The sequence below is a fragment of the Tachypleus tridentatus genome, chromosome 8 (genome assembly GCF_004210375.1).
Source record: "Tachypleus tridentatus isolate NWPU-2018 chromosome 8, ASM421037v1, whole genome shotgun sequence".
NCBI classification, from domain to species: Eukaryota; Metazoa; Arthropoda; class Merostomata; order Xiphosura; family Limulidae; genus Tachypleus; species Tachypleus tridentatus.
In genome coordinates, this window is record NC_134832.1 from 128,035,083 (window position 1) to 128,179,261 (window position 144,179).

A 144,179-nucleotide genomic window follows, 5' to 3' on the forward strand; every position below is an offset into this window, starting at 1 on the left:
ATGTGGTTTATGTTTCGTTGTTATGCAACGTAACTGATATTTATAATAGAAAATTGTGAAGTAAGTAACTTTAAACGTTGACGTAAACATCCCTAAATACACTATGTATTTTTACATAGACTTCTGTTTACGCTCAGATCTCAAAATTTATATATCTTGATTATGAAATAAGATTACTGGAAGTATTCAAAGGTGTAAGTTGGTATATTATCGAAGAAAGAAAACCTGATTTTAGAATAATCTAATATTGATCCTTTATCAGTAAAAGAGAAGTTTCAGTAATTAGGAGACACTGGGACTCCTTACATAAGTATACTGGCAGAGTGTATTTACCTAAGCATTAATTTAAGAGTATCAACGGCAGATTTTCACGTAGAATTGATTTCCCTATGGAGGTTGAAGAAGGAGAGAAACTAACGACACTGAATTTTTTTGGGGGTGGGTGGGTGTACTCAGTCCACAATGCGTCGTAATTCACGTAGATCCATTTCTTGATTAAATTAACTATAAGAAGCTGAGTATTTAAAAAAAAATGTCATAATTTCATTTGAAATGTAATAAGAAAGAGAATAGTACAAATAATATCATTAGAGTTTCATCTTTCTCAAACTTTAATAAAAATAACCTACAAGAGAAGCTTTGTACAGATAATGAAAATATGTGTTGCTCTTACGAAGTATGTATATATATATATATACTGTAAAAATTCCAGTGAAGATATATGTAATTAACAATTCTTTTTTTATATTAAAAATCGCACTTTAATGTATAGTTAAAAATAAAATAACGTGAAAAAATAGTGTATTCAATAATAATTTTATTGAAATTATCCCTAAATTGTTTTTAACGTGCAGAACCATTTCTCAAAACATTCATATCCACTGAAGCAATATGAAACCGGTTTAACAGAAGACAACGCGAATTAAAGTTCTGAATTTATTTCACGGTAAAATGTCTGTCAGTTTTTCTATCGTAAGCTGACAGTGAAAGTTTTTACAGTGTATTAAGGTACTGTCTATTTAATAGCTTCTGTAACTAATAACCAATTGGATATAAATGAAAATTTAAAAATAATGTTGCATAAAACAGATATCAAGAACAGACCAAAACTAACTTTACCAATGGTTCATGGAGATGACGTGTGATAGAAAGAGAACCATTACGACTATACAGCTCATTGGTTGATGGAGATAATAGGCGACCCAAGGATAATCAGAACGACTGTACAGCTCAATAGTTGGTAGATGTGACATGTGACACAAAGGAAACAAGTACGACTGTACAGCTCAATAGTTCGTGGATGTAATATGTGACACAGGGCAAAACGCAAAGGAACTTGGCAGGGGTTTAATTTAGAGAGAGAGAAGTCTGAAGAATTCTCTCCCCAACAGGGGTGATCAGGAACGTTGTGGTTCCTCTTCGTCCACTCTCGGGAAAGATTATTAAACTTTAGATGAGAGTTTGTCTTTATTTTGTTTTAACTTATTTAAGGTAAAGAAGTGAGGTGGGGGATATGAAAGTGACGTGTGGAGGGAGATCTGGACAAGGGCGTCATAAGGGAAGTAAGCCAGGCCAGAGCCCATGGTCAGAATAACGTGACGGCTGGCAATTACTAAACATTAACTTAAGATTGCCTTAAGATTGACTTTCAGGACCAGGCAAGAATGTTGCCTTGGCTGTGATCTAGCTATCCAATGCCAGGGATTTAGGTGTGGGAAGAAACGGGAGTACCCCGAGAAAACCCACTTTCACAGCCTGGGTGCCGAAAAATCTACCCAGGCCGTGCCCGGAAATAGCTGGGAAGAAAGTCATGGCTATTAATGGATATTGGAATGAAAAAGAAAACTACTGGATTGTAGCAATAGTCATGTGGCTGGTTGGCTGGTAACTAGGAAAACTGCTAGCTGGGGCCTTGTAGAACAGGTAGGAACTTCAGGTTGAACTTGCGTTCACACCTGATGCCCAGTGGTGATGGAGAAAAACGTGAGCGTGGTGGTGAGTCGACTGGCTATTCTTCTTCGGTGAATTGTTCTTTATCGGCCTGGGATGCTTTGTTTCTTCTTGTAATTTTCGCTTGTGTCTTCTGAGTGATTGTGGACTGGTTCTCTGTTTGAACTGATGCGTCGATAGTTGTCATGTGAATAGTCTGAGTCTGGCTGGTGATTGTATTCCGTGAAACTGGAACTGATATCTGGCAGGAACTATCACTTGTCTTCCTTGGATTATTGAGTCTTAACATGTTGCTAACAGAGGGAGTTGTTGTCGTCGAAGTTGAGTTGCCTGAATCTGTATTCGTGTTGTTTTTTTTCTGGCTGGTTCTGGACTCGACGGTATTTCTGTAGTTTTCCGTTGAAAGTTGTCCGTTGGATGTCATTGTTGTCTGGATACTTTGTTTGACCATGAGTTGAAGGATGGGCGATGCAGATGTTCGACTCTAAAGTGAAATGGGTGATAGTAACGCCCGTCACGTAAAATACGGTCAGCACTGTACTTCGACGCTATCACTATCTTCATGAAGTACGGAGGTAGGTTGGTGTATCTGGAGAAAATACAATGTACGATATGTAGCTTGGCCTGGATTTGAGATTCTATGGCTTGTTTGATTTCTTCCAGTTGGATGGTTGGGTCGACGCCTCTGAGAAATACTGAGAAAAGGCTGACAGGACTGTTAGCTGGGGAACAATTTGCTTTAATTTCAGTATTCCATGGTTGGCATAGATAAACTTGATCAGCAGGAGTAGCGGTCTGGATGAGAATTCCGCCTCGGCGAAGGATTCTGGTCCTGGAAGGTTCGATGGTTGCCCTTGGCTTGGCCTGGGCGATGAACGTGGCGACTTGTAGCGGCGTAAGGTGTGACGGTAAACCATCGAAAATTATCGGCGACACCGGCGGAATAATTGGCGTAGTTGATCCTTGCGTCTTTGAACAGCATAATAGCAGTGATACACTGCTGGCTAAAATCTTAAGGTCAATGAACATAAAGAAAAAATATGCATTTTGTGTTGTTAGACTCAACCACTTATTTGAGCAGAGGTTCGAAAGATGAAAATAAGAAAAGGGAAAATAAAAAAACAACTTTTTTAGCATTTAATAGGGAAAATATGAACGATATAAAATTAGCCTAACTACTAGTTAGTCAAAAGTTTAAGACCATATCAAAAATAAGTCCTAAACAGACTAAACAGAAATGCCCAACAAGAGATCTCAGTAATGAGTTGTACGGCCGTCATTGCAAATAACTTCAAACATTCGCATTGGCATGATCGATGTAAGCGTTTGTAGAAGGCTGGCTGGAATGTTATTCCAAGTAGTAAAGATGGCTTCACGAAAATCATGTATTGTTAGAATTGACGTCTATTTCTATAGATTTCCCTTGCCATCCACTCTCAGACATTTTCAATGGGGTTCGGTTCGGGCAAACACGCTGGATGGTCCAAAAAAATCACGTTATACGCCATGAAAAAGTCCTTTGTCCTGCGGGCATTGTGGATTACAGCGTTGTCTTGCTGAAAGATCTAGTCATTTCCACACAAGCAATGGTCTTCAGTCAATAAGGATGCTCTCTTCAACATGCTAATGTAGCCAGCTGGTGCTTGACGCCCCATTGTTCCATGGAAAGTGAAAGCACCCCAGATCATTATGGAACTTCCTCCAGTGTGTCGTGTAGAAAATGTCTCCGGTGGGATATCCTTATCGTGCCAGTAACGTTGGAAGCCATATGGACCATCCAGGTTAAATTTTTTCTCATCAGAGAATAAAATCTTCTTCCACTTTTCTATGTCCCATGTTTGGTGCTTCTCAGCAAAGTCTAACCGAGCTGTTTCGTGGTGTGGAAGGAGGCTTAGCCTTTGAAGACGTTTATGGTTTTTAAAGCCTCTCTCTTGTAGATGCTGTCTTATTTTTCTTGAGCTGCATTCTGCATCCGTAAAAATGACTAAATTTCGTTACGTGTTTACCGAATAACCCTTCGTTTCAGTGTGGTCTTAAACTTTTGACCAGCTAGTATTTAGGCTAATTTCATAGTGTTCACATTTTCCCTATTAAATGCTAAAAAGGTTTTTTATTTTTATTTTCCCTTTTCTTATTTTCATCTTTCGAAGCTCTATTCAAATAAGTGGATGAGTCTAAGAACGTAAAATACATATTTTTTCTTTATGTTCATTAGCCTTAAGATTTTGGTCAGCAGTATATCAGCATGTCTTGCTTTCTCTGTGACTAGCGTGAAATTCGCTAAAAAAATAATTTTACGCATTTGAAAGTAAACGTTGCGACGGCCGGGAAACGAACCCTTGTCTACTGCTTGGAAGGCAGAACCACTATACCCCGTAGCAGGTGCAAAGCCCATAGATGCCGCTGCCATCGACGGACATCGCTTCTCTTGAGTCGGGTTGCTTTAGAGTGCAGCCCCAAGTGGGTGGTAAACTCCACCTAAGGCTAAATATGTTCACGAGACCGATAGTAAACAAGTACCGTGAGGGAAAATTGAAAAGAACTTTGTGACACAGGGAAAACCGGTATGACCGAATAGCTTAATAATTGGTGGATATAACAAGTGACACAGTTTGAATGTCAGTCTCGAAGCATTTCCCTCTATGCTTATTATTTTGTTAACAGAAAGAAAGGCATTGATATATATAAATATATATTAATAATGAGGTAAACTTTCCTACCCCATTCTCCACCAGTTCTATAATTAGTAAGAATATGCTAATAAAAGAACAGAAACCAAGTGGGATTAGAAACAAATGTCTTTGTTTGCCAGGACAAAAGCCTTAATTAACAATTGTACATCTCAACTCTTCATGCATAGTATGATAAATACAAAATATCTTTACTGATCTTGTTTGAACTGTATTGTTAGACTTCGAGTTAACAGCATCCGTTTATTGATGAGGAGCAACTCTATTTAAACTACAGCTTCTACAATGTTCTAATCTTCTTTACTAATCCCATTTAAATCCACAAGATTAACGTTCCCCTTATATATATATATGTATTTAGAGTGGTGCAGGTATAAAGTCGAAAGGTTAGACTTTATAACATAATATCATATCAACTTTACACCACTGATATTTCAACAAACCAAGATAAACTGTCATCTTAAATTTTGCTTCTGAAAGAGATAAAATTATTTTAAATTATCATTGTTTAATATTTCAGTCGTTCTTTGAAGTTCAGATAATTATTAGCGAAATATTACCTTGGTGATTAATGTTAATTAACTATTTACAATTACTCTTTTATGTTTAAATTTGCATAAATTTATTTGTTTTTTTACTTAAAATGCGAAACACAAAATAACATTTTTATTTTTCGTACTCTCTCGTTAATTACAGTGTCATCTGGTGGATATTCTGTAATAATACAACAGCAAGATTCTGGCTCAGTAAAATTTCTATCACAAAAGATAAATTCATGACAATATATTTAGAAAAAAATAGATGTATTTGTTATTTATTATATTTACATTTAAATCCAAACAAAAATAATGAAACACTTCAGGTGAACATTCTGTGTGATCATCTAATCTAAAATATCGGTTCCTAGTGTTTCGAAACTAAACATTCTTGATGATCGTCAAGTCTAAATAAAGTTTTTGGTTTTAGTTTCTTGCAAGCTGAACATTCTAAATGATCGTCATATACAAAGTTTTTCTTCAAGCTCAATATTCTGTGTGATCGTCAAGTCTAAAGTTTCTGTTTTTAGTTTCTTGCAAACTGAACATTCTGGATGGTCGTCAAGTCTAAAATTTGTGTTTTTAATCCGTGATGACGAGAAAACCCACTTGTAGAGAAAATTATATATTTAAAAACGGCTACTATGAATAGAGAAAGCACTAATAGAGAAGCGAACAATGTTTCGACCTTCTTCTGTCATCGTCAAGTTCACAAAGAAAGAAAGGGTTACTGACCGATAGCTGACCACATGTTTGAAAGCGGTTGTGTAATTGAGTGTAGGAATGTAGAGGGCGTGCTTATATGTTGGAATATATGGATTATATTTGTTAATATAGGTATAAAGGTGTTCCATTGTATTGGTTTATTTTGGGCTTGAGTTGTTGTATAAATAAGGCTTCTTTAATTTTGTTTTTGTTGATGTTTGTTTCTTTATTTAGTATTTGGGTGTTTTCTATGGTTATGTTGTGTTTATTTGATTTGCAGTGTTCGAAAAAAACTACTTAAAGCCATGTTGAACACGAAACACAAAGAACTACATGACTTACAGAAAAATAAATGAACCTTGACCATCAACTGGCATGTTGTATTAAGCCAGAGATTAACGGACTTATACAACGAAACATAAACCAAATCAACACTAGGAATGACAGAGACAAAAAGATCTGCCACAATAAAACACAAGAAAAACTAAGATACAAACAACAGAAAAGACATCAACACGACAAACCATTGACTAACCTCATAATTAACAGATTCGACCGACAATTAAACACAGACGAGATACATCTACTTAACAAAGGACTCAATACAACAATAATTCATCAACAAGTTTCCTCCACAAACCGTAGTAAACATTATACGCACACACCAAGACAAAAAGCAAAATTAACTGACAAAAGTAAATATACCCCACGATTTAAAAAATCACAAAACCATATACGGCTGCATACCATATATTCCCGACATCAGCAGAAAAATAACCAACAGTTGGCAAAAACTAGCAACAAAATATGACATTCCAGTTAATACTAAATTTATTCAAAATCCAGGCACAAAACTAAAGTCTATACTATGTAAAAACTACACTAACAAACACCACACCAACATTATTTATAAAATACAATGTGATAACTGCCACGACTTCTATATTGAAGAAACAAGTAGAAAAATGGAAACCACATTCAAAGAACACAAAAAGTCACCTTCACACGTTTTCGAACACTGCATATCGAATAAACACAACATAACCACAGAAAACACCAAAATATTAAATAAAGAAACAAACATAAACAAACGCAAAATTAAAGAAGCCTTACTTATACAACAACTCAAGCCCCAAATAAACCAATACAAAGGAACACCTTTATACCTATATTAATAAATATAATCCATATAATCCAACATCTAATCAAGCCCTCTATATTCCCACACTCAATTACACAACCGCTTTCAAACATGTGGTCAGCTACTGGTCAGTAACCCTTTCTTTCGTTGTGAACTGACGATGACAGAAAAAGGTCGAAACATTGTTCGCTCCTCTATTAGTGCTTTCTTTATTCATAGCAGTCATTTTTAAATATATAAGTTTCTGTTTTTAGTTTCTTGCAAATTGAACATTCTGGAGGTCGTCAAATATAAAGTTTCTGTTTTTAGTTCCTTGCAAGTTGAACATTCTGGAGGTCATCAAATATAAAGTTTCTGTTTTTAGTTCCTTGCAAGTTGAACATTCTGGAGGTCGTCAAATATAAAGTTTCCATTTTTAGTTCTTTGCAAGCTGAACATTCTGGATGTTCGTCAAATATAAAGTTTCTGTTTTTAGTTTCCTGCAAGCTGAATTCTCTGGATGATCATCAACTATGAGAGATATAATTAGTTTTTAGAAGCTAAACATTCTGGATGTCGTCAAATGTAAAATTTCTGTTTTGATTTTTTACAAGTTGAACTTGCTGAATGGTCTTTAAATCCAAAGTTTATATTCTTAGTTTTTAATAAATATTAACTCTCAATGAAATATTTATGAGTCCCAGGTATGCGACACGCTAACATAATTTTTTATTTTTTTATATTTTTGTCTTTCGAAAAACCTAAGACTAAAATAGAACCCTCTCAGTCACGTGTCACGCTTGGCTAGAGACGGGAAAGGAAAACGCTAATTTAAAAGTTATGTAAACAGTAAATTGTTTCTTACAACAGTGATGAAATGGAACCCATGTGTGACGCTAGCCAGGGTCCCTCGTTTACAAACACTTCAGGTCTTAAATAACTTCATTATTTAAGAATAAAGACAAAGTAGCTATGAAGACTCGTGAGAGTTAGGTGGAGGCGGGTTGTTTCACACAAACAGAAGTACACAGTACCTTGTATTCTAGGGTAGCGTTTGTGTATTGGCGCTCTTATTTCATCATTGCTTTCACGTATGTACAATAAAGCGGGAATTATATTATTGGATATAATCCTTATGGCGGAGCTTCAGTTTAGTGGCAGTAATGAACAAATAAGAATAGCCATAAACTATATAACTGAGAAATGCAGTTTGTTCGATTATCGAGAACTGCTTCGGTTTATTGTTATTACTTGTTTATTTTTTCCTTAGTGGAGAGTTATACAATGAGATGTTTTTGCTGATTGGGATCAAGACCAGAAATATATCGTTTAAAGTCCCAAAGTTTACGGCTGACCTACTGGTGAACTGTTGTTTAGATAGCACTGTTTTTCTTTAGTGAAGTTTCTAGAAACGTAAAATAATCTGTAAATTCTGTTTACAAAATTTACTAATGTAGTAACGTTTCTATTTAATGATAGATTTTGAAAATGTAGAATAAATTGCAACTTCCAGCCCTAAACGTTATTAATGTAGTAACAGTTTTGTTTGCTGATAGTTTCCAGAAAAGTAGAATAAAATGCAAATTACAGCTTTCAAATTCTATTAATGTAGTAACCTTTTTGTTTAGTGATAGTTTGCGATACAACAGTTTATAAACTGAATAAAAATTATTTACCTGAAATGTAGAAACGCTTTTGTTGCGAATTCGAATAAGGTAAGAAACATGGAATTATTTTCTCGAAAACTGCTTGCGTAGTAACGCGTTTTTCAGTGTCAGTTTCTATGCAGGTAAAATATAGTGCTTTTTTTGTTTAGATCGATAAAACCTATACTTTGCTAGATTGGAAAGCAAAGTGGAGCACTGAATAGGTAGAAACTTTGCTCGAATACGCTGGGTACTTCCAGCCCAATCACGCTACCGGAAGTAAATATTCTACCACGCAAAGTTTTGCATGTTTTCAACAAAGACGCACGAGGCCCTATCTGCATTAACCTTTCACGAACAAGTCGAGAATTTTTTTTCGAAGACAATGTTTTACGTCCATAGTTCGGTCCATAAAATGAACTTTCCAGGTGAGATTTAGACAATTTAATGTGCTATTACCACCATACCATCATGTTGATACATTCGAATTCTTATCCGAGCAGCTTTACCGTACCACATCTAAAAAACTTCGAAACGTTTGTGACATCAATGTGTATCGTCTAATATCGTTGTCCCTTTGCTTCAACAAATAACACCATCGCTTATGGAGATTTCTAGGTTTCTAAATAAAACACGATAAGTAATTCATCGTTTAGAAAGCTTTTACAGGGAAACATTTAATGACATGAATAGTGTTTAGAAATCATTAGAAACAGCCTTATTGATTTTAGGACTTAAGCACAAAATTCAAAACTATACAGAAGGAAAAAATGATGTAAGGTTAACGTTTTAAAAATATACTGTACAAAGCAACTGGTTAGAACTGAAATATATTTTTCATCATCTGAAATTGAACGAAACAGTATTCGATATTATATATATAATATATTCGATAATACTAGCGTATCGTTTTCTCTTTTCTCGCTGTTGTTTTATGAAAAGAAAACTTTTCCGACTGGACTACCTGTAACACAAAATTATTACCACCTCTTGACACGTCAGAATAACAGCAGTTTGGGAGGTGAGGTATAAATTACTCAAACATTCAAACTAATTAAATTTATTAAATACCATAAATCGTAATGTCCAGTTGACTTGTCATTGATCCAAGATTGAATTGATTAATAATACTTGTAAATAAAGTTTGTGTCCAAGATTGAGCGGATTAATAACAGTTTATAGGACATTATAGGAGTCCAAGATTTAACGGATTAATAACAGTTTATAGGACATTATTTTATATGAGTCTAAGATTGAACGGATTAATAACAGTTTATAGAACATTATTTTATATGAGTCTAAGATTTAACGGATTAATAACAGTTTATAGGACATTATTTTATATAAGTCTAAGATTGAACGGATTAATAACAGTTAATAGGACATTATTTTATATGAGTCTAAGATTTAAAGGATTGATAACAGTTTATAGGACATTATTTTATATGAGTCTAAGATTCAATTGTCTTTATAATAATTCCATAGGCATGAGATAAATATAGTTTTATAATAGTCTAATAGCATTAGATAAGTCTAACGTTAACCTGATTTTATGACAGGTTCATTACATCTAGTAAGTCTAAAGTCAATCTGGCCTTATGATGAAGTTATTGCATTAAAGTCTAAGGTTAGCTTTTCCTTGTGATAATCTCATGACATTAGATAAGTCTGTTGATAAACCTGTTTTTTTTTTATGATTGTCTCGTGGCTCTAGAGAAGTCTAAAGTTTAACTTGACCCTATGACTGTCTCGTGGCACCAGATAATAAGTCTGGCATTAGCCTGAACTTACGGTAGTCTCACGGTATTAAATAAGTAACCCATAATATTGATATGTTGTTGTATCATTGAGTAAAATACTTTCTCCTAATTGATTCCTTCTGCTTAGTGGGTATTAGTGGGTAGTTGAGTACTTGCCCGTGATGGGCTAGTAGTTCGTTCAGTGGGAATATGTCACCGTTCCAATCGTCTTTTACCACAGAATCCGTAGTTAACTACTCTTATTATGTGATTGTCGAAGACGCAATGGGGATTAAGTTACTAAGAGTTCATAATAAAAATCCTAGCTTGAGGAAATAAAAATAGCTCTTTTTAGTGGTTCTTTGTTAAGTCTGCTGTCTTATAACCTGTGGTGGATACAGCACAGATAATCCATTGTGTAGCTTAGAGCTTAACAGCAAACAGTAAGAATAAAACGACATTAAAATAAAATGAAGACATCTTTAGGCTTAATAACTAGTTATAGTTCAAGATATTCTTCCTCTCATGTATTATTCTTGCTTTCATATTCCATAACCTTTGACATCTAAGTGGGAGAAATCATTATACCAAGAACAATTAAACATTTCATGATACAGTTACAAATTCAATAGTTTGGAAAGTTATCAATTTTTTTAAAAAAAGACGCATTATAAACATAATGTTATAAAAAAATAAATTTTAAATGCATTATCAGTCCATCTCTTATAACGTTAAAATCTATTCTGTAGTTTCGACTGACACATTGCAGATAGGTCACTGTACAGTTTTGTTCACGACAGCTAAAAAAGAAATAAATTATTTTAAGAAAGAAAAATAGATAACATTAAGTATCGGTGAATATAATACGATAAAAAAATTTCGGAGTTGAAACTTGTGTTGAAATACCAGTTAATTAGGGAAAGGAAATTTATCACGGCGTTTCAAGCAAGACGTCTCTGTCTTTGCAATGTGGCTAAGTGCACTTAGGTATGATCGACCCCTGTATTTTTGTTTTCTCCGCAGCAATTTTTTGTGATGCAAAACAGTATGCTTAACAAACGCTTTTCTCTTTCTTTGTTTCCATCGCGAGATTACGAAGTTCCAAGTTGTTCATTATTTAAAAAAAAAACACACGTTATTCTCAGTCTCTAAGGCGATGCGATATGAAAACTGTGAGGTCTGTTTTTAAGTTGCTGTATTTTGCTGTTACGTGGATTGTATCAGCGGTCTGATAATGTAATAAAAACGATTTCAAATATCGCTATTCAAAGAAAAGTTTTAAGCTTTAAGAAGTGTTCGGCCTGCCTACATTATTATAACATAGCACTTCTCAGCCGCTCATACCATTTACCACTAAACCAACACTACCACAAGGTAAAAGTATACTTACAACGTTTTCTAGTAAACCAATACACACCACAAGATAGTAAGTATAACTCTGAACATCATACTAATAATACCACAAGGCAGAAGTACATGTAGACCTATAACTCTGAACATCATACTAATAATACCACAAGGCAGAAGTACATGTAGACCTATAACTCTGAACATCATACTAATAACACCACCGCATAGTAGTACATTGTCACTCGTACATTTGCCACTGAATCAGCACTATCATGAAGTTGTAAAACCATTAAACCAACATTATCACAAGGGAGAGTTCTTAGCACTTATAATTTTTATCACGAACTCAACAAGAGTAGAAGGTTACAGCACCTACTCACTAGTAAACATATCACTAAACCAACATTATTACAGATAATAGCACAGAATCACTCATACCTTTTACTATTAAATAAAATACCGCTATATCACAGTGTTTATTTGGAATTAAGCACAAAGTTACACAATGGGCTGTCCGTGCTCTGCCCGCTGTGCCACTGGGAAGGAATCACAGTGCATAACAACAACTGCCCTTACCGTTCAATCAACATTACAATAGTGCTAGTCACTGGTGTGTCTTGTTAGTACAATAAGAAGGCCACAAGGTGACGTCTTGTATTTATTTGTACAAAATAATGGGTGAGAACGGAAGGTAGAAAAGCACCGAAGGCTGTAAATAATGTATATATATATATTCAGATTGAGTTTCGATTTCAATTCGCAATATTTTTACTTAAAATAATTATTTCAATGACCGGCATCAATTTTTTACTACGTGAAGAGTAGGTACATCTATAAGTTACGTATGCAAGTGAAAACAGTTTTGTTCCGCTAACTGCAGAGGAACGACAAAGGAAGAAAGCGAGTGTTTCAATTTATTAAGCATTAACTGAACAGAAACGAGGAAATGAACCTCAGTGGATTGTTAGTGTGTGTGTGGAAGCTTCCTGACGGACGGGATACGCACTTCCGCATATTACAGCCTATATCAATTCCTATATATCGGAATGTTGTTCCGTTCTTTTTAAAGGAGGGTTAACGAAATTTCACTACGTTTTCAGCCGGGGTGTTATATTTTTATCATAGGTTTCGGAGAACTTGCTTTGTGTTATTGATGTAGTTTTCATGTGCTAGTTCGAATCACGAATGAATAGCTTTTATTCTACTCATCAGGTTATCTCTCCAGAATATTATCCAAGATTTATCAATAAAATGTCGTTGATGATGAAAGCTCCACTTATACACTTAACGAATTGTTTTCCAAGCTATAACTGTAGCGACATGAGTAACCGATTAGGAATTTTGTGAGGTGGCATAATGGATATTTAGAAATGGAAATGTTTTTGCAAACTAAGATACATACAAGAAAAATGACGCAGAAATAAATAAGTTACATATAGTTTGCTTTATAACAATATTTTACGAAAGATCTCTTAACACTCCCACGAAAAGACGTTTCTAGTCCTGATTTCTCCAAGCCCGTTCCCCTGGCTGTGGATTCGCTAGATAGTAGATAGGGACAGTGGGAATCTCGTTAATCCATTCAGTAATGGATTTAAATGGCAATTTCATTTAAATACAAAATTATTAGCCTAATATTAATAACCTTTCAAGTTGCTCTGGGGCCTATTAGGCCCCACTTTTCGTAGGAGTGTTAAAGAATTGTGTACAATATATGGAAACAAATTTGGAGACTCACCATGCCGTTACATTCCATGTCGCTCGGTTCGATAATGCTCTATCTGACGATAATGTATCTCGACAGCTTAATTGCTATTGTAAAAAAGCCTCATCGGAATATTTTTATGTCCACAGCACACCACTCCTCCCTGCATGACTCTCACAATCCATCTAAAGTATGAGGACAACGATCATCAGAAGAAGTTTCACGAACAAAAATTTAAAGGCACTGCATCTAGCTATTTGGCCAGTATGCATTCTGTGGAATAATAGGATCACCCATTTAATGTTTCGTCTGATGAGGAAATGAACGATTGAACAGGTATGTTTTGTTTGTTTGTACATGGCGTCATGGTATTATCGATAAAAAGCACCTAAGTAAATATGGTGTCTGTATCATCAGTTGGCATCGGAATTTACATAGTTGCAGACCTGGGAAAGTTAGGTTCGTCTGGACCTCTTCCCCCCACATTTAATAACGTGGTTTGGTATGAAATTTGCACAAAGCTACACGAGAGCTATCTGCGCTAGTCTTCCCTACTTTAGTAATGAAAGACTGGTTTGTTTGTTTGTTTTGAATTTCGCACAAAGCTACTCGAGGGCTATCTATGCTAGCCGTTCCTAATTTAGTAGTGTAAGACTAGAGGGAAGGCAGCTAGTCACCACCACCCACTGTCAACTCTTGGACTACTATTTTACCAACGAACAGTGGGATTGACCGTCACATTATAACGCCACCGCGGCTGAAAGGGCGAGCATGTTTGATGTGATATAAGAGTCGAATCTTTGACCCTCATACTACGAGTCGAGTACACTAACCACCTGACCATGTCAGGCTCAACAGGTACGTCATGGAATGAAATTGTTTCACACCTAGCTTGAGACGCTTTTTTTTTCTGGCTCTGTGTTCGTTGAGTTACACCTGTTAAAAAGCTGTACTTTGCTTACCACGACTAGCGTACAATTTATTGCATGTTTATTATCTATTTGTGGGTGGTCCTGGAGCTCCAAGTTGATACACTGTTACAAAATCATTGAGTTCAAGTGATATCTATGTCTTGAAAGTTATAAATCCCCAACCGAACACATTTATATTATACAAATGTACAGATATTTTGCGTCGGAAAGAAATTAGAAATTTCCTTCCCCAAAAATGTCAATTTTTGTCACTTATACTTTCTATAAAATGTCAAGCAATGCCAAAATCTAGTTTATATAGACTGTCGTGTCACGTAATTTGCTAATTTGCATATTCAAGATCGTTTTGATATAAAACACTCAATTCTCGATTGCTTTATATGGCCCCCCCCCGTTAGTACAGCGGTATGTCTCCGGATTTACAACGCTAAAATCAGGGATTCGTGTCCCCTCGGTGGGCTCAGGAGATAGCCCGATGTGGCTTTGCTCTAAGAAAACACACACTCTTTATATGAAATCTATTGTAATATTATCTTCACTTATTTCACAAGCTACGAAATATTACTGTCCTAATACAAATCTCAACTGACCGAAAATTTGTCTCAGTATGAGCAATTATGCTTCATATTTTGTGAAAAGGATTCATCACGTATTAACTACGTGGTAGAAAATCAACTCGGTCTTTGGATGAAATCCATGTTTGGGTAATCATATTGAAAATCGAATCTAATTCTAGTGCAAACAACTCTTGAAGCGTTTTAAACAAACAAACGAAAACGAAAAATTGAAAAAAACACACTATATCACGTGTATGTAAAGTTCTGTCATATCTCTGAATCCCTTGTGATGCAAATTTATGAAAACAAATAAATGAATGGCAAATCTTTAAGATTTATTTATTTCTACTCATGTAAGAGAATATTATTCTAAAATATAAAAGGCATGAAGCTTCTTAAAGGCAGTATTTCTCCATTGACTTTCGGCATTTTTGAAGTACATCAATAATGTGGTGCTCTAGCGGTGAAAAAGTAATGAATCGACACGACTAAAATTCTGTAAATCAAAGAAATTATTAAAAAGTATTATAGTACTCTTCATCTCTCTACACGTTTTAAACTCAACACAACTGTCATCGTTGTTGTTTTTAATTAAGACATTGAGTTTCTAGCTTCTTCTGCCAGGTGGGGTTAGTGATTAGATAGACCAAGGTACGTCACTTAACCAGGAGGTTGTTTCTAACACATACTCTATTGAAGGTGATCGAACAATCTGTGTAGACATTCATGATAGGCTAGACTGGCAGGCTTTAGAACACAACGAGCCGAATCAAGAGCCTAGTAGCTCCGGCGGAACTCTATTAACAAGATGAAGAACGGAAAGGTGGCTTACAGTATCTGCAACGTATCAAACAGCACGAGTGGCGGTATGAGGCGCAGCGGTTGCTTGCTCGATGTTTCAAGGCAAAACGTATCGGTAAACAAGACTAGCGCAACGGGAAGAAAGATTGTGTGGAAGGATAGGAGTGAAAGCGAGGACCGTTTTGTCGAGAGTCTTCGAGGCCTTTTTACAAGAATCGGTTATACGTGCTCATCTTTTCAACCAAGAATGTTCTTGAGAGATATTCTTAACTTCTATTACCTGCTACTGTATGTCGCAGTGGGACTGGTGGCGATGCTGTGTTATATGAATTCCCTCAAAGGAGATTTGATACATGATGACATTGTAGCTATTACTACAAATCCAGACGTACTGGGACATACTTCATTACGTGAGCTGTTTTTTAATGACTTCTGGGGGAAGCCCATGGCAGACCCACTAAGCCATAAGTCCTATAGACCCCTTACAGTACTCACGTTTAGGTAAGGAATATTAATGACGTAGTTCACATTGTAAAAACTCACACTTACTAAAACTGATAATTAACAGAATAAGTCAACGTATAAGAAATATGTAAATTAGTAAATTTCTGAAATAGTTGTATATCCTTATCTTTCATTCGATCAATTATTCAATATTTAACTGTTGAGTTGTTTTACAGATTTTATCAAATTCTAAGATGCTCTGTTGTTGTTTTTCTAATAATATAGTATTGTACGAATTAACTTATTGTAATTTTGTGTATCTCAGAACGGCTGGTATGGGTATTAACGCTTTTATTGATAAGGAGAGAACAACGTTTTGACTTTATCAGTAAAAGTGTTAATACCTATACTAGTCATTCTGAGATACATTGTTATTTCAAGCGGGTTTCTCGTCATCAAGAATTATTATAATTTTATATCTATTAACTTACTCCGATTAATATAACTTATTAAAAGCTAAATGTTCATCAATATAATGTAATTATATTATATTTTCAATATAATATACATATTATATGAATGTGATATAATCTTATTACCTTATATTAATTAATATATTTTAATAGAAACTAAATGATTATTATAGTAATGTTGTTTTTCGAATACATCGACTTACTGTAATATCTATCAGCTTACTCTAACTAATATAATTGATTAGAAACTAGATTCTTATTTTAATAATGCACTTTTTAGAATAAACTGACTTACTGTAATACTGTAATTATTATTTTAATCAATATAGTTTGCTAGAAATTGGATGCTTATTATAATAATGCAATTATATTGTAAATCAAATTTTTTGTGGGAATTTATACCAAATGTGAATCGAAACATTTGTACTGAAAGTTCCTTGTTTGTTGTTTTTTCCGTTTTTAAGTCGTAACTTTATTATCCTAAATGTTTTTGATTCTGTAGATTTAATTACCTGATACAAGACTTTTAAACAATTCATTCTAATGAATAAAAGAAATGATGTTTTGAATAGATAAGTGAGCAAAAAAAAAAAAGGTTTTGGCGAGAATCAAAGGAATGTTCACTTGAGTCAGTTGTTAAGTTATGGAACATGTAAAACAGGGTTAAATGTATTTATAGTAATTAAAACAGTTTCGTAATACGTTAAAAACCTTACAAAATACTTTAAACTGAAATTATGAAAAGTAGAAAACGTTGTCAGAAGTGTATTTGTAATAAGTCAAAGGTATAAAATAGTTGAAGGGTGTTTTCTTATAGCAAAACCACATCGGACTATCTGCTAATTCGACCGATGGGAATCAAACCCCTAATTTTAACGTTGTAAATCCGTAGACTTACCGCTGTACCAGCGGTGGGTTGAACTACTGTAAACTATCTATAATAAGTCAACAAGCTTGTAAAGCAAGGTATCCAGTTTTGTATTATTATCCACCAAAATAATGAATACAGGCAACTAGAAGCGGTTAACACCTTACACTATAATAATGAACACATGCAACTAGAAGTGGTTAACACCTTACACTATAATAATGAACACAGGCAACTAGAAGCGGTTAACACCTTACATTATAATAATGAACACAGGCAACTAGAAGTGGTTAACACCTTACACTATAATAATGAACACAGGCAACTAGAAGTGGTTAACACCTTACACTATAATAATGAACACAGGCAACTAGAAGTAGTTAACACCTTACACTATAATAATGAACACAGGCAACTAGAAGCGGTTAACACCTTACACTATAATAATGAACACAGGCAACTAGAAGTGGTTAACACCTCACTCCATAACAATAAGCACCGACAACTAAAAGTGGTTAATACCTTACCCTATAATAATAATACCTTACCCTGAATTATTCTTGCATTACTATCTGGCATCCAGGATAGGTTTTTTTAAGAAAGTAATTTTATAAGAACCTTATGCTTTTAGGAAGTACAAACGCTCAGTACCCTATAATAAAACGATTCCCAACCCTCACTTATTCATTACATTTCGTGTTGCTAGTCCGGTCATGCTCTATTTGAAGTATGTGCATCTTGCCAATAACCGCGCAGTGTAGTTTCCATTGGAAAACGCTACGACTTAAGATTATTGTATCAATAGCATACCACTACTGTCTGGTGGTTATCTTAGCGTAAAAAGTATATGGTTTCTCATTGCCTATTTAAACAACCCGAACGCACAGAAATCAATAGGCGACTTGACCGGTATGACTTAGTATGGAATAACATGAATACCGGTTTTGTTTTCCAATTCTTATAGATATGTGACGGTTAAATAGATAATCCTGAAAGCAAACTGCATACTAGTAACTTGTGTTGTTTTTCCAGACAAAGTTCCTACTTGATTGTCTTACGCACTATTGCCTAGAGCGCGTGGACAGTTTTTGACATTCACTTTTGTTCTCATAGGTTATCATCTGTTACAAGATGCTGCAATTTGTTTACCACGGTTGGAGTACGACTTGTTTTAGATCTTTTCCTGGATGGTCCTGGTTTCTCGATTTGATCCATATTATTTTGTTTTCCAAGGCCATTAAACACAAGGTGTGTCCTATTCTAAGTCTCCGATTTGAACACATCTTCATGATACGAAGTTATGAAAATTGTGCGTCCAATAGGGCTGTTAAAAGTGATCAATTTTCTGTCGCACTACATTAATTATAGATCGTCAAACAATGTGAAAATGTAGTTCTAATGCATTCCGTTATATCGTTCTATTTGTCACACAACTTGATTATTTGCATATTCGAAATTGTTTTAATATAACTTATTCAACCTTCTAAGTACCTTATATTAGCCTTAGTCAAGGTTCTACACTTGAATTCAAAGTTATTGTAAAGTAAAAACCAAGTACTAATATACTCTCTCGATGCACATGTGCAATATACTTTGAAGAATTTGCACTGGTAGATTGGTTTTTCTAAAATAAAGAAATATTCACATGTGGAACAGTTTAGAAAACGAAAAGGACGACAACTATTGTATCGTATTGTTTGTTTTCGAAGCATTGTTTGCATGGTTCTGACTGATATAAAAGACGAACAATAGAAAACGTGCCTTTACACGACTCGCTGGTTTATAAAGAAAACTGATTTATATTGCATATTCCTTCCGATACTCTGAAGCTTAAAAGAAAAACACAATTACATACACAAGAGTTACATGTGACTTTATATGTTATTATTGTCAGTTAAGTATTCAAGAAAGAGTTGTTTACACTAATACTGCAGGTGTTTCAACAATAACTGAATAGGATAACAATAGTTCCACTAATTCTCTAGAATATGTCAAGAAACTTATAAAATAAGGTAAACACAATTTGAAATAAATCAAATAACCTGTAAGATAGGGTAAACACAATTTGTAATAAGTTAAAGAACTTGTAAAATAGTGTAACCACAGTGTGTAAATAACTTGTAAAAGTGTTTAACCACAATTTGTAATAAGTTAAAGAACTTGTAAAATAGTGTAACCACAGTGTGTAAATAACTTGTAAAAGTGTTTAACCACAGTTTGCACTAAGTTCAAGAACTTCTAAAATAGTGTAACCACAGTGTGTAATAAGTTAATAACATTATACCAAAGTAATAAAGACAACTTGCCATATTTTCGTATAGGATTACAATTTTTAGTTTATCTTTAAACAGTGTATGTCATATCACAGAGATAAACACTAATTGTAATCAAATCAAGTAGAAACTCCTACATCTTCAGGTGGACAGCATAGAAACAGAACAAACTGCGTTATCTGTTATGTGAAATACATGAGATATTAGGCTCCGGCATGGCCAGGTGGGTAAGGCACTCGACTCGTAATCCGAGGGTCGCGGGTTCAAATCTCCGTCAAACTGAACATGCTCGCCCTTTCAGTCGTGAGGGTGTTATAAGTGTAAATCCCATTATTCGTTGGTGAAAGAGTAGCCCAAGAGTTGGTGGTGGGTGGTGATGACTAGCTGCCTTCCCTCTAGTCTCACACTGCTAAATTAGGGACGGCTAGCACAGATAGCCCTCGAGTAGCTTTGTGCGAAATTAAAACAAAACAAATAAACAAACCACGAGATATTACAATAAACTCCAATACAAATTCCAGGAGATAAATCAGCATTAAACGTATTTGTGGATGACTGTTTTCGAGGTATTTACTTCAGTTCTGAGGTTAATTATTAAGACTAAGGTCCAATACATATCCTTTACCGAAGCATTCCTATACTGATATTGTATCCTCTGAAAAACCACACAATTACTTCATGTTTACAGAGGTCGTTAGCCATTGTATTATTGGTTACATTCAGTTTTGCATTATGCCTAGTTCGTTTGTTTAAGCGTAGAACTAAACATTGGACAATCTGAGTTGAGCCCATCACGGGTATCGAATCACAAATTGTAGTGTCATTATTGCTCAAACGTACCTTGGAGGCACCGAGAGAGTCAATTATTTCAGGTTTTTTGCAAAAGAAGTTTGATGTTTATACTGAATGTGGATTCTGAAGTTCTTCCAGTTTAATGTAATACGTGGTGTTAAATAAGTTCATACTTAAGGTAAGAAATAAATCTGTTTTCATAAATATAAAATCCTCGAACCAAATTTTGAAGACGAAATTAGAGAACCAGAACCAATTTACATGCACGTAACAATATACAAAATTTTAAACCAGGATTATAAGCTAAGTACCATAAAACTGTTCAGAAAATACAATAATATCAATTTTTCAAATCACGATCGAAAGCCAACTGCCAAAACCTGGATCTGCTCTGTAAGCCTAATAGCGTCATTATTCCAAACGGAGAATTAGAGATCCAGTTGTCAGACATGGACGATTTGGTCTTATAAGCAAATTCCTCATTTGGAAAATGATATTAGAGAGCAAACTATCAGATCCCTGTTCTGTGCACGTAAAAGTACATTGCAACCAAAAACATAAATCAGTAGATCGTAGAAAGCTATCAATCATTCACATGGTTTTGATTAAACGAAACCCTTGCCCATCTTGTTTCCCTTGTATTCTATACTCAGCAAATTAGTAATTGGACTAAAGGCTTTCTTATAGTCTCGCTGACAAGCGGATCAACATAAAAAGTTGCTCGATGGAATCATCCGACAAACCAGTAACATTACCAGCAGTGGTGTGCAGAATTTTAATTTTTTTAACACCAACTATCATCCCTGGTTTGAAATCTCTGATGGCGTTTATCAGAACAGAAAGATGTCTCTGCATGAAAGGTTTTATTGTATATGTTGGAAAACATATCGTGTAGCCAAAAACAGGCAAATAACAATAATGTAATGGTTACATAAGACATCCAATTAATGTTAACTAGTAACCGACAATGAATACACCCATTTAACGTTATTTTATTATATGTTGAAGATCAATAGCTACTAGGCTTAAAAACACTCGATTAACGTTAACTACGTGTGTAAAGCTTGCCAGTAACTGACAATGAATACACCCATGTAAGGTTATTTTACCATGCAAGAATCGATAGCTATTTATTTAAAAAAAAATTCACTTAAATGTGTGACAATTAACAGTATCTGGAAATGGTGAAACTTATTAAATGTTATTTTCGTATGTTACAACCAGCAGCTGCTAGAGTTAAAAAAGTTAGTTATCTGTAAAGTTAACTAGGTATTAAGAGTTTACAGTCATTAAAGATTTTAACACCAGTTAAAGGTTATTTGAGTATGTTGCAGTCAACATTAACAAGAGTTAAGAAACACTGTACAGTCAGATATATAACAGTTTATAGAAGGTTTGGTTTGTTTTGAATTTCGCGCAAAGCTACTCGAGAGCCATCTGCGCTAGCCATCTATAATTTAGCAGTGTAAGACTAGAGGGAAGGCAGCTAGTCATCACTACCCATCGCGAACTCTTGGGCTACTCTTTTATCAACGAACAGTGGGATTGACCGTCATATTATAACGCCCCCACGGCTGAAAGGACGAGCATTTTCGGCGTGACGGGGATACGACTCCACGACAATAAAAGGGTGTGTATGAGTGTTTTTCTTATAGCAAAGCCACATTGGACTATCTGCTGTGTCCACCGAGAGAAAACAAACCCCTGATTGTAGCGTAGTAAATCCATAGACTTACCGTTGTATCAGGGGGGAACAGTATAGAAGAAAACAGACTGTCAACCTTTAAGGTATCATTTGATAAATACAAACAGCTATGTGAAAGTTGAAAGTTTCTCTATTTTAAACTATCTATTATTATTCAGCAGTTGTCTGTTTAATATGTAACAACAAAGGCTCAACGTGTACGTGTGTATGTGTGCACATATAAAACAAACTCCTTACGTGCGCACAATACAACATTTTTACCTTGTTTAACACACCTTTATATCGAGTTTTTGATCATTAGTTTTCTTTCTCCATACTTTGTTTACGCTAACAAAGTGATCCGACAATACATGAATGCATTACATACGTTTGTATTCCATGAAAAGTTGTAAACAATCTATACCAAATCTCAAGTTTTCTCTTGAAATAAAAGTTGAAAAATATTCTGAAACGAGTCATAAGTTTCTAGCATGACGATAAAACTAAATTAGTAACTGCTGTATGTTACTTTATTGTATATATTTAGCTGTAATTTAATGTGATTAACAAAACAAATCAATTGAGCGAAAGTGGTAAAATAGCGTACTTCGTACTGTGTTACGACCTCTTACACAGGATGATGGTTTACACATTTATTTAAGTGGTTTTAAAGGATTGATTTCGAGACGCACGACTTAGAGCAGCGAACAATATTATGTTTCATTAGCTAGAAAGTGGTAGAACTGAACTGCTTTATTATATATAACTATCTCACGAGGTGCTTATTAGTAATAAGATTCTCAACATTAAATGATACGTAAAAAGAAAAATACAACTCTTAAAATGTTGTTTCTTCATAATCCTGAACGAAACGGTGTTGCTCAATGAAAGTACACGAACCCTGACCTATTCGGACAGTGGTTAGTTTGTTTGAAGAAGGAGTTTTTATAAAATAACCCGTTTCTAGGTATGTCTTCCACGTTCCTGTTGTTGATAGATCCCTGCATACTCCTTGTAGAACAATCGATTTTCCAACGCAGACGATGTGCTAGGAAACCTTGACTCAGAATTTTTTCCCCTTGGCTTTGCACCAGATATAATAATAATTATATATAGCAAAAGCAAATCACAACAACAGAATGCAGGGCTGTGCTGGAAAACGTTATTTTTATTGTTCTAACTGTGAATTATTGTCAAGTGTACACCCGGAGAGTTTATTAGAGAAGCATTATACAGGTTAAGTTTACCTCAGAGATTAGTTTGCCTGAGTCTTGCATTTTATTCACTAAATTATATAACTTTGAGTTTAATACCCCAATCTCATATGAGTAAGCTCAAGTTAAAAATTTAATAGTTGAAAGTGATTTCAATCAGGGCATTTGAAAAGTCGGAAATCACTTTTCTAACAGGCATTTAACGCTCTTATTATTGCAAACGTCACACTCACGTCATTATGTTTGGATGGATTGTACGTAGAATTCGACTATTGTACGACTAGATTACAAATGGCAGTACTGGTCGAGAGAAATACGTAGTCCATTTTTAACTACAGACACGTCACGCTATCTTTATGATCACGTGAGCTGCAATCCTTAACCATTTTTCCTGGATAATTTTATGTATTAGAAGTATATGAAACAACAGTAGAGAAAAGCTATGACAAGGAGACGATACAAAAGACCCATATGTGTTGGTATGTGACTGGTGACTTATTGTATGACCTGGAGATCGGCATAAGAAACGTGGTTATATATCGATGTAGCGAATATGATCACTCAACTAAGCTCTACCTTATAACAATCAGAAAAAGGAATACTGAAATAACCGGAAATTGATAGTTTTTCTTCGTGTTGTTTCTGTGATAGTTATATTGTCTCCCGCACACGTGTATAATAAACTGAACTATAAATTTAGTTTTGTTTCCATGTTGGACATGTATGTATATGTACGTCTCTGAAATGTCACTATTCATCAGGTATTGGTTATCCTGTTTGTAGTTGCGTGCGTGTCAGAACTTATTGTCGATTATATTATTACAATGAAACAGTTACAAATGCAAATAAAGGACTGCCAAAAAAAATCTTAGCCACGTGCTGTTAGACACACCGAGAAATCCCTTTTTAACTTAGTGAAAGAAATGTCAACAACTACCTTACACATTGTTATCAAAAATATATACAACTGTTTACAGATTTGTGCTGATTTTAACAAATACGCTTTTTGTAATTTGTGTTTATGGTAAAGCCACTGAGAATTTGTTTTACCGTCGTAAATAATTTTCAAACTACTGACAACAGAAAATATAGTCATTGAGTAGCGCCCTACTGCCATCCACAATCCACATTAAGGGATTGACTGTCACACTTATAACGGAAACCAGAGCGAGGAACATTTTATAGTATCACATAGATTAGAACAGGACTCGTCAGCTCCAAAATTCAGTACTCAACAAATAAGTGAAAGCACACTAAAACAAAGTCATCCTGCTTTTAACTATTTAGAAATATATTATTTCACACATTAAAATTCAAACTAAAGTAAAAACTGTAAAGTTTCTTAGCTGAAAAAAATACTTGATATTGTAGAATAGTCTACAATAGTGAGGTGGAATTTTAATGCTTAAAAATAAAGATAGTTGTGGCCTATAGTGTCTAATACATAAAAGTGCTCTTCACTATTTGTAACCAGTTTTAGTAAGTTCTAGCAGAATACAAAGTCAGAGAGTACAAACAGATTACGTATTCAGAACAGACCACATTTTGTCATGAAACTGACAGTTTTGCTTTTATAAGTGTCACATACTTACAATTATACGTTTGTAAATCACTAAGTCAAGTTACAGTCATAGACAATATAAAGTCACGGTGGAAAGGCATGTATAAGAGCTATATTTTGGAATTGTTTGGCGTTACAAATTAGTATGATGGCATCAGAAATGGAATGCTTTTAGGAAAGTTATATAAGAGCCCTTGCCGGCACAAAATATTCATACATTCACAACATAAAACTGTGTACTGATAAGGGATTTAGAATTTCCCAGAGAGGGTTATTACCTACACTTAATGACGTTGGACTATCGAAAAGAGGCCGAAGATAAGTGTACCCCACTCGCGGTAAGCAAACTGTGTTGTCTTGAAACATAGGAAAATTACGTGATAAAAGATTTGTGCCAAAAGCAGTCCACAAATCCCAGGCAAAAGTATGCAACAAAATCAAGAGAGTTGGTTGCTGAATTTATTAGAAAGTTTCTTGATGGATATCTATGTCAGCCATCCATAATTTCGAAATAATGAACTAGAGGGACGTTAACTAGTCAACACCACCTACCAGCAACTCTTGGGCTAGATACTCTAATCGAATAGTGGAATTGATGGCTGAAAGAGTGAACATGTTCTTTGATGTGGATTGAACTCACAACTTGTAGGTTGCAAATGAAGTACCCTAACCTAGGATTATATTTCTGGAGAAGAAACACAAATTACGTGAACACAAAGTTCTCCTACTACTTATTTATAGCGTCGCAGACACCGATTAACTGAAGAATGAATCCTATTTCAAGATATAACGATAAAGTTGCCGGACGCACTGTCTATGAAGCAATGTACGATGAAACTGTTGAAATTGACGCAGGAAAACCGCAGTGCTTAAAAACTATATAGATTATGGAAACAGTGCAAGCAGAAATGGCGTGCTTTGGACATGCCACCCATATGACAAAACCTTTTGTACTGGAAACTAAACTGAATGGTTAATGTCAAAACTGCACATTTATCAAATATAACTTGTCAAAACACAGCAATATGAATTGTATTTATGTGGCGAGACTCCAAATCTTTTTTAATAAAGTGTATTCTACCTCTCTGTAGAAACAGTGGCACGGTTATTATTCTATATGTGTGATACAACTGTTTCTTCGCCTACTTGTTTAAAACTAAGAGAATATATCACTCTATTTACAACATGCATACACACACACATATATTAATAATATCTTTTCATGGTATTTATTTAAGTGTATATTTAGTTTAGGAACCAGACGATAATAAAAAGTGTTTTAAATATTAAAGATTTAACTTTAAGACGGTGATCGGGTGAGGCCTCGTGGTTATCGTGGTCGAACTGTGAATACAAAGATTACTTGACCGCATGCTCCTAGTGGCATAGCAGCATGTCTGGAGACTTAAAACACTAGAAACCGGGTGGAGCACAGATAGCTCATTATGTGGCTTTGTGTTTAATTTCAAACAAACAAACAAGCAAATACTAGATCGCAACAAGCTTTCCCCAAAACGAGCTTCATATCGGATAATAGGTTTGTTATAAGAGTGATTGTCAAGCCCCACTATTCGATCGGATAAAACTTAACGTTGGGCACTGTTGACCAGCTGCTTCACGAGTTAATAAAACAAATAAGTTATTATATATTTCCAATCACTGCTTCGATTTTTCTTTCGTAGATATCTCTCTTTCTCGCCAAAAGAATATTTTCTATATCTATTCTGGTCTTATACATCTCTCCTTAACTTTTGCCTAGCTATTGAAATTAAATGTATATGTCTTCTAAGATATAAAATGAAGTAAGGTACTTGGTTTTTGTAAAATATATACAAGGTGTAATGCAACAAACAACAAAAACAGCCCAACCTAAAAATTAGGGGTTGGATTTCACGTGGCAGACATAACGCAGACAGTCCATTGGGAAGAGTTGATTTTAAAACATTGAACAGTTAGAATTGAAGTAAAATTAAGCTTTCATTTCTGCGGTACTACAAGGTTTGAAAGATTATAACATTGTTAACTGATAATAGTTATTTGGATCATGTAGATGGATAAACCAAATTTCAATACACCTTTGACTACGTTCATAATTAGATATAAAAAGTGTTCATAATGAGGTAGAACGTCTTTCTAACTGTATTCAAGTTTAATCTGTGTTGAAAGCGCTAACAATTATTTACTTTAAACGATAATAAGGTTTTGTTGTTTGTTGTGTTTTTGAATTTCACGCAAAGCTACACGAGGGCTATCTGCGCTGGCCGTCCCTAATTTAGCAGCGTAAGACAAGAGGAAATTCATCGCCACCCACCGCCAACTCTTGGGCTACTATTTTACCAAAGAATAGTGGAATTGACGGTCGCATTATAACGCCCCCACGACTGAAAGGGCGAGCATGTTTGGTGTGATGGTGACAAGAATAAGGATTAATTTGTTTCGTCACAAAGTTTAATGTTTATAATTTTACTTGTTTTATGTTTTTGGTACCTTCTCTTTCATTCTTTATTTTACTGTCACTCTTTATATGTGTAATCAATCATTTGATGCTTCCAGTCTTTCTTTTCATTTCTTTAATTATTTAAGTTGTTTAGGTTAAACTTTTTTCTTTCGTGACGTCATCACTTTTGTTTCGAGTTGTAAGGTACTGTACTTTTATTTTAAATAATTAAAGGTGTCTATAGCTTTATGAAAAAATTTATACTTTAGTGTAATGACCAATTAGATGCTCTAATTTTTATTTCTTAATGGTTTAGGTTTTAATTTTTGCTACATTATATATTGGATCTGTTTTTTTAATTATTGAATGTTGTAATAGTATTTAGCAATTAATGAGATATTTAATGTTATAATGCATAAGTGTGTGTCTGTTTTCTTATAGTAACGCCACATCGGGTTATCTATTGAGTTTACCGAGGAGAATCGAATCTCTATTTTTAGCGTAGTAAATCCGTATAGTTACCGCTGTACTAGCGAAGAACTACTGCCTAAGGCATGAGATGTTGTTACGACGACTTAATCCCATGTTTTGTTAGTTTATGACATTATAAGTCTCTTGTTTCTTTCTTTGTGGCTATTCGTCCCCCAGTGATAATTTTACGGACTTACGATAATAAATTTCGAGCTCGATTTTCCGTGAAGGATAAAGCGCAGATAGCCATTTACATAGACGTCTGTCTGCCTTGTATGAAGTCATTGACCTGTATAATATCACACTAAGTGTGGTTTCTAATATGTTCTTTGATTTCTTTCATATAATAATCAAATTATAACACATATATTTTCATTGTAACAGATGGAATGTGAACCTGGGAGGACAGGCAGTGGAGGGTTTTCACCTTGTGAACGTGGTCCTCCACGTGCTAGTGGTTTGTCTTCTCACCTTCACGTGTAGAACCGTCCTACAATGGAACATTGAGAATTCAGCCATTACAGGACTTTTGTTTGCTGCCCATCCCGTCCACACTGAGGCGGTAAGAAGTTTTCATATTTTAATATTTGGTAAATGTTTTGGTTTCTTTACAAACAACCTAAACCCTCTTTAAATGTCGGAGTTTTTTATCTTCATTACTAAGTAATCACACTAAATCGTCTTTTTTTCGAAAGATTGATAAAATATAAATTCAAAATATCCTACAAGTGCAGAGCTTTGTACTCATCAACTAATGAGTGAAGATATGAGTAGTAAACCTACTTGTACTTAGAGTGTCACTTTTCAGTGATCGCTTGGGTCAACATCCAGCTGCATCTACAATATCGCTTTGAAATTGGATCATACTAAACAATACCAGCATCATCATCTATCCAACTACACTGAAAAGTATCATTCAATCCTCCGGTTGGACAATACTAAGCAATACCAACATCATCATCAATCCAACTACACTGAAAAGTATCATTCAATCCTCCGGTTGCATCATACTAAACAATACCAACACCATCATTTATCCAACTACACTGAAAAGTATCATTCAATCCTCCGGTTGGATCATACTAAACAATACCAGCACCATCATCTATCCAACTACACTGAAAAGTATCATTAAATCGTCCGATTGGACCATACTAACAATACCAACACAATAGCTGCACTTAAAACTACATCTTCTAATTCTCTGACTGAATCATATTAAACAACGATAAAAAAGTACTTGTAATTAGAACACACTGTTTTTGACGACAACTTCTTTCAGGATCACCAATAGTGACTTTAATTAAAATGTAACGTCATCCCTTGGATTTTCTATCAACAAATTCTCTCCCTCGTCTTTGATTATAAAATAGACGCAATAATGATACGCATGCGCACCATAAGTGTGCGAGTTGTATCGTAGTTTCCAACATGGAAGTGTCCAGATCAACTTAAAATAACAGATTAAATATTGTTGAAAGAAAATTATATATCACAAGTTCTTTACTGTTACGAAGCTGTACAACTGAAGATGATTATTTGTTCTTCTACCACATTGATTAATATGGTTTTATAGATAGATTTCTTTAATCATTTTGAACTACACTTTTTACATACAAACAATGTAATGCATCTTGTAAAGTAATAGAAAATTTAATATAAAAATTTCACAGTCAAGATATTTTGTGCTGTAATGGAAATATAGAATGTAGATTTGAAGTGTATCCCCATTTTAAAAGGTAAAGTGTATATAGAAAGGATGTACATATTTTAGAACGTAGTGTATAAGTAGTGTACACATTTTAAAACTAGAGTATATTTATAAAGGGTGTACATATTTTAAAACATAGAGGCTATGCATAAATGGTGTACGTATTTTAAAACATAGGGTGTACGCACAAAAGGTTTAAACATTTTAAAACGTGAGGCTTATGTACAAAGGGTGTACACAGTAAAGCATAGAGTGTGCACACAAAGGGTATAAACATTTTAAAACATTAGTTTATGTATGAAGAGTACACACATTTAAAACGTAGAGTATATGTATGAAGGGTGCACACATTTAGAACGTAAAGTGTATGTATGAAGGGTGCACACGTTTTAAAACTTAATAACTTAAAATTCCTCATATGACAGATAAATTGATAACTACATATTCTGGAATTGCTTCAATTATCCCAACCCTTGAGATCAATCTCCGAGGGGTTTAAAACTGCAAACTAGGGGAGTTCTTATCAGCTGCTTAAATCTTTGAAGTCAGCTCGCGTGGAATTTAAAAGGCAGACTTGATGGATCCCACAGCTAAAGGTCCAGTGACTTTAATCTGATACTGCACAACCAATCCTGCAGTTTGCTAAGACATTGTCAAGTTCCTTAGAAATTCAAAATGTAAAACGTCACGTGGAAGAAACACGTGCCGATAATATCACCAGCTTCCAACGAAGGGAAAAATATTCTCCTGCATGTCTAAGCATACGTATCCAGTGACTCAGTATCTTTCTTGACCTGTTCATCGCTTTGGTCTTTCCTCAGGAGACAAATTTATAACGAAGATAAAGAATCTTGCACTGAATAAATTATTATCACTTTACACCAACCAACAGCAAATGTTCTGAAACTGAAAAGAAAATATATGTTCCTAGCCTCTTTCTAACGGTCTAACCCTTTCCTCAATATTAATTTTTGCTATGTAATACGTGAATTTAAACATGTGTTTCGTCAAAATAAAGTAATTCAAAATATCTGTGAAAATGTGGCAAGATGTATTGTTGTATGAAAATTTCATTTGATACAAATAGGTTATTTTCTTTCTCGCTTGTAAGTGTTACTTCAGTAACATCCGTTCTATCAGGTTAATATCTTTATCTCCACAAAGGTTTACTGTAACATGAGTCCTCGTTCGACCACGTGTTTTGTTATCAGAACCTGTTCGTAGTAATGCCGCAGTACCAAAAGATAGCAGACATGACATATCAATAAAAAGGCCTTCCTGGGAGGATAACTTTATAGAATCAAGAAAGTTTTCTTACAATTTAGCGAAAGCATTATATCTAAAATTAGACACAAAATTATAGCCATGTTGAGCACAATGCTAGACAATAAATTATTTGTGATTTTCCCAAGGATTGAAATCCGATTGTTAGATATGAGTTCACAAAATTACATTTAAACTACCATAAGGGAAATACTTTAATGTGTCGTTTTGTTAATATGGTATAAAATAACTAATTACTTGTTTGTAATTAACGACCATTTCAGAGTATTTTTATTGTATATGCTAGTCAAACATTGTTCACTTCAAACACATTGTATTTTCTTATATTCTGATATTTGACTTTTTAAATCAATTTTGTTTTGTAATCTGTAAGTTGTACATGGTTTCCTTAAGTATGATTAATGGCAAAAGGCATTCTTGCATGGTTTCATTAAGTATGTGTTACACAAAAAGGCATTTTTGCACGGTTTCCTTAAGTATGATAGATGGGAAGGACATTCTTGCATAGTTTCCTTAAGTATGATTTATGGAAAAAGGCATTCTTGCATGGTTTTCTTAAGTACGATTAATGGGAAGGGCATTCTTCCATGGTTTCCTTAAGTATGATTAATTGTGAGAGGTATGTTTCCTGATTTCTCGATTAACATTCTTTTGTGACTGTACATCCCATAAGATCTTTGGAAATAGGCCTCAAGTGATACATGCATTGTGGTCATCAAAGATAAATAAAATATACAGGTAGAGTTTTCTACACTGCTACATACATTTCACAAAACGTTTCATTTAGTGTATCTCAAAGAAATATTTATTCTAATTTATATTTAGAAACTCTCTTTCTCTCCTTAGTAGAAATAATATTCAAAGTTGCTGATTGGATTCGAAGAACAAAATTTTGCTGTTTCAACTTTTACGTTATAAAGTAAAACGATATTGAAAGAAAACCAGAATGAAACGCGTAGGTAGGTGTAAAGTTTCACCATGCTTAGCATGTTAAATTGGAAACTGTTAAGTCAACACAATATAAGCCTACATGGAAGTGTGAAAAGCATAGCAGGTTGTAGAAAAATAAAGTAAAAATTGAATTAAAATCAGTCCTTGTTACTGCATTCAGTTCTTTAGTTCCATTGGACTTCTTTCGTGACCCGTCAAAATCTAAATGTATTTAAACGAAAGCCAATCAATACTAGGATTTGGTTGTATAAAATAGTTTAGACATTTTTTATACATTTGGAAACTCGAGCTTATTATGCATGTATGGATCTTTATTAAAAATTCATAGTTTTACATACATACCTGTGATAATTTAGTTATAAATACCAATATTTTCTGTTTGTGAGGGGATGGGTGGACGACTACTTATTGAAAATTTTAAAGGTTCTCTTGAGTTAGTATGTTGATCAAATATTCTTCAGAAAGGGACATGAAGATAAGAAATATAAAAACAAATTGTGCAAATTATGATGTCACACATATCTGTGACAGTTACAGGTAATGTTACGAAATTCCCTGCTACTACCAAGTCTAAAACAACCCTGAATCAGATGTGTGCGCATATTGTGGTTAGAGCGCTCAACTCGCAATCCGCACGATGCAGGTTCGAATCTGTCGACGAACATACTCGTCTTTTTAGCCGTGAGAGCGTTTTCAAAGCACAGAATTCGAAGAAGGCCAATCACATACCTATACTCACATATCGCAAAGTGAATTACAGGATTCAAAGGCCAATTATGTGTTTATACTTATATCTCATAACATGAAGCGTTGGATTCAAAAAGCATGTTCGAATTTATATAAAATATGTGTGTAATTCTAGATATGAACTTTGTTGTTGAAACATTTGCGGTATAATTGTACTAAGTACTGAACAATTAACACATGCTCACTAAAGTACTGAACAATTAACACATGCTTACTAAAGTACTGAACAGTGGAAACATTCACACTAAATACTGAACAGCTGACACATGCTTACTAAGTACCGGACACTGAAAACATTCTCACTAAATGCCAAACAATGTGAACAAGCTCAGTAAATAACGAATAAGTGAATCATGCTCACAAAATACTAAACAGGAGAACCGTGTTCACTGAATGCTCTTGAACAGCAAGTTCGTGTTTTTTGTTATTTTTTTTTTAATAATGAACTACAACTGATAAACTTTCTCCGAAAGATTTAAAAAATAACTTTTACTTAGTTGCACCTGTTTCAGAACTAACTGAATAGTTATGTCGAGTCTGACTCCTCAGAACTAACTGAACAATTAAGTTGAGTCTGACTCTGGCTAAGCGCCTTTATTTCACAGCACGCAACTGTAAAAACAGACTGTGCGAAAACAAAACAAAGAGCCAGACTAATGTATACGTCATGAAATATGAAAGTGCGAGTGTGTGTGTTTTTTTTATCAGGCCATCTGCTGAGCCCACCGAGGGGAATCGAACCCCTGATTTGAGCGTTGTCAATCCGTAGGCTTACCGCTGTACTAGATGGGGGCGAAATTTGAAAGAAAGAGGATTTTTAAAGATAACATAAAAAAAAAAAATTTGCACAACAACAGACTTGAAACAGAAGCTTTACTCAGGAAACGTAACAAAGACGAACCTGTAACATCTGCCTTGACAGATAGAAAATTAGATAGATAGCTAAGTATCTTTGTGTGCGCTTCAACTTTGAATAACGGTTAATAAAAACATATTTGTAACATCTGCCTTGGCAGATAGAAAATTAGATAGCTAGCTGTCTAGGTATCTTTGTGTGCGCTTTAACTTTGAATAGCGAGTCTTTCTAACATTATGGTTTTACATGTATGAACAACAAAACTGAGTCGTAATGTACGTAAACAACAAAGGAACATAACCTGAAACGTACGAGCATTGGATTATGACTCTGTTTCTCAGTAATGATGTTTCTACTTTTCTCCCTGGATGAGTAGAGATAACCATTAAACTAGAGATTTGAAACAACCCAACCTGTTTTATGTACAAACAAGGAGGTCAGAGTCAGACCCAGGAATATATAATACTTGAACTATGGAGTTCTGGATCACTGTATTATAAAATCTGAAAAGAGGAAAGTTCAATACGATGACAAAGCACGTGGAGAATTAAGCCTGAACTAGTACACACATCTGTTATGGGTTAAAGTATAATTCCTTTGTTTGTATTAAATATAAACTTTTCCATTATTCCGTTGTATAACCCATGGCTATGTTAGTGTTAAGTCTATCAAAATATAATAGTACTGTTTGTTGTATGTCCATAAAACTGCTTCGTGGGGTGTAAATAGATCTTCACCAAATTTGGTAAAGAGGTTAACTGGGTACAGGTGGCGGTACATACAAATATTCAATATTTGTTTGTTTGTTTTTGAATTTCGCGCAAAGATACATGAGGGCTATTTGCGCTAGATGTCCCGAATTTTGCAATGTAAGACTAGAGGGAAGGCAGCTAGTCATCACCACCCATCGCCAACTCTTGGGCTACTCTTTTATCAACGAATAGTGGGATTGACCGTCATATTATAGCGCCCCCACGGTTAAAAGGGCGAGCATGTTTGGTGCGACGGGGATTCGAACCAGCGACTCTCAGATTACAAATCGAGCGCCTTAACCACATGCTGGGTCTTCAGGTTTTGTGTTTGAGATTAATATGGACATTTGTTACCAGCACATCTCAATATAGGCGGATTTTCACAAGTTTTGTATGAAGATTCAATGAGTCCATGGAGTTATACATATTTTTCATTTTTTATGAGGCGTTTTCAATTTTTACTGCTACCTCACTTTCTCTAGATGAATCTTCACCAATAGGGAGATACATACAGATTTGCAGTTTCATATTTTGTGTTTTGCAGTTTTTAAGGGAAATGTTTACGCCTTTATAATTACATATAAAGGAAGTAACTTTTCATGTGCTAAGATAACCTGTCATTACTCATGAATTTAACTTTCGTCCAAGGGACGAAATTCCAGCTAGTTTTACAATAAAGTACTCGTACTCAGAAAGCTTAGTTTTTTTTGTAATTCAAAGTTAATGTTCTGAATGGTGGGTTTATTCAGTCATGATAAATACCTTATTTAGTACTTTTACATTTTCTACATAACTTAGTAACTTGAGACAGAAAGTTGAATGCGTTACATTAAAGCAATATGAGAGTCCCACTATGTCATTACAATTGAAGTCGCTACGTCCGGTCATACTGTGTTTGATGATTATGCATCTCAACAACTGCTCTGCAGTGTAGTTTCCTTTGATAAAGGCTTTATCGTAAAGCGATCGTGTCTAAAACAAACCACTCTTCTCTGACTTCTTTCCATATTCCATCTACTATACGATAACGACGGTTTTCTAGTGCGTTTTACAGCTGAGACATAGAAATTAATAGGCAGCGCCTCTGGCGACTTTTCTGATACTTCTTCATGTGAAAGAGAATGAATATCCTTTTCATTCTCCAGCTACTAGAGGTATCAGATAGTTGAACAGATACGGAAGCAACTTGTGTACATGTAACTTGTATCACTTTTCCAAACGGAGATCCTACCTAATTATTTTGCTTGGATTGTATTTTTGCTATTGACTTTTCCGTTCATGGATTATCATCTGTTCCTTGGTGCTGCAGTTTGCTTACCAGGGTTGAAATACAATTTGCTGCGGGTTTCTTTCTGTGCCTTAAGTTGATATGTGTTCCTATGTTCCCTAATACCATTAGTTATAAGGAATATCCCCTCCTAACAAATGTGAAACACATTTTCAGGAGCTTAGTGTACTATTATTGTTCGTCGTAGGGACTGTTTCACATGCTCTCGAATATCGATGATATTTTAATGACATCTCACTACTTATGAAATGCCTAACAATCACAAAATATATTTATGATAAACATATTCCACCATGATTTTATACCTGTTACGGCTGTCACATGACTTACTGAATATCGCATTTTCAAAATTGTTCTAATATAACGTAGTTAACTCACTGTTATATATAGTGTGATGTAATATGATATTTTGCACCTGCCCTGTATAAAGGAAATTATTTCAACGCAGAAAACACTTGTTTGGTAGACATTGTTCGGAGACAATAAAAACACCACCTTCCTTTACATTATTAAAAAACGTTTTATTTATTTAAAGGCATAACAGAAAATTTGTATATTTAGAAAAGCTCGAATTAACTCCATATAAAAGTCAATATTCAACGAGGGTTCAACGACGGTCTTTCAAAAAATATTGCCTTTGGTCTTAACGATTCCTCGTCACAGTTTAGTCGTTAGACTACAATGTATAATTCAGTATGACGTCATATATAATTTGTTTGTTTTTGTATTTCGCGAAAAGCTACACGAGAGCGATATGTGCTAGTCATCCCTAATTTAGCAGTGTAAGACCAGAGGGAAGGCAGCTAGTCATCACCACGCACCGCCATTTCTTGGGCTACTCTTTCACCAACGAATAGTGAGATTGACCGTATTTTTATAACGCCCCCACGACTGAAAGGGCGAACATGTGTGGTGTGACGGGGAGTCGAACCCGCGACTCTCAAATTACGAGTCGAGTGCCTTAATCCACCTGGCCATTCCGGGCTGTCATATATGGATGAAGTCTACAGCAATCTCGATATTTGTGTGAATGTTGTTTTCTACAACAACCTCGATATTTGTATGAATGGTGCTTACTACAACAATCTCGATATTTGTGTGAATGGTGTTTTCTACGACAATCTAGATATCTGTGTGAATGGTGTTTTCTACAACAATCTCGATATTTGTGTGAATGGTGTTTTCCATATTTTGTATCATTATTTTTGTTATCATCCATTTCAAGAATATCACATTCACAAGAAGATGGTGTAATATGTAATAATTAATTAATACTGAACGATGCGAACTCACACACAGATATTTCTAACAACACCACACTTAAACTATAAACATCTACTTTTAGAATTACTTGACAGAAGTTATGACGTATAATATTAGAAGTGTTTAAGTATACATATAGCCAGTTATCATTGACTACATTTCTTTGTCTTCCCATACAAGTTTAGATATCATTTATTTGCCACTTTCGTTCCATCATCATGTCAGGATAGAAAATAAGATAAAGGTATGCAGAGAAGAAAAACGTACTTATCGTGTGCATATTGACCATCAATCATATGTCACTGTTTGATTCGTCGTTATTGAGAACTGGCCAATAGAGGGAGTATTCTTGGAATCAACTGTCATTTTAAGCTCTAATGAACAACAAAAAATGATGGTATTTGTTTTTGGAAACAGAAAGGTTTATATTTTACAAACCCAAATGTTCAGTAATCAAAATGTATATGACTTAAGGAACTTTACTTCGTATCGAACAATACTCAAACAAAACTTTGTTATGTAAAAATGATGCATATTTATTATAAATATATGTGTTAGGTAGCAGTAGGGTGTACCTTCACACCCTCTAAACTACACCACTATATTCATAAAACATATTTGAAAATTGTAAAAAAAACAGTGATAGATACTATCAAAATGCACGTTGTTTGGATTAAAATTACATTTTCCTGACAGACCTCTTAATGTGGCGTAGTCACTCATTTCCTATTTCGTGCAATAGTAACTTCCCAATATACATTTCTGTATATGACCCTGTTTATAACCCCATTTTCGCTTTTTTCTTGAGGCCATAATAGAGGTAATATATATATATACATAAATACCGATCATTATAAAATACCCCGCTGGACAGCGGTAAATTTACATATTTACAACGCTAAAATTAGGGGTTCGATTCCCCTCGCTGGACACAGCAGATAGCCCTATGTGGCTTTACTATAAGAAAAACACACACATCATTATAAAGCTCTTTAAAGCTTGACACTTAATAGATATTTTTAAAGCCACATTTTATTCACCCTCAATGAATAATTTTAAGCCGATTGAAACAAAAAATTATTTTATACAAAGCTAAATTGGGCCCTACAGTTAATAATATATCAATAACTGTGTCAGTGCTCTTCGTAACATTTAAATTGTGCGTGTTTTTAGAAAACTGGTCTGAACTAAATAAATAAAAGGAAAACTGCATCGGGGTTAATCTACAGTCATTTTACATTTTTCAGTCGAACTTTCGTAATTATTTTTAGTTGTCGTGATAAGTTAGGAGTACTGATAACAAGCTTTATATTCGCTGAGTTTAAAGTTAATATGAATCATTGAGGCATTTAATACATGCTTACGAAATAAAAAAAAAATTGGGTAATTTGTATTCGGTTAAAGTGAATACGAAACTACAGCAGGTGAAAACGATTGTGATTAAAATAGGTTTTTGTTTTGTTTCCAGGTGTCAAGTATCGTAGGACGAGCAGAGCTTCTCAGTGCTTTGTTTTTCTTTGTGTCTTTTCTATGCTTTTACAAGTAAGTATTACAGCATTCAGTAAATATGTTCCTGTTGAGGGTGGCTAATTAAAAATTACTGTATAAAAACTAATTACACGGTAGCACCGATGAACGTAACAACTTGTTCTAGTACATCTGTAATGTAATATCTCGAATTGATACAGTGAATTAGTGATTAAAGTATATAGTAGCCAAAATTAAATCTTAGATTTCAAATTGGAAGAATCAGAAGATTCTGTAATGCAAATGTCATGGGCATTACCGTTTTAATCTTACGTGTAATGTAATTTTATATCAAGACACACCGTAGTGCTTGTTATTTGTTATTTTGAATTTCGCGCAAAGCTACTCAAGGGCTATCTGCGCTAGCCGTCCCTAATTTAACAGTGTAAGACTAGAGGGAAGGCAGCTAGTCATCACTACCCACCGCCAACTCTTGGGCTACTCTTTTACCAACGATTAGTGGAATTGACCGTAACATTATCACGTCCCCACGGCTGAAATGGAAAGCATGTTTAGTGTGACGGGGATTCGAACCCGTGGTCCTCGAATTACGAGTCGAACGCGTTAACCCACCTGGTCATGCCGAGTCCACGGTAATGCGTCGTACAGCCAAAACAACCAGAGTGATAATTTAACGATTTTCCACCTTCTGTATCTCAGATTATGGTAATACAAAGTATAATATGTTTTGGTGGGTATGCTCTAATGGTATCTTACTTTACACACCAGATTTTGAACAAATTAATAAACACCTGACAGATAATATCTCCAACTTGACCGAGTGTCTTCCTATATATTTTTTTCATATACTCACCAAAAGTGCGGAACTTTGTTTGATAGGAAAACATACTTAACATTGATGTATTTTTGTTTCAAGTTTGTTACACCGATAGATGTTTACTATCTACAACTAGAAGTCTCATTTGGTTTAAATGTAACTTACTTGTACAAAGTTACTAAAAACCTCTTTAAATTTAACAAAAAGTTTTGCGCACGTCCACACAAAAAACCACGTGAATTATCGATCTAACATTTCTATTACACCTTCACCTAAAAGTAAAAGCGGACTGTTTTTAGTTTTTTTGTCATTCGAATTAAAGTCGGCTGATTTAGAGCAGTAAAATTATAAGTTGAAAAGACGTGCAGATACTCAAGTATTGATTACGCCACGCATACTAGATTAGCAGTTTCTAGCTCAAGTTTTCAAAATAATCATATGATTAGACGGTTATTACTGATTATTCACTGCCAACTTTGCAGCACAACTTTACTAAATTTTATGTAATTACCTTAATTAAAGAGTGTTTAGCGTCACGAGATATTAGCTTATGCAATTAGCATAAATAATGAAGCTTGATATGGCTATACCGCTTGCATGGGGTGATGACAAGAAACTGTTAATTTAAATTCCATGACGTTACTATAGAGGAAGTTATTAACACTGTTGTAGAAAAGAAAACTATCACCATATATTTTAAAGAATCTGGGTGTTTCTGTAAAGTAAAGGTTTGTTCCGAATAACAGGGCTGCAATCCTAAAGCTAATGTTGGTTACTGTCGAGTGTTACTTTCTCACCTGCCGTGGTGTGTTGGTGTGTATTGATAAAAAATAATAATATATAATCAAAAACACTTTATATGTGACAAAAAAATGTACGGCCGAGAATAGATTGAGTGTAGGACTTAAATGAATCAAATTAAGACTGGCAGTCAATTTTACAGTTAATATTCGTTCATTAGTTAGCTTGCCCTTATAATTTGTTTTACCAACCATCACGCCCCAAGTTGAACAAAAAACGCGGCCTGACTAAGTAATGAACGATTATTTGCTGTCAAATGTTTATTAATGCCATAAGTGTGACGTTAATTTTGATTTCATTCATTTGAGTTGTACACTGAATCCTTTTTTGACTTCACCTTTTTTCTCACACCTAAAGGTTTTCTTTATTCGGTAAAATGAAGCTATAAAGATCCATAGAAGCTCTGAAAATAAATTGTAAAACGTTGTTTGATTTACTTGTGTTTTAACTAGTTTATTTGCTTTTTGAATTTCGCGTGAAGCTACTCGAGAACTATCTGCGCTAGCCGTCCCTAATTTTGTAGTGTAAGACTAGAGGGAAGGCAGCTAGTCAACACCACCCACCGCCAACTCTTGGGCTACTCTTTTCCCGACGAATGGTGGGATTGACCGTCACATTATAACGCCATCACGGCTGAAAGGGCAAGCATGTTTGGTGCGACCGGGATTCGAACCCCCGACCCTCGGATTACGAGTCGAACGCCTTAACCCACCTGGCCATGCCGGCCCGATTTTAACTAGTGTCAAGGTGAATTGAGTGTATTAGAGAAGGAACTTTCTAAAAAAGAAGCAAACTTCGTCAAAATTCAAAAACTACTTAAAACAAGGACCTTTTTTAGATTTAATAAATAGTAAAGGTAACTATAAGTGTGAAGTTTATGAACTTTGCAAAGCACACTTTCAGAAAACAGACAAAGAATTATTCAAGTATATTCTTAGAGATAATCATTCGTGCCATTATTTTTATTTATTGAGCCTTTCGCTGACTCAGCCTAACGGTATGGAATTTGGATCGACAAAAGGAACAATGCTTGCTTTCATTGTCAGGCTAAAAGCCTTCGATTTCCGTAGATAACCATGCCAAGTTACTGGGAAATGTGTGATTTTTATCGTAACATCAAAATCCGAATTTACCACCATGTCTTTATGCAACAGAAAGAAAATAATACTTCATCATAATCTGTTTTCTTTACATAACAAAGGAAAAGCCGTGCCACTTTATTTATTTATTTTTATCACAGATATCTAATTATTTCATTATTTCAGTTGCTTTGTCTCTAGACAAGACGTCAAAGAGTTTCTTGTGTACTTGGGTGAAACTTAAGCTGCTAGGTGATTTGTTTTCTCCTTTTTATAAATAATTTTAGTTTCGTTTTCAAAACTCCACAATGGAATATCTGCACTACTATTAAAATTAAATGACCCCCCCCTCTGGTCAGCGGTAAGTTTACGGACTTATTATGCTAAAATCTGAAGTTTGTTTCCTGTGGTGATCACAGTAGATAGCTTAGTGTGAAATTTTTGTGTGGGAAAATAAATTACTACGTAACACCTTCTGATTCCCAGTTCTTTCGCATATATCTTTTTGTTTTGTTTTGCAAATACATTTTTCTACCAATTACATCCATTAAGAATGTTTTAAATGTCACAACTGTACTCCAAAAAATTGTAAACGATAATAAAAGATGTGACAAACAATTTATTCATTGCAAAAGCTCAGTTATAAACGAAAGATAAACAAGTGGGAATCCTCAATAGCCGCGACATTTCAATTTTTTTTAAACACAGGATTAAAGTAAATCAATCTCTGAAAGTTTTTTAACCCTTTTTATTAGGTACATATTTTGTGCGCTACCAATACCAAGCGTGAGGCACGCGAATACCTGATTCGATTTTATTACTCACGAAGGTCTTTATGAGCCTACCCTCAAATTGAAATTCTTTTAGGCAGGATTAGAGTAAATTAATCCATGAGACCATGGGCGAGGTCAAGTACATCAAGCAAAAGGGTTTGACCTCCTGAGGCCAAAATTATAATTAGATCACAAATCAGTCAAGAGGTGTCGGAACTGTGAGTTAAAACGTTTGTACTTGAAAAACTCTTGAATCATTCTGTGAGCCTCTATGGCACCGCTATAAATATCATTAATTATATCATACCGTAGCTAGCTTTAAAGTCTGGAAAGCAGATAAACATAAAACCTAAGAACAACTCTTGCTACTATATGTTGGCATTCTTTGTTTTTTGTCTGTCAGATACGGACTTCTCAGCTTACTCATATTTTATATTAAGTACTATAATATCCCTACGAAGTAAAGCACTTCTCATGCTATCAATATATTATTTAAAGTGCTATGAATATAAATATTCCACCTTATCAGTGCCTTTTTAAACTATTTTGGCATGTTTAAAGTCGCCATCACACCAAACATGCTCGCCCTTTCAGCCGTGGGGGCATTATAAAGTTACGGTCAATCCCACTATTCGTTGGTAAAAGAGTAGCTCAAGAGTTGGCGGTGGATAGTGATGACTAGCTGCCTTCCCTTTAACCTTACATTACTAAAGTTGGGACGGCTAGCGCAGATAGTCTTCGAGTGGCTTTGCGCTAAATTAAAAAACAAACAAACAAACATTTTTTAAAAGAATTCGGATTTTCAGCTGATCAATATATTATTTAAATTACTATGAGAGTTTACAGTTGATATGTCTGTTAACACCGACAGTACCAAACTAATGAAACAATGCACTCCAATTATTGTAAGTGAGATAGTTCTGACATCTTTTAATTAATTACGCTCGTTATTGGGTATATTTTTGGCCTATGCAGGCTGCTTGCTTTGATCAGAAATTAATATTAAATGCCTATCAAATATAATCCTCTCAGATTAACAGTACTTTATTTCAACTGTTTTGACATCGCTGTGAAATACAGATTTCTCAACTTACGGCGCCTTATTTAAACTATTATCACATGCTATCAAATACGTTCTTCTCATGTTAATAATACCTTATTTCAACCATTATAACATGTGTAAGGTATGTTTTGAGCATGGTGATTTAATTTTGAAATACAAAGTTACGTACATTTCTTTGGACATGAAAAGTGCCTTCAAGTAAATTTTTTATTCAGGTTCGTTTAGTGCATATGGTACAGACTTAAATCAATTTATTAACTGTTTCAGAAACATCCAGCACAAACAACAACGAAAGCTTTCCTTTAGATGTTAAAGTAAATATTAAGATACTTACACAAATAGAAAACTAAGAAGCACTGAGAAAATATAATTACATTTCTTAACAAGTTATTTTCGAAAACTATCATTTCACACAAGTAAAGTAGTGAGGCTTGATTTCAGTTCTGTATGCTTGTTTTTTTTAATATCCACAACCTTCACAGTGGATTGATAGGAACTGCACATTTGTATTTGTTTTCTTATTTTATTTAAAAGATCAATAGACATACTCAAAATTATTGGACAAAAACCATTTTAATTTTTGTTTTTCAAGAATGTTAGTAACAGTGGACTCGCGAGGTTACATATTTATTCTACTTTTTATGCTTTTAAGATCAATAACCAGACACAAACAGAGCTGGATGATTACATTTTTAGTTTGTTCTTTTTTTTCTTCTTTTCAGCCGCGGCATAGCGGCTCATTGAACGGCTCTGAGTTTTTCAAGCACAAACATTTAGCTCGTAGCTTCGTCATCTCTCGACCGATTTAAGATATAATTATTGCTTTGGAATCAGGAGGTCAAACTCTTTTGATTGATGTACTTGACCACGCCCATGGTCTAATGGATTAATTTACTCTAGTTCTGTATAAAAGAATGTCAATTCCAGGTTAGACTCGTAAAATCTTGATGAGTAAAAAATCTAATCAGTTTTTCGCGCCTCCGACGCTTGGTATTGCTAACGTAAAACAAATGTAGCTAATAAAACGGGGGGAGTATCACAGATTAAATTACTTTAATCCTGTCTGAAAGAATTTCAAGTGCCGTGGCTATTGAGGATTCCATTTTGTTTCACAAAATAACAGAAGACTTAATATGGGAAGACTGGATTTCCTGACTATATTTTATCCTTTTATAATTTATCTTAAAACATAATGCAGTGGGAAGTTCTAGATCTTCTTAGCTTTGTTACAACTTTTACCTTTATATTTAAATGTGGTGGAAAGGGTTAAAAATCCAAAATTCTTAGTTTGTTAGTTTCTACTTCAAAACATAGATGGAGTGAAAAAAGATTGAGCTTCCTTAGTTTGTTTTAAGCTTTCAGATTCTGTCGTTAGGTTTCTCTTATTTTACTAGGAATCGTACCCACAAGACTAAATTTAGAACGTTACAATGGTTTATTTTGTTTTGTTCTTTAAAGTGAATCATGATGCATTTCGGTATTGAGAAGATCACATTTAATTAATTTGTTTGCTTTTATCGATTCTTATCTAGATTTGATTATCACGTGTTGGGTAATGAAATTGTTTATTTCTTCTCATTTTAAATTAATAATAGTGTCCTGAACCTAACTTTAGATGATACGAGAAGTAATAATTGTGATTTTCCATTATTATTAACGAGTAAAAATGTTTAAAATGCGCAAGATTTATCATTGGACTATTTTTCTTTGCACGAGATTCTATTAAAAACAACTAAATTGAAACATAGCATGATCAATAACTCTTTCAAATAACCTCATCTCCCAGAATACACAGTCACAGTTAAATGTTACAATTGTCACTTCAAGTCGCAGAGCACTCTGATGGCAAAATAGACTGATTACAGTATATCTGTACGATTATTCTAGGTAGTGTTTGTTTGTTTTTCTAATTTCGCGCAAAGCTACTCGAGGACTATCTGCGCTGGCCGTCCCTAATTTAGCAGTGTAAGACTAGAGGGAAGAGAGCTGGTCACTACCACCCGCTGCCAAATGTTGAGCTACTTTTTTACCAAAGAATAGTGGGATTGACCGTAACATTATAACGTTACCATGGCTGAAAGGGCGAGCATGTTTGGTGCGAGGGGGATTCCAACTCACGACCCTCAGATTACGAATCGAACGCCTTAACCCACCTGTCCATGCTGGGTCTCAAGGTAGTGTCTCTATAATTAGTATTCCAAAAGGATAGGTTAAGTGGTTTGTTTGTAATTAAGCACAAAATTACACAATAGATTATCTGTGCTCTGCCCGCCAAGGGTATGGAAACCCGGTTTCTAGCGTAGTAAGTCTGCAGACATGCCGCTGTGCCACTAGGGGTGTTTTAGACAACCAACGTAGTTAATCAATATCAGTCTAGCAGTCTTCCTTCTAGAACATTTCTTTAGCCAATTTCTCCTTATGGCGGTAGAATGAACACGCCGCATTTTAATGTTCTAGCGAGTGAACATATTCTTGAATAGTACGGGTTCAGTATTATAAATAAACGTTACAAAAGAATGAGTTCTTACATAATTAGTAAAACTTAGCAAAAATGTTAATTTAGACTAATGTTAGTGAGATCAGAAGCGATACAACTTGTTTTAAATCAGTATAAAGTGATGAACTGTTTTTGTTAGCTAGCCTAAGTATTACAACATCAACTAAAACAATCGGAACACAGATTGTATTTCCACTAAACATTCTTATCCTTTATCTAGTTGTTGTTGTTATTTGTTATTAAACATAAATCTACACGATAGGCTATCTGTGCTTTGCCCACCACGGGTATCAAATCCGGTTTCTAACATTATTTATGTAATGAAGAAGATAAAGGATGTGAATGCTTAGTGGAAATACATTCAATTTCATTTTAATTATTGAACTAGACATAAGTACACATCCTTGGAGTGTACACTTTTTTACTGTAATGGATTATATTTAACGCAGAGACTTTTTTTCTGAAGCGTACTCTGTAACCTTTATATTCAGAGTAAAACTTACATATTTTTGATCTTAAACACTAGGATTTCTCGGCGGTATATCTGCGGACTTATAATACTAGAAATCGGGTTTCGATAGCAGTGGTGAGAAGAGCATACGTAGATAACCCACTGTGTAGCTTTGTGATTAACTTAAACAACACACAGAAGGTAATATTCACGTTTAAATGCTTATTATTAGAGTTGTGAACAGTTATTTATGCAGTTTGTTTAATACGTCTTTCCAAGAGTGAGTTTCAGCGTTGAACAAAATACACAGATCCTATCAGAACACAAAATTTCTGAATGTTAAGAGCTTATGTAACAGTGTGTGTATATTACACCCTTCCAATTTTAGGTTTCAGTGTTAAATAACATGCATAGTTATCTTAGAACAGGTGCATATGTGTGTCCACCGAGAGGAGTCAAACCCCCTGATTTTAGCGTTTTAATCTCGTAGACTTACCACTGTTGCATCGAGAAACCTTCTGGAACGAACACTTTTTGAAGTTTAACAGCTTATATAGTTCGTTTATTACACCTTTCTTAGATACTGTTTCAGTGTTAAATAAATACATGGATTATGTTCGAACACGCACTCTCCGAGTATTAAAATTAATAGTTAACAGTATATAAACAGAGTTAATTGTAGTTCATAACAACGAGTTGCTTATACTGACTGATCGCCACAAATGCAAGTTGTGGACCCATGAGTGGCATTTATAAAATATATACCCTTGGCTTGCAATAAATTCCAGAACATTCGATAGTGCAATGGCTTCACTTGTAGATGTTTGGCTGGAGATATTTGTCTAAGTCTTTTCAGAAAGATAACATTAATACAACAGGATAATTAACTTCCGTATATTAAAATGGCATAGTGGTTGACGAAGGAAAATTTTATTGTTTTTCCTGAAAGTGGAAATTCTTATACATCGTATAGGAAAGTGACGGGTTCAGAAATTACATCCTTAGCTAATCCGAACGAACATTATCTGTCCTAAAAGTGAAGGCTATAAGGAAGAGAAAAAAAACAACCTTTGTAATGAAACTAAGCGCATTTCTTGGTACTGTTAACAGCATGAGAATATGGAACTTGATGTTTATTAAGACCTCTAAACATACAGTCCACTAAGCATCCATCCACACCTTAAAATCAATGTTTGATCCTATAGAAAGATAGCAGATAACTGCGGAATTGTAGAAATAACATTTGATGACATAAGTTTCAAATCCTATATAGCCCCAATTTACGACATGTTTTTGTTTGGGTGAACGTGGTCTTGGACGCCGGTGTGCATACATATTGGAGAGTTTTTGGAGTTCTTAATATGCATTCTCTAAGAATAACTTTTTTGCTTTATTCAGAAACTTATTACAATAGAAATTATATCTTACAAAATGAGTAGCTCAAACCATCAGATTTGAGGACAAGCAAAGAAGTGGGATAACATAGGACCTGGAACATCGTTCTTATGAGATGCGACTGAACTCAGTAAATAATGTCGAAACACACTCTTATAAAGTTTTAGAATTAGAGTTTTCAAAAACGGTTTTGCGTGATCATTCTTTCTCTGGTTCTCTTTTCTTTCAAGTTTGGAAATATCGAATAATCAGAAATAACTTTGAAACAGATTCGTTTTGGTTTTTAATAAATTGCAATGGATTCTGCTAGAAAACGTCTAGAGATCCTCTACTCTCGAAGTAGGCCTAACACATAGATACTCTCCATACCCACACTTTCTCTTTCGGAAAAGTAGACAAAGAGTAAAATATTTATGTCATACTAAGTTTTTCTCTTTAGCTTCAAACAATGGATTTATAAACACGTTCAACTCAAATACTGCAAAAATTAAGTGGGTGAAAGGACATAAAAAAGGTCAGTTGTCGGCGGCTTTAAGTTAAATGAGGAAGAACACATTTATGTATGTACTAAGTCGCTTGTCTTATAATGTCACCTTACGGTTCTATTTTTAGTTAAGCTTAGCGTAACGTACCTTTTTGAATATGATGAAGGATGCCAAGACGTTAGACCCGCCAATACATCACTGTTTATCACTGAAGAAACAAGAGATGCTGAAGAATCTGGGGAAAAAAACAAACACATGCCACGGAAACGACATGCTATGCATACGTTCATATAAAAAGCCTGTTTACTTGCTATTAATACGCTTCAATCCCGTTTGGTCTTTTCTCCATTGTGACATAATGACAGTGACTTCCTAAGAAGGAAACGTGATAAGTCAGAGCAAGCGTTACACTTATACTACTGAGAGAACTTTTGCATATACATATATTTTATATCCTCTGATATGGCAGTAAGCTGTTTCATCTGATCTGAAAATGACAGGCGTGTACTGGAAGTAATACACAAAGCCAAAAACGCATGCTGATAGGAAAAAAAAAAATATAAGTTTTCATATTACACCCAACATGATAGTTCGAAGATTTCTGTCGCAAAGTTAAAGCTCAATCTAAAACAAATATTTGAAATGGATGAAGCTAAGTATGAAAGTATTTGATTGGTTTTTTTTCTTTCCGTCTGAGACAAGGCTTAGAGTTGACTTATTATATACAGACACTAAGACAGTCAACTTCAGAAACTCGGAAGCTTCGACTGTTTACTTCCTGTAAAAAAGAACTGGTTTAAAATTTAAGCTGGATTATTTCTCTCAATTGAAAGTTATATTTTACAGCAGTAAGTCTGAAGATTAACAAACCAGATCTTTGAAAATATCATTCGGTAAACAAGATTTTACTTCTGAGCGCGTTTCTTATCATCTTACGCTGCAAAGGAAATGAAAAGAACAAAAGGATGTGTACTTCCGAACTTCCGCGGTGCTTATCTTTTCTAAAGCATAAACCGTTCAGTCGTCATCAAGTAATAAAAGAATAGATCGTGTTGTGATCGAAGGAAGCTACTCTGTTAGATATAATCAAAAGACTGCTCAACGTTAAAGACTTATCAGAGTCGTTCGGAAAACAATGGATTTTTTAATACTTAAAAGATTTAAGTCAAGATATAAAACTGCTAATCGGCTTTAAAATTAGGTTTAGATTCCTCTAAGATTAAACGCACGAACAGTAATGTTTTTTGCTGTTATTAAACACCCATATTGTATTCAAAGAAGCAAGCAAAAAAAAAAAAAACATTTAGCATTTTAACCTTAACGGTGCCTTTTTCTTACTGGGCTAAGCGACCCGATCAAAGTACCCCAGGGTTCAAATATAACCGTTCCTAACTTTCAACTTTGGCCAGAAAGAAGTCAACCAGTTATAATCACCGCCGCTAAAAAACAACAACAAAAAAACAATATTGACCGGCTCTAGAACTAAGAAACATGATTGCTTGTTGTTTTTACTATACGTTCATAGCTAAAGGTTCGGAGCGTTCTAAGTGTAATTATGTCCCCAGCTTTGGACTGTTCGATCTGCAGCCTGGCAAGCTAATCAATAGGCCACGTCTGACCCATAATTTTGAAAACTTTGCTCTTATTATTATGTAATTACTTCAAGTGTCAAACAATGTGAAGGTTAAACATTTTGTACATGTAGCGAAAAGTGAGTTAGACGATCCTCTTCAGTAAAACAGCCACCCCTCTACGTCATCAGTTAAGACGTGCTGAAACATAGAGGGAATTATATATAACTATTGTTCATGTGACCTCGTGCAAAAACATTCTGACTAACGGACGTGAATGTGAATAATTAAACCATGATTTTAACTTTTTTTTTTTCTGAAAAACTCTGATCTGAGGTAGGCATCATGGATTTGTTTATGGTAACAAAGTATACATTTCAGTACTTCATTGATTTCGAACAATGAGAAGTCGTATACAAGTCTTAAAGAAACACAGTTCAAGTCACTTGTTACACTGTGAGGGAATCGGGCAAGATTTCCTCCCTCCCCAATGACATATATTATGCCATAGGCTTTGGATGCTTCCTAAATCATTGTCCCACACTAATATCCACGTTTTTTGTGACTTTCCTGTATATAATACGCAATTTGTGCGTGGCTTCCCGATCCAGTCAGAAGTATTTAATGATTATTTAAGTGATCTCAATGCAGCTTTTATTTAAAATAGCACTTATTACGAGTTAGATGAGGGCCATTTTACCATTATCTTGGTGGTTCGTTTCATACAACCCTATAGGTAAAAACGGATCCCCAACAAAATGTTCTAAACTAGAAATTACATTAAAAATAAAACCGAGTTCATTTTAAAACCTTTTATCTCGCACGAAATTTATCTTAACTGGTTAAAACCACATTTACAGTTAGTGGCCATTTAACTTTAACTCTTCCTAATTCAGAAATTAAATGAAAATAAAAACGTCTTGGCGAATAGAGGTTTACTTCCCTAAAAATCCTTTAGTTCGTTTACAGTAGAAAACACTTTCCTCCATACTTGTTTTAAAAGATTGACTGAAAGCTTCACAATAATAACCTCACTTCAAAGACACAAAATCCATAAGAAGTGAGTAACTTAATTGGACTTTATTTTTCAGGTGGAGTGTCAAATCAGACCATAATCAGCCAACTTGCTTTCTACCTGCAGCAACATTTGTTTCAGCTTTCCTTGCTCTTCTGGCTAAGGAACAAGGAATTACAGTGATATTAGTGTGTCTGAGTTATCAAGTGACAACATCACTGGAGCACACTGCTAAAAGGTAATAAAACTGCACTAACAAAGTGTATGAGTTATTATGAGCAACAACGTGAATACGACGCTGTTAATTAACAGGTAATAATGCTATACTAGAGTTATTATATAACGGCATATTCGACATAAAAATATCATAAAAGGTAATATATTATTCTTGTCATAAAATATTAGTACTAGGCCTGTTATATTTTAAGCACCACATTCTTTATCTAGTTCTTTAGGGATTTTCAAGATTTATAAGACTGTACTATAATAATAGCATTCCAACCGCACTATATAGATCAGCAGTAAATAGTGTAACACCACCACAAATTGATCGATTTTGTGAATTGAATGTAACACCCATTTCGACGCAAAGGATTCATACACTAAGATCATAAAGATGTATTCAGATCAGGGATCTACGATTTTCGAAAAAAAATATATCTCTTCTACTTAATGAGAATGAAAACAAAGGAATACGGGTTAATAAGTCACATCTACATAAGAAAAATAGTTCAGTTGTCACATACATCAAGCAACTGAACAATGAAACGTGTATTCCTACTATTCCATACTTAGATGAGCATTTCTGTGCGCTCAGGCTGTTGAAACAGGTGCTGAGAAACCGTCGTCTTAATACGCTAGATGGCTCATGGAAAGCCATCAAGGAGGAGTAATGTGCTTTAAACATTACAGACTAACGACTGAGCTTTTTTGTAACGAAAACATCACCGCATGACTACGTTTGACCGAAAGTGGCAAAATAGACTGTTTTGACGTGTTGAAACTCCGAAATCGTTTTGATATAATGCACTCAACCTATGTAAAGCATAAGGATAATAGATGAAAATATTACAATATTAATGTTGTGTCTAATTTATCAAGTGGTATACCGACAGTAGATGAGATCACAGTAAACAATATTATGCCAATTTTAGCGTGTTTCATCAATATTAGCATAGCATAAATTAGAAACGATGAGTGATAGCATAACAGTAACAAACAAAAGCAGCCACTGTAAATAAGAAAGATGCGAACGTTGGACAGAGTGATCGAAACGTTGTACCTGTTGTAAAAACTAATCTTACCTACTGTAAAAGAAGTAAATTATTATTAAATATATTGTTTATGCCACGGTTCACAATATATATATATATATATATATATGTGATAGTACTATGTCAAATTTATCAAGTTCCAACACTATCTCCAAAGCATAAATTGTGGAAAGTAAATAACAGTAGAAGTATTTTGATAGATTTAACAAGCACCTGAGTTATTTGTGTTCTATCCACAGTGGACATCGAAACCCAACATTTAACATTATAAGCCTTAAAACATATCTCTCTCAGCCACCAGGGGGTTGGGAGGAGAGAATCTTATTAGGTACCAATAATATTAGTAAAGCATAATATTAATTATAGACAATAAGTAATACGATAACAATGAAAAGTATTGTGCTAAATACGTCAAGTACTGATAATATTAATACAGTCCAATTTTTGGAAAATTAGTAACAACGTTTCAGCAAACTTATTGTGTCAAATTTATCCAATACAGTCAATACTAATACAAAACAAATCGTGTAAAATAACTAATAACCTTACAATACTGTGTTAAATATATCCTGTATCATTAATATTAATACAATATAAATTATGTAAAATAAGAAATAATATTATATTAAATGTATCATGTTACGGTACCATCAATAAACATGCAATATGGACAATAGGTAGTAATATAACAATAAATGTGTTAAATTTATCAAGTACTAATAATATATATGCAGCATTTCAAAAACACGTGATAAAATTACAACACATTATGTCGAGTTCACCATGCGCCAATACTATAAATACAGTAGGTAATTATATTGTAAGGACATTGTTTTACCAAATGCCAATAACGTTAGTAAACACAGCTTGCAATAAGATTACGTTAATATTGTTGCGTCAGGCTTACCAAGGGTGAACAATCTCAACACGATAAGAGTAGTATTATGTCAAGTGTACTACGTATAAACATTGTTGATATAATAGAGTGGCAATTAGTTGATATATTTAAGCATTAGTATTGTTTCAATTGATTGTATTGTATTGATTGTAATCTATAATGTGCCCTAAATGATCAGCTTTAAATCGCTACCTACAAAATGAAATATATGTAATAAAAAGTATCTGCTTTAAATATCAAGATATTTTAAGTATATTGTATTTATTCATCTACTTGCAGTGTGTGATTATGCTGATAAACGTGCATATAAAAATTACCCAATAGCTAATGTTGTATTGTCAGTTTAACTACTTACGCAAAAGTACCATGGTGGATGGTAGCAAGTTTACGAACATACTGTGTTACAATCCGGGGCTGGAACCAGTAGTCATGGATGGGCATTTGCAGCGTTTCTGTATAGTATTGATCATGCTTTTCGTTTCTTTTTTTTGATATTCTGATCTTTCAAGACACTAATTGGGCTTCAGGGGAAGCAGCCTTGTGTGCCAATGTTTAGTATTGTTATTATGTGAATTTAACCGTTTACAGGTTAAATTTAAAGGCAATGAATATTGGTGTAATGTTAGTTTAACTACTTACACAACTTAATGAATATTATTATAATGTTAATTTAACTACTTACTCAACTTAATCAGTATTGTTGTGACGTTAATTTAACTACTTACTCAATTTAATAAATATTGTTGTAATGTTAATTTAATTACTTACTAAGCTTAATTAGTATTGTTATAATATTTATTTGGCTCAAGGCAAATTAGTAAAGTTTTAGTGGAAATTAATGAGGCCAAAACAGTATCCATTTTAATTTTAGAATGCATCAGCATCAAAAGCGATTTATTCCTAGACAAGGCAATTTTGATTGGTACTGTTGCCAGGTAAAATCTCGTTTAGATTATAATACTAGTTGGTTATTTTGGTAAACCCCCATTTGGGAGGAAGTGAGGGGTTAGCTATTACGACTGTATCTTCGCTACAACGCAGCTTGTATCTATATATCTGTCTTTTTTGTCTGTGACGTATGTTTACCAACTTCTTCGCTTCTGATCCACTAGGCCCGGCATGGCCAAGCGTGTTAAGGCGTGCGACTCGTAATCTGAGGGGCGCGGGTTCGCATCCCCGTCGCGCCAAACATGCTCGCCCTTTCAGCCGTGGGGGCGTTATAATGTTACGGTTAATCCCACTATTCGTTGGTAAAAGAGTAGCCCAAGAGTTGGCGGTGGGTGGTGATGACTAGCTGCCTTCCCTCTAGTCTTACACTGCTAAATTAGGGACGGCTAGCACAGATAGCCCTCGAGTAGCTTTGTGCGAAATTCAAAAAAAAAAAACAAACTGATCCACTAAACCATTAGTTTGTCGGCATGCACCTGAATGATTCTTAAAACTCCTTATTTCATTCGTTTTCTCATTCGTACGAGTTTCACAGTCATATCTCATTGTCGGGTTTTTGATTTTATAGATCAGTGAGGGTCACGTTCACTGTTCCTCTTATCTGTACTGTTGTTTGGTTCGGTTTGTTTGAAATTTCGCGTAAAGCTACACAAGCGCTATCTGCGCTAGCCGTCCCTAATTTAGCAGTGTAAGACAAGAGAGAAGGCAGTTAGTTATCACCATCCACCGAAAACTCTTGGGCTACTCTTTTACCAACGAATAGTGGGACTGACTGTCACATTATAACGTCCCCACGGCTGCAAGGGCGAACGTGTTTGGTGTGACGGACATTCAAACCCGCGACTCTCAGATTACGAGTCGAGTGCCTTAATCACCTGGCCATGCCAGGCCTGTACTGTTTTCTGTTGAATGTTCATGATGATGTTACATGAGGATCGGAGTACCCCGCACCCCTCCATTAGCATTCTTGAATTGCGTATAACTTCTGTGATGTTCGGTTTTGAAATGTCTTTCACTTAAATGACTTAGTTTTCGGATACGTCTACTCTCTGCAGTAAACAAACCGCGAATCTATTTTTTTAGTTAAGTTTACCATTACACGCGTTATTCTATCTTGCTTGATGAATAAGGTCGCTGAAGAGTAAAAACGACTGAGGATCAGTTAATGTTATTCTGAATTTCAAATTGCTTTAAGAGTACAATACTCGGTTGGGATCAACTTACTGAGATTGTACAATTTTTTACTAACTTCTTAACATCAACTGAGGCTTAAGTTTCTTTGCGCTGTTACTATAGAATTAAGCAGATAATAAATAATAGATACCCCATATTGTAAATTAGTGGGCCTTTTCGGTAAAACTAACTCCTACGAAAATAGCAAAATGAAACAACAGTATTAAGTCCAATTACTTTTAAGCAAAATACATAACATTAGTGTCTTAACAACTGTTCTTTCATCCAACTCATCACGTTTTATTACTGAGCCATTTTGGTCGTTCTAGAAGCCGGTAATTGAGGTATATTTTGATAGATCTCGATGAATGAAATTCGGCACAATTCTGAAGTAAAATAAACAACACACACTGAATAGTAATGGAAATACATATGTGGATTATACTATGGTGGTACCATACTGGGCATTACACTGTCCTTATATTTACTTTTCATTTCAGAAATGACATTTTTAATTTGAGAATCACCATTGAAACCATCTTGTAATGAACGTGCATCTACCTCAACTCCATCTTTAACACTGAATCTCTGGACTTTATTTACTTTATTCAACTCGATTGGAATATCTTCGAATAAGTTCTTCCCTTGTCCAATCTGGACCTACTACAAACTTTTTCAGGTTATTAGTAAATATTAGAAGACTTTTGTACACAAACTATCAGATTTTTAAATTAAGTAGTAATTTTTATTTTTCAGAATGTTGACTAGGCAACATGCAAAGTAATTTTCATTTTAAGATAATAAATACTTTTACGCATGAGAAAATGTTCAACTTTCATATGTGAAATCTTTGTAACATTCAGATAATTATCAATTTTTTAAAACTTTCTATTTTCTCTGTACACTTAAACCGTCACTTTCACAACAATATCCAAAACATTTAAATCATGTTTCAATGTTATGTCATTTTACTTTATATTTACAAAGTTAACTTCTCCATGTCGGCTCTCATGGTCATGGGTTTAGTTATAGGTCTGGTTCGACGACTTATACCTCGAAAATAGAACTAGACGTCGTCTTTTTGTCTCATCAAAACAACCTAAACCTTTCCGGAATGATGTTTTGATACACATCAAGATGGCAAGCTAGCTCATGTGGTTAGTGTAACGAAATATATATATTTTATTGTATTAAAAACGTAAACATCCAGATTATTCAGTTAAGCCTTTAATTTTGTTTTCAATGGCTGTAATAAAACTATTAATATTCTTCTTAGCTCTTGTAAATATTCTAATTTCAAGTTACTTTAAAAATATAATGGTTAATTTGGATTAGCGCTTGACTTGTGCAATAATATACAGGCTCTAGTTGCATTTGTTTGCTCTGGTGGTATAGTGTCTTGTTGCTACAGTACACTAGTGCTTTCTTGTTGCTTTGATGTCGAGTAGAGGTTAACAACCTTGTTATCTAGTTCTTTATATTAAATGTGTAATCCATTCTTATTTATATTGGGAACGTGGTGAAAGAAAAAATACACAATAACAATAGTTCTAAATAAATAAAGTGAAGGAAAATTAATTAACAAATAACTAAATGATATATCTAAAATAGCAGTAGTTGTTGCTGTTTGGTATTCTCTCTGTATTTGGGGGAACGAAATTAGGAACAGCACCAAACTACCTAAACTTCTTCGCACTCTTTAATGTGCTGCACCAGGATACCATGATCGAAGAGGGCGAGAACCTGTTTTGTGAATAGTAATAGTAACTCTTCTACTGGGTAACCATAGTCATAAAAAAAACAAACTGGTATGGTGTAATGTGTTGGTATTTTCAACCTCAAGAATACTTTATATAAATAAAAATTTCTTTATGAATCTTCGTCATTGAGAGGATATAAGCATAAATACATGATACTGTCAGAACAGATAATGTTAATAACATTACATAACAGTAATATACACAATTAATTACAGTATTCATACTAAAATACACAATTAATTACAGTATTCATACTAAAATACACAATTAATTACAGTATTCATACTAAAATATACCATCTAGAAGAATACTGATGAGTCATTCACCAAATAACAAGACAGTGAACACTTACACTTACTCATATTACTGTAACTTCTCACACATTACGTATCCCTGTATACACTCATTCACCAAATAACAAGACAGTGAACATTTGCATAAAATATTACTGTAATTTCTCACATTCTACATATTCTGAACTACAGAACTAAGTGAAAGGACCCTCGGTTTCAGACATAGTTGCTATAATTATGAATTACTGATTTGAAGAACAGAAGTGAGCCAGCAGCATCCGCCGCTTTGTCCCACTTTTAACAAAGTAACAGGGCTGATCATCACTCTTATAACGCGCCCACAGTTGAAAGTAATATAAAATTGTCTGGAAGAGTAGGAATACACAGTCATGTTGTTGAAATAACATTTTAGTAATGAATAACCTTCTCATCTCTGAAGAAAGTATCTCGGTTGTTTCTTTATTTCTTGTTAGTGAAATGTCTGTAGCATATTCTTTCGTCACGTGACTACTACTTAAAACGCTAAAATAAAAAAAACGAAACAGACGGTACTTGCTATGCTTCTTGTCATTACCAGTGTTTAAGCTAACATAATCGATAACAATGATTTGAAAGTGTAGACTATATTACCTTTTCTATTAAACACAATAAAAACAGAAAAGACATCAAATAGTGTTGAAAGCATTTTTGATAGATTGTTTAGGCAGAGTATTCATGATGAAACTCATCTGAAGACGACAGGCGGAAGACTTTCGAAACGTCGTCCTCTACACTTGCGTCTCCACAACAGGCAGTTGCCGTCCATTCAACAAAGTTTACTCAGTGTTGAAAGCAGTTAAAACGAAAAGGTTTGCTTGTTTACAGTTAAGGACAAAGCTACACCAAGGACGATTTTTGCTCTGCCCACCACGGGTAGTGAAACCCAGTTTTCTAGCATTATGAGTTTGCTGTGCCACTGGGGCAAGGGTTGAAGAAACAAAACGAAGCACGCAATTGAATAAAAAAATATGATTGAAAGACAAAAAACGGTAAAATATAGTAAGTGATAGATAGACTGAAGGAAGAAGAATAGGTGTAAATGAAAGAAAAGAGAAAAACGTTCAATAATTATATAGAGGTAATATTGTGTTTGATTGTATTTCACGTGCAGCTGTGCGGTATATAAATCCAACGTGTCCGGGTTTGCTGGATAAGTTACTGACTCAGGTTCGTGGCACGAGTAAACTTCAAAAAGAAAAGAAAACGTGGAATACTAAACCATGGGATCACGGTCAGATAGATAGATAGTTAGATAGATAGGCGTTTTTGTTTATAATTATTTTCTTTTCTCAGGTGTAGCAGAGAAACAAAGAGTTCTGAAAAAATTGGTTTGGCACGCACACACTCTCGCTGTTGTCTGGGGTAAGTCTCTAGCTACAAATAAGTACGTAAAATAAAAGAACTTTAGTGGATTTTTTTTCTTTAATCTTTTGCTTTAGTATCTAAATTACAGGGACCTTTATCATGATATATTACAGTATTATGAAAGAGTAAAGAAAGACAGAAACCACAGTCTCGGGACTTTGCTGGGATTAGTGGTTGTTTGAGCATGCAGAATTCGACATCATTGACGCTGTAATACGTTTAACTAGAAAGTTTTATCTATAATATTAAAATAACATTTTCAGCATGTTTCTAAAATATTATGCGTCCACATATTTTATGTGTTACTAGAGTTCCTTATATAGAAATTGTTAGCTAACTTTCTTCACTTACGAGCTTAAAACAACAACAAACTTTCTTGAAAATTCTAATTTACATATTGTATCGTGTTTGTAATTCTATTATTTAAACGTGTATTTTCATGAACGTTATAATCAAAATGTAAAGTAATATATTTTACTTTGTTATTGCGATATAATCCAAACTAAACATTAACTTCTATTAAAATAATTGGTGACAACTTTCACTGGACGGTTCTTTTAGAGTAATTTAAGAAATGTGAAAAGAAACACACCTGAAAAAACAAAGAAAAACCTCTGTTACTTGTCAATAGTTTTTAGTCCTTTTGGGATTCCGTTTATGGATGCTTCAAGGTTCGCTACCAAAGTTTTCGGTGCAAGATAACCCCGCCGCTTTCGCTTCTTCTGTGATAACAAGGTTGGTACACTATTATTACTTAATTGTTTTGAAATGTTTCAATCAAGTATTTATGAAATACTATGCAAAGCTACGGTTTTTCTATTTTGGTGAGAGATATTTAATATATCAGGTCATCCCTTAAGTAATGTCCGATTTTAGGTTCAGAGAAAGAAATATGATTTCAAACGCTTTTAATGTTATTTAATTAATAAAGTACGATCCGTTATTATTAATTACTTCCTGTCAATGATTCACAAGCTTCTGAATGCCATTCCTATAAAATTCTTGGGGTATGGAGGTAAAGAATGTAGAGAGGGTAGTTTCGACATATCCATATGTTCCAAGCTCTTTTCCATCAAGATAGTTCTGCAAACTTTGGAATAGATGATAATCAGATGGAGCAAGGTCTGGAGAATAAGGAGGATGTGGAAGTTTTTCCCAGTCTAGCTCATCAATCTTTACAGATGTGATTCTTGTTGTATGGGGCTGTGCATTATCCTGGTGTAACACAACACCTTTACGATTGATCAAAGAAAGTCTCTTTTCTTTCAGTGCAACATTCAAGCGCTCTAACTGTTGACAATAGAGAAGCCTGTTGTAATCGTTACATTGAATGGCAGCAACTGAAAGTGGATTACACCAACAATATTCCACCAAACGCTTAACAAGACTTTCCTAGGATGGAGATCCATTTTGGACTGTTCTTTAACCAGTTTGCCTGCACTGAGCCATTTTTTGCGTTCTTAACATTTTTATAAAACATCCATTTTTCATTTCCAGTCACTAACCTGCCCAAAAAATGTGAGTTACGTTCACGAGAGTGTAGACAAGTGCAAATGTCCACTCTTGCTCTGAGGTCGGCTTCTGTCAAATCATGGTGGACCCATTTTCCAAGTTTTGATATCTTACCAAACTGTTGCAGATGACGGCAAACTGTTGAATGGGTTGATTAAGCTTCTGTGCTAGTTCTTCAGCTGTTACAATCTTCATCAAGTGCAGCCAGCAGCAAGTCATCATTAAACTCAACAGGACGACCTGAACGTAGCGCATCACTTAAGCTGTAGCCACCTGATCAAAACTTCTGCGACAACTTTCGACATTTTCTTTTATTGAAAGACTCCGTATCATAAACACTTTGAATGTTTCGTGTAGTTTCTGCTGCACTGTTGCCTTCTTTTAAACTCATAAAGCATTATATGCCTAATGTGCTCCTCAGACACATCCATCTTCATAAGTGTTTATTTGATTAATGATCTGAAAAAAGTTGACTTGGGTTAGTGATGTCGAAAAAAACCCACTTGTAGAGAAATATATATGTAAAAACGGCTCGTTTTGGTTGAGAAAATATTTCACGTAGAGGAGCGAACAACGTTTTTTTTATTTGTCTGTACATTTGTATACACGTGCTACTACATATTTTAGTCATTAAAGTCTTCTACAAAGACAGAAATGATGAAGCACTTTCTGTATTAAACTTTCGGATATTGCTTATAGGATGATCTGATAGTTTGGCCTTAAACGTATGTTTACGATATATTGTGTTATACATGCTGGTTGTTTACATTTGAAAATCAAGACAACTAGATAAGCCTTAAACTAAAAAATACGTAATAATTTCAGAATTATTCTAATAATAAGAAAGAACGTAAAATACAAAATTAGTAAAACTATAATTAAAAAACTAATCTTGCAAACATTTTGTGAAGACTGATCCCCTTTAACAGGTGTTTAAATGTATAAGGAAAACCCTTACTTTTCAGGAGTGTAGATGTTTGAAGTTTCTTTTAACATTTATAAATATTGTTGTATGTAAGATTTCTGAAGATGAGTAACATAGGTAAACAAATACAGAACAGAAAAATATCGTAAAAGCATTAAGAACTTATTATGAATGTATACAATATATATGTTTTAAACTGAATGTAGTCTGAATCTATCACGACAGAAGTTCGCGAAATTTGAAACACGCTTTTGAACAGGAATATTACAAATAAACCACGTGAAGTTTCCTAACATGTTCGTAGCGTACACAGTCACTTGTTACAACAAACATAAAAAAAAAATCATTGTCACATCTTTAAGATGGAAAAAAAGTGGTATAGGCAAACAGGAAACCATAACAACAAATTCTCAAAATTTAGAAATAGAAGTCAAGAGGTAAACTGCTTTGTTACAGGTTATCTTGCGTTTATTCTTACAATAGTTTTTTCGCAGTTTAATTTCATTATAAAAAAAGCCAACTAAATACAGCAGTTGCAAACTGTCACTTAATTAGACTAACACCGTCACAAACTGAAAATAATGGCCTTTGAAGTAGCAGCGACTTCCGGAATTTGCGTGTGTTTTCTTATAGCAAAGCCACATCGGGCTATCTGCTGAGCCCACCGAGGGGAATCGAACCCCTTATTTTAGCATTGTAAGTCCGTATATTTACCGCTGTACTAGTGAGGGGCTACGGAACTTGTTGAAGTGTAATTTTCATAAATGAAGCTCAACAAAACTTAAACAAATGAAGTTGAAATTACAAGACTACTGTTCTCTTATCGAGATTTATATTGTAAATTGTTATTATTAAACTATGTAAACTAATATTTTCAAATAGCTCTTTTCTAATTGCTCAAACTGACAATAAATAGATGTTTCTAGAATTTAAAGTTTTTTTGTTGTTTTTACTTTAGTAGAACAGGAAGACATTCTCAGAATTTTAGACTTTAAGATACTATGATATAAGTTTAATAAAATATTTCAGTAAGTAAAATGTTTACCAAGTTTATAGTGACTGTTTATCGGTTTAAATTAAGTTAGTTCTGTAGACCACTACCAGTATATTTATTTTAAAAATATATAAACAATATAAACTAAAACAAAACAGTGTTCTTTCAAAATATTGTCTTTCGTGAGCTTTTGGTGAAAATGATGCTACTTTTGAGTCGCTGTTTGGACAGATTTATCAAAATTCCGTAATCTGTTATTTCTGTTCCTTCTTTTCTACACAACCCACGCTTTAACGACCATGTTTAGACAGAAACAAAGTGTATGTCAAAACATATATTTGTGTTTCTGTATGTTTTGTTTTCCTCCAGATTTCTCACTAAGACCTACTTGGTTACGTTCAACGCTTACCTGATGCTTTGTCCTTCGAACCTGTCTTATGATTGGCAGATGGGCAGTATCCCCCTGGTGGAGACACTATTGGACAAGCGTAACTTCGGTTCGATGTTTTTATTTGGTGGAGTTGTAGCTATTTTTATATACTACAGAAGAATAGTGAAGGTAAGAGAAGGTAGGTGTTGTGGATAAACACACAAACCCACCAGTCAACTTGAGGTTACACACTTTTGTGTTATTCTGTATATCATTAAAAGCATTACAAAGGTCAAAACGAACCAATAGTAGCTTGGAACTTTTTAAAATCACGTTACTAAGAATTGCCTTTTGTAGACAATATTAGAAATAGATGGCCACTCTCCTAAATTTCATTTAATTAATAACCTAAATATCATTATTCAGGTTGTTTAACTGTATTTAACTTTCGCGTATTAACTTTCCTTTCACTATGTCAAAATATTCTTTCGCTATGTTACAATAAATGTTATATCATACGAGTATTGTTTACGCTAGTGCCACAATCTATGTAATAACAAGAATGATAGCACGCAAAATATACGCTTCTATAAGGTTTAATTCTAAGAATATAAGGGTCTTAATTTGAGTTATTAAAGTTTATTACAGAAAATGTATGTCCTACATAAAGGCGTAAAGCCGAAACGTTGAGCAGATTAAAAAAAAAGTACTCTGTACTTCACGACCGTTTTATATATTCATTGTTATAAATGTTAACGAGTCACAACAATAAACACGTGTTCCGTTAATACCGTTTTAATGTCATTTAAACGTGAAGATATTAACCTTAAAAAAAAAACTCACAGGTTGAAGCATCACATTAAAACGCATAAGGGTTCATTAACCTACAAGATTTCCACCTCATAAAGGAATGAAGGTTTTTAGCCTTAACAAAAATGGTTAGAATTATGCTTGGCTCTTACATCTTTACGTTACATTTCTTAATTAGTCCAGGTTAAGTCTCCATTATAACTGAGGGTACAGAGCAATATCTGATGTGAATAATTTCAAGGAGTCATTCATTAACACGAAGACTTGTATAATTATTGTCACGAATCATAAATAGTATGAACATTAAAAAACTAAACATTAAAATAGAGCGCATTTTCTGAGAAAGAAAAAAAAACATTTCGTCCTAGATCGAATAAGTTTATAAATTTTATTGTTTGTTTATTTTCGTGGGAATTACTCGGTATCTGCGCTACCCGTTCCTACTTTTGAAATAACGGGGATAGTTGCTGGAAACATTTATAACCACCAACTGTTGGACTACTATAATCTAATAGTCACATTTATACCGCACTCACCGCCCCAAATGGGTAATTAGTGTTGTTACTTTGCAGTAACGAGGCACGAACCAGAGAACCTCAGACCACAGCACATGTGGCTCATATTCTGTAACGTAACAGTCATGAGAGAGAAAATAAGTTCATGGTACATATCTTACATATTGCACTTACGAATTGTGTTCAATGTTAGTTAAAATATTCTCTTTTTTTATGAAACGTTTTCTCCTTTTAGTTGATTTCAAATTCTATATCAATCTATGTATATATATATGTATTACTCAATATTATTTCAGTAATGATGTATTTAATTTAACAGCACAAAGTTTCTATACAACGTATGAATTCATAAAACATAAACAAGTTTTCTATAAATTTATGACATTCATTCTCACGTTATTATTGTTTTAAATTGTACTTGGCACGAGAAGATTTATAAGGAGAATTAGCTGTGCCATTTTCTGCAACACTTCTATATATTTAGTTTGTTTGTAATTAAGCCAAAAGCTACATAATGGATAACCTGTGCTCTGCCCATCCTGGGCAACGAGTTTTTTTTGGTTTTTTTTTAATTTCGCGCAAAGCTACTCGAGGGCTATCTGCGCTAGCCGTCCCTAATTTAGAAGTGTAAGACTAGAGGGAAGGCAGCTAGTCATCACTACCCACCGCCAAGTCTTGGGCAACTCTTTTACCAACAAATAGTGAAATTGACCATCACATTATAGCGCCCCAACGGCTGGGAGGGCGAGCGTGTTTGGTGCCACCGGGATTCGAACCCGTGACCCTCAGATTACGAGCCAAACGCCCTTGCGTTGTAAGTCCGCAGAAATACAGTTGTGCCACTGGGGGAACTGCATATTTCGTATTCCATTTGGTTACTCTATCGAATATCAGTGAGTAAAGCGTGATAAATTGGCTTCCGTTTGGTTTTATTTAGTTTCAATTATTGAACGTTTCATACACTTGACATGACTTTTTGATTATCTAGTCACGTGAGAGAAATGTACACCCAAACAGTTTTTCAAGAAGGGGAAATAGCAACCACGCATTCTGTGATTTGTTTCATTTGAGGAAACAAAAATACATTTTTAATTAAAGAAAGTAAACGTTCCTGGAGAAAGCAGAAAGTACATTGAACAACTGAACTCCAACAAAAATTTCATTTTTAATCGTAATGTATAAAACTTATGGCATTTAATCAATCTGACTAAGGATTTGTCGATTTATGTTAAATATTTTATTTGTTTTGGTTATCAAAATTATCAGTTAAAATTAATTTTCTCTTTTTATGCACTTTTTTTTCTCTAAAAGGCCCGGCATGGCCAAGTGTGTTAAATCGTTCGACTCGTAACCTGAGGACCGCGGGCTCGAATCCCCGTCATTTCATCCGTGGGGGCGTTATAATGTGACGGTCCATCCCACTATTCGTTGGTAAAAGAGGAGCCCAAGAGTTGGTGGTGGGTGATGATGACTAGCTGCCTTCCCTCTTGTCTTACACTGCTAAATTAGGGACGGCTAGCACAGATAGCCCTCGAGTAGCTTTGTGCGAAATTCAAAAACAAACAAACAATCCTTTTTTTCTTAAAACAAAACTTTAACCACGATGTCACTTTTCTAGTCTTCTAATACAATCATTTTTAGATAATCACGAATATATTACTAAATAATATTTTCCAACGAGAATTTTTCAGCGTCACAAAAATGTACACAAAGTGGAATTTGTAGCAAGATGCCAAAGGAGAAAATATATATTATGTTTTACTTTGTATAAGCACTTTTACAGTGTGCCTGTAGACGAACGGTTGAGTTCCACAACAACGATGAATAATCGAGTAATTTAAAAAGATCTAATACACAACACAATAACATTCCAAGGTATATTTGTGAATAACTACAGTTATATATACAAGCGACTTTAATAACGCATTATGTTCATAAAGTTAATCCGTACCTATGTGAATATTTAACTGGCACTTGTTTTATATTCAATAACAAACAAAAGTACCCGGCTTCGCACGGATTATTAGGTTAATACATTTTGGTAAGTGCATAAAAGTCATAGTGAAAGCAAAAATATCGATCCGATTTTAAGCTTAAATCTCATCTGAAATAAGGTATTTCGTGTTATCTCACCAACAATTTTAATAAAAAATAAACCTATTTAATGAACGGAGACTCTGAATTAAGAAATCAACAGTTTCTTATTTTTCGACTTTTGTTGGTTATTCTTTTTGTTTTATACTTTCAGTACATAGTTTGTTTGAAGTTAAGCACAAAGCTACACAATGGTATACATGTGCTATGCCCACTACCGGTATCGAAACCCAGTTTTTAGCGTTTTAAGCCTGCAGACATTCCGCTGTTCCAATGGGGACTCAGTACATAGACTAACAACAATATTAGGTGATACTTTTTTTGCTACGCAACATGACATAAAAGCCATTTTTGGAACACATTGTTATCAAAATGCACTGGCTTTTCTATATATTAGAAGTTCTTAATTAACTAATGTATTTCTAGGGATACTATAGGGCGAACATGCGCGTATGCAAATAGATAAGTAATAATACCCAGATGAAAATCATCAGGGTACGCTTCGCAGGGTGCAAACTTTCATGTTTCTAGGTTCTTTCCTTTTGGAGCCATGGAGATCACACAAATACACGCCTTTTTATCATTACAGATCTGCGTATAGTCTAATAAAATTGACGGGGCTCGGCATAGCCAGGTGGTTAAGGCACTCGACTTGTAATCCGATGGTCCCGGGTTCGAATCCCTGTCACACCAAATATGCTCGTCCTTTCAGCCGTGGAGGTGTTATAAAGTGACGGTCAATCACACTGTTCGTTGGTAAAACAGTAGCCCAAGAGTTGGTGGTGGGTGGTAATGACAAAATGTCTTCCATCTAGTTTTACACTGCTAAAGTAGGGACAGGTAGCGCAGATAGCTCTCTTGTAGCTTTGCGCGAAATTCAAAGCAAACCAAGCATACTAGTCGTACACACCTAAATTAGGGACGGTTAACGTAGATAACCCTTCGTGTTGCTTTGCGTGAAATTCCAACAAACAAAAAATGACGGAACAAGTACTATTATACCCATCCCATAATATACCATTAACTAACTGAAATTAATGGCTTTTGCGAAATCAAGCTTGACTAACAAAGAAGCAGAAAAGTGTTGTACAGACAATTAAACATCGGTAAAGTTACTTTGTGAGACAATCAAAGTTAAAATAATTCATGAAATGAATTTGTGGCGAATTCATAGAATAATTATTGGTAAAATTAATTACATTAACAACTTTTAATTTACAGAAAAGTCAGTGCGTTTTGGCAAAAACACGTTCCAACAATGGCTTTTATGTTATGTTGTTTAACACCAAGATTATAATTACCGTTAGTCTATTTACTGAACGTATAAAACGAAATGTATAGACAGTAAAACTGGGAAAATAGTTATTGATTTCTTAATTAATAACCACTCTTGTTTAAAAACGTAGGTGATATAACAGTAACTAGCTTAATTCAGAAACGACTTCGGTTTAAAATTGAATCGATATTCTACTTTACAGCAGGATTATTATACGAACACTCGCTACACTTATAAGGTTTCAGGGAATCCCTGTCATAAAATTGCAATGGGCAGACAGTAATCGAACTGTTCTATGCGGAAGCGTGCAAAATGGCTTTTATGACTCCTCCTATTTCGAGAAATCAAGCGTGATGTGACGTGATACAAATTACGTTACACAAATCTAACACTATCGTTGTAAAAATACCGTCTGATAGTAAAAAACGAAACTTACGTAAACTGATGTATCGTCTATTGAAAAGTATTTCAATAGGCTTGTTTCAGAAGTTTGTGAATTATCACGTTAGCAATAAAAAAAATTATGTGTACTTGTTTATTAGCGGAAAGACACAGAACAGGTTGCAATCAAATAGGGTTACTGTTTCGGCAGACTAACTGACTCCACTGGTTCCGACATAAATGGTTTGGTAGCAAAAATATAGCGATTTTAACTAAATCATTTTTTTCTCACGATTTGGCTGCATCTGTTTGTTATACACTTCAATCACTGAAGAAAAGTTTTTAATACACTGCAACATGTCTTTGTTTTGGCTTTTTTTTTTATTTTGGTAGGTAAGAGAAATGGCGGTTGTAACAGTTGCTCTAGCAATACTCGTATTTCCCTTTTTACCGGCTTCCAACGTTTTCATAACGGTGGGGTTTGTAGTGGCTGAGCGAATCCTGTACATTCCCAGGTAAGTTTTCAATTGCAATACAGTCGAACACTAAGCTCAACATGCCATTAACAGAGAAGGGTAACCAACGGATAAAAAACAGTTATTCTAATATTATAAAAATGAACACGAGAAATGTATATTTAATTTGCTATATTCATTACGAGGTTTGTTTTTTTAGTTACGATCTAAGTAAGTAACTTCGCATGACTGGAAGTTAATACGAATTTTATCTACCAGTCGCTAACTTTGTCACAACTTTGGATTAATAAAGGTTGGAGGGATTCTTTACATTTACAGGTACGTTTCTGGATTACAAAGAAGTCAAACATTCTATTTACCGGCTCTCAAGTTTGTTTAAAACTATAGAGTTTATGATTTTCACAACATTCTACAACTAATATTCTTTATTAGCGCATCTTAAGCCTAATTTTATATATAGTTTAATCTCATAGTTTTATGTTACAATTTAATGTAAACAAAAATACAGTTTCCAATTTTGATTATGTGCAGAAATAACAGTATGATTGTCACAACATGACAGAAAAGGTGAAATGTTTATTAGTTATTTTTTGTTTATGTAATAACTATTATAATATATAACTTATATGACTTAGTGACTGCTATAATGCTTAAGTTAAGTGACTTATTGGCTATTACAATGTTTAATTGGGTGACGTAATAACTATTATAATATTTAACTTATGTGACTTGCTGATTATTATAATGTTTAACTTGGGTGACGTAGTAACTATTATAATGTTTAATTTATGTGGCTTAGTGACAACAATAATATTCAACTTGAATTACTTTGTTCTTTTTTATTGTTGTTTAATTTTGTCAAAATAAATAGTTACTCAAATCAATGTTTTAAACACAAACTAATTTTTTTTACTCCTATTTGCAAAATATAGTGCTGGATTGTATATTCTTGTAACCCACGGGCTACAGAGATTGAAAGACTGGAGTCCCAGGTCGACGTGGCTGCTCAGGATAAGCACATTTTTTCTGTTAACCCTATTTATGTGGTGTACCTTACGACGAAATACTGTATGGCAATCCAGAGAAACACTTTTTAGGTAAGAAAGTTACACAATAAATATATTTATTTGGATTTCATTTGTTTAGAATATTCACGGAAAGCTACTCAAGTGCCGTCTGAACGCTGACGTTTCTAATCTTGAGGGACAGAAAGCAGCTAGTTAACAGTGCCCTCTGCCAACCCTCAAGTTATTCAAAGAAAATGGCGGAACCTGACCGTCTTTCATAACAAATCCAAGGCCCGAAAAGCGGAAACAAACCATTACTGTGATAATAGACGCGAAACTAAGATCTTCGTATCTTTAGTCCAGGGTCTCACCTGGCTCTTAAGTAATGGGAATAATTGTTAATATACCAAGCGAGTTTTCGCACATGCATACTTATAGAATCGGAAAGCTAATAATAATAATAAAAAAGACACGCAAAATAAAAAAAATCCTATTACGGTGGAACTGAACATTCAAAAATTTACAATAAAAATACATACTAGGTTTAGTGCATTAGGACTGGTTGTAGCTGAGCAAAATAACATAAGTTTAGTTCGTTGTAAAAACACTGGTTTAGTTTCTCATCTGGATACAAGAATTCAAGACTGTAGAAGCTTAAAACATAAAGAACAAATTGAAATATAAATGTGATCTTGTCAGAGAGTCGCACTCATTTCATAATTAAGCAAAGCTATGACTATTTCTGTCCGACGTGTGATTAAAAAAGGAAACGTCTGAATGATCCAGATTTACCCGTGATATTAAATGTTTGTAGGAAATTTAAAAGAGGAAAATTAATGAAAAAATCGGTGAATATATCAAAAATAGTCCCCATTTAACTTTTCATAGGTTTAGCGAGTCTCATGTGTTTGTGTTTTTCTTATAGCAAAGCCACATCGGGCTATCTGCTCAGCCCACCGAGGGGAATCGAACACCTGATTTTAGCGTTATAATCCGGAGACATACCGCTGTACTAGCGGGGGGCTTAGCGAGTCTCACTCTTTGTGTGCTGATTGTTATCCAATTTGTTGTGAAGTTTCTCATGTTTAGTATGGGTGTGTGTATGTTTTCTTATAGCAAAGCCACATTGGACTGCCTGCTGTGTCCACAGAGAGGAATCGAACCCAGATTTTAGCGTTATAAATCCGTAGACTTGATGTATGGTGTTGACAAAAAGTTTTTAACTTTAGCACATTAAGTCGAATGGGTGATACTTAATTCAGAGCACGGTAAACTTTTAAGGAAATTATTTAAAAACGAACACTGAAGAGATTTAATAGATATATATAAATAATCTATTATACTTTGATATATTTGTAGGTCAGGCCTGGAGAGCGTGCCTCAAAATGCTAAGGTTCATTATAACTACGCTAATTTAGAAAAGGACTTGGGAAATATTGAACTATCTAAGAGACATTACAGAATTGCCCTCAGGTAAACTTGAGTTTAATAACAGAACGATGTTTGAAACTACAAAACTGCGCTCAAATAAACTTTGATCAAATGGAAAAGTATTTGACGCTACAGAACTTCGATAAGTTAAACTTGGATCAAACAATAGAATAGTACTTGACACTATGGAACTAAGCTCAGGTGATCTTGTATCAGATAATAATACAGTATGCTGCACTACAAAATTGCGCTCATGTGAGCTTAAAATGCTTAGAAATATTTTAAGTTTGGCCAAATAAATAAAAAAAAAGGCTTGAAAAATAAATAATTTTGTTTGTTTTTGTTTTACACATAATATTAACTTAATATTAATATTAATTAAAATATTAATTTTAACATAATATTAATACACATAATATATACATATTTGTGTGTATATGTGTTGGAATACTTTAATACAGCTACATTTGATATCTGTATCCAACGTAAACATAATAATAAATGAAGGTATTTTCGTTCAAAATTTAGTTATGTATTTACCTGACGTTTAACTTCATTAAGTAATCTCGTAATTACCTTTAAACCAAACTAACAAAACTGTAAACTAAGTGAAATTATTATCGGTTAGGTATATAATGTCGTTTATTTTTTAGAGAAATTGTTATATTTCGTGACAAAACTGTCACGAGAAACGGAAGGTATATGCTAATTCTTTGTAAACGTGGTCTTGCCGTATAGTTTTAATTTGTATTTGCAGCTTGTGGCCCAGTCACGCCAGTGCACACAACAACCTGGGAACATTGCTCACCGATCCAGTCGAAGCTGAGTATCATTTTAAAATTGCTATTTCTATAAATCCTTTTCATGCTAGGGCCTACTTCAATCTCGCCAACCTGCACAGGTAAGGTATTAATAGATAGTGTTGTCTTACTCTGACATACGTTTTCCAATTAAACTAGTAAAGACTTATTTTCCAACAATACCTTTTCTTTACAGAAGATGAAAACAATCAGCATATAAAAACTTATCTTTAACCGTGTCCAAATTTCTTTTATCATCTAATCATGTTTGTTTGTTTTTAACTGAATAATAAGAATATAAAGGAAATAGTCTAGTTAGTTCATTTATTACCGTAGTTTTGCTTGTTTTTTTAATTTCGCGCAAAGCTACTCGAGGGCTATCCGCGCTAGCCGTCCCTAATTTAGCAGTGTAAGACTAGAGGGAAGGCAGCTAGTCATCACCACCCACCGCCAACTCTTGGACTTCTCTTTTACCAACGAATAATGGGACTGACCGTTACATTATAACGCCCCCACGGCTGAAAGGGCGAGCATGTTTGGTGCGAGCGGGATTCGAACCCGCGACCCTCAGATTACGAGTCGAACACCATAACACGCTTGGCCATGCCGGGCCTCGTAGTTTTGCTATTTAAATGCAAAAAAAAAATAATAATAATAATCACACAATACTTATTATTAGACTAGCTCGAGCACACAATATGTACCACTAGGTGAGCAGGAACATACACAATACTCATCACTAGAATAGCTGAAACACACAATACTCATCACTACGTTTGCGGGGAACATTACATAATACTTTATATTAGAATATAAGAAAAAAACTTTTCATTTATCACTAGAATAGCAGTATTGTTAGTAACACTAATAATGATACTTTAGAGTAAAAGTATTGTTACTCTAAATGTTTAAACAAAATGCGTACAAACTTGAGAAGTAGGGCCTGTCAGAAGATCGAAAACAGCGTTTCTTAAAACACTTGTAAATGTCACCCACACCTCTTAACAGTGAAGCGTCACCTCACAGTGTAAGAGAAATAGTATATATATATATATATAGTTTAGATGTCAATGAAAACATGAAGAAAACCAAACAATAAAATTTCATTTTCAATTTGGTGACACAAGACAGTTTCGTCGTGTGAAGTGATTAGGGGAGAGTAACATAAGATAGTTTCGTTCTACGACGTAATTAGTTTAATTATCTTGCATGTAAAATATTTCTTTAAAAACTTAAGCGTTCTCAGTTATTTTCAATTTTATTTAGTAAATTACTCCTGATCTTATTAAATCAGAGGAGAATAACGTGCATTTTATACCAAGACTAAGTACTCTTAGATTTACTTTATTATTACAATACATTTTCATTGTAATTCTTAAATTATCTTTAGGCCTAATCGTTCAAAATTCAGTTTTTGCAACTTCTAAGTTCAGCTCAGCGTCTTACCTAAAGTCTACTTTTTCCAGATTAAAATATAAATTAACTCCGCTTTACAATTCAAGCTTTTTAAACTAGAGATCATTCTAATAGTTTTTCTTTCTGTTTCTAAGAGAAGTTTCGAGATACAAACAGACTATGAAAATACGATAAAAATCAACATTTGGTGAAACAGATTAATGTTTATGTGCAATTAGAGACAGACAGCTAAATATAATAAATACAAAGAAGATCATTCTCTAAGTAGCTATTGAAAATGAAGAACTAAGCCTGAAACAAATTTGTTTTAGATTATTTCGTTGAGGAAAGATTGAAACTGCCAATTTTTGGAGAAAGAAATAGCTTTTCTGGTGAAGCTGGATAAAACCACGTAGAGTAGGGCACCACATTAAAAAAAAAATTATGGAAGACTATCTTTGTGGTTCTAAGAAACAAATAACAATAATTTTCTTAAAGATCAATGTATTTGAAATGTAAAACAAAGTTGCTTTTCAGTAAGCAGGATAAGAAAGAAGAAGCGGAAGCCTACTTGAAACAAGCAATCGCCATGCATCCAGGTTTTGCTGAAGCTTACTCAGCTTTAGCTTCTCTTTATGCTGACCTTGGTCACATGATCGATGCAGAAAAGCTCCATCTAGTGGCTCTTAGTATAAGTCCGCACAACGTCGATGCACTTAATAATTATGGCGTTTTTATCCAGAGTTTAGGTTAGTACATTGAATACAGAAACCTTGATTTCGAATTATTTTAGTTAATAAGTTAAAGTAAAAATATTATACTCTTTCTCAACTCGGTATATCCTATGAAAAAATATATACTTTTTTTAAATAATAGAATAGATTGAAATTAAGAGTACTGGGTGATAAAAATACATTTTTTAACGGCGAAATAAAATAAGATATGTAAATAATAGCTTTTGATAAAGGAATAAATTATTAAACAATTGTTAGGTTAAGTTTTTTTTCTCTTAAATATTTGTGCGACATCGGTAATAGAAATTATCATGCTTATGTAGTAATATATATTTTCTGAAGAAATAAAAATAGAGAATGTACTTCATGGTCAAGTAACATGGCTAGAGAGTCACGTCACATTTCATCCTTAAAAACCATTGAAGTGAAGTCCAAGATTTGAAACATTCGAGGCTTAACAGATTAGTTGGTTAAAGCGTATCTTTAGTAAGCATAATCGATTTTTTATGAGTTTTCACTTCTTCAAAATATTTTAAAAGCGTTTTAGAATGATATACAAACCTTAGCATTTCTATACAATAGTAAATCTATATATTTTATTTGTACCTTTTAATTCTTTCGTTTCGGTTAAAATTGAAATATAGCTATCAGATTATGTTATTAAATGATTAAAACATATTATCACAAAAACTATAATAATTATATTGTTTAACACCTTTATTACACTGTTTTCATTTCTTCAAAATATTTTAAAAGCGTTTTAGAATGATATACAAACCTTAGCATTTCTATACAATAGTAAATCTATATATTTTATTTGTACCTTTTTAATTCTTTCGTTTCGGTTAAAATTGAAATATAGCTATCAGATTATGTTATTAAATGATTAAAACATATTATCACAAAAACTATAATAATTGTATTGTTTAACACCTTTATTACACTGTTTTCATAATCAAACTTTCAATAAAATATTTTTATCATCTATAACTCTGTAAATAAAAACTATTTTCCAGGTCGTGAAGATGAAGCTGTTGAGTTCTTTCAACGTGCTGTTCAGATTAACCCTAACCACACGGTGGCGCTGCTCAATGCAGCGAGGACACTTCGTTCTCTGAAATATATAGATGAAGCAGAGCAATTATATAAAAGGTTTAATATACGAATATATTTCTTTAAATATTTTTTTATTTTTATATATTTGCTTAATAATATCTAAACATCCTTACTATGTCTTTGGTATGGTGATTGAGGACCTTAACTCATAACCTGAGGATCACGGTATCGAATTCCCGTTTTTGTAAATTCTCACCCTTACAGCCGTAAGAGCGTTATAATTTTACTGCAAATCCCACTATGTATCAGTAAAAGTGTAGCCAAAGATCTTGCAGTAGGGTGATATTGACTAGTTACTCTCCCTCTAGTCTAGCAATGCTTTTCTGAAGACTGTTATCTTCGCTAGCCGTCGTGTATGTCAAACCAAACTTCGCTATTAAATGTGATGAGAGGAATGGGTCCAGAGGAACTTAACTCTCTCAGGTGTGTACAGATCAAATTCCCATGCCTCTTGATGATATGGACACCATATTTATTTTGGTGCATTTTGTCGATAATACTATAACGCTATGTACGGATCACGGCCTTTTTTTAAAAAAACCTTTGGTTTGTTTTGAATTTCGCGCAAAGCTACTCAAGGGCCATCTGCGCTAACCATCTATAATTTAGCAGTGTAAGACTAGAGGGAAGGCAGCTCGTCATCATCACCCACCGCCAACTCTTGGTCTACTCTTTTACCAACGAATAGTGGGAATGACCGTCACATTATAACGCCCCCACGGCTAAAAGACGAGCATGTTTGGAAGCGAGGATTGAAACCCATGACCCTCAGATTACGAGTTCTAAACACTTGGCCATGCCGACCCCAAGTCATGAGCACCCACTATCAGATTTTAAGTTATTCTTTTGCGATTTACTACTAGGATTTGACGGTCACTGTTAAATCGGGTCCACAGCTTCAAAGTAAGGAGTACGTTTCTCCGCCAATATATCATGAACTAAGATCCACGTTTCACAATTCGAACACGATAACGACTAAGCCACACTCTGTCCGAACAAAATGGGAAAAAAAATTACACTCGCAATTACCAATCTGAACTCGGGAAACTAAATCGTGCTTACTCATGCATTATTTTGGGTTTATAAAACATGTTTCATGTTGTACTCGAAAGACCTAGAGCAGTGATGTAGTCTTAGCGAATATGTACATTTTTCCTCTTAGTCGAGAAAACATTTGAGTATTATGTGAGCTAAATAGGTTGTAATAAATAAAGTTTTTTCACAAGGAATATTTGATACTCAAGAGCGCTATCCAGTTTATTCTGTATTCTTAAGTTAGAAAAAGAAGGAACTTAACGTGAGCACGTCTGTTTTCTTCCTTTCTTAAAATGTAGTTTTGTATTGAAAAATATTGATTTTATAAAGACTGTCGTATTTCAAAGGGTTTTCCGAAGTTTATTATTTCAAATCGTAAGCGATGGCATGAAACCTGAAATATATATATATATATATCAGCCTTCTACCATTACTAGCCCTTGTTTAAAAAAACAAACAATTTAATATTTTATTAGTTTTGTTTGAAAATACAGAAACAAGAAATGTACTAAGACAGGTGGTCCTGTTCTCGTCTCTTTTAGTGTTAAACCTAATTCAAATTCTTTTCCACGAGTTCACACAAAAGTTGTTAGGATTCGAAATGAACTATTCTCTTTAGATTTGATTGAAAGCAGATCTCAACAGTAATATGTGTCTCCAGAACTTACTAGTACATCAGAGGTTTAGAATAAGGAATGTAAACACATTATACTTTCTTTCTACATAACGTATTCCGTGAAAACTACTATCTGTCTATCTATATCTCTATATCTATCTATGAAAACGTCAGAAACACCTGCTTCCGTTTTAGGTTTTTCCTATGTAACTGTAATAAATATATTGAAAGTTTCTTGTGAAAAGGTTTATAACTGTACGTTTGTAAACGCCACCAGCCCGCGTATTTAATCGCACCCGTCATTAGCAATATTTCATTTACTCTAATCGATACGCCTGCGAACTGGGATATTTTACTGTTAATTTCTCAGGGATCAAGAAATCTGAAATCAAAAATGAAAAAAAAATCAAAACGTGAAAAGAACGAGTCTTAGTTATTGTACAAATGAAGGTGGATTGAAACGCATTTATAATTGTTGTAAATACTGAATGAATCCGAAGACACAGCATATGCCAAACTTATAAATACATCAAATAATTTTTCGTCTTTCTTTTGCTATTGTATCTAAACGCTTAGAAAATTGTAATTTAGAAATAAAAGTAGCGTTTTTAGAATGCAGAAACAGAATTCCTGCTTGAAATTCCATGTTTTCACTAAAACATCAAACTTTGGGTAAATTTTAGGCTGTAAAAGCGTTTAATAATTTATAATGTTATATTTTGAAACATATCTCACGTGTAGAAATATAATATTGTTTAACTGAACAGCCAGAGGACTGGAACATCTTTGATTCTCGAAAGTTATAAAATTATTTTCATTCCAGTCGGATTTTCTTCTGTTTCAGAGCACTAGAGATAAATGAAGATCCCCAGGTCATGGACAACCTTGGAACTTTGTACTTAAAATCTGGACGTTTTCGAGAGGCCCACAAACTATATGGCCAATTGATCACTAAACACGAAGGTTATTTGGAAGGGAAAGTACATTATGTAAGAACACATACGCGCCATTGGCGTTTTGTTTTACGTTTTCTGCGTTTTCAAAGATTCAGAATAAGAAAGACACGTAAGCTTTGTTACCAGTTCATTTTAATATTCTGTCTACTTTCAGGCAGGCTACCGATCAGTTTCAAAAACAAAAAACAAAACAAACTAATATTCATGAATGTACAGTGTGTTTGCGAATATTTGGATTATCCAATTGCTTTAATATATATTTAACAATGTGTTATTTTAATGAAAATTCAAAATAAGATTGACATCCACGGTTGCCATGGTTACCCAATTGATTACTGCCCGCATCAGAAGTTTTGCTATAACTTTTTCACAGTCGCAGCTCTTGATGCAAGAACGAAGTTTCAACCAGGCCGAAGAGTTATTGTTGTCAGTGGTCAACAACAACGCCACCTACCGAGAAGCATTTCATCAACTTGCCGTGCTCTTCATCCAAACAAACAAGACTTCAGAGGTATAAAACTATTTTTAAAGTATGTTGTACCTGCTCTTCATTTCTAATTCATATCACTACGAAATATTTTGAACCCTCAAATAATTACCGATTATTTTTTTTTTTTTTAATTTGTTTATTATTCACAACTCTTGGGGTCCAGATGTAGTATAGTGTGAAGATCAACTGACGAAAGCATTGTGTGTGACTTGTGTTTTAGGAACATTGTAATCGACAAAAGCAATATGGAGTATAAATAGTTTAAAAAAAATCACAACAAACACGTGTTTCTAAAACAGATGGAATCCTAAAGAACCACATAGGTAATTTGCGGTTACGATATTTTAAATTTCAAACCAAATATGAGCTTACTCGAAATGAGATTTGAAAAGGGAAATGTGAAAGCAAAGACAAAGTATTACAATAACCAAGAAGTAATAGGTATGGTTTTATGTATCTTATACATATGTGTCTTACAGCCTAACCTTATTTCTTATTTTTTCTTTGCGTCCCAATCACGTAAAACCTGGTAGAAATAAGTTAAAGAAAGAAAGGAAACATTAAGTTTTCTCACTAATGATCTTTTTTTTTTATCTCTCTCTGCGTGTCGTACTTTATATAAAAGTCCTTTAACAGTTGAACTTCAAGTGCAAAATATTCCAGGATGTTATAGCAGGTTATTTCATTTATTGTAAGTTAAAAGAAATAAAACTGAAGAAAACAATTTTTTTTTTTTCAGTTTGTTTCTAAGACCGGGTTTGAGACATAACAACCCAATAGTACTTGGGAAATCATGCCTTATTTTACACCCAAGTGAATGTTTCTCATTATAGTGAAGCATTGAACGTTGTTTGTTTGTTTTTCTTTATTGACATCACGCACGCAAAATTACCATTTACACTGTTTGTGATCCTTCTTCAGATAACAGAACAGAATAAACATTACATAAGAGCAAGAAATCAGAGCTTTTGTATTAGGAGAGGAACGTTGCTAGTTGTAAATTGTGTATCCTGGGAAGTATTTTTTGTGCATGTGTCTTTTGTTTACCTGACGATTATCTTGTTTATAAAAAGATTTGCAAAAAGTGTTTGGTAAGAGTTAATCAGCTAAGGATGTGCAGTTAGAGACCTCATTTGCTAATTAATGACATACAAACAGCGATTATTTTCGTCATTGACGAAAGACAGTAATTTTATTGTCCTGATGTAGATAAGTAGTGATAATACTGGTTAAGAATGTACAACAAACTACAAATTTGGCTAATTACATTTAGCTAGCGATCACATTAGCTAATTATATTAATAAATAATATATACTAACGGTCACATTAATCAATTATACTATTAAATAATCTATTCTATATAAAAATAAAATCATGTAGTGTTGCAAAAACCATCACAAAAGGTGTTCCGTCATTCTTATTTGACATAATAAGCCATCCCAAAACCATTGTAAACACCGGACGTTTTGACTGATACTTATATTATTCAACACACTAACACGCATTTTATTTTGCTGGTCCATCTCCACTGTCTCATCCTCTTATCCAAACTAAACAAATTTGAGGTCAATCATTACTATTCATATTATATCTGTCAAGCTTTATTTTAAATTTACTCAGATTTGCTGCCTCCACAACAACCCATCTCATAGGCCAACCACCATATCTGAAAAATCACGCTGTCTTAGCTGAAGATGGCCCTCTACCTTGTCTAAATCTATATTTGTGTTTTCTTGTTCTATTATTCTCGTTGTTAAGAATGAAAAAGGTTGATGCATCAGCATTATCAATTCCTTTTATAATCTTAAACACTTCGATCAGAACCTCTCTAAATCATCTTTATTCAAGAGAAAACAATACTGGGGATCTTAATCTCTTCTCACATAATACCTCCTCCATCCCTGGTACCATTTTAGTAATGGTCCTTTGAACCCTTTCCAACAATTGAATAATTACTTATTATTAAAGAAGAGAAATAAGAGAAACGCTAAGTTGCGAGAAATTAAACTTACGTATGCAGTATAATATAATTTTAGAACACCTGTACAATGTCGAAACTTTTCTAAATAAAATGTAAGCTTCTCAGTATGCCTTTGATGAAATATTGTCCCCTTGGGACAAGTAGTTTTAGATATATAATAATTTTAAATATAAGGATTTGTTTAAAGGTTTTGTTTTATTTTCTAGAGTAAACACAACATTTAAAGGAAATGTTTAACTATGGAGAAATATGTAATAATTCAATCTGCATAAATAATTAAAGGCAGAACCCTGTTATGTAAGACTTAAAATATGTTCTAACGATATGTATTATATTCTATATCTCTAATAATTCAAGCTATAATCAACACACAACTTCAAGTTTTATTTTAATTATGATGTTTAAGTTTGAATTATTTTCATAATTAGTTAGACTTCAAAACCACGTGTTTCTGTTTATATTGACACTTTCCGCAACTGATGGAGCTGATTTCATTATGCCAGTTTATCGTAAGATTCTGGCAGATGATTTTAAATAAGCGTTCAGTGAAATTTCTAATATTCCACTGAAACAGGTAACTGACTTGTATTTGAATTATCAGTTACACTTAACCTCCAAGTTGCGAGACAGAGAACTGATTCGGTGTTTTATTAGAAAATGCTGTGGGTGACGTAATAATAGTAGCAACATTGGTTTTACATTTAGGGCCTAGAAAACATACTCCAAGCACTTCGTCTTTGTCACGTGACCGACAAGTCCTGCGCCCAACTTTACGTCAGCCATGGTGATCTTATGAAGGACATGGGTGATCTGGAAACTGCAGCACAGGTAATGGTTGAACTGATCATAGACAAGGGTAGTCACACACATAGCGCTACCTTTATTATAAGTTAAAACAGCCATAAATCAAACTGATGAATGAATTACGAACGCAGATAGTGAAGAGATAAAGATAAGACAAATGTGGGTCAAACTGACGATTTTATTAAAACTAAGGAGAGACATTGATAAAATTAACGTTACTCTAACTGGAGACAGGCATACGTTAAACTGATTATGTTACATTAACTAGAGAGAGGCATAGTTTAAACTGATGATGTTACTCTATCTGAGGACAGGCATAGGTTAAACTGATGATGTTATTCTATCTGAGGACAGGCATAGGTTAAAATGATGATGTTACTCTATCTGAGGACAGGCATAGGTTAAACTGATGATGTTACTCTATCTGAGGACAGGCATAGGTTAAACTGATGATGCTACTCTATATAAGGACAGATATAGGTTAAACTGATAATGTTACTCTATCTTGGAGCTAACATTGGCCAAGCTGGTGTTAATCTAAGGACAGACATTGGTCAAAGTGAATATTTTAATAATAATAAGGATGAATACATGTCGTATCGATATGTTAAAATATATTCCGGTTAAAAACAAAATAGGTTAACTCGTTAGGTTTAATTTGCTTATTTAAAGTGAAGTATTACGAAATTTCTATCAACAGTTCTTATTTATAGCTTATTCTAACATATTCATGATACGCACAGGAATTGACCCCCAGTGGTAGAGCGGTATGTCTGCGAATTCACACTGCTAGAAACTGGGTTTCAACACCCGTGGAGGGCAGAGCACAAATACCCAGTTGTGTAGCTTTGTGCTTAATTCAAAACATACAAACAACTTGGAATTTTAGATTTTCTGATCAAAATAAACGTCTTAGACTTCTCCTGGTGTTAAACTGTATAAAAACTTCACAGATATGTATGTCTAAGAGGAGCAAATACGTGCTGATTAGTTGTGCGGAAAAGCTTTATTGGTCACGTGATCGGTCACTAGAATTCAGATATTTTGTTTCTCAGGAAGATGTCATACTAGTAACCTTACACTCTCGTATTTGTTTGTTTTTATAATATATATGGAACCTTTAAGTACCAAGTGTTTTGCTAGACTCGTCGAGGTAATCTTCGAGATGGATCCTTCTAATTGCTTAGAAGTTTAGCATCATGCAAGTAGACAATGCTAGTTTACTTTCAAACCATGAACAAATACTTTAACGAACCAATTATTGTGAGTAACACAAAACAGTTAAAAGCGATAAGAATAATAACTAAACATTTCTGTTTGGGATAACAAGTAATAGAAATAAATCTTTATATTTGATATAATAGTAACTTGCAGTAAAATGTGGAGGATAACGTATCGAATGAAGGAATAGAGATATAAAATAGTAAGACTTCTAGAACAGGACAGGAAACTTACGAATTTGGAGCATTATTAGTAAAAAAGTGTTGATATAACATTTTCAGCCAGCCAGCAAAACCTTAGATAAGGCAAGAGTCTTCCCTTGGAAACATCGTCTATATCACATGACAGCTCAAATAATACTGACTCTAAGGGGTTGCTTGTTCCGTGAGATAGAACGTGCAATTTTCACTTTTTTATTTACTAAAAAAACTGGATAGAGAAACGCTATATAGTAGGTTTTCACAAGATTAAATCGCTCTTTTTTTCCCATAACTATTAATCATCTGACTTGTAACCATAGCAACAGCATCTTTGATGCAATCATGTTCAACCTCTTCCTCTTTAATTAAGTTTTGTCCCTGGAATCATTTTCCAAAGGCGTTTCGCAAATGTAACAGATAGTGACTTGGCTACAGAATAAACTGGCATAGTTGTAAAATGAAGCAGTTTGCGCTACTGGCCAGTGTGCGATTATGTGAAGTGGACAGCTGAGTTTCTTTCTTATTCTTCAGATGAAAAACTCCATGATGTTTCACCAAAGCTAATATATCCATGGAACAAAAACAAATTATATTTATACATGATATCTGTGCACGATATAAGTAGGCTGCAATTTACTGACATGGATTAAAATAAATAACATTATGGGAGCTTAATTAAAGTCTATTACATATATAACCTATTTTACAAGCCTGAGTGTCACGTCACGCTTGATGTCTCGAAATAGAGGGAATAATAAAAGTAAAAATACATTTATTCAGATATAATACTTCGATTACTGTCTGCCCATTACAATTTTAGTGATGGGGTGCAGGGCCCCCGTAAAGGATTAGGGTGCACTGAAACCGTATAAGTGTAGTGAGTGTTAGTATAACAAGCCTAATGTAAAGACGTAATTTGGAATAATCTAGTCTGTAACATAACATTTATCATGAAATTAAAAATATCGATTCAATTTTAAACATAAATCGTTTTAGAATTGAGATATTTTCTTTTATATGACCAACGTTTGTAACAACAACATCAAAAAACCTTTTAATCAAGGCGCACTGTAAAGTAAGAAATCAACAAATATTTTCCCAGTTTTGATGTCTGTATTATTGTTGATTAATCACAATATTAGGTTATATTATTGTTGCTCAACAATATAAACATAAAAGTTATTGTTGGAATGTACTGTTATCAAAACCCATTGGTTGTAGTTATCCTTTCATTTTTGACAAGCTATACGCTATTATATGCATATAACATAATTTTTCTCAGTAGCGAAAGAAATGAAGGTGATTGTATGTAGTTCCATAACTTCACAGTCAAATTACGAAACTGATTGGTAAAAATTATTAAGTTCAACAAGTGTATGTGTACAAATATTTTATTATTAATCGTCTCAGTATATCGTCTTAGTGATTTTAAGCGAGGGTCCGTATTCTGAATACTTTGTTTCTTATTCTACTTAAGATATAAAATTTAACGTTTATTGATATATATATATGTACAAATTCTAGATACGACGTGCACGGGTCCAGTACTGACTTTTCCTAGCGTGTTATTTTCAAGTTTGTTAATCGATAAACCTGAATAAAAAATATCATGCCATACCTTATTATTTGAGGAACAACTAAAGAATACATTTTGATTTTTTCGTTCCCGTAATAAACAAGTTGTGATACGTTTAGGAAGCCTTGCTTTTATAGAAGCGTACATGGTAGGTCGAAATAATTTCACTTATTTATTCTGCACTGTTTCTGTTGTAATTTCACATTATTGAATATTTAGGATGTATCACTGTAAACAGTAATTCTGTAGAAAATTCTAGTTTGAGTATCGTTATTGAACTGGTTCTAAGAATATAACTAGTTATTCAAAACATTTCGTACCAGTTCAGCAGAGACACATCCGGGTCACAAAAGGCTTTTTAACGACCATTTATCGCCCATTAGGTAACACAAATCACAGTATTTAAGGAAAATGTTATATTATCAGCCGAAACAGTTAAATTGGTTCGCAAACTGAGCTCAGAGTGAATGCAAACGAGCGAGTGAAAGATAAACAATAAATTTGTTTAACAAAAACGAACAAAACATTACCAATGATACGTGAATAAATCTTCTTCCACATAAACCAGTTCCAGAGCCTTAAGCTAACAACTGGCACAAATAATTGCTTACTTTAAAGCACAATATTTTGTAAGCAATCGTACATTCACTAATATACACCCACACAGATGCGTGTATATAAATAATAATGGATAAAACTATATGTTGTCGTTAGATTATCTAAAATGAATAAGAACTCTTAATCTAGTAAGAGTCTCTGAGACTAAAGTATCGAAGAACTTCAGTATTATAATTTGTTGTCAGTTATTTATCATAGTTTGTCTGTCTTTGTTTTGGGTTTGTTTTGGGTTTCTTTTGTAGTTTAACAGCGATATTACCATCCACACTTTCCGATAAAAATAACGTGTCTTAGAAGAAACCAGTAAACAACATTATTAACGAAATACAAAAACAAGAGTGTTTGTTTGGAGTTGAGCACAAAGTTACACGATGAGCTAGTTATGTATTCTGCCCACCACGTGTATCGAAACTCGGTATCTAGCGTTTTAAGTCCGCAGACATACTGCTGTGCCACTGGGGAGCAGCTAGGAGTGATATGACTAATAATGAATCCCAAATAGACACAAACGGTAAAAACTTTTGTAACTAACTATAATAGTTTTGACAATAAAATTGATGAGAGGCTGGCTATTATTTAATGGATAGCTAGCTAAATAGACAGACTGATGAACAATCGAGCAGCCAACCAGCCGGATATAAAACTAAGTTTCTAATTAGTTATTCATTACTTCTACATAGGACCTATACAGGAATTCGGAAATTAATATTAAATGTCACATGCTTTTAAACATGTGATACAATAACAACAATGTACTTACACAATTTCTGTTTTATAAGTTTGTGTTTATCTGTGTCAGATTTATAAACATCTGTTTCTTTTACGATTTATTTTATTTTCTTCACTCATAACAAGCTTAAGGAAGTGTCCTGATTTGTAGAATTATTTTCAGAGCTATAATTTGGCAATACAGCTTGACCCAGAGATATGCCACGCCCACTTAAACCTTGGTGTAGTTTATCATCTTCAGGTAAGCTAGAAGGGTCAGACAAATCTCGTTTAATTTATATGTATGTGTGTTTAACTGAAATATGATTTATTGTTTGTACTCTGTCAGAAAGGTTTAGGCTTAAATATTTGTTGTTTGATTATATAGTGGAATTGCTAAGATGTCAGTGTATGTTTCTTTTATTTCTACACTAACTTGTCAGTCTTGTTGTTACGGAAAACGTATGCTCCTCGTTTTCATTTTTATCAAAGTAAATGTTATATGATCTAAATATTAATGAATTATTTACTTTTTGTACTTCACATCACGTGATTCGAAGAGCAGCTGGATGACCCATTTTGAATTCAGAAAATAAATCAGCATTATACAATACAATTGTTTTTATGATCAATGTTTGACAGGCTTATTGTTTTCGAGTCTTAAAATTACGGTATTCTAGTTCGTATGAAGCCACACAAACTTTAACATTTAAACAAATCAAATGCATATAAGTTACATATTTACATACTTTCTTGTGCAAAAAAATGCTAACTGGAACCAGGGCTTTTAAATCTCTTAAGATCTTTCCATTTTTTTCCCTTAGTACGGTTAAGATAAAACTTAATAGTTCCTAAACTGTTTTACAAATCTGCCACAGGAACATCTTGTCTGAAAACAACTTAAGAAAACAAGATACCAGGAGTATATGGATATTTTAAATCAAATTGTATAGCCAGTTATGTTAAATAGAATTTGTACAATATACCATAATCTTGTAGAAATTACACCTTTCTTACTTTTCATAAATGTAACGTATCTTTCTTTGTTATTTAATCTAACTAGATTATCTCTAGTTAATTAAAGAAATGTGATAATTCAACACATTATAACCCATAACATTTTTTCTAGCTACTAAATGTTTTAGTCCCACACTTTTTCAATTACAAAAACATTTTACTTAAAAACAATTTTAATACATTTAGGTTATAATAGGTGTCCTGAAGATTTGTTTGTTTGTTTTTTGAATTTCGTGCAAAACTACTCGAGAGCTATCTGCGCTAGCCATCCCTTATTTAACAGCGTAAGACTAGAGGGAAGGCAGCTAGTCATCACCACCCGCCGCCAACTCTTGGGCTACTCTTTTACCAACGAATAGTGGGATTGACCGTCACTTTGTGACGCCCTCACGGCTGAAAGGACGAGCATGTTCGGTGCGACGATTTGAACCCGCGACTCTCGGATTACGAGTCGAACGCCTTAACACGCTTGGCCATGCTGGGCCCATGTCCTGAAGAAGACAGACCAATCTTCTGCTGAACATGTAGTGTGTTCCACCATCAATAACGTTTCTTTATGCGTATCAATCATCGTTTTCCTGCGTATTATTTATCATATTATTTTATCATATCATGCTTCCTTACTCAAACATGTTTACGTAATTCATGTAACAATTAAATTATAATGTAAAATTTTTGTTGGCTCTTATGTTTAGTTCTGCTTACGTACCTAACGCTAAATTAGGAAAGACCTTAAAAAGTTTCGTAAGATATGAAACCTTTGGTGAATTATCATTATCTGGGAAAGATATTTTTTGTTATATATTAAGAAAGATTTCTTTGATAAAATGTTTTTTAAACATTATTACAATGTTAGATTTGCTTCCACTTTAAAAAATCCTGAGTTTCTGAATTAGAACGCTGACATTTGTCTTACATTAATAAAAAAACTGGTTTGTTTCGCGTTACATGGTTCTTGTTACTGGTTCGGTCACTTTGCATGATCAGTACTTGAAAATGAAAACTGACCGAACAAAGAATATATCATGTAAATTCTTGGTTAAAATATTTAACTTCATGATTAGTTACTTTATGATAACCTGATATAAGAGAGCGGTTAGCTAATTACATGTGGAGTTTTCTAATATTTTACAGGGTTGGTACCTGGAAGCTCTTAAGCATTACCAAACGGCCCAGACCTTGGATCCACAGAACCCCGTGGTTTTAGAGAACTTAGATAAGCTGAAGAAAAAAATGTGGAAAAAGTCATTGTTTGAATGTAACAAAGAAAGTAAATTTTGTAGAACCTGGTGAAGTTTCGACTCATGTTAAACTTACCTTGTTGTGTTGTTTAAAACTGATTACGTTAAAACATAATAAAGTGAAACAAAAAACTTGAAAAAAATTCAGGTTAATGTGAGGTTTAGATCTGGCAGCGTTCTGAAACTGACAAGAAAAAACAGTTTAACGTAAACTTTCTAAGAGGCTAAACTAACGAATATGGTGACATTTATAAACAGGTGACGATCAGAATTTAGTGAAGGGAGTAACGTAGTAAAATGAAGAGCCAAACACAGCATTAAATGTGGTAAAGTGAAGAACTTAGTAGAGAGAAGTTGATAGAGAGGAAAAGCAGGCAGTCAGCAGAGCTTAACGGAGGTTAGGGTTTGCTAAAATTCATAATTGTAAAACGAATAACCTCTTAAACAAGGAACTTGATGAACCAAACAGCGAGGTTCGTTTGGAACCTGATGGTATGAAAACCCAAGTGAAGTGATGAAGCTAGTGTGTTGACGAACGTGACGACGAAAGGTTAGCGAGGTGTATACATTTATGTAAAGAGAAATCTGGTTTTGATCAGGAACTGGAGATATGAAGATCTAAGTGAAGTGATGAAGCTGGTGTGTTGACAAACGTGATGACGAAAGGTTAGTGAGGTGTATACATTTATGTAAAGAGAAATCTGGTTCTGATCAGGAACTGGAGATATGAAGATCTAAGTGAAGTGATGAAGCTGGTGTGTTGACGAACATGATGATAAGAACTTGATGAAGTAAATGTGTTTTGAGGTTAAGAACCTGGCGGAATAAACATAATAAAGTACTGAGATAAGCGTTTACGAGATAAAATGAGGGTTAAACCTTACTGGTGAATTGAACTCAAGTTTATTAGGACTTGACGAAAAAATAAATCTGATAAAGTGAATAACACTGAGAGAATAAATATGATTAATGTTGTTTATTTGTTTTTCTCCAATAAATATTTGCACTGGAGGATTTAGTTCCTAAGAAAATGGACATCGTAAACAAAGATAGTTGTGTTCGTATGTGTTGTTCATTGTCTTCAGTAAAGATTTCCGAGTGTTTCCACAACATTAGGGAATTTACATGATTCACTCGTGGACTTGCTGTCTATGCAACCAACTTCAATCACGTCTATGTGTCATGTTCGATGTAGTAATACTATATGAACAATGATAAATAAATGTTTACACAAAATACTTTGGAAATATTTTGTCATTAATCAACTATATCTTATACATAACCTAAGTTACATATTCTGCTTAGATAATTTAGTACTCGCGAGATGTCTTCATTCTTCATGGTATTTTGTTGTTTGGTATACATTGAGTTGTCTATACGTATGTATGCTTAGTTCACTGTGATCTGCCTGCCAATCCGTTTCGATTAGTCAGCGTAATATGTCTGTCAATAAACGTTTTTTTAATGTATCTTGTCTGCCTATCGGTATCTACGTTTAATGTACCTTGTCTGTCTGTCGGAGTCTGTGATTAGTGTATCTTGTCTGTCTGTCGGTATATGTGATTAGTGTATCTTGTCTGTCTGTTGGTGTCTGTGATTAGTGTATCTTGTCTGTCTGTTGGTGTCTGTGATTAGTGTATCTTGTCTGTCTGTTGGTGTCCGTGATTAGTGTACCTTGTCTGTCTGTCGGTATCTGTGATCAGTGTATCTTGTCTGTCTGTCAGTATCTGCGATTAATGTACTTTGTCTCTCTGTCAGTATCTGCGTTTAATGTACTTCGTCTTTCAGTATCTCTTTATAGTTACTTATCTGTCTTTCGGCATCCATGTTTACTGTGCTTTTTCTACCTATCTCTATCTATATTTAATGTACCTCGTTTGTCTGTTGGTGTTTGTTTCCAATGCATCTTTTCTTAGTGCACTTTATCTCTCTATGTATATATGTGTGTAGTGTAGTTTCTCTGTGCATCTCTACTGTGTTTAGTTTATCCTGTTTGTCTATAATATTCATATTTAATATTTCTTTCACTGTCTTGCTGGATAGCAATTTAATTTATCTTCTTTTTCTATCGACATCTATGTTCAGTTTTCCTACAATTCCACCGAGAGCTGTCTTCAGTTTTGCTACAATTCTATCGACATCTGTGTTCAGTTTTCCTACAATTCTACCGAGAGCTATGTTCAGTTTTCCTACAATTCCACCGAGAGCTGTCTTCAGTTTTGCTACAATTCTATCGACATCTGTGTTCAGTTTTCCTACAATTCTATCGACATCTGTGTTCAGTTTTCCTACAATTCTAGGTTAGATTTAGCTTACACTAACATGTCTTACATCATGGGTGACGGTTTTACTTACCATAGTGTATCTTATGCCAGTTTAGCCTCCACTAGTGTTTTTTGACACCAACTGAGTTGGGATCCGAACATTTGGTTACGAACATTTCGTTACCGCCACATTGTTACTATGGCAACTTGTGACAGGTGTGTCAACTTTTGTGACATAGCAGTTTTTGTTACAAATACTGACAGTTTTTTTTAAATATAAAATTGATTGGTGACAATAACTACAAACGATAGTGGATAGTGAACTGTACAACCATTTGGGTCTCAATAAAAGATTGCATAACGCTATGGGCGTCAGAGGATGTTTAATCCTCTATTATGTTACAGGGGTTAAGAGTGTCATGAACATTGTTACATAAGACGTAAATTACGGTTAGAATGATTTAGGTCTACAAATTCTCTAAGACGCTATGTCCATCAAAGAAAAAAACTTGTCGAACTTAATTCTTTATCTCTTTTCTGAAATATAATTTGTCATACTTGTAAACTTTTGATCCCTCAGGGCCGTTTTATCCAATTGGCAAAATGAATAGTTGCCCAGGGCATACCACTGTCAGTAGCCCATTGCGCGTTGGATAAATAACAATAAAATATGAAGTTTATAAAAACGTAATAACAATAATTTGTTTGTTTGTTTGTTTTTGAATTTCGAGGGCTATCTGCGCTAGCCGTCCCTAATTTTGCAGTGTAAGACTAGAGGGAAGGCAGCTAGTCATCACCATGCACCGCCCACTCTTGGGCTACTCTTTTACCAACGAATAGTAGGATTGACCGTCACATTATAACACCCCAACGGCTGAAAGGGCGAGCATGTTTGGCGCGACCGGGATGCGAACCCGCGACCCTCAGATTACGAATCGCACGCTTTAACACGCTTGGCCATGCCGGGCCAATAACAATAAACCACGTGTTTTTTCCATTTTATTTTCGAATTTCCATCATTAATAAATTCAGGTTATCAAACTGTGTGGTGTTTTGTTAAAATCACGGCTATCCGGGGATAAGATCACCAGATATACTTTGCTCATGAAGAAATAGTGTCTTAACGTGGCACTGCCCTTTCTGCGAGAGGTGGTAACCTCCGGTACTTGAATTAGGTAGCAGCAAGATTACTTAATCACAAAACATACTTGCAATGTGACGTTAACTTGAATGCCCCAATTAGTGGAAGAATTAAGATTGTTTGGGCCCAGGGACTAATAATTTTTGTGGGCCATACATCTCATGTAATTTTGCATAAAATAGAAGCATAATTGGGCTCCCATTAAGACCAACGGTCCTGGGGCTGAGCTCCCTCTAGCCCCTACCTAAATACGCCAGTAACCACTATGTTTCTCTTAACAAAATGTACGTGTCGCAAGCTGTCCATAACGAAATGTGTTGACTTGTTGTGCTTAGCCTGCACTAATGTTACTGATACTAGTGTGTAAGCGTGTAGCAAGTGGTAGTTATCTTAAGTGTTACTTTGTCTCTTTGTAGTGTTTCTCTTATTTCTCTTTCATGGTAGATTGTGCGTTAATATACTGTTTGTTGACAGTATGTTACATTTTTCATAGACTCTATAGTCTATACTGACTGCCGTATTACATATCAACTAGACAGTCTATTAATAGATATTTTAATCTGTTCTAATCGGCAGGTCAGTACACATAGTTTTGTCTACCCTGATCATGCCTTCGTCAAAGCATCTTTAGTACACACCTCCTATGTCTCCTGTAAATGTATTTAGTCTACCCTGACTCTGCTTTTCTGTTAATAGTTTAGTGTACCCTGACCTTTCCTTCTGTAAGCGTGTTTTTATCTACTCTGACCTTACCTTCTGTATGAGTGTTTGGAATAACCTGACCTTGCCTACTTGTACATATAAGCCACCTGCTAGTACAGCGATAAGTCTACGGATTTACAACATTAAAAACAGGGGTTCGGTTCCCCTCGGTGGGTTAAGCACTCAACAGATAGCCGTATGTGGCTTTGCTATATAAAAACACACACACAAACTTGTAGATATGTTCAGTCTATCATAACCCTGCTTTCCTCTAACTGTTTTAGTCTACTTTGACCATACATTCTGCAGGTGTATTTATTATAACCTGACCTTGCCTACTTGTAGGTGTGTTTGGTTTACCCTGACCCTGTCTACCTGTGTTTAGTTTATTCTTCTAAGCCAGTGGTTCCCGACCTTTTTTTATGCCCCGCACCCCTAAAAAATTTTAATATGTTCTCGCACCCTTCACAGTAATCATTTATTTAAGAATAAAGGTAAAGGTGGCCAAAACAAATGTTATCTCACACCCCTGGTTGGGAACCACTGTTCTAAGCTCTACTGTAGGTCTGCTAATTTTTGGCATATCAGTGCCAACCGGTATACGTGTTTACATGTTATATAGGATTACATATTATATAGAAATACACTGATTAAAAATAAAAGATAAACGAAAAAAGTCGAAACTACGAGACCAGTTTTGTTTCTGTTAGCGTTTTCATAAAAGTGAGTAAAATTTAAATGCCATTTATTTAGTTCGCTATTAAGATCAGTTCATTATAGATATATTGTAAGCGAGTTTTATTTTCTGCAAAAAAACGTACTTCTAACGTATGATCCACCATCCCGCTACATCTAATCAAGTTCTCTCTGTTAGATTTGCGTGGTGAATCCGGCGGAAACTCTGGGAGAGCCGGTAATGAAGGTAATAACAATTTACCGATTCTTTGTCCATCAAGGCCATTATTTTCCCAACTGCTGACTTCATGGAGACCACATTTCCGCAACAGCAAGGAAGTCAGCATGAATACAGAGGAAGGCGAATAACGCATAACTGAAATATTCGTCTTCCTCTTCTCGTCTTTTGTTCATATATACTTTCCTTCTTAGCTTGTCGAAGACCGCTCTTTATGCTATGAAAGACCGGTCTTTATCTTCATTGATCTTAATCATTTTCTAATTATGATGGCGATGATTGTCTTCATATATCTTAATTAGTTTCTGATTATGATAACGACAGTGAGTACAGCAGGATAATTATACACAGATATGATAAACCTATGAAAAGTTTGCTCTCATCGTTTTTCACAATACAGGAGATCATTCGCGCCGCACTTGTGTGCTGTTTTTGTGAGATATTCACTCATGAAACCTTGAAAGACAATTTTATACACGATACCCAGAATATTTGTTTAACCTTAATAACTAGCGACCTCTATTAAATATCGTATATATATCAATGAAAATAATCTATCGTTAGTGCCATAACAACTAGATAAGGGAAAACAGTCCATTATTAATTCTAAAGAAACAACTTAACTTGAAAAGCCCTTTTAAGTCCTAAAGCAACAAAAATGAAAATTACCCAGTACTACTCCAAGGGCCTCAAGAGATGTATTAATGTTTTATATGTATGCAGAAAACAAACGTGTAGACTTATTCGATAGGATTAGGTCTCTGAATTGTTTTTGTTGTATGTATTATATGACAAACATAATTTTGTTTAAAGTCAATAGTAACCAACATTTTCCAGTATTATGTGTACATAACTTACCAACATGAATACTCCTTTATACCAATACCAACCAAAGTTGGTCCCCCGCTACTACAGCGGTAAGCCTACGAATTTACAACGCTGAAATCACTGGTTCGATTCCCCCCCGGTGGACTCAGGAGATAGTCCGGTGTGGCTTTGCTATAAGAAAACACGCACACACACATTAACCAAAGTTTTTTCAGTATTTTGTATTTTATGGACATAAAAATTTCGTTATGTCAAAAGCAACCAAGGTTTTTTCAACATTTTATATCATAATATGGTAAAATGAATAACTCTTCATTAGGCCAATAGCAACTAAGTTTTCGTTTTCCCAGCACTTTATATTATAAAACTAATAAATAAAACTAAACAAAGAATTATTCGTTAGGCCAACTACAGCCAATATTTTTCCAATAATTCATATAATGATATACTGACTTCAAAATTTTGTTAAGCAAATAACAACCAATATTTTCTGAGCACTTTATATGATAAATAAATATGAATAACTCTTCACTAGGCCAGTTCAACCAAATTTTTCTCAGTACTTCATATATATATATATATATAAATAATTTACCAACGTTTAAAATTCTTTACTAGGCTTTCTACCCTAAGGTTTATCAAAGATTTATTTCTTATCCATCAATAATAAAAATGCTTTGTTAGATAAGTTGTGATCGATATTTTCTCAATACTTTATAGATAATTATCCAACATGAATAATTTGTCGTTAGGCTAACGCCCTGAATTGTCTCGGTGTCTTACTTACTATTGATAAATGATACTTACACTACAAAATTATGGACGGTTTGCACAGTGAGCCCCAGTGTAACTTTGCGCAAAATTCACAGTCAATGATATAAAAAAAAAGTTCGTTATTAGGCCTACATCAGCATTAGATGTTCTCATTACGTATATAATGTACCACCGAATAATATCATTCTTATAATTATCATCCAGAACTTTCTAAGCATATGATGCACATTGTTCACAAATGGTTGTACACATTTTGAAAGGTAAATAACTTTCAAACAAAGAAAGATAAGGACATTCGACAGAGTACTTGTTCGTCTAAAAAAATCAAATTTTATTATATCACATCAGTTTTGGTCTGAACCTAGTGTAATATTTTGTTACTAGGTAGCGAACTGTATTGCGCTGCGTGATCAAGTCTGTCATCTTCTCGTTACCCAGTTCTCGACAAGTTCATCACGCACGAATACCAAACGGACACTACAACAAACGATGATATAATCAATTCAACAACGAACAAGAGATCTTTGTCTCACAACGTAAGTAAAGACACTTCCACCTCAGTAATTAGTCCACTTGACTCACATACCAGGATATGCTGGAGAATGTTTTTCCGCACTTGGAAACTCTTGGTGTTATCGCACACTAGTGTGGCTTCCAGCAAGAGAAAACACCACCCATTTTACACGTTTAACCTGGAGTTTAGAAAGTTTGACCTGAAAGTAACTGAAAAAAAACTTACTTAGAGACTGATCAAACAAACAGAGATAAGTAATATCTACAAGCTGTACTCATTTCCACCCACTCGCTTTATCACAACGTTAATATAACCTTCTTCTAGTGACTTCAGTTTTACCATTTATATAGCTTGACGTATAAGGTTTATGGAAATCTTCTTCAAAGCAATGAGCTGAAGCAGTTCAAACTTGGTGTCAGACTTCACCTGAAAGTTGTTTCAAAACTAGAATTCCCATGTGATGTCTATAATGAAGAACATTGTGGGAAGATATAGAATCATCCTCTACTTTCCACGACAAAGTATTGCAGAGTGAACTGTTACTATCTTCTCTTAAGAACATTGATTACCTTATCCACATCATGAGGAAATTGCATGACAAGAATTGGCATTGTTTAGTAAAACCACTAAACTGTGACTTCAGTGCATATCAATGGTGGACATAGTGAAACGTTTCCTAAAAGCAGGAATAATAGTAAACTGTTTTTGTATTTGTCTACTTATAAGAGATGCTGCTCTTATGAACCAACTCGAGAAAACCCATTCTGATGTCCATAAAAGTTTCAAGGACGGATACTATATTGTGTCACGTAACTACGGATACTGGACCAGTCTTTCACCTGACTTAACTGTTGAGCTGACTCAGATGTGAAGTGCGAAAATAACTGGGGGGATTAACATACGAAAGGGGAATGATCAAGTTACAGCGTGTCAACTAACTCTTCTGCTGAAGTGAACAACGTGATACAAGTCATAAAAATACGGTGAAGTACGAGCAACCAACACATCGAGATTGATCAGACTGTAGTAAAATGCACTCTGAGGAAAATATCCAAGTTATGACACTTAGGGCGAAAAAGTCACTGAAAGTCGATGGAACCCCATTATCAGTCGTCTAACAGCTGTTCTTTCAGCACTTAGTGGCAACAGCTAATGCGGTTTATGAATGCAAGAAGGAAGTCTCCCAATAAGAACTTTGCAGCTTCCAATCTTCCTTCGGGAGCTGAACAAAGCATCACTAGCTGATGATATCTGAGAGGTTGTTCTTCAAGGTCACCAAACAATGGTGTGCAGATTGCACTCGAGGGAGGCTCCATACTGCAGCGACTGCAGGCACAGGCACCATAGAAACATCATCGACTTGTACGTCCATTTTGTCAGTGAAAGTATTCAAAAGCAGGTGTCATCTTTGACGGGTACATATTTGGCCTTTAAGAAAATACATGACCCATCTCAGACAACAACAGTTGGTTTTGTGCCTGATACAATGCTTCAATCCACAAAATGTCTGTTTTTTGCCAACAAGGAGAATAAGTAGCTTTTTATTAACACACTTGGAGACGCACATCATGTAATGTAATTCATGCTGAGGGTAATACTGATTTGCATATCATAATAGAAACAATGAATCGTGCCAAAGACACCACCACGATCATTATTAGGAATAATACAGGTCTTCTGGCACTATTGGCATACCACACTGATACAGCTTCGAATGACAATATTCTTTTCTCAGGAAAATAAGAAGGACTTGGAACATGAAACAGCTGATCATTGCTATTGGAGAGTTACGTCATCTACTGTTGTTCCTACATGCTTTTACGTGTTGTGACATGACCTCAGGTCCTTTTGGAATCGCAAGAGCTCGTTCTTTAAATAACTGCAGAAGAATGAGGACTTTCAAGATCTTGCCCATGTCTTCCTTCAGAGACTATATCTCTAACATGTGCAGTCAGCAAGAGAAAAAACAGTTGTTCTGCTGTACAATAATATCAGAGAAGTTAGATGAACTGTACCACGACTGTCTGCCCAGTTGGAACTACGTTTGTGCACACTCTTCCTCTGATTTCAACAACAGTGAAGTTCCATAGCCAAAACTTATAGTTAGAAACGCAACAGTGGGTGGAAAATAGCCCAGAACCAATAGAAGACTGAAAACAACATTCTTGTGCCAGTAATGACTTGCTCGCAGTCCTGGTGAACCTATGAAGAAGATACGATGTACTTACCGCAATGACTATGAAAACAAATCGTTGTACCAACAGAAAGGATGGGCTTGATTCCTCACTAGGTTCTGTGAGTGTCATGGTATCAACTGTGTCTATCGAATAAAATATATATTTTTGGACAAGTAGACTTTTTCACTGATTCACTAGTTTATAGCATTTTCTGACTAGTTACAAGGACTACGCAGCAATATCTACATTGATCTTCGCATTCCTAGTTCAAACAAGTGTATCTCTGTTTTATTTTAAATTGTTTTTAGAAGTTCTTTCTAACGAGGTCCTACGTGGTGGGGTTATACTTGTTGTGACATGTGCATGGTGATTATTGACAAATGATGTTAACAACTTCAAAATGTCATATTAACATTTATAATTCAATAAGTTTGTTATATTTACATTTATAATTCAATAAGTTTGTTATATTTACATTTATAATTCAAAAAGTTTGTTATATTTACATTTTATTCTGTCTTTTATTTGAAAATCAAAAATAATTTGTCAAGATGTTTCTAATGGAATGCTATATGAAAATGTTTACAGTGTAAATAGCAAGTTAGCGATTTTGCTTACGTATGATGTCATCAAAATCAATGTTTCGAGATTATGCAAAGTCACAGAAAGGTGTAACTCTCCTCAAAGTTAGAGTAGTCCAGAAGTTAAAACAAAAGACATAAATTCCTATGCAAGTTACTTTGGGTCATGATACGTTTTAGCTTAGGGTCACAAGGTTAATTATGCTTGTTAAATCCCTGGTGGCCCGTCATGGCCAGGTAGATAAGGCACTACACTTGTAATCTTAAGTTCTCGGGTTCGAATCCCCGTCACACCAAACATGCTTGCCCTTTCAGCCGTGAGGGTGCTATAATGTGACGGTCAATCCCATTATTCGTTCATGAAAGAGTAGCCAAAGAGTTGGCGGTGGTGGTGATGACTAGCCGTCTTCCCTCTAGTCTTACACTACTAAATTAGGGACGGCTAGCGCAGATAGCCTTCGTGTAGGTTTTCGCGAAATTCAAAACAAACAAACAAACCCCTGTAACATCTAAGAGAACCACTGGATTGTACACACCTTACGCTACTCTTGTGGCTGTTTAAATCCCACGTTTAGGTATATAAACTATTTGAAAGGGTTGTATCAGGTAGAATTATGTGATGCAATTCTAGAACGTGTGCTTGTCAACGTATTTGATAAATAACAAAGATTCGTGTAAAAGTGTACGGAAGTCAAATGGCATAAAGCCAGATAGCAGGTAGACCAACAAACAATTTACTGCATGTCTTTACCTTTCTCTGTTTAAAAGTTATTAGATTTTAAAATGTGTACACTCACTTGGAGGCACCAATGTACGTAATATAATAATGAGAAAAGTTGTTTATGAAGTCTATAGCGCCCAGAATTGTCTTAATGTTTATCGACAATATACCAGTACGAACCAGTTACTAATCAGTCTTAGCTTCTCGATTTTTCTCGGTAATTTATTTATTATTATACCTATAGATCAACTCCTTGACTCAGTCAGGTTTAATCCATATTCGATTAGTGTCCTGAGTATACTGTTGTCACTTCTCCATTGGATAGAGGCTTCTAGAATGTGATTTCACACGAGTTAATACTTCGTCTAATCTCTTTACTGCAATACCACTCTCCTGTGGAACTTGGTTATATATAATTATAATTATATTTCAAAATGCTCAGATGTCCAAAGTTTTGTCATTTACTATAATTTTATTTGAAATGCGCTCGTTTTAACTACTATACTTAGAGTTCCCAGTATTTCGAAACAAGCCTATAATTTATTTCCTCTACATTGTTACATTTCAAGCATCAACTGTTAGAAACTGTCTTTACAATTGACCAGAAGTCCAGTGATATCTTCATACTGTACATGTTTCATAACATTGCCTACAGTGCAAGTACCTGATTGGGAGAAATCCACACCCACCTACATGAGACAATAGAAATGACAATGAGAAGGGTACATCCCTGTCAGTCATCTCTATGAAGTGTAAACCAGTCAGGCAACAATTCTGATAAAATTATCGTCGTCAATACAAGGACTTTCGGACAGAACGAAATGTACTGTTTGTAAAGGCTTAATATGGATAATAGATCCTGGAGCAGAGATATACCCTTGGGAGCTTCAACATGTCCTAATAATACAAGGTTTATTGAGCATATTATCAATATCTGTAAACACTTTTATCTCAAATAAGATATTTCTTTCAGAGTAAATAGATTCAATGATTTTTAGGCAACACACTGCAAGACAAATATTGTTTCAGGTGTATTAGGTGTTTGTTTTGTACTCAGAAAAACAATTCATTACAACGCTGAACAAACAGAGACTATGTACATTTCTGTTGGAGCGACATGCGTCAAAATTTAACATTAGCTCGTCGATTATTGTTTGATGTCAAGGTGTTAAAATAAAATAGGATATTATCTCGATTTGATTTAAGTGCATAACTACCATAGCTTAAATGGTTCTAGTTTATATTTTAACCAAACGTGATAAACTAAGCCTTGCTCATCCTTGTGAATATATATATATTAGTAGGTATATATTACTTTGTAAAGTCACTTGCGTACGGAAGCCCACCAATCTTCATTTCAACAATTATAAAACCAAGAGTAAAATTTTGATTCATTATTTGCTTGAGCATCTGTTTATACTGGTGTTCTTTGCATCAAACACACACTTAATTTGAAAGAATACGCCGTATACTTTTGTCACAGTTTTAAACACGATAAATATTCATTCCTTGGCTTTTGCAACAGACAGATATCAAGAAACCGGTTTTTATGGATGAACTCGTCTCGCATTCTTGATGTCTTCTAATTGCTCGCGCTATTAGCGCATGAATGCACTTATCTAAACCCAAGAAAACTTTTATATTCCTAAACATATCGATTTTATATAAAGAAAAAAAAATCAAAGGCTATACTACAAAGCACGCTCGGTAAACACTCGGAGCCGTGAAATGTGACATATTATGTGGAATACGACTTAAGCACGTGATATATATATCATTTAACAGCCTCAGCTTTAGTTTTCTATCAATATTAAAACCAATGCTCAGTGAAATATAAACACCTACAAATGGAGATTGGACTGGGATTTTGCCAGAAACCTTTCAATTAAAATAATAATATTTCTGGTCAGCAAGTTGGTTTTTGTGATCATTTTGTGATTAAAGTTTAATAACTTGTAACAGATATATGCTAAGCGTTGAACAAAAAAATATTTCTGTAAAAAAGTACTCTATACAACAATTTGAATAATTTGTTTTATTGGCTGCTATAGTCAAATGTGATAAACATAGTTTAGTCCAACTTTGCATGGCCCGACATGACCAGGTGGTTTGGGCGCTCGACTCGTAATCTGCCTTTTAGGCATGGAGGCATTATAAAGTGACGCACAATATCAGTATTCGTTAGTTTTTAAAAGAGTAGCCCAAGTGTTAGCGGTGGGTAGCCATGACTAGCTTACTTACCTCTAGTTTTTTGACGCTACTAAATTATGGACGGCTTTTAGCGAACTTTGAAAACAAAACCAACAGTGCAACACTTAAATTAAAGTTAACTCGACGATTTCTTATCTTATTTAACATTAATGTTTTTTAGAAGTTTTTTATAAAAGTCATAATGTACGGAAACAAAGATAAGATCACTGTCTTCTTACTTATTTAATATAGTTTGCCTAAGAACCTTTAAAAAGTTAAAATGTTTTATATTTACTTGTAGCTTTCAAGCACAGATAAAACAATTGAAATATAAAACACAAAATTAAACAAATGTGAGAGTGAATGATTCAGAACAGAAATTTTCATATGATGTTAATGACATCTTTAACAGTGAAACATTGTCTTTGTGTTGTAGATCTATGCAGGACCAAACACCAAACTGTTGCTTTCTTATTGTTACAAGAAGAATGTTATTTCTTTCGCTGATATACATTCATAACTATGAAAATTATTTAAATATACGTATTTATTACTGTTCTTTCAGCCATTTATTTAGAAAGAACATTTGTCAATATCGACTTGTTATATGACAATATCTATAAAATGACACGTTATTCATGATTATAGTGTTTCTTTTCTTTTTTACTGGAAGAGGCTGCAACAGTTCCTTTCCTGAACGGATTACCATCCACGAAACATTGATGGAACTTACAAACAAAATTAGATATTTATAATAGATCACTCCAATTGCCAGTGAAAATATAAAACGTGTATCCCCCAGATCACCAGCTCTTAGGAAATGTATCTCTTTCTCTGTGGTTTTTTACCAATGTTTTTGCATTCAGGTAGACTTGGCGACGCGTGTTTCCCAGCTCATCAAGTTTCATGAATTATGATTCTTTTTTTAGTTACTCCACGGTTTTTGCATTCTGCTAGTTTTGGCGTTGCGTATGTTCTTCACAGTGTTTACACACTACTAATCTATCTAATTCTCTGTAACATCTCACTTTATGAAGTATTTTTCTTTCTGTACTGTTCTCTTTATTACACCTTAAAACTAACTGACTTTTGTAATATATTCTTGAAAGTTAATATTATTTATTTGAAATAGTTCAAGTGAGAAACAAACATGTAATCAGAAACAAACTGCTTTTGAAGCGACTTATTTGAAATCAGATCAGTTATGTAAAAACTTTATTGTTTCTGGTAATATATTTGACCTTGACAGTATCGCTAAGCGTTCACCAATAATTTTGTTTAGTGCTTTGTTTGTTTGGGAATTTCTCACAAAGCTACTCGAGGGCTATCTGTGCTAGCCGTCCCTAATTTAGCAGTATCGTCATAAGCTACTCTTTACCAACGAATAGTGGGATTCATTATACACCCCAATAACCCTCGGATTTGTTTAGTTTAGTGCTGGAAAAATATCTATACCTTTTTTTCTATTTGCTATATTTCTTGAAGTATCCAAATATTTACAGCTTTGAAACTATAAAAGATTCTCTAAATTGTGACAAAAAATTCAAACTTTATCGAAACAGCAAGAGAAAGAACTTAACCAGTGTTAATTCTTCTAAAGTGAAAACTCAGATTTTAAGAGATACTACTATTGCTACCAGACATCCCATAAGTCATGCTGTTTTTTTTGGAATAGGTTAAGTTCAAATGCATATTTCTTGGCTAAATGAAGTTATTCCCAAAGTCATATAAATTATATGGGATGACTTGACAGCATTAAGTGTAAAGCTGTTTGTTTCTTTACTAGTTTTGTTTTATTTATTTTAGAAGCCCTAATTATCATGGAGGTGTTAGAAGAGCACATAAGGTATATAATATTTTACAAGTTCAGAAAAGGGAAAAGTGCTGTTGAAGCTACGCAAAGTATTCAAGAGGTGTACGGCAATTACATTTTGAATGTGAGAAAGTGTCAAAGATGGTTCAATAAGTTTATAACTGGTGAATGCAGTTTGATAGATGCTGTTGTTTTAAATTAAGCACAAAGCTACACAATGGGCTATCTGTGCTCTGCCCACCACGGGTATCGAAACCCGGTTTTTAGCGTTGTAAGTCCGCAGACATACCGTTGAGCCACTGGGGGGGGGCGTTGATAGATGCAGATCGCACTGGGAGTCCTGTTGAGTTTGATAACGACCTGCTTCTAGCAAAACTTGAGGAAGATTGTGTTATAACTGTTAAAGGATTAACCCAGAAACTCAGTTCATCTCCTTCCACTGTCCATCGATATTTGTAACAACTTGGTAGAGTTTCAGAGTTGGGAAAATTCTTACCTCATGAGTTGTCAGCTGATGAGATGAAAGAATGAGTAGACATCTGCACATCTCTTCACTTTTATGAACTTCAGGCTTCGTTTTTGAACCGCTTAGTGACTAGAAATGAGAAATGTTTATTCTGTCAAAATGTCAAGTTCCACTTCAGCTACACCACAGCCAAAAGTGGACCTGGACTCTAGGAAGGTTTTGCTTAGTGTTTGTTGAGATAACGTTGGTGTGATATGCTTTGAGACAATCACTGTTGAGACATATTGTCGTTAACTGGATCAACTGAGCACTGCACTCAAAACAGTAAAAGATACCTGTTTTGGTGAATCGGAAAGTTGCTACTTTCCACCATGAAAAAGCACGTTCTCACACTACTAGGATCACTTCCAGAAAAATTGAAGAGTTGGCTGGGAGAAACTCCTCATCCTCCACATTCTCCCAATCTTGCTCCTTCAGATCACATCTTTTCAAAAGCTTGAAACATCATCAGAAGGAAAAACAGTTTACTTCTGTGGATGAGTTAAAAATAGCCTTTGTACCTTTTTTATATCGAAACTACCCGATTTTTGTAAGCGTAGTATTGAAATTTTTTAGACGTTGGCAGACTGTTATTGAAAGTGATAAAAAATACATAATTGATTAAAATTTTTCCTTTTAAATCTTGTTTGTTTGTTTTTTGGAATTTCACGCAAAGCTACACGAGGGCTATCTGCACTAGCCGTCCCTAATTTTGCTGTGTAAGACTAAAGGGGAGGCAGCTAGTCATTACCACCCACCGCCAACTCTTAGGCTACTCTTTTACCAACGAGTAGTGGGATTGACTGTCATATTATAGCGCCCCCATGGCTGAAAGGGGCGTATATTTGGTGGAACGGGGATTCGAACCCGCGCCTTAACCCACCTAGCCATGCTGGGCCTCTTTTAAATCTTAGTGTTACAAACAAATTATTATGGGATGGCCTGATATATCACGCTAAAAGTTTAAGTTTTATATAGTGTGAAAAGTTTACGCTTTGAAAACGATCTGAACTTAAAACAGTAGGTTATTTATGTAGAAATATAGCATATATGGTTTTACAGTAATTATTAACTGTAAAGTCATTGTTTTAGATAACTTACTGAAACAAGAACAGAGTTCTATGTTCGCGTCCCATTAAAGAGAAATCGCGATCAGTATTTTGAGAACTGGGTGTGCTACATGTAAGAGTGCATTGATAATGAAATCTCACAATCAAAACAAGGAGTCGCCCAAGAGTTGACGAAGGGTATTAGATGCTTTTCTCACAACTTATAATTTCAAAATTAAGTACAACCGTGTTAAGTAATGGAAAACAAAGCATCAAATTGAAATTCAAATATTTTCAGTTCAGTTAGATACAGAAATGATGTTTCATGCGGAACGATTAAAAAAATTGAGATTCGTATTATCATTCGATGTGTATGGTTTCTCAGTTACTCATGGAAAAACTATTCTATGTCAACGTCTCGGGCTGTTGTAACCACGTTTATTAGCATGCATACATAAGAGAATTAACTGAATTCGTTAGTCTCGTAAAGTAACTGTGTGTGAATTAACTATTTTATTTGTCATTTACTTCAATCAACTGCTTCCTCTTCTGGATCTTTTAACTGTTAGGTTTCTGAATTTGATATTTGTCTTGTAAATTAATCAGTTTCATGGATCCATATGGAAGAAAGTCATTTTTCAGTTTCCAACTTTCCTTGTTCTTTCTTTACCATCGTGAATTTGTGATATATCTTAACTTGGATATTCGTTCTTTGACCAACCAAAAAATCAAAAATAACGGAACTCATCCATATTTCATGCACCACATAAACCGCCCTAATGACACTATCTAGAATACATTGTGTAAACATTTTCGCGCTGAATTGATTGCATTATCTACACGTAACTTGTCAGGAAACGATTCATAACGGAACCAGTTAAAGTTTTAAGGGCATTTGTTATTCTCTGAAAATATTACGGGAGGCTTAACTTTGCTTTGTTGAATGGCCCAAGATCCATTTCTCAAGTCATTAATTGGGTAATTAAGTTAATTTATGTAAGACAGAAAACTAAAAACTTAAAGTGGACAAAAAGAAAAAAAAAGTGTAAAGTTAGTGGACACCATCCTTCTAGCCCTTTTTTTTTAATTACCGCTGTCACAAATTTCGTTTGGTGATACTATTTCAACAACGAGTATGCAGTAAATTACCTACATTGTCCGAGAAAGAACTTAAGACTAAATATCACATTGTAGCTTTGTCTTAACAGTAACTGACACTCGATAAAAGCATCGAGAACCACCTTTAAAACAAGTATAGTTTTATACATGTCGGGCCTTTCAGTTCAGAATTACTTGTGGCATGCATATAAATATCGTTTTATACCAACAACTACATTAAGTTAAATATTTGATTCATGTAGTGCAGTTTGGTTATTTCATCACTCCCTGAGCTTTCACTTTAAGCAGTATTATAATTAGTGATGATGGGTGACTGGAAACGTAAAGTTGAAATTAAAATAAAGCTGTTAAGCTTTACTAGAGTGATCGTGCTGTAATTTGTACAAAGGGTGTTCAACTAGCTTGAAATATTTGACTTTTATTTAACGTTTACATAGATTTATTTTCACAAAGACAGCTCCATTGAATAGCGCCACCATTGGGAGTTCTAACAAAGAAAATCAAATCAACTTGTAATTAAACGCAACATGTTTGATATCATGTGCAACCAAACTGACATGGATGGAGACTACAAAGTGTTCTAATCAAACACTGAAACCGGTGTAATGGTTTCATTTATCTTCACTTATGGTTGGTTTTCTTCTCTAGTAGAACATTTTCTTAACATAATCTTTTATGTTTACAACTTTATAGGAATAGTTTGTTTACATTTAAGCATAGATGTCCATTGTATCTATACTATGCTTACCACGATTATCGAAAGCAGATTTTTAGAGTTACACGTCTTTAAACATGCAGCTGTAGTACCTGGGGACTTATATGGAAAGTCTAAGGCTGTATGGTTTGGTTTGTTTTGAATTTCGCGCAAAGCTACACGAGGGTTATTTGATCTAGCCGTCCCTATTTTAACAGTGTAAGACTAGAGGAAAGATAGCTAGTCATCGCCACCCACCGCCAACTCGTGGGCTACTCTTTTTTCCAAAGAATAGTGGGATTGACCATCACATTATAACGCCCCCAAGACTGAAAGGGCAAGCATGTTTGGTGTGACGGGGATTGAACCTGCGACCCTCGGATTACGAGTCAAGTGCCTTAACCACCCGGCCATGTTAGGTTCAGCTGTAATGGCGTACGTAATAACATTCATCACTCATCAACGCAGCGTACATTTTGGTTCAGCAGAATAAATGGAAAAAATAAATACATTTATGCTTATTGACTGACATTATATTCGTCAGAATGCTTTAAGTTCTATGTCTTATCGTCATGACGAACTAGATACACATAAACATTTAGAATATTCTTCTAAAGGGCATTTATTATATATGTATATATAAAGATTTATTTTCAAGATAACATTACGAGTAATAATACCCTAAAAAACAATATGTACACTTATTATTATTATTAAAAATAGATCAATTTATTTCCACTATTTTTGAACTACTTTTAAACCAACTGGTTATAAGAAAGTAACGGTATTGTAATGATAACAATCAGGCAAAAATCAAAACAATCTAAGGTATGCAGTGCAAGTTACTTAGCAACCTCTAGTTACCACCAATATGAGTATTAAAACATTATTGAAAATATATGTATATATTCACACAAAGCCCTGACTTGTACAAAATGGATAAGTTTTACGTTAAGTAAAACTTGCAGGGGTTCTTCTTAATACTATGATGTTTTTATTTAAGTTACATTTGTAAAATTATTACTATCCGGTTCTTCTTAAACCAGTCTTCTAATTATTAATTATTTTCGCTCGACGTTTAATGCTAGCTTTCTATTAATACGCGAGGTTATCCCAAGAGTGTTTGGTGTGTCGTTGAGTAAGTAACTTTCATCAAGTCTATTATTTTACATTTAAGAATGGCTATAAACAGAATAGCCACCTGTTGGTGAAAATTGTGAAACAACAGCAGAAACAAATACAATTTTAACAGTCATAACGAAGAAATAAAACCCATTTAGTGGTTAACGATAGGGTAAGTCCAAACCCTAATGTCAGTACTGTGTACAAGAGAAGCCCATCTGTGACATGGGCTTTAAAGTGAAATAATAGAGCTTGTATCAAAAGACTGGTTGGACTCAAAGTTGTCACATTCTTCATGAATTTAATACTGCAAACATAATTGTGGAACTGGGCAACGGCAACCTCCCGTGTGTGGTTTCTGGGCCGAGACAGAAACAGTAAATACATTTTACGACTGTATGGCATGGTACAACTGCAACATGATCAATAATGTGGGAAAAACACGTGTGTAGTAAAAGTTGTAGGTTCAAGAAAAACCGAAACCAAAACCTACGTTCATTTTAGTGTGTGTGTGTGTTTTCTTATAGCAAAGCCACATTGAGCTATCTGCTGAGCCCACCGAGGGGAATTGAACTCCTGATTTTAGCGTTGTAAATCCGTAGACATACTGCTGTACTAGCGGGGGGCCGCGTTCATTTTAGAGAAGACGTTTTAAGGCAAAAAATACTGTTTATGATGCCCTTAGATTTGTAATGTAATAATAAAACACTGAATCTTCAAAAGCTATAGCAAAAGATAAGTTTAGTGGTGTGAAATAAGATAAAAGCTGTTTATTACTACTGGACGTTAATGTTAATGCGATGGTTCAGTTTTAACAAAACAAACAGAACAGTGGGAACAACATTGGTGATTTATTTAACCTGAAAAGATCTTAGATTAGATCTGTGATGCTTTGATTTTTAATTACTTCGTGTATTTTGAGGGTTGCAAATGTTGAACAAAGGTTCACAAACTTTATCATACTGTCAACTTTACACCAAACACGTGTTGTTTTTTTTAATTTCGCGCAAAGCTACTCGAGGGCTATCTGCGCTAGCCGTCCGTAATTTAACAGTGTAAGACTAGAGGGAAGGCAGCTAGTCATCACCACCCACCGCCAACTCTTGGGCTTCTCTTTTAATAACGAGTAGTGGGATTGGGCGTTACATTATAACGCCCCCACGGCTGAAAGGGCGAGCATGTTTGGTGTGACCGGGATGCGAACCCGTGACCCTCATATTACGTGTCGCATGCCTTAATCCACCTGGTCATGTCGGGCCAACGTTCCTCTAGAAGTGCGTTATATCCTAGAATGACATAATTTTCAGCGAAGCAAAGAATTGAATTAAAAATATTGGTTAAATACCCGAACTGATGATTCAATGCGTAACAATCATTATGGATTTTACTTATATTGTGTTATTTTTATGATATTATGTTCTGTTTGTCAGCTCATTAAAAGGAATCAGCTTCACTAACTTACGGGTTATTTTTAGTTCAGGCCTAAAATCGGTAAGCTTACCTTTAGCTCTGGTCCATAACTTATTAGCTTACTTTTAGTTTTTATCTATAATCAGTTACCTTAATTTTAGTTTTACATATAACCAATTAATTACTTTTGATCTATAGCCAGTTATCTTACTTTTAGTTCTGATATACAATCAGTTAGCTCACTTTTAGTTCTGATATACAATCAGTTAGCTCACTTTTAGTTCTGATATACAATCAGTTAGCTCACTTTTGATTAGAAGTCATCATTAATAAGCACATATTGCCATCAAAGCTAACGATCTATATTTTAGACACTTAAATCATTTAGCTGGTAGTGAAATAAAGTTCGATATTTTTAAAACAAAATATGTTCTTACATTAGGCTTCTTTGTACATAATTAATAAAGAAAAAACATAATGCCACATATTAAGTATAAGAGAACACTTTGATCCTTTGTATATCAGTTGATGCATGTTCTAGAATGTATGGATACTCTAATTCTTCAAATATTAGTAAACAAAGCTCAGAATGACACATTTTTAGTATCTGCTAACATTTAAATGTTTTTTATAGTAGCAAACAAAGCCACATTTTTTATATCTGCTAAGCTTTAACTTGTTTTTAAGCCACTAAACAAAACCACATTATTAATGTTTGTGGATATTTTGATTATTTTGTCCGTTATACAAAGACCAGAATTCCACACTTTTAATATGTGTGATAACATGATAAAAAAAGATTTGTGTTATTAACTGGATGCGATACCAACAGAACCTACTTTATAAACAATGTTGATTCCTTAGTTCGGTATTTATTGTATTAGTTGCTTATAACTATAAATGTTTGTGTTTCTTGGGTTGACGTTTTTTTGCTTGCTTTTCGTGATACTAAGTGATGATTTCGTTCACCAGCATTCAAAGACTAATTCCAGTTTTGGTTTGTATTAACAAAACAATGAATAAAACCCTTCTGAAAGTTTCAGAATCAAGAAAACTTGTCCATGGAGTTTACAATGTGTGTTGTCGGCGCAGCCACAAACCTTGTTACTGTTATCTGAAATGAAAGGTATTTGGTGATGCTTGCTGTCACTGTGATTTATGGCACTACTTTTATTGATGATGGACAGTGTGTAAAACATTAAAGATTATGTAGTTTACTATTTTCTTCTTTTGGTTTTGCCACTTGTACAAACTGGTAAAGTAAACTGAGGCAGGAAAAGTGAGTGAACAAAGTTTCTCTACAAGTTTTTTTTAGGTCTATTATTTTCTGCTTTTTGCTGAGAAATGGATATATTTTGTTATTCTATAACACAGGAAAATGTTAATATATGATTTCCACTTTGAAAAATAAATAAATACATTTAACCTAACGCCGTATTTTATAAAACAATATAATGCGTGTGTTTAAATGAAAACACTTAAGTTGAATTTCCGGTCTAATATGTGTTTTGGCTTGTGTTAGACAAGTGTTACTTTGAATATTCAATAGGAATCAACGTAACAGCATTTATCATAATTTCCTGAATCAGTGACATTAGAACTTGCTAGAGCTATTCGTCACAACTTTAAATAAAAATAACATTCTTGGAATAATACCACAGCAGCATTACGAGAAATATTTTTATGTATATTTCTTCAAAATGTCTTTAAATTCTCGCAAATCAACGGAATAGTTTGACCTTAACCTTATCCCAGTCTACAACGCTGGAGTTATCGGTGATGTAAAACAAAAAACAAAAGAGCAATTCGCTTGTCTCTCAAATGTCTCCACATCTATCCAACCGAGTTCTCTATACATATTTGTACATATTTAGTCTTGTTGAAAATTATTAGATGCATATGACAACGAGACTGGAACAATAATTCGCTTTTCTCTGTAGATTTACCTATAAACGAAGCTTTGAACCACAGCTACGTTCTAATAAGAAACAAAAAAAAAAAAAGAGTTAATTTCGATAAGAGTAAAACAGGATTAAATGGTCAAGGTTCCGACAAAACAACGTATTTTATCTGCTAAGAGTAATTATAGTTCGTTTTTATTTTTGCATTTCTGAGAAGTTTGTGACTTAGTTTAGAATAAACGTATGTTTGAGAGTTTCATTTGAAGATAATACAGCGGACTTAAAGTTTGCTTTTATTTTCAGTACAAAATGATAAGTGTTAATCAAATCAAATTAAGATTCCAACTATGAAAACTGCATAAAAATCCATCTTTTATTTTCTTTCGGTAATGTTCTAAAACTGAATAATATACTAACGTGCTTGAAACGGTAGATGACACATGCTTTTCAATTCATTGAATTTTAATTTTAAAATAAGAATTTAGTTTAGATAATTTAAGATAAGCAAGTATATGTGTGATTAGAAATGAAAAGTTGAAATAATTTACAATTTTTAATACTTGAATTCTAAACAGAAAGTAATTTTCAACTTTTTTTATGGAAATAAATTAAGTTGCTTGATTACAAAGAAAACTCTTGAGTTAATGGTACTTAAATTCAAATTATCTTAAACAACAGTGTATTATAATGAAAGTGTATATGTAAAGTCTTTTGAAATATTCTTAAAATTAGGCTTAAACAATAATTTTACTAAGCCTTTCTTTCAAACTGTTGTAATTTTTTGTTAACATTTCTGCATAAAAAACAAATATTTTATGGATACACTTATTTACCTATGAAAAGCTTCCCTAACTCTAAAAAAAATGCAAAGAAACGCCAAGAATATATCTTTAGTAGTCAAAAAGCCATTATCTCTGTCTAATGGAATGTCTGAAAAACTCATTTTTTGAATTAATCAAGTGAAGATTTTCGGCTATTATTTGAAAGCGGTTTTCGTGTTTTTGAACTTTATTGGATAATGCTCGATTGAATTAAATTAGTTCACGAATGTTTTCAGCAAAGATAAAAATCAATACGAGGATAAAACAAAATAAAAAAAGCCTTTACAGAAAAAGAAATAATTCGTATTACAAGTTCCACCTATCTGTAACTATTTAAGACGTAACAAAATAGTTACACGTTTTCAGGTATAATTTCGTCTGGCTGAGATACAGGAAGTATTATTAATTCGCTTGGTAATGAGTTAATACTGGTTCCTGTCGAGTCCACAGTTCCTCAATTAGTCAATAAACATTGTCGTCCTTCCTTCTCGAAAAGAACGCGGTATAATTGACTAAGACAGCACAGTAGAGTTATATGAGTCTGATGTAGATGGCTTGACTAAGTAATGACTAGAACTTTTTTTTATAAATGTACGACATTTCGACAAGGTTATGTCACCTTCAAATAAGTTAGTTTACAGAGACACATGAATATATATATATATTTACAGTATTGAAACAAAATACGCCAAATAAGAACAGATTGCTTTACAGCCTACTACAGGTATATTGATTGGTACGCCAGGCTTAGGGTGGGGCTGTTTTGTTCAACTGATATAGTTTCCTTTATTCTGCATTTATTGATGTTGAATTCTTTATTTAAAGTTGCAATTTCTTAGATAGATATACCGGGTTTCTTTTCTTAATTACAACGGTAGTAGACACGGAAGAGTTTTTATTAAGTTAGGAGAATCTGGTTTCCAATTTTCTTCTGGTTTCTACGTTGTAGAATTTTGAACAGCTGTTGTATATTATTCTATGAATAACGTTGGCATTATATGATTTTATGTAATGTTTACGTAATAATGATTTTATTTTAGGACCGGGTTTTTGGATAAATTTGAAGTCAGCATGAATTTTATGTTATAAAGTTATAGAAAAACATATATGAACATAAGATTATCAAAGGTTCCAATCACTACTTATATTCGTGTTCCCACTTAAGGCTTTTTTTAACGGACTTTAGTCAACTTCCGTTATTGTATTTACATTTTATAGTTTTACATCTATATTAACTGTTGGTAAGATAGATTCTTACTCTCACTTTTAATGCTCGTTTTACGTATTTAGCTTACTCTGTAATGGATTTTTATCTCCCTTACGAACAATTTGGCAAAACTAATTTAAATATTTTTACTGTGAAAATTAAACCGTCGTTACTTCGTTTTCTTCTGGTCCGTCAATTCAAAAGTAGGAAAAGACATGCGCAAAGTTGACATTGTGAGACTTTGAGCCGAATTGTTTTTTAAAACAAACCTTTTTCGTGCTGTTTTTTGTAGAATAATTTACTTAGATAAAATTCATGCAGTTATTTTCAGAATCTGTTATCTTAACCACATAACAGTTGAACTTTAGTCTCACAAAGTGTAATTACTTATATAAAATGTTATATTATCGCCAATAATGATGATAGACGGAGTTCGATGGAAAACGATATCCATTTAAACCACTTTCTGTGGACATGTGGTTTCCATTTACTAGTACCTGTTGAAAAGGAAAAGAATAACAATTCAGTTTTACAGTTTGGTGATTGGTTCACTTGTAATTGAACTAATGCTACCTCAAAATTCAAATAATCGAGATTGGATTGATGTTCAGGATTTAGGCTAAAGTGAACCGTTTATGCTGTTAATTGTGTAATAAATAGATAGAAAGAGTTAAATATATATGGTCCAATCACATAATTAAATATCAATATTGAATCTTTGTTTTAATGGCACGTAAAACATTTATGTACTGCAAGTTTAGTCCTAGTGTCTTAAATTATAGAAATTTAACATATAACACAACATATCATGTATCCATTAAAAAAACATTTGTAACTAATACAATGTAAAAGTAAATATTGCTATTCCACATTGAATTATGTACAGTTTGTTTGAAAGAATGATTCCAGTCCTCCGCTGGGACAGCAGTAAGTCTACGGATTTACAATGCTAAAATCAGGGGTTCGATTCCCTTCAGTTTACGCAGCAGATAGTGGCTTTGCTATAACAAAAAGACCACACACATACACAAGAATGTCTTCACCCGGTGACTTAGTGATAAATGTCACGGTAAAATTTGGGTTTCGATAACCGAATTGGCAAACAACGAATAGTCTATTGCGTTGCCTTATGCTTAACATAAAATAAATAAGAATTTGAAAGAATTACATTATTAAACCAAGAGCTTCCCTATATTACATCGTGAAAACTAGTTTAAAAAGTGTAGTTTTATACATCACAGGACAGAGTGACTAATGGTTATTACTTGTTAAATATTCAACCAGGTAGTGGCATCTAAATAAGTCAGTTCATCATGAAGTTCCTGACTTTGATAAGACCTATTTAACGACAAGAAAACTTCATAATCTAAAACTTGAGTAGTGGCATCTAATTAATAAATATCATGAACATCCACACTCTGATCACAGTGAATCACTGATTATTTCACAACAAGAATAGAACTTCAAATATCAAAGTCAGTAGTGACGCCTTACACGTCGTTCATGAGGTACCAAAGTGTAATCTCAGCAAGGTCTGTGGTGTCAGTTCAAACAAAGAACTGATACTTTATATCGGTTTAAAACCCTGAAAGAAGAAAAAGACGATCTTGTAGTAATTACATTAATTAATCACTGTCAAGAGATAGCTTTTGAACTCATCCACGTGATTAAAGTTGCATTGGTTCGCTGAATACACACACCTGAGTCAAATGAGTTGGTGATTGAAAGATTGTCTCAGAAAACACTTTTTACGCTTCTTTATTGGATAAACTTGGCATTTAGATTAATCGGAGTATAAATGAAAATGCAACAATACCCATTATTTATCAATATATGTATAGATATATAAAGCTTTTAGAAACAGTATTGTAAAGCTAAGAACTGGTATACGTCTTAGCATTCAATTTTAGGTAAAAGAGAGCGTTAACAACAGCAAATTTCCAAAACGAATCCACATCGCTAAAAACCGGGTCTCGATCCCCCCGGTGGACATAACACAGATGGCACTTTGTGTAACTTTGTGTTTAACTCCAAATAACCATAACGAGCCAGATTAGATATTCTAATTGTAATAACACAATTCGAGAACACTTAATCTAATTGGATCTGCTTCTTGGGAAAAACAAAATTTACTGGTTTTGATTCTTATCGAGATAATAAATCACTATTGGGATATTGATTATTATATCTAACGAATATTTGGATATTTACTGTAGTTTCCCAAGTCTACTATTATCGTTTATTGCATCATTCTAGAATAAATTATTTTTTCATTGTTATACAATTTGGAATTAGACACTTAAAGTTAAGCGAAAAGTGTTATTTTTTCTATTGTATTAACAATCTGTATTTAAATATCTTAGGGAGAATACAAAATATATATTTTCTAACATCACATGAAACTAATATTACATATACCCAGCTTCTTAGAACTTTCACGCTGCTCGTTTCTTTATGGTTAAGACAAGAAAACACTATACTTATTGATGGGCCCGGCATGGCCACATGGTTAGGGCACTCGACTCGTAATCTGAAGGTCGCGTGTTAGAATCCCCGTCACACCAAACATGTTCACCCCTTCAACTGTAAGAGATTTATAATGTGACCGTGAACTCCACTATTCATTAGTAAAATAGCAACCCAAGAGTTGGTGGTGGATGGTGATGACTTCCCTCTAATATTACATTGCTAAGTTAGGGACAACTAGCGCAGATAGCCTTCGAGTAGCTTTGCTCAGAAATTCAAAACAAACAATACTTATTGGTAGTTCTCCTAGATAAGACGAGAAAAACACTACAAGACTCATTTTCCAGTGTGTTACTTCACATAACTTTATTACTATTCTTTTCTCCTGAATACCACAATAAGACACTATAAATCTCATTTGCCAGTGATGTCTACTTTATAAACTCTGTGACCGTTTTATTAAAATACGTGCGTGTGGATCAGAGGGTTTATGGTTCGTGTTACGTTACAGTAAAACAAAATGTTCTCTTTAGTTTAGGGCTTTAAATAGTTACAATAGTGATGGTCAAGCCACACTATTAGATTATAGTTGACAGTTAGTGTTGTCAATTAACCCCATTTACACTATTGTGTTGCTTCAAAAGTATCCAACTGATCCTGTGAAGCATTGTGTGATCGTTTTTTCGAAACAAACTAAACTTTTTAAATACACAACTGCATTTGCTAATAACTAAGAATTAAACTGACACACCCACAAAAAGTCAATGGAAATCAGCTTTTTTATTATCGTAAATGATTTTTCTAAATTGATCTAAAACTTTACATCAGTTGTTTTGCTAAATTATTGATTGAACTCAAAAATACAAAATAAAACAGTGGAAATCAAGCAGTTTATTTTAAATGGTATTTTTTTCCTAATTTACGATGATAGAATATGTAGTTAAATAAAGACATTCAACTTACAAAACTAGTATTTCTTTCGTTGAATGATTTAGTTATAATTTATCTTTAAAAATTATGTCAAATAAAAGGATCAAATCTTTTTTTCTTTTCTAAAATGTTCACAACAGAACTAATACATGCTGCCTTATCCATCACTGAACAGTTAACGTATGTTACGTTGCAGAACTTCATCGAATAACCACTTAACTTTACTATCGAGCTCTTTCCAAGGATTTGCACTATTTCCACTACGAAGCTGTCAATTGAAGCTCTTTCTACAATAGTCCTGTTGATTTGCACAATTTACACTCTAGAGCTTCGACAGAACAAGTAAGACATTAATCATTTCCTGAATTTGTCATGAGAGTTGCTGTTTAACGGACGAATAGACACGTGAGGAAAGAAGATCAAATAAAAGTGGTAGAAGCTAGAAATCATGAACTGTCATGATCTACTGGGATTAGAGACCAACTCTCTGAATAATGACTCTAGGAAATAGGGTTTGCCAGAGCATGTCATACGTCTTGACCTTACCAGAAGACTTCGCAATGCAATTATAGTAATGAATGAATGTGTACATAAACACACATATATATACGGTATCTGAGAGTTAGAAAATACATATATAGCATCTTGAAACTGACAAACCGTCAAACATCGATTGGATTAGTTATAAAATGGCTTATAGCATTAGCATTAAATTAAACGAGCATGTAAGGCAGGCTATTGGTGTATATAGAGATACCTTTCACTTCTCTCTCCCTTTTGTTATTGTATTAAGAATTTCTCAACTAAAATATATTCTCTTTGAACTGTAATAAAACTAAAAATGGATCAAACACACTATCCGTTATGTGCTTTAAACATTGTCTGATCGGCAGTCAGTCTATACATTTAAACAAAAACAAAATAAAATTATCCTAATAATGACATTTGACGGACATATCAGAAAATTAAATGTGAGTTAACCAGTAGCAACTTAAATACACAAAACAGAGTAAAGGAAACACTAAAAATAGCGGATATACATTATTGTATGTCTTAAATGAAGAAACACAACAATACAATTAACACCAGAAACGTAAGAATGTATAACATGTATTTTTACTGTCATATCGGTTTCAAGAAGTGTATCTGACATCCCGTGGGCTTCAAGAAACATATCTGACATCCCATGGGCTTCAAGAAATATATCTGCTATCCCGCGTGTTTCAAGAAATATATCTGCTATCCCATGTGTTTGAAGAAGTATATCTGACATCCCGTGGGCTTCAAGAAATATACATATCTGGTATCCCGCGTGTTTGAAGAAATATATTTGCTATCCTATGGGTCTCAAGAAATATATCTGGTATCCCGCGTGTTTGAAAACATATATCTGACATCTCGTGGGCTTCAAGAAATATATCTGACGTCCCGTGGACTTCAAGAAATGTATCTGACATCCCGTGGGCTTCAAGAAATATATCTGGTAACCCGAGTGTTTCAAGAAATATATTTGCTGTCCTATGGGTCTCAAGAAATATATCTGGTATATCATGTGTTTGAAGAAGTATATCTGACACCCCGTGGACTTCAAGAAATATATCTGGTATCTCGTGTGTTTGAAGAAGTATATCTGACATTTCGTGGGCTTGAATAAATATATCTGGTATCCTGCGTGTTTCAAGAAATATATTTTTGTCCTATTGGTCTCAAGAGATATATCTGGTATCCTGCGTGTTTCAAGAAATATATTTTCTGTCCTATGGGTTTCGAGAAACATGTCTGGTATCCCTTGTGTTTCAAGAAATATACCTTGTATCCCGTGTATTTTAAGAAGTATCTCTGATACCTCATGTCATTTAAGAAACATATCTGGTGTTCTATATGTTTTAAGTATATCTGGTGTTCCATATATTTTAAGAAGTATATCTGACACCCCGTGTGTTTTAAGCGATTCTTGCTTTACTGCAATCGCTATTTTTACACTTATAACTCTGTCAGGGTATAATATTACTATATAACTTAACTGTGATAAGAGGTTCTCCATATAGTGAACAGAAAATAAAGAGAGAAACTGAAACCACACAGAGACGAGTTCTCTTAGCACACTAGAGAGTTTTATGTGTTTCCGAACAGCTCCCTAAGGAGACATAGGCAAGTCACACCCACAATTATTATGCCTTAGTTCACTAGGGACTTCGTGACCGTTCCTCCTTCCACCCTGATAGCGATAGTTACCAGAAAGTTGCAAACGTCATGGAATTTAGATACATTATATCATGCAAGTATAGTTCTAATCTGAACACGTGCGTGAAAGTAGCAGTCTAAAAATCAAGTGAGAAGTTTGTGTCTGTCCAACTCTGAGGTTCTACAGATGAAAAAAATTAAACCGAACAAAAGTAAACAGATATGAACTTGTAACTGTAATACTTGAATAAATCCGGTGAAAATTGAAAAAATGTTTTATTTATATATTCAGTTTTTTGGAAAAATCATTTAAAATCTGTGAAACTAAATTTACTGTTTGGAGAACTAGATATTGCATGACGTGTCAGTATTAAAACAAACCTTACTAATTTTTAGCCATGTTCACAAAATTATGTATTGTACCATACTGCACGAGATATCGGTATAAACTACATGAATGATCCTTTAGTTATGGTCACGAAACTACATATAGTACAAGATGTCGTTATAAAAACCACGACTGATTGTTTAGCAATGGTCACGAAACTACGTATAGTACAAGATGTCGTTATAAAAACCACATGGCTGATCGTTTAGCAATGGTCACGAAACTACGTATAGTACAAGATGTCGTTAGAAAAACCACATGGCTGATCTTTTAGCTATGGTCACAAAACTACTTAAGATGTCGGTATAAAAACGATCTTTTTGCCATGGACATGAAACTACTTATTTTATAAATATCGTTAAAAAAAACACGTGACTTATCGTTTAGCTATCTTTCATGTTTATAAAAGCATTATTCGTAAATGTGACATGGAAGTAGATACCTTTATAAATGTTGATGTTTGTTCTCGTTTTCCAACAGAATTCCATTTCGTTGTGAAGCCGGGTATGTGCCATTAATTATTTAATATACCCGGACTGTGAATACGAAGGTTCGTGACTCTTCAGCCAGTTGCTACCAAAACGCACTCTGTACATTGAAGGAAATAAATGCGTTATAAAAGTGATGTTTAAAAACAACTACAAGATCAAGTAAGCCTGACCCTAGACTTTGTAGTAACTATTGTTTATAACCTGTCTTCTCTCAAACCTGTCGCTCCAGAATTAAAGACGGCTACCTGCACCTACCTTGTATAGTTTGTCGCGTGAAATCCTCAAACATAGAAAACATGATGACTGGCATAAAAACGCAGTAAATTATTTCAAGGCCCAGGGCTTAACAATGATCTTTCCACATGAAATATTTTATTAAAGTTCTAAGTTGATTACGGAATGAAAGCTGAAAGAACTAGTTCTTAATGAGTTGTTGTTTTATTTTTCGTACTGATAATGTGACTTTCATAAAGTGATTTATAACATAATGTTCAGATACATACTCAAGTACTTTATATATATTCTTTCCCGCTGTTCTTATTAAGTGAATTTACTGAAAATTATGAAATTACTAAATTACGTACTTTGCTATTTTCTCATTAACGTGAGAAATGACTGCTAAAATTACTCACCTTTTTATAGAGGAAACTAAATTAAATGACGCTTGGAAAACGTCACTTTCTGAAAAGAATTTTTAATCGTAGAGCATTGAAGGCTAGAGTGTATTTAAGTTAGGTCTGTCTTATTAATGTTGATGTCATTTTGTCGATAACACACAATTTAATTCTAGTGACAAGCACATTTCGGTATATAACATAGCAGTAGTGTTGCTGGCCTTTGTATTTTGATATATTGTCTATCATACAGCAGTAACATTAGAGATCAGTACGTTTTGATATATTATTAGTAACATAGCAGTAGCTATAGTGACCAGTACATTTTGATACAGTCTCTGTAACTAGGCAGTAAAGTTGGCGACCATTGTATTCTGACATATTGTTTGAAACACATGAGTAGCTTTAGGGACCAGTATATTTGAACTTATTACTTTCAACACAGTAGTAGCTTTCTTAGCTAGTATATATTATCTATATCAAAGCAGTTAGTCCTTATGTCCAATCCAATTAGTTTTTTGTCTCTCATACAAACCTTAGTTCTAGTGAAGAGTAAATTTCAATATACTGCCCTTAATTCAGCAGGTTACCTTTGGTGACAGCATATTTCTATATTGTGTCTGTAACACAGTTGTTAAATCTAGTAACCAATACAATTAATATCGAGCTCCTATACAGTGCTATATAGTTACAATATCTCGTTTTCACAAATTAATCTTCTCTGTCTCGAAGTTATATAAGTAAATCGTTACATGTCAGCAACATATTGTTGGCAATTGAACAAATAAAGCGTTACATAACAACAATATACAGTTTAAAGCTGAACAAATAAAATGTCACATAAAAGTAATAAACAGTTTAAAGTTGAACAAATAAAGTATTAAACAACAACAATATACAGTTTTATAAAATAAAGCGTTACATAACAACAATATGCAGTTTAAAGTTGAACAAATAAAGTGTTAAATAACAACAATATACAGTTTAAAGTTGAACAAATAAAGTATTTAACAACAATATACAGTTTAAAGTTTTATAAAATAATGTGCTACATAACAACAATATAAAGTTTAAAGTTGAACAAATAAAATGTTACATAAGAACAATATACAGTTTAAAGCTGAACAAATAAAATGTCACATAAAAGTAATAAACAGTTTAAAGTTGAACAAATAAAGTATTAAACAACAACAATATACAGTTTAAAGTTTTATAAAATAATGTGTTACATAACAACAATATAAAGTTTAAAGTTGAACAAATAAAATGTTACATAAGAACAATATAAAGTTTAAAGTTTTATAAAATGAAGTGTTACATAACAACAATATACAGTTTAAAGTTGAACAAATAAAGTGTTAAATAACAACAATATACAGTTTAAAGTTGAACAAATAAAGTATTAAACAACAACAATATACAGTTTAAAGTTTTATAAAATAATGTGTTACATAAGAACAATATAAAGTTTAAAGTTGAACAAATAAAATGTTACATAAGAACAATATAAAGTTTAAAGTTTTATAAAATGAAGTGTTACATAAAAACAATTACAGTTTAAAGTTGAACAAATAAAACGTTTCATAAAAGCAATAAACAGTTTAGAGCTGAACAAATAAAGTGTTACATAAGAGTTGTGTAAGCAAAGAAATTTACTGGTTAAGCAGCAACTATCTTTAAAAGAGTTGTACAGGTAAAGAAGTTTGTTTGGTAAGCAACAACCATCTTTATAAGTGTTGTATAAGTAAAGAAATTTACTTGGTAAAATATCTTACCACAAACACTGAAACAAGTCAGCATGGACACTATCGTGCAAGAAACTTATGAAGACTTAAGATAAATACCAAACATTTATGAAATGCTAAACCTTTACAATACTTACATTTAGAGCTTACTATCATATGCTAAACTCCACTTCGTTAGTAATCGAACAGATTTCACTCACTCAGAGTAAATACCGTTGTTTAGACATGATTTGCTTCCAAAACAAATTCTATATGTTCGTTAAGGTTATGTTGACAGACATCTTGGAATTTATGTTACTTACGAAGGTTTATATAGAGTGTTACAATGAAACAAAAGGCTTAAGAAAACAAGTATAGTATATACTTTCGTTAGTTAGCCTCTTATCTATGGTTTGATAAAATATGTATAAACCAGTGGTGTCCAACAGTTTTTTTTTTTTTCATAATCACCAAAATTCTGAAGAATGTGTTAACAATTTTAACAGATGGCAAAAAGTGTGTTTTTAATAGATACAGAGGGATGGAAAATACACAATAATGTTTTCACTTCATTATTGATATAATTACTTACATTAAAAAAATAGGTGGTAGAACTAAAACACCAATTTGCTACAGGTCATTAGCCGTTTCGCCGCACGTGGCGAATGGCAACCGTCTTAAACACTGTAGATTTAAACGATGTATTTAAATTGCTTGGATAATTGTGTTTAAACCAAAAGTTATATAGGAAGGGAAGACAGATGAGCTTGTTTATATACCACACAATTACTTTATTATAAATTACAAAAATAGTTTATTTAGTAATTTATTTTTCTAGATTTCCCCAAATTTTACCTTGCTGCATAATGTCTTTCCTATAAATAAAAAATGTCATTTATTTCAATTAACTTTTCACTTACACAATTTAACTTTTCTGCTAATGTTTCTCCACAAACTTAGAGAACCGTTTACCAAGTAATAAATTCTAAATACTTTCGTGTTTAGACTAACTTTCCTGAAGGCAATAAGCCAGAAGGAGCGTTTTTCCGATAAAAATTCTATAGTTTGCCAATTCACAAATACGGTCTTGTACGGTAACCATGACAATTCGTGACATAGACAATTAACACTAGATTATTTGAATATACAATTTGAAACACTCAAAATAAGGGTGGACCCGAAACATATGAGTATTAAAATTAGGACCCTAGAGTCAATCTATAATTATCGAATTATTAAAATATACTCAACCTATATCGTGCTAAGATAACGTGTTTAGAAACTAAATAAACTCATTGGGTGTACGTTAGCGTACGTTTTATTCGGGTAGCACGCACTGGAAAGAATACTTCATCGTCAAATAACAAATTCTGGAATCCATCGATTTTCTTAAACTGTGTGAAGAAGCTTTAATTAGCATCTTTGTTTTCAAACTGTTTTGAATCTTTTCTTTTTTATCAACGTACGTTTAGGTAGATAAACCCGCCTTTAAAAAACGTAAATTCTGCCACTTAAAAAAGAAACCATTAAAAAAAACAACGTAACATAAAGCTTATACTCTGCCTTTCTAAGCCCGTGATTATTCACACATGCTGGGTCAAGATGCAAGAAATTAGCATTATGAAATTTCTTATTCTCTCAGGAAAAAAAACACAGACATAATTATCAGAAGAAATAAAGGAGAGAAAAAATATATAACGCACGAAGAAGCAAGCCTAGTCTATTTCTTATCACGCTCACATCAACTGAACCAAAAGATTTCAAGATGTGTGTGAAAAGTATACAAGTATAGATCGAAAGCAACAGAGTGAGAGAAAGAAATCAGATGAAAAGATTATATAAGAAATCAAATAAATCTTATATTTTATTATATGGTTAACGTATATATTCACTGGGTTCAGGAAGACTCAAGACTTTTATTATTTTTTTATCTTTTTCAAACGTACAAGGCTAGCTCGGGTGTTGACCACACACAAGTTTGAATCCTTTTTCAGCGACACAATATCTACAGGTTTCTCAAACCAAGCGAAAGGGGGAGTGGTGTCAGTACTGGAACGTGCTAGACGTGGGCGTGGTTATGAGGAACGAAGCACAGGACGAGAAATGTTCTAGTGCTTAGCTGAAAAGCACGATTTTCTTTCCGCGTTTCAATTACTTTGTGCTTGATCTTTATGTCTGAGGAATTACATAGCCTTAATAATAAGGCAAAAATGCGTTATTCGGCAGTCATTAATCATAAAAGTTGTATATCGCTTTACGTGTAAATGTTAAGTACTATATATGTTACACAACAACACTAGGTGATTAACTTCGTCACATTAACTAATTGATAAAGTTTATAACACCTTCTTTAAATATTTGTATTCAACACCCGCTCCCCCAGTAGCACAGCGCTATTTCAACAAACTTACAACGCTGAGAACCGAATTTCGATGCCCGTTGAGGACAGAGTCAAGATAGCTCATTGTGTAACTCTGTATTTAATCTCAAAACAAACAGGATCGCCATGACCAGTTGGTCAGGGAGCTCGACTCATAATCTGAAGGCCATAGGTTTAAATCCCAGTCACTCCAAATATGCCCGCCGTTTCAGCCGTAGGGGTGTTATATGTTATATGTGTCAATCCCACTGTAGCTCAAGAGTTGGCGGTGGGCGGTGGTGATTAGCTGCTTTCCCTCTAGTCTTACATTGCTAAATTAGGGACGGCTATATCAAATAGCCCTCGTGTAGTTTTGCGCGATATTAAAAATCAAAGAAACAAAACTATACAAACTGATACCCAGAATCTGGATAAGATACGCGTAGTTTATCTATCTACTTATCCATCTTTTATCTATAAAACCGTAAAACAATGGAGAAGCCTCATCGGTCACCACAAAGTGGTTGTATAATACTTCTATCTCATCGTGCACGTAACATGTTATGTTACCATATCCAAGTTTTGCAAAGTGTATAGTTTATATCCAGTTCGAAGCTGGTGGTTATATTCCAGAACAGTATTTAACGAAATAATGTTGTGTTTTAATACATCAATGTATACCTTTTTTTAAGACTATTTCAACTAAACCTTAGACTAGAGAATCAAATATCAAACGAAGTTTTTGTAAGAGCCGTTAGAGTAAAATATTTAGAGCTTCACCAAACCGTTCGTGAAATGTTGCTTTATTTCAAATTGTCTCTAATTTTTTACCATAGTAACAGAATTACACCAGCTATACGTCTATCAGAAGAAAATGAATGTTAGGATCTTTGAGGTTTCAACGTTTCCAAGAGTTGTTCATCGTTTTTACAGACGGTAGAGATGTTTCTTCCTCTTCTTTTATTCTGCTGTCAACCTTTTCCTTCCTCTGTGTCATTATGGTTCAGAAAGACCGTATTCTTTCTGTTCTATAAAGCTTTTGAATAGCGAAGAAATCTTAACATCAAAGTGGTTGTGAATAAAACCTGCGGGAGAGATTGGCTATAAAACGATCCACTATCAAAGACAGATTGTTAGTTTGATATATATGTTTCTAACGTATTCTTTTGGCTCGTGTGTTGTTTTAAAAAGATGCATTCGTTTCAGTTCTCGTAACAAAACGGTAAAAGTAATTTATATATATATATATATATATTTACCTACATAAATAAGCAATGTACGATTTTCGTTTTCTTTGCTAATTTTTGGTCTGAATAAATACGTCATAACAATGAAATAATACGTTAAAGCATTAAGGCGTGTAGTAACAACATCAAATTTTTCTCCTGACAAAAACGATCAGTTTAAAGCTTATGAAGAAACTCATTTAAATGGTTATACGCCATTTGTAGGCATATTTTTCAATGACAAGCTATTTTTAAGCAATAAAAAAAAACTGAAAATGAATAATTCGTTACCTGTTAAAGCCAGCAAAGTTGCCTCTCACTCATCGGTGAACTTATTAATAAGTATAGTACAAAAAACAACTGTATGAAATATATTATTTGCGTTTCTTGCGGCCCGGCATGGCCAGGTGGTTAAGGCACTCGACTCGTAACCCGAGGGTCGCGGGTTCAAATCCCCGTTACCCCAAACGTGCTCGCTCTTTCAGCCTTGGGGGCGTTATAATGTGACGGTCAACCCCACTATTCGTTGGTTAAAGAGTAGCCCAAGAGTTGGTGGTGGGTGGTAGTGACTAGCTTCCTTTCCTTCTAGCCTTATTCTGCTAAATTAGGAACGCTAGTTCAGATAGCCCTCTTGTAACTTTGAGCGAAATTCGAGCCAAACAAAGCATTTCTTGCAAGTAAAAAATAGTAAATATTTTGCAGTTTGTATTTTGAAAGTGGTAATACTAGTGTGCAAAACATTTCTTAAAACATTAAATAAAACAATCTATATTAACTGTATTTTTAGACGTTAAAAAGTCTTTGATTTATAAACGGTGTACTTTTATAACAAGTAGTTTGAAAATGACGTGGCATAATAAATAACAGCATAAATACTCGGAATCGCTAGGAATTTGTGGTGCCCTCTTACTGTTTAATGTAAATATTACTGACATAATCAACAGTGTACGTCTTTTGCTGATGACGCGTAAATTGCAAGAAATGATGCCTTTGGATTAAATATATATTGAATGAACTCAAACAAACTCTGCATAAATATTAAATATCTATATACATATATATGTGCAGTATGGCTATATTTCATCTATAATTTTTAGAAATTAAACGTGAAGTTATCACACAAAGTTCGAAAACAAAATGTCATGGATTGTGATATCCCGCTATTGCATTGCTGGGAATTAATATTACATGTACTTACCATGTTATGATTAAAATACGCCGTTCCAAAGAAGAATATTCCTCGTTTTGTCTCGCATTATTTTCATCATCTGAAGTTGAATAACGCACGTGAGTTTCCCATAAAGCGATTATTAGTATGTCAAATACAAGTTACGTATCTAATGGTTCACTCTCAGTATTTTTCTCCAATTGTATCTTTTCTATAAACAAATTGATATTTATAAGTTCTGTAAAACAACATCGAATGCCTTTTACGAGAATAGATACGACAACTGAATGAAAACAAAATATTCAAGAGTAGAGAGAATTGCCAACTCAAATGAAATCAGTTATAAACACACGTACTCTTAAACAATAAACGAAACACCATCTGCTTAATGAATATTAATGAATAAGTGAAATATTGAATTTCATCGTATTTACAACCATAATGTCTGTTGAGTGTGTGAGTATGTTATTGCGTTCTGAGAGGACTCTAGAGGAAGCTAGTGTCTCCAGACAATATATTGTAGGGGGAACTAGTGAGTGTTCAGGCACTATGTTGTAACATGAATAATAAGCTTCATGTAAACATGAAGGAGTTGTAGTGGAAATCGGTAAGCTTTCCATAAACCTGTTCTAATGTGGACTTAAGCTTTATTGTTGTTGTTTGCTGATAAGCACGAAGCTACACTGAGAAATCTTTGTGCTCTGCCCAACCCCATGGGTATCAAAACCCGATTTCTGGTAGCCTAAATTCACAGATATACAGATATAAATTACATTATACGGTATTGTGTATTTACCTGTTTTTATACACTAAAAACTCGTAGAGGAAATTAGTACGTTTTTATAAACACATTCTAATGGAATTGCAGAGGAAATTAACGAGTTTCCAATGAACATATTGTGAAGGACTGTACGGGGACCTAGTAGTTTTCTCGTGAACATGTTCTGAAGAGACTGAAGAAAGAATTAGAAAATTTCCATGCAACGTGTTCTGATCTAGTTGTGGAAGTAACCACCGAGTTTCAGATGCATGTGTTTGTATAGTTTTGACTGGCAACAAATATGTTAATATACCTAGAAAACTTTACTGTTTTTAATATATATATTTATTTATTAAAATTGAAATTTAGTATTTAATTTTTGAAATCGTATAGTGTTAATAAACCTTGTAACGTTTAAAGTCTTTCATCTGAGTGTTTTACTTTAATTTTAATATACATGGAGGTTAGTCCAGGATCATCTTTTCAATTTTAAAGTTTAATAATTAAACAACAAAAGAAACACAACCGCACTGCTTTCACGTTTTGTAGCCGAACTCAAACAGTTTTCATTGACATGTCAGTAGTGGCTCTCAGCATGCCTAACATAATCGATTTTAATCTGCGTTCACTGCAACATGTTCACAGTTACAGTGGCGATGTTGTCCGTTATTCTGACCTTTAGTTTCGTGGTGTTTGCTATAGGTGTGCGATACACAGTATCCTTAACATACCTCACAGTTCTTTCCTGTACTGACGTCACTAATTACGCTGCACCCGCAGTTACTGACTTGGTCTCTGCAAGCCAAACGACACGTTGAACCTTTTCTTACACAGTTACCATCATGTTTTCACTGTATTTCGAGCTATCTTAATACATAGCTAAGCAACAATGATTTTCACATTTAATTGTTTGTTTTCAGTGATGTCGAGAAACCCACTTGTTGAGAAATTTATATGCAAAAACGGCTCGTTTGGGTTGAGAAAATATTTTACATAGAAGAGCGAACAACGTTTCGACCTTCTTCGGTCATCGTCAGGTTCACAAAGAAAGAGGTAACTGACCGGAAGCTGACCACATGTTTGAAAGGGGTTGTGTAACTGTGTGTCGAAATGTAGAGGGCGATATTAGATGTTTGAATATATAATTTTATTTATTTTATTATATTAATATAGGTATAAAGGCGTTCCTTTATATTATATTAAACTAATATAAAGGAACGCCTTTATATTATATTAAACCAATATAAAGGAACGCCTTTATACCTATATTAATATAATAAAATAAATAAAATTATATATTCAAACATCTAATACCGCCCTCTACATTTCGACACACAGTTACACAACCCCTTTCAAACATGTTGTCAGCTTCCGGTCAGTTACCTCTTTCTTTGTGAACCTGACGATGACCGAAGAAGGTCGAAACGTTGTTCGCTCTTCTATGTAAAATATTTTCTCAACCCAAACGAGCCGTTTTTGCATATAAATAATTGTTTGTTTTGTTTTTTTAATTTCGCGCAAAGCTACACGAGGGCTATCTGCGCTAGTCGTCCTTAATTATATATTGTAAGACTAGAGAGAAGGCAGCTAGTCATCACCGCCCACCGCCAACTCTTGGGTTACTCTTTTACCAACGAATAGTGTGATTGACCGTCACATTATAACGCCCCCACGGCTGAAAGGAGGGAGCATGTTGGATGTGACGGGGTTCGAACCCACGACTCTCATATTACGAGTCGAACACCTTAACTCACCTGGCCATGCCAGGCCATTGACATTTAATGTATATTTTTGTTTCCAATTAATCACTGCATGTATTAAATGTATAATTTCAAAAGGTGTTTTATTCTCCACTTACACTAAGCAGTTTTATATCGTACAGAACTTTAATATTCTGTGTAAGTTAAATTCTGTTGGTTTATTACAGCAATTTATTACATGTATATTCATCAAACTTTACATCTCAATGAAATCCCTCCATTAGAGATTAAAGCTAGTCGTCAATTTCAATTAAGTGAATGTCAGTTTCTGTTAAGTCTTCTCTGGATATCTTCTTCTGAGTCTATATTTGCCACTTAATCTCGTTAATGGAATTCATCGGTGAAGCAGAGAGACAAAACAGGGCATAACGGTCAGTTACTTTTTCTCTTACCAAGGAAGATGTTTCTCAAAACCAGAAACATTCCCAATTTAAAGAAGCTCAGAGAGTGAAAAAATAATAACTTATATCACCTATACTTGCCCGAGAAAATAAAAGCACTTGGTTTCCAAAATTACGTCATCATCCCGAAGTTTTTGTAAAATTTCATTATTTTATAGAATAAAGAAAATAGTTCATGAATACGAATAAATGGAAAACAAGTAAATCATGTTAAAAGTGGTTTTATCATTATAAATTATCCTGCTAAAAGCAGTGGAAATCAAATAATAGTTGCTGGCTTGAGTTTCACTAATCCACATATTCCTTAAATTACACAGATCTAGTTGTTCGTTATATCACAAGAGTCTATATGTCTCCTACATTACACGATCATCATGTGTACTTACACGTTCATTACAAGCATGGTCCGGTATGGCCAAAAAGCTTGACTCGCAATTTGAGGGTTGCGCGTTCGAATCCCTGTCTCACCAAACAGGGTCGCCCCTTCAGCTGCGAGCGTTACAATGTTACAGTCAATCCCAATATTTGTTGGTGGAAGAGTGGCCCAAGAGATGTCTGCCTTTCCTCTAATCAGTCATTGCTATATTAGGGATGACAAGTGCAGATAGTCCTCGCGTAGTTTTGCGCGAAATTCAAATCAAATCGTTACATGACATACATGTCTTCTACATTACACGTATATATATCTTCTTCTCTAAACATGTTTTGTATATTACATGGTGTAAAATATTTTGCATTACACGAACGTACACGTTTCCTACATAAAACGTATCTACACTTTTCCTATATGACACAAGTATACATGTTTTCTGCATTATACGTATCTCTACGCTTCCTACATTATACAACACTGCATGCATGTTTTATACACTACACGGTTTTACGTGGTTTCTTAGTGACATCACGTAAAAATGACCAGTAGTGCTCCTAATAAGCCAAACCCTGAGCTTGTGGGTTTAAATAACTGCAGGAAACTGTTGAAACTCTGGGGACAAGGGAACATTCCAGTTCGCTCATATGTAGCGTGAAATGGGCTTCGAAAGCTAAAAATTTAATAACAAAATTTTATGAGTGTTTCCATAAAGTTCAAACACACCAATTTTCTGGTAAATAAAACCGGGGATCAAAAACAGGTTTGCGCTATTTATTTCCTGAACTATTGTTTTAAACATCACTAAAATTGATGACAATGTATCATCTCTACTAAGTTGGTTGATATGGTTACATACGTGTGTCTGGTTGTGTTACACATTCACTGGTGTCCTTTCCCTGTCAATCTGTGGTTGTTGTTGTTTTACTTCTATTTTGAATATTAATGTGGAGTTTAATATAACAATAGTAAAATATTCTCTCTTAAGTATAAATTGTTACTTCCTACATAATTAGTAAACACTGGGCTTAAGTAAGCTAACAACATAACTAAAACAAAAAATGACATTACTGGAGAGAACCGGTGGAACCAAATAACAGGACATGTTAAGTTTAGTCGAAAGCTATTATTGTGGAGTAGTCTGTAAAACTACTTTTTTACAGCTAAAACGTTGGTCGTACAACTATGTACAATACAAAGTTAAACGAATTACAACTTATACTGATTAGAACATATTTTCAAAATAATGTTTCCACTTAATAAGTTAAAAATATCGAGTTTTATAAAAAAATTTATAGAATATTTCAAGACCAGTGTATTGAATCTTTTGAAGTATCGTAACATGCTTAATACGTTCACACGACTATAACAATCCTTAATACGTGTCTTTATACTTGTATGCATAAATTCATGTGAATAGAATCGTACGAGAAAAAACAAATGATCTAAACAATGTGAAATATTGTGTAAATTTAAAGCTGCAATTCTAAATTAGCACTGCTATATCCTGGCAAATTAAACATGTTCCCGTTCCCAGAAACGTTTGTCTTTTCAGCATGTTTATAAAACATTCCTAGAACTTTGCTCATAATTTCTTGTTTTTTTTTTTTATTTAACATGCCTGTTACTTAATTATATATATATATATATATTAATCAAGTTAGAAGAACACGTACTTTAAAATTTTTATTTCTTCCGAATAACTGCTGGCGGTTAATTCAGACAAGCTAATATTAACAATTTAGGCTTGGCAGTAGAAATTCAATCATTTAAAAAAACAACAACTATTATTTAGTTCAAAGTGGTCTGGTTTTGTTTTCGAGTTCATTTTAAAATAATCTCAAATAACTTTAACATTTTTTGTAATTCATATTTTACTTAAGGTCTTACGTAAAAAATAGGCGACATAGGTGGCTGTCTAAAGCACTAACTTCTCAACTCCTTTGGGCCGCCAAAGAGGAGAGAGAATCTACTGGGAGCAGAATAGAGGCACAACTTTAACTTCTGTCTAGGGCGCTATTTAAGCTATTACAGGCTATGTTTTACAATTATAATATTCGTTTGATTCCTTCTGTATGGCATTCATAATTCTAAATAATATCTTTTCTGTTTATTGGAGGAAATTGATGTTCGAATTTCTGCTATGAGTATTGATATTATTATAACTGAAATATGGTTATAAATGTTGTAAATTTCAATGATGCACGAGCAAATAATTTTGTTTAAAAATTATCTCACTATATCTTGTAATCTATGGTAATTTAGAAGTCGCTCTTATCCATTAGCTCTTGACTCCTCACGAAACGTTAACTTTAAGGTCTGTACAGTGTTGTAGGATCTCAAGAAGTTAGGCTTGAGACAATAGCCTTACATTAAAAGTTTACAGCCGAGTAGAGTGTAAAAGCATCACGATGTAACACAGTTTTCAAATATTGGTTCATTTGCTGTCGTTCGTAATTCGCCATGTATTCAATCCCAGTGTTCACATATCACGTGGTTTCCTTTACCGCGAGACCTGCCTGATCAATGGAACAGTGATAATATCGAACGTTAGTGAGTGCATTTTGATGTCTGCTGAAGTAATCAATTAAGTTTGCAGATTTTGCTATTTACTTTCACACTCAAACTTAAAGTAAAGACGAACAAGAGAGCCTGTCTATCTGTCTATTGCATAAGAAAACAGTAGAAGTAAATGTTATTATCTGGATTTTATCTTCATCTTTCTTTGACGTCTGCATCCCCTCTGAACTCGCAGAAATAATGAAATCCACAACTTTATATTTTGAATCAGTAAAATATAATATTTAGTTCTCTCTGACAAACCTTTAACAACATTCTGTTTCAAGTTACATTACATGAAAAATGAGAGCATAAAAAAAAAATGAAGAAAGATACAATGAAGCAACTGACCTACCAAGACAATCAATACCACGTGATTAACGTCGACTCTTCTGGTAAACCATGTTTCAGTTTGAAGTATCAACAGAAAACATAGTTTTATATAGCAATGAATAAAGATTACTCGTTAACGGCGTCTCGCTTTCAGGGAAAAAAGCAACCTAATTTATTATCGGTTTTTGTCTATTTCAGTTACATAATATAGAAATCATGAAATGTTTGATATTCATATTGGTTGTTTTGGTGAACTTAACGGCTGTACTTACAAGGCGGAACTAAATTTCTGTTGTTGCTTTAGTTTGTGATGAAAATGGGCTGTGGCGTAGATTGACACGAATAAAAAGTAAAAGGTATGGAACATTAGGCTAATAAAATATATTGTAAGAATTTAAAAATTTTCCTGAATGCAATGTATGTCATTTCATTAATTTTTAAATCGAAAATATTTTTATATTCGTAATTTCTGTATTAGAATACCTTCCCTTTGACTGTCTTAATATACGACTGAATAATAAACTGAGTCCGATGATTCATTTGTTTTATTTAATACAACTGAGCTATGAAGTGTAAATTAAATTAATAGTATTCAACATAGGGACGAGGGCAGTGTTTACAGCCACGTGTTTCTATTTCTGTCTATACGTGTGCCAACGATTTTGTGAAACATTAGCCAAGAAGCCTAAGTTTCACAGTCTAGGCACTACAACCACGAAGGCTGCTATTAACTCTTAAACATTAGAAATTAATATATTAGCATGGAAAGACCTTACAAACCTTTTGGTCCTGGGATGGTCAGGTGGTTTGGGGCGCTTAACTAGCAATTTAAGGTTCGCGGGTTCAGATCTTCATCCCCCCAAAGCATGATCACCCTTTCAGCTGTGGAATCGTTATAATGTGACGATGATGACTAGCTGCCTTCCCTGTAGTTTTACACTGCTAAATTAGGTATGGCTGACGCAGATAGCCCTCGTGTAGCTTTGCACGAAATTCAAAACAAACAAATCTTTTAATTAAAGAAGTTATGAAAATATCATAAATTTATCTTTGATGGAAGTAGAATATATAGGGATAAATTCATCTGAGAAATAGTGGTATGTCTGCGGACATACCCCTCTAAAAACCGAGTTTTAATACCCGTGGTGGCAAAACACAGATAACACCTTTTGTAGCTTTAGCTTTGTACTTAACTGTAAATAAACAAACAAATCTCAGAGTCACAGTCAAACCCTATTTTAATAACCAACGATTAGTCTTTATTATAGACAGCCTTTGTTAATCTATCAGTAACGAAGGTGTCTGTCTACTAAAACGTAAGTCTAATAATCTACATAAATAAACAATTAAAATAGTTTGTTTGACGTCAGAATAAACTGATAGATAGAGGCGCTACCTACAGAGATACGTAGTTTCTGCATCAAGTTTGTGTGTGTGAGGTAACAATGACTTACAAGAAACATAAATTTTTAAAACAAAAATTAAAGCATGAAGTGTTTAATTCGTGGTTGCTCACTAGGAAGCATAAAGTATCATCTATCAATCAATCAATACATAATGATGAATAAGATATACTTGTTATAGTTGAAGTTAACTTTAATTTATTTTTGTAACATAATAGTGGCTTTATATACTTTTGCATCTCATGTATTTCTTTAAAAAATACACGATACTGACGTCAGAAAGTATTGAAACGTGAATGATGATTTTCTTTGAATTCAAGGTCAAACAATTGGGTAGTAGTGAGTTTGTTTTTGAATTTCACATCAGTTTCTAATATTAGATTTAATCTTTCTGCAGGCTTTACTGAGTTTCTCTCTGCTATATGAAAAGACTGTATCATGGTATAGTGGAAGTTAAATAGCCAGAAGGATAGGAATCGCTTTTGTCAACCATTTCCAACTAAAATCAATGTCGTCCTCGACTTAAAAGAATATCTTCCATTTTAGCTGTACTGAGTGATATATAGAAGATATTGGATTTCAAGTAGAAAATAATAGATAGGTAGATAGATAGAGAACATAAAACAAGTTAATTATAAATACATATGGCAGCATTTCCATTTAATGGTTTGAAACTTCCACGCTTGTAAGTACCTGATTTTAATGTATTTAACTAAAAATTAATAAATAAATGATGTTTACTCTTATTAAGATTATCTAGACGCTATTTATATATCTCTTTGACGTTATTTTTAAAGTTTATTTTCATTTACTTTTTTAGACTATTTGTCGCTGTTTTTCATAATCAGACTCACTTCAAGTTTATTATTAACGTAAAATTCTTCCTTCCGTTAGATCTTAATTACATTTTGCATCCATTCGTTAATTTATAATTATATAACGTGATTAATGGTTGCATTGTTTCATCCACATTAAAATCTACCGTTTGGCTCAATAATTGAGTCATGGAACATAAGGTACATCGCAACTAAAGTAAAGAGCGTCAATGTGTAAATTTGCATCATGACTTCATTACTCTGATGTATAACAAGGATGTAATCGTACTCTGACAACTCAAGTCGTTCTTCACTTTATTTTAAAAGTCCATTAGTCTAATAAAAAAAAATGAAACTGAAACCTACTTGCACATTCCCTCTAATCTGGTATTTATTGTTTTCTATTAGCCTGACGAAACCTAATGGAAAACTCGTTAGTTCTCTCGCATAGCTAAAAGGAAATGAAGCAAATAGAAATGAAGAGCTTTCAACTGAACACGAAAACCTATCGTTTTCTATGAAAATGGCATAAAGTTATTTCTATACAAAATTTAAAGTATTTGTGTGTTTTGGAATTTCGCACAAAGCAACTCGAGGGCTATCTGTGCTAGCCATCCCTAATTTAGCAGTGTAAGACTAGAGGGAAGGCAGCTAGTCATCATCACCCACCGCCAACTCTTGGGCTACTCTTTTACCAACGAATAGTGGGATTAACCGTCACATTATAACGCCCCCACGGCTGGGAGGGCGAAAAACTAGAGAGAAGGCAGCTAGTCATCACCATCCACCGCCAACTCTTGAGCTACTCTTTTATAAGCAAATAATGGGATTGACCGTCACATTATAATGCTCCCACGGCTGAAAGAGAGATCATGCTTGGTGCGACGGAGATTCGAACTCACGACTTTCAGAATCGTGATTAAAATTATAGGGAAGTGAATGTAGGAGGCCAAATTATTTTTTTATGGGTTCGAGTGTGTAGGGTCATCTTCTGTAGTTATCTCATTGGTTATGGTCGAATTTTTTCTAGAAACTTCATACAGATTTATAATTCATTTTAACAGTTATATACATATGTTTTTCTACTACTCGTGAAGAACTACATATTTCTTACACAGTATCTATTCTTTATAAAATGATATAGTAACTTATCGAACATCTGAAAACACTCTTTACGTAGTCTAAAACCGTAAGCACTTCTAACGATCTGCCTTTTCCGTAAAGAAGTTTTATTGTTTACGTATGTTTATTAAATTCTATCAAACAATTTATTATATTTCTTGTTGTTCTGGTTCTGACGGGCTCTAAATGATTTTTTTATGAGATGAGAATGGTCCAGCTGACTCCGCTAATTTTTTCGCTTCATCTTTTTTTTTAATCTTCAATTTTTCCTTCCTTCTAAGAATGATTTGGCTCCAAAATACGAGGACTATAAAACTGAACAATTCAGCAGTTTTAAATTGATGTTGACAGACAAGAATTAGAAGAAGTATTAATAATGTTTCTATATCACATTTCGTGCATAGTGACGTACGTTGTGTGTGTGATTTTGTGCATAATATATATATATATAAACAATTGCTTAAGGCAGCATTTGGTATAAACTTATGAGGACATTGTTCTACACTTATATCCATGGTTTTGTAATAACTGACTAATAGCAGCTATGAAACATCATATATAGTCTGTGTGTATGAGTGTTTCTTATAGCAAAGCTACATCGTGTTATCTGCTGCGTCCAGAGAGGAGAATCTAACTCCTAATTTTAGCGTTGTAAGTTCGTAGAATTATTGAGAGGAGGACTCTTATACAGAAATACCTAACGATTAAAAATTGCCACCAGTGTTACAGTGGTATATCCGCGACCTTACAACGCTATAAACCAAGTTTCGACACCCCTAGTGAGCAGAGCACTAATAACTCATTGTGAAGCTTTGTGCCTAATTTCAAACAAAAAATGAATAAAAGTGTTTTAGAATGTTTTAGTTTTTGCTAAGGATGAACATTTATTATTCATGATATGTATGACGTTCATTAGAGAGTAATGTTGTTTGTAGCGTTTCTCTTCTCTGAATAAATCGGGCTCTTTTATAAAATTAGTGTTACCAGATTTATAGAATTAAGAAATTTTGAGACTTCTTTCTCACAGAATGACACTCTAACAGTTTAAATCATAATGATATACTTTTTTACCATTTCCTAAAGTAATCTTGTATATATTATATCTCATTTTGAAGGTATGGACAAAACATTGTTAAAAGCGTAGTTATGAAAATAAATAACAAACATTTTTACTAAGTTGTCTTGAACCTACTTAAAATGAAATAACAACGTTTACTAAGTTGTATCTTGAACCTACTAAAAATATGCTGTTTCGTCTTTTTTTCAGTGTTAGTTTTTTCGCAGAACATGGTATGTTCAGGTGAATAGGGTACTTGGCTCTCAACACGCGACGCACGGATACGACACCCATTACCAAACATGCTTGGTCTTTAAGTTGAGGAAAATAATAATGTGATTGTGAACACCATATTTTAAAGGTAAAGAAAAAAAAACAGACGGTAGGTTGATTGGTTGCGCTCTCTCTAGCTTGTTACCTCCAAATTAGGAACAATTAGCACAAATTAGATCTGCGCGAAACTCATTAAAAAAACAAAACTTTCCTGGTTGAGCGACCTCTATATCTCAGTTCTTGTAGTTGCCCGATGTTATGTTATGAAAATGGTGTCCTGTGTAATACGTGTTTAACAGGTAATTCCCCAAGCAAAGTTTGGAGGGATTGTGTACTGTGTATTGATCTCATATTGGAGTCCAAGAAAACCGGGATAATTTAATATGTTTACTGCTTTTGATCAAAACCAAAAAATGAGGTTAAAACTGAGATAATTTCAGTTTTGCTGACACATCAGGTAACACTACGCGTCTAACAGATATATTTGAATAACTAAGAGATTTTCGGTTTTTTATACGTGCGTAGGTTGATTTGAAATTTTCTATTAATAACATACACCGCATTATTAAACTATAAATTCTTCTACCAATAGCAACCACTGTATCATTAAACTCTGAATTCTTCTATCAATAACATCAACTGTATCATTAAACAGTAATTATACACCAAATCTACTGAAAATCGATATACAGAACCAGCATCAGTTTTCATTTAAAGATATCACAATTTTTGCTAGAAATCTATCATTCTCGTCATAAAAATTGTATTTTAATTCTACGGTATTGGGAAAAATAATCTCTCATCCGTGATACAAAAGCATAACTAAAAAAGAAATACACCTTGAAAATAAACCTAAAATAAAATATCTGTATATATATATATAAGCAGTTTTAGAGCGATTATACACACACAAAAAGATGAATAAGTAATCCACTGAGCACAAATTCAATATACACCGACATAATTATGTACGCACTCACGCCTATACGTTTTGAAAGGAAATTTCTTGTCTGAATAACTGAAAATGTTGAGAGAAAAACACTAAACTTTATCATTCTGAGATTGATACATTGTACCTTCCTAGCGCTATTTTTTTGACATTGGTTAACAGTGCCATCTATAGGAATGTTGAAGTTACAAATATTATAAATAAAAATAAAAAGACATTTTTAATATGCCTGTAAAGACAATTAGGAGTTATGAAATGTAACTTAAAAATCATATCGCATAATATTGTTTAACAGTGTGTGCATCTGTTCTAAACGTAACGATTTAGTACGAAAATCTTTTTTCATGTTATCAGTCTAACCTTCTGTGAGACAATGAACAAATCATTGTTTATTTTCACAGCTTTTTCATGTGCTTGTGTGTTAGGGAAGCTAATTATTTTTAAACTCTGTGAAAAAGATGTTAAATAAAAACCTTTGTTAGGCCTTTTGTCTGAATATTAAGATCAATACAAGCGAAATGTGTTGTATGGTATTAAAATCAATATTCATATAATGTGTTAAATGAATATCGAATAACAGTACCTGTAAAACCTCACGAATGAACATTAAAAACTATCTTTGAAAGGCATATTTTATCAGTATTAAAAACAATCTTTGTAAGGTCTGTTAATAAGCATATACATGTATAAAAGTTAACATCTGTACGGCCTTATGTATGAATATAAAAACTATATTTGTTCCAGTTAACAGCTTTATTCGCCTAAAGAAGAATAGTCAATTATTCAAAATTGCTTTTACAGTATTTGTAAGGTCTGTTGTAACGATACCGAAAATAAGTTTTAAAATCTATTTTATCAGTTGTGAAAACAATGTTTCTAAAGTATCTTTTATTAGTATTTAAAACATTATTTTTAAAGTGTGTTCTATTTAAAACAGTCTTTGAAAAGTGTTTTATATCAGTATTTAAAACAAGCTTTATGAATAAAGACTAATGTATTGGTACTTTAACCAGTCTTAAAGTCTGTTGTGTAAATACTAAACACAGCCTCTATAAACCTTTGTTAACTTGCCGTCTGAGTGTTATAAAGAAAAAATTCTAAAACTTGCTATCTACTTTTTGAATAACCTTTCCTTTTAGAGCAAACATTTAATTTATAATTCTTCCCTTGTCTCTGCATTACGTAATGCTACATTCAGGATAAAATTTTAATATAAAAAGAAATAACTTTAACTAAACACGAATTTTAGACTTACAACTGATTTGAGACAAATTTAAATGTATATCGAAAACGAAACAAAAACTTTTAAAATGCAATTAAAATTCTGTATACACATGGAAGACCTGGAATTTGTGTTCAAAAATATTATTTTCCAATTTTTTTTTGTTCGGTTAATTTATGGCTATGAAAATCAATCTTAAAGCGTATATGATGTTTAAAAATTATAGTGACTGACTTTTGAAATGACTGGTATTAAAAATGACTTACTTGCGTGACTTGCATTGTGCTTTGAATTAGAATTAGCTTAAAAGGGAATTTAGCTTTTAAAATATAATTATAAGAATCAATTAATGTTTATAAGGTAATTGGGCTTAAAACCTTTATACATTCTATTCTTAAACATAAATATTTTATGTCGGATTTATCATTACTTGTATTTATTTATTTTCACTCTCCATTCTAACAATTCATTAAAACAGAACATGCTGGTTGCTTTAGAAATAACTAGAAAAATATGAATAGAAACAACAATAAAGTAAAAGAAACGGTCTGCCCGAAGATTTGTTTCAAAACAGTACTTAGAGAGATTTCAAAAACAAGATGCGATAGTGATGTGTTTGTTTATAAACTTCACGCAAAGCTACACGAGAACTATCTGCGCTTACCATCCTTAATTTAGTAATGTCAGGCTAGAGGGAATGTAGCTAGTTATGACCACTCACCGCCAACTCTTGAGCAACTCTTTTCCCAATGACTAGTGGGATTGACCGTAACGTTATAACGTCCCCACACCTGAAGGAGCGAGCATGTTTGGTGTTACGGAGATTCAAACCTGCGACCCTCAGATTACGAGTCGAGCGCCTTAACCACTTGGCGAAACCGGGCCTAACGAAAATACGTGCGTTGCAATAGTGATGTGATTTACTGCATGTAAGTAATGTTAAACGTTTTAACTCATTTCCGCAGCTACCAGTTCATGTGTGTGTAATTATGTTCTGTTCCATGCGACTGATTCGAGTGTGGTTAGCACTATAAGTGTTACTCAAATCCCACTATTCGATTAGAGTAGTCATATAGTTGGCGGTAGGTAGTGTTGACTATTCTAGTCTATAACTTAAAAATTTGGGGCAACTAGCACAGATAGCCTTCGAGTAGCTTTGTGAGAAATTCAACCAACAAAAATCAATTTATAGAAATAATTAGCTTTTTAACGTTCTCCTTTTAGCGTAAATACAAAAGATTATGGGCCCGGCATGGCCAGGTGGTTAGGGTGCTCGAATCACAATCTGAGGATTGTGGGTTCGAATCTCCGTAACACCAAACATGCTCGCCCTTTCAGGTGTGGGGACATAATAAAGTGACGGTTAATCCCACTATTCGTTGATAAACGAGGAGCCCAAGAGTTGGCGGTGCGTGATTATGATTAGTTGTCTTCCCTATAGTTTAACACAGGTATGGCATGGCCAGGTGTTTAAGGTGCTCGTTTCGTAATATGAAGGTCGAGGGATTTGAATCTCTGTCGCACCAAACATTCTGGCTCTTTCAGCCGTGGGGGCGTTATAATGTAACGGTCAGTTCCACTATTCGTTGGTAAAAGAGTAGCCCAAGAGTTGGCGATGGGAGGTGATGACTAGCTGCCTTTTCTCTAGTCTAACACTGCTAAATTAGAAATGGTTAGCGCAGATAGCCGTTATGTAGCTTTGCGCAAAATTCAAAACAAACGGAAACGATAGAGAATAAAAAAGTAAAAAAAAAAACACTTATATTTCAAGCCCATGTTGTACGAATATATTCAATATCACAATTACAGGGGGTGTTGTTGCCCCACGCTAGTCCAGCGGTAGGTCTACGGATTTACAACGGTAAAAGTCAGGAATTCGATTCCCTGCGGTGAGCTCAGCAGATAGCCCGATATGGCTTTGCTATAAAGGAAACTCACGACATTTCAAGATTTTTTTAATTAGATAAATCTTCCGGATTATTGTAAGATAAAGAATAACTTGTACTTCACGTCAGTGTTCATAAGTTACATTTTTATCCCAAAAGAAGATTCATAAGTGCTTTCTTCCTAAGAGATTTATTGTGCTATAGTAAAAGTACCTCTACCAACGATTTTTAAATGATCTTTGTAAATTGAAAAACATATTGGAAAAGTCACGCTAAATAAATAATTCATATGTATCTGCTACACAAATATTGTACATATTCTACAAGTTCCCAACATTTTAAACCATTACAGTCTAAAAATGCTTTAGAGTCCAACAAAAATGTTTGAACCAGAGCGGCTGCTTTTAACATAGATAATTCTCCTTTGGATTTGAAAATTGTGTTTCTCAGAAGAAGAGAGTGGGCGTGAATATAATTTCCTATAAGCTTACTGTAAAATGTACCTGAATAATTAGTTACTTTGCTGTTTAGATAATTATCATGCACTACTTGAGTATTCTGCTTATGTAAGAGTTAATCTGTCTACGTAGTTACTCGTTGGTAAAAATAGAAACGTTTAAAAATTGTAATTTATGTCACTAATAAGCAACACGCATATATTTTACAAAATGTAAATAAAATAGTGATTGTGACGTCAAAATCTATTTTTAAGGTATATTTTTCTACATTCAGATTTAGTAAATAAATGATGTGAAAGTTTTAAGTTTTGTATTTGTTCGATTCCTATTACTTGCTTTGTTCCTATAAAAGGTACACACCCACTAGTACAGCGGTATGTCTTCGGATTTACAACACTCACATGAAGGGCTCGATTCTCCTCGGTGGGCTCCGCAGATAACCCGATGTGGCTTTGTTATAAGAAAACACAAACACACCCTGTAGAATGTAGATACTTGTGGTAATTTGTCTGTAAGAGAAATACCTCTTTGTGATTTTCAGAGAGAAATGATAATAGAAGCATCGTTAGCTTGACCAGCAGTTCAGAGATAGATTAATAGCCATTCATTGTTATATATTTAAACAATTACAATACAAAACCCTTGGAATGAAGTCAAACTTATTAATCAGTTTATAATATAGTTTCTGCAATAAACACATATTACTTAAATACTCAACATACATTTCATAATACACATTTTTTACACAAAAATGTGTACATATGCATCCAAAGCACATCAGAAAACATACATTTCACAAATTTGTCTCACCAGATAATTTTAGACATGTAATAACATAAGAGACGCGAAAGTCCACACAACCGAACGATAATGGTCGTTACGGGTTTTTCGGAAACATTGCTTCATCTTTTATTGTTTATTCTGGTTTAAATTCCTAGTCTTCTAGCTTAGAAACACATTAAAATATTTATTGCAACATTTGTACGACACATTTTACCACAACTTCGGTTAGAAAACTTGATATTGCTAAGACTAAGAAGCTTATAACTATGATTATTTTGATAATAAAATTCAGTAAAAATGTACAAAGTAGACTCCTGAAATTTAATGGAAAGACTCTTGGTAAAAATGTGTTATTTTTCACTCAAAGATTGCAATCAAGAAAGAAAATCCGATTTGTTAGAAAAATATCATTAAAATAAGTATTTTTTTTTGTAATCATGTATTTGGTTGTTTTTTTCCTCTTTTTTTTACATCCCAAAATTCTTCCTGATCGTAGTTATATCTTCGTCACTTTAAAATTACGGAGAAAAATATGAATTTGTGATAATTTATATGATTAAACCTTACAAGTTAAATTTATTTGTAAACGAAACGAAGAGAATAGTGATCTGTACTATAGAATATAAAATAGTCTATGTATATGTTCTTTAATTTTTACTCAACAGCTTTCACTTTTATTGACGTTCTATCAGAGATGTTAAAGAATCTTTCCAGTAACATTTTTATAAAATGAAAGAAGAATGTTTCATACAATCAATGTAGTCCATGTTATTTGCCTCGAGCTTGTCAGTTAGTAAAGGAATATTAGTTGTTTGTTGTTTGTTTTTTTGTGTGGAAATATGATTTGATTCGACTTTTCATGCCAGTTCCAGTGCCTATGTGTATCGTTTCAAAGTCTATATACATCCACTGATAAAGAATGGCATTAAAAGTAACAACGTTTATTACAGAAGTTATGTCAGATGCATACAGATACAGAAATGGAAGTAGAAAGACCTTCTGTTTATCGTACGTGAAGAAAATTTAATCATGATCATAAAAACGAAGACATTTCAAGTCAAAGTTACGGCAGCTCTAAACCCGCTGTGGAATAAAAAATAAAACATGAAAACTCGTAAGTTAAACATTTCAGATCACGCTTACAACAAAAGTACACTTTCGGACTAGCTAAAGTGGTATTGTTAAAAACCTTACAAACTGTCGAGGTTTATAAACCTAGTTCTAACAGCTCCTCGTATGTAAGAAGCAGAATCCACTCAGGATTCAATAGTTTTAAGTATCCTTGTATAAACGTATATATACGTGAAGGGAAACATTTCTTTACAGTTTTACACTTGTAGTGTTTTGAATGAGGATATATTTTAGGCTGTCACAACTCCTTACTTTATGATCTCTTCGAGTATAGAGTTACTTTTAATTTTGTTAATATAGCGGTTATGATATTCATGAACATATCACTTCTCCTATTTTAACGTTATAAAATTCAAAAGTGAATTCCACTTTTTCTAAGTGGTGAATGTCAACATGAGATACTCATAAGCAAATCACAGTGATTTTAAAGGATAAATGTGAAGGTTAAATTTAATGACTAAACTACACAACTTGTAAGTGATAAATATTAAGGTTAAGATATTCATGAGTAAATCGCACTAATTTTAAGTGATTACTTGTGTGCCTGGTTGTGTGTCTTTCTTTAGAATTAATTCAGTTCGTTAAAAAGGTTCTCAAGAACATTTGAAAGAAAAAACGGCAACCCTGAAACAATTTATCTTTGTTATGTCACTTATTAGCTTAGATAATTAAATATGCACATATATATATGCTAATACAACAGCGTGTCGACACGGGCGACATTTCTAGTAGCTACATATACTGCAGTAACAGCGAACTCACTGTCATTGAAACGTTACTGGATGTATAAAAAAAAATCTGTCTTACGAGAAATAACCACAGAAGGAGATTATTAGATCATGTAGGACCAAAAGACACAACATTTCCAAAGAAAAAATAAACCTTCAATGTCTTTAATAGAAACGGAAACACACACACACACTGTATGATTTAGGACTGCAACGAATTCTGAAACCGCATCCAAAATCAATTAGAAACAAACACTCATCCACCAAATACGGTTATGGTTGCAAAGTAAAACTCTCTGACCCAAAACATTGTTGTGACGAAGATGAGTATTGTTTCTGGTGTTATTAACATTGTATGCGTTTTTATTATAGCAAAGCCACATTAGGCTATCTGCTGAGTCCAATTATTAACATTAGGATAGGGAAAAAAATTTAAAGTTAACGAACACTCAATTTAAGAGTTCATTAGCTTCTAGCAACATTTTCAATCCACTACTGTCAAACTTCCTTTACGTTCAGGCCCGGCATGGCCAAGTGGTCAAGGCACTCGACTCGTACTTTCCATAAGGTATATAGTTTCTTTCCATCTTCTTAAACCGGCAATAGTCAATGTATCTCACAGCTGGACGTATTTACAACTGAAGATTTATTCATTCAGTCGTATGTCATAGTGTATAATTAATTATTCAGATTTTTACTGTTCAAATTGTTTAATAGTAATACTTTGAGCCATCGCCAAATGAAATGTTCTAGTATATGCGTTTTTAAAACTCATTAATTTTAACGTTAATTCATTAATTAGCTGATAAAATATATTTGGTATAACAGACATTTAGTATACATGTTTAATGTCATAGAATAATATGTTCTCAGATTTAAACTTAGACAAAGAAATAGTCAAAAGTACGTGTTAAGTCACGTGTAATTTTGATTACTTTCTGTTAGTGCAATGTTTCAGTCATTCATGGTTTAGGTTTTTCTACTAAAACATTTGGATGACATGAACTTCATGTAACACTGCAGCATTGTGCTTTTTAATTCAGGTAAGTTTTTGTGGCATTCACCTATACGAAGTTCACATAAATCTGTTGTTGTAAGATGGTACTCGTAATAATATCGATAGTTTTGTGGTACTTTACCGTTTCTGTCACAAGTATTTTAAATATTTATGTTGTGATTTTGTGTCATTTCAGTTACATGAACTTGAAATAACTGAACGTGTCGTTAGATTTGTTAAAATATCATTTCAATTACTTGTAGATTAGATAACTCTAACACGGTGTTAACTTAACTAGGACTTCAAACAGACGTGTACTTATCATAAATGTTTTAAGCTTTCGCAACTTTCGGCCTACACATAGTTCATGTAACTGTAGTGTGGTCTGCAACTTTCCAGCCACAGACTTCGTGTAACTGTATCATTGCCTGCAACGTTGCATACATGTTTCGCATCTTGCAACCTTCCAGCTACACGGAGCTCATGTAACTGTACTTTGTTATACAACGTTCCGTATATGTTTTTCGGTCTTGCAACGTTTCGCCTATACGAAATTTATGTAACTGCACTGTCATCTGCAACGTTCCGAAAACGTTTTGGGATCTTGTAAAGTTCCGGTTACACAGTGTTTGTAACTATATAGTGGCTCTTATAATGCTCCGATTACAGAGTGTTTGTAACTATATAGTGGCTTGCAATGTTCCGGTAGTATGTAATTCAGATAATTGTATCAGAATGCTAATTGTACATAAGTGATGTATAGTAACAATCATTGTGTGATACTGATAACTATCTTTTGGTAACGTGTAATTCATGTAGCTGTTTCTGTTGTTGTTGTTTTTTTAAATTCTGTGTACTTTGCGTCCTTACAAGCTTTTACAGATATAGACA

At 33.9% G+C, this 144,179-nt stretch overlaps 1 pseudogene across 1 annotated transcript; it reads left to right on the forward strand.

The window, feature by feature from the left end:
* The first annotated feature begins 15,607 nt into the window (after window positions 1-15,607).
* Window positions 15,608-86,428, forward strand: LOC143223461 (protein O-mannosyl-transferase TMTC1-like; annotated as a pseudogene). The gene is made up of 18 exons (XR_013012921.1): window positions 15,608-16,232; window positions 28,333-28,510; window positions 38,269-38,342; window positions 50,312-50,473; window positions 57,914-57,982; window positions 58,617-58,720; window positions 61,786-61,975; window positions 67,256-67,377; window positions 68,271-68,435; window positions 69,705-69,818; window positions 70,534-70,677; window positions 72,509-72,720; window positions 73,722-73,857; window positions 76,317-76,461; window positions 76,802-76,939; window positions 79,606-79,728; window positions 84,212-84,289; window positions 86,179-86,428. The product of XR_013012921.1 is annotated as a protein O-mannosyl-transferase TMTC1-like (transcript).
* The last annotated feature ends 57,751 nt before the right edge of the window (window positions 86,429-144,179 follow it).